Here is a 144,179-nt window from a genome sequence, read left to right as displayed (position 1 = left end):
AATTAACAAGATGCATATATAAGAATATCCCCATCATTCCGGGACACCCTTCGGATATGATATAAATTTCGAAGTACTAAAGCATCCGGTACTTTGGATGGGGTTTGTTAGGCCCAATAGATCTATCTTTAGGATTCGCGTCAATTGGGGTGTCTGTTCCCTAATTCTTAGATTACCAGACTTAATAAAAAGGGGCATATTCGATTTCGATAATTCAACCATAGAATGTAATTTCACGTACTTGTGTCTATTTTGTAAATCATTTATAAAACCTGCATGTATTCTCATCCCAAAAATATTAGATTTTAAAAGTGGGACTATAACTCACTTTCACAGATATTTCCTTCCTCGGAAATAAGACTTGGCCAAGGATCGATTCACGAACCTATACAAATATTTACATATATATCAAAGTATGATCAAAATATAATTACAACCATTTTTATTATGCTTTAAAGATTTGAGTGTATTAAGTCAGCTGTCATCGTTAGTAACCTACAACTAGTTGTCCATAATTAGATGTACAGAAATAAATCGATATATATATTATCTTGAATCAATCCACGACCCAGTGTATACACGTCTCAGGCTAGATCACAACTCAAACTATATATATTTTTGGAATCAACCTCAACCCTGTATAGCTAACTCCAACATTACTGCATATAGAGTGTCTATGGTTGTTCCAAATAATATATATAGATGGGTCGATATGATATGTCAAAACATTTGCATACGTGTCTATGGTATCCCAAGAATACATAATATATTAGAATACATGTATAATACAATATAAGTTAGCTAGGATATGATTTGTATAGATTTGTTAAACATTTCCCGTAGCTAAAAAGATCAAAAATATCCAATCTTGTTTTACCCATAACTTCTTCATTTTAAATCCGTTTTGAGTGAATAAAATTGCTATGGTTTCATATTGAACTCTATTTTATGAATCTAAACAGAAAAGTATAGGTTTATAGTAGGAAATATAAGTTACAAGTCATTTTTGTAAAGGTAGTCATTTCAGTCGAAAGAACGACGTCTAGATGACCATTTTAGAAAACATACTTCCACTTTGAGTTTAACCTTGATTTTTGGATATAGTTTCATGTTCATATGAAAAATCATTTTTCCAGAAGAAAAACTTTTAAATCAAAGTTTATCATAGTTTTTAATTTTCCAAACTAAAACAGCCCCCGGTTTCACTACGACGACGTATATCCGATTGTATGGTGTTCATCGTGTTTCCAGGTTTTAAATCATTAAGTTGGCATATCATATAGATATAGAACATGTGTTTAGTTAATTTTAAATGTCAAGTTAGAAGGATTAACTTTTGTTTGCCAACAAGTTTAGAATTAACTAAACTATGTTCTAGTAATTACAAGTTTAAACCTTCGAATAAGATAGCTTTATATGTATGAATCGAATGATTTTATGAACATCATTACTACCTCAAGTTTTCTGGATAAAACTACTGGAAATGAGAAAAATAGATCTAGCTTCAAAGGATCATTGGATGGCTTGAAAGTTCTTGAAACAGAATCATGACACGAAAACAGTTCAAGTAAGATTTTCACTCGAAATAAGATTGTTTTAGTTGTAGAAATTGAATCAAAGTTTGAATATGAATATTACCTAAATTAGAAAGATAACCTACTATAAATAACAAAGATTCCTTGATCTTATATGATTACTTGGAATGGATTAGAAAGCTTGGAAGTAGACTTGCAAACTTGGAAGTATTCTTGATTTTATGAAACTATACTTATGGAATTTATGAAGAACACTTAGAACTTAAAGATGGAACTTGAGAGAGATCAATTAGATGAAGAAAATTGAAGGATGAAAGTGTTTGTAGGTGTTTTTGGTCGTTGGTATATGGATTAGATATAAAGGATATGTAATTTTGTTTTCATGTAAATAAGTCATGAATGATTACTCATATTTTTGTAATTTTATGAGATATTTCATGCTAGTTGCCAAATGATGGTTCCCACATGTGTTAGGTGACTCACATGGGCTGCTAAGTGCTGATCATTAGAGTGTATATACCAATAGTACATACATCTAAAAGCTGTGTATTGTACGAGTACGAATACGGGTGCATACGAGTAGAATTGTTGATGAAGCTGAACGAGAATGTAATTGTAAGCATTTTTGTTAAGTAGAAGTATTTTGATAAGTGTCTTGAAGTCTTTCAAAAGTGTATGAATACATATTAAAACACTGCATGTATATACATTTTAACTGAGTCGTTAAGTCATCGTTAGTCGTTACATGTAAATGTTGATTTGAAACCTTTAAGTTAACGATCATGTTAAATGTTGTTAACCCAATGTTTATTATATCTAAAGAGATGTTAAATTGTTACATTATCATGATATTATGATATATAATATATCTTAGTATGATATATATATACAGTTAAATGTCGTTACAACGATAATCGTTACATATATGTCTCGTTTCGAAATCATTAAGTTAGTAGTCTTATTTTTACATATGTAGTTCATTGTTAATACACTTAATGATATATTTACTTATCATTTAACATAATTAACCAAGTGTATCAATATCTTAATATGATTCATATGTACTTAGTAAGACGTTGATATAACGATAATCGTTATATATAACGTTTTAGAGTTTCTTAAATTCGATAGTCTCATTTTTATGTATATAACTCATTGTTAAAATACCTAATGAGATACTTACTTATCATAATATCATGTTAGCTATATATATAATCATATATATGTCATCATATAGTTTTTACAAGTTTTAACGTTCGTGAATCACCGGTCAACTTGGGTGGTCAATTGTCTATATGAAACCTATTTCAATTAATCAAGTCTTAACAAGTTTGATTGCTTAACATGTTGGAAACACTTAATCATGAAAATATCAATTTCATTTAATATATATAAACATGGAAAAGTTCGGGTCACTACATGTTATTGTATGAGAATTCTGCCAAGGGTAAGTGTCGATCTCAACTGGTTCCAAAGTCAATGACGCATGCCCATAACATGTCTTCTAATGTTTGTATTGTTCTTTCACTTTGACCATCTGTCTGTGGGTGATAAGCGGTGCTCATATCTAATCGAGTTCTCAATGCTTTTTGTAATGACTGCCAAAAATGTTATATGAATCGGGTGTCGCGATCAGATATGATGGAGATAGGTACTCCATGTCTGGAAACTACTTCCTTCAAATATAGGCGTGCTAATTTCTATATACTGTCTATCTCCTTTATTGGTAGAAAGTGAGCTGATTTAGTGAGGCGATTAACTATCACCCAAATAGTATCATGACTACTTGCAGTCCTTGGAAGTTTCGTAATGAAATCCATGGTTATTCTTTCCCATTTCTATTGAGGAATTTTCGGTTGTTGCAGTAACCCTGACGGCTTTTGATGCTCAGCTTTGACCTTCGTACATGTCAAACATTTGCTCACATAAGTAACAATTTCTGTCTTCATATTAGGCCACCAATAGAACTTCTTGAGATCGTGGTACATTTTTCCGTTCCCTGGGTGAATTAAGTACCTCGTTTTGTGTGCTTCATCCAGTACTAGTTGCCTTAGGTTACCATGTCTTGGTACCCATATCCTGCCAGGCAAATACAGGGTTCCATTGGCTTTTACTTCAAGCTGTTTTTCTAACCCTTTGCTCATTTTGCCTTATTTGTTTTCTACTTTTAAAGCCTCTAACTGTGCTACTAAAATTTGCTTTGTGAGATCAGTACGAATTTTAATGTTCAAAGCTCGAACCCTAAGAGGTTTTACTCTCTCTTTCCGACTTAGGGCATCATCTACTACATTAGCCTTTCCGGGGTGGTAACGAATTTCACAGTCGTAATCGTACAATAACTCTACCCAGCGACGTTGCCTCATATTGAATTGTTTTTGATCAAAAATATGCTTAAGACTCTTATGATCGGTGTACACTGTACACTTGGTTCCATATAGATAGTGTCTCCATATTTTGAGTGCAAAAACTACTGCTCCAAGTTCCAAATCGTGCGTCGTGTAGTTCCTTTCGTGAACTTTTAGTTGTCATGAGGCGTATGCGATAACTTTTGTGCGTTGCATTAATACACATCCTAAACCTTGGCCGAAGCGTCACAATAGATCACGAAATCATCATTTCCTTCTGGTAATGAAAAAATGGGTGCAGACGTTAACTTCTTTTTTAATAACTGGAATGCGGATTCTTGTTCCGTGAACCAATCATACTTCTTTCCCTTTTGAGTCAATGCAGTTAAGGGTTTGGTGATTTTAGAGAAATCTTGAATGAATCTTCGGTAGTAACCAGCAAGACCTAAGAATTGGCGGATTTGTGTTGGAGTCTTCGGTGTTTCCCATTTACTAATGGCTTCGATCTTGGTAGGGTCAACTTTAATTCCATGTTTATTGACAACATGGCCCAAAAATTGTACTTCTTATAACCAGAAATCACACTTCGAAAATTTTACGTACAGTTCTTCTTTCTTGAGTACCTCTAGTACCCGTCTTAAGTGTTGCTCATGTTCTTCCTTATTCTTCGAGTAAATCAATATGTCGTCGATAAAAACAATGGAAAATTTGTCTAAATACAGTCCATAGATGCGATTCATTAGATCCATGAATACTGCTGGAGCATTAGTCAATCCAAAAGGCATGACAAAAAATTCATAGTGACTGTAACGGGTTCTGAACGCGGTTTTAGGAACATCTTCTTCCTTCACTCTCAGCTGATGATATCCGGAGCGTAGATCAATCTTAGAATAAACACATGATCCTTGCAATTGATCAAACAAATCATCAATCCTTAGTAATGGGTACCGATTCTTGATCGTTAATTTGTTTAATTCTCGGTAATCTATGCACATTCTCATAGATCCATCCTTCTTCTTGACGAACAGAATAGGAGCACCCCAAGGTGAAAAACTGGGATGAATAAATCCACGGTATGATAATTCTTGCAACTGGTTTTGTAATTCTTACATTTTTGAAGGTGCAAGTCTATATGGGGATCGGGCTACAGGTGCAGCTCCTGGTACGAGATCAATCTGGGATTCTACACATCTGTGTGGAGGTAGCCCTAGTAATTCTTCTGGGAATACTTCGGGATATTCTCTTACAACCGGCACGTTATCAATGCTTCTTTCTTCGGTATTGATCTTCTTCACATATGCCAGAATAGCATAACAACCTTTTCTTATAAGTTTATGGGCCTTCATACAGCTGATAAGGTTCAGCTTCGAGTTGCTCTTCTCCCCATAAATCATTAATGACGTTTCATCCTTTTGAGGGATGCGGATCGCTTTCTTAGTGCAAACAACTTCCGCTCTGGTTTTGGACATCCAGTTCATGCCAACGATTACGTCAAAACTTCCTAATTCTACGAGTATTAAATCAATTTTGAAGGTTTCACCAGCGAGATTTATTTCGCAACCATGGCAAATTTTATCGTCTTTTATCAGTTTACCATTAGCTAATTCAATAGTATATTTATCGTCTAGAGACAATGATGTACATTTCAATTTAGAACTAAAGTCTTTACACATATAACTTCTATCAGCACCCGTATCAAACATAATAGAAGCTAGTTGATTATTAACGGTAAACGTACCCGTAACAAGATCAGGGTCCTCACGTGCTTCGCTGACATTAATGTTAAATGCCCTCCCAAGTGCGGGTTCTTTGTTCTTCTCCTTATCAGGGCATTGATTTATAAAGTGACCAGACTTCTCGCATCCAAAATATTTCTTGACATCGGTCGATTTTGTCTTTACTTCAGAAATGGTGGCATAACAATCTTTCGTCACATGTCCTTTCTTGTGGCACTTATCACATACCACTTGGCAATAACCTGCATGATATGTGTAACATCTTTTGCCGAATGGATGGGGTCCCTTATAGTTTGGACTAGCAGTTGCCCCATCTTGTTTACCTTTAAAAGGTTCTCGCCTCTTCAGGTGAGTACTTTTGCCCTTATAGTCTTCCCATTTCCTCTTTCCTTCAGTTGTCTTGACTTCGGTAATTGGTGCCTTAATCGAACTCTCTGTGATCTGGTCCATGAGTTGGTGAGCCATTGTCATGGCTTCCTGCATCGTATTTGGTTTGGATGAGGTAACATTTCCTTTGATATTGATCGATAAACCATCAATATACATCTCTATCTTTCGTTTCTCATTTGGCACTAATTCGGGACACAACAAGGCTAGTTCCATGAAACGCTTTTCATAGTTCTTGAGATTCACACCAAAAACCTTCAGATTACGTAACTCAGATTCCATTTTTCTGATCTCGTTTCGAGGACAATACTCCTCGATTAGCATTTTTTTCAGTTCTTCCCAAGAGATATCATATGCCGTATCTACTCCTTTTGCTTTAGCATAATTGTTCCACCAAGTAAGTGCATCGTCTTGCAATGTGCACAAAGCATACTTTGACTTGTCTGCGTCCGTACAATTACTGATTTTGAAAACGGACTCCATCTTTTCAAACCATCGGGTTAGACCGACTGGTCCCTCGATTCTACTAAATGTCTGTGGTTTGCATCCTTGAAAAGTTTTGTATGAGCATCCGTTTCGTGAGTTTGTGTTCACGGCTACTGCTTCAGTTGCTGCTTTTGCTGCCTCGGCTGCAATAATTCTTTCATTCACACGTTTCTCGACTAGTTCCTCAAACTCAGCATCCGACATCTGGGACATGTTTCTTCAATAAACACAACAGGGATAAATTAATCATATAGAATATTATAGGTATAATGAGTAGTTAATAGTTAATCGTAGCATATTAATAATATAAACCAAGTATTATAAAAGCTTTTTCTTCTTATTAGCGTTTTATAATTATTTTCAGGGTATTAATTACCTGTTAAAGTTCATACTTAATAGCTTAGTACCATAATTAACTACTATAGTTCAAATAATATTCTATTATGAAAAGCTAATGCATTATCATTTCACGCTTTATTCTTCAATGCATTATGGTACAACGATACAATATCACTTATTCACATAAGTTTATTTTACATAAAAAATATGTAGAATAAAGTAACACACTAATTAGTATTATACAATACATGAAGTGATGTCGTAGCGGAAATGGTTTTTAAAAGCGGCGAGGCTTCTTGTTATCAAGTACTGGAATATCGCTTATTCGAGCGGTAGGTTTATATTTTTGTCGGGGTTCTGAGGTACTTGATAACTCAATAGCGTTGGTAAGAGAAGGGTGACTAGGGGTAGCAATATTAGGAGCAACAATTGCTTTAATAATTTTTGGATTAGGCAATTCTGGGTTGGTGACAACATGTTCCTTTCCTTTGTTAACTTCTTTTTTCAGTAATCTCATTAACTTCCTCCTCATCCTCGCTGATCTCATCTAATGAACTGTCTGAGTCATGTGTAGGAGAATATGTTTGACCGGTGGTCATGAGCCGATATCTGCCAGGCGTAATCGGCACAACCCACCCGTCGGCGGTGTATCTGGCCCAGTGTCCATGTTCGTTTAGAAATGGACGGCCCTCATTAATTCCAGGGATCACGGTACCATCGAAACAATACTGTGGGTCCAGAAAACCAGGGCTGGGTGGAGCTGGGACCTCCTCTGGGTTTATCGGGAGTTAAGATTACCCGGCTACCACAATTTCTTCTTTAACACTCCGGTATTGGAACGCCCTTTTCAGTTGTGGAGAGAATAGATTCAGTGTCCGATTCCGAGTCGTACAAAATGATAGGATTAGAAGAAGTCATCTATCACATAATTGAAACAACAATTACGTTAGCATATAAATATATCACATATAATGTTTTTGACAAAACGATAAGCAAAAAAAACCGATAAAAACAAATATAGTCATAGTACAAACTCATTAATGCATCCTAACAATTACCAGTTAAACACACTAATGCAAATTCTGGTTCCCTATGAACCTAGCTCGGATACCAACTGTAACGACCCGTCAAAATCGCTATTGACACGGCACGTTAATCATTGATTCCATAGTGAGGTTTTGACCTCTATATGATACATTTTGATAAAATATTGCATTCATTAAAATAAGTGACTTTCTAAACATAGAAAGTTATAAACATGTGGGCGAGTGCTTAAGTATAAGCAAATCCCCAAAATACATAAGTTTTTATCATACAGTTTGACATCACAGTCAAATTATTTATTACACAACGCAGTTTTATTTCGAATGCAATAAACTTTATACAAATCATGAGAGACTCCATGCAGGAAACAAGCACATCATAGCGGAAGCAGTCTAAGAACCTGAGAATAAAAGATGCTAAAAAGGTCAATACGAATGTTGGTGAGTTATAGTTTTAATTGATCGAGTCATAAGTATATAAAGATAGACCACAAGATTTCATCAAAAGTTTATCAATAGATTCTATGTAACAGAGCACCCTGGTAACTAAACTTAACGTTATAATGATAATTACCCTATTTGTTTTAATACACGCAAACCAACGTGTCATAAACTCAAATAACATACGTCCGTTAAAAGGCTAGCGCTCTAGCTCGGACGAGGATGTCAAGCCCTATGGATCCATATACAATTATTCGCGCCCACCAGTCCATATCCTATGTACTGGCAGCTACTAGTTACCAAAGCTAAGGGATTTTCAGTTTAACTCAGTGTAGAATTTGGTATGTACTTGTGTCCATTGCGTTTAAAATAAATTGCATGTATTTTCAGTCCAAAAATATAGATTGCAAAAGCAATTAAAAAGGGATCTATAAACTCACGGTTCAATATTGAGATTCAATAGTGTAGGCAAATTGCGTAGACGTAATGATGGTAGACGACTGTATGGTTGGCCTTGGATTCAAGAACAATACCCCGAACAATACCCAATATTTCCTTAGTTTAAAACGGTTTAAAACCCGAATTAAAACACCCTCGTATATACCTTATTATTATTAAACTTAAATTTAAAATTATAATTATAATATAAATATAAATATAGAGAGAAAGAAGCAGAGAGATTGTGTGTTATTCGTCGAGAAAAATGGCGTATTTATAGTACCTTTTCATTTCCTGTAGCCCATGCGATCGCATGGATTTTCAGTGCTTTTACCATGCGAACGCATGGCTAGGCTGGACAGCTCATTTCTGCTTTGTTTGCTAGTTCATCGACATAATATATTACCGTAGCAAATAGTGTTTTTGGTCCCCATGCGATCGTATGGGCTTTTGGTGTATCTGGCATGCGATCGCGTGACTAGTCTGGCCTTCTGTTTGCTAGTTCGCCGACACAATATTACTGTAGCAAATAGTGTTTTAATGTAACAAATAATGTTTACTGTAGCAAAATGATTTTTACTGTAGCAAATAGTGTTTTACTTGTACATCTTATAATATATATATATATATATATATATATATATATATATATATATATATATATATATATATATATATATATTGATGTTGTAGCGTGAGGGTACGAAATAGTATTATTTTTACTAGGAAATACTACAAAATATGACACAAGTTTTATTAATTTACGGTTGTGATATACCTAAACCTTGCTACAACACTATAGGCAGTGTACCTAATCGTAGAGTAGTGTAGTTTTTAGTAAGTCCGGTTCGTTCCACAGGGAGCTGGTGAAGTTAACGCTATATTATTAAGTTTATTTGTAAAAATATATATATAAATAAGTAGTAGTATTATTATAAAATGGGGGTTTTACCGTTTAATGACCAGTTTGTCGATTTTAAGCGTAAAAATAAATGACAAAAATTAAAGTGCGTAAAATAAATTGCGATAAATAAAATGACAGAAAATAAAATTGCGAGTAATAAAATGACAGTAAATAAAGATACGATGAGAAATATAATAAAAGAATTATGCTTATTTAAACTTCCGTAATCATGATGTTTGACGTGTTGATTTTAATTTATTACCATGGGTTAATTGTCCTTTGTCCTGGTTTATTTGATACATCTATCTGGTTTTTGTCCATAATAGTCCATCGGTCATAAATATAAAGTGCGAGTATCCTCGTCAAATTACCCTTATACCCGAAGTCAAATATTCCAACTGATTAAGGATTTAAACTGTGACGCAGTTATCACTTCTGTCAACAATTACACCAGTTATCACTGTATGTAATCCACCCCTGTTTTAATTAGTTTATGAATATTAATTCATCCACTTGATCAGAATGAATAATCAATTACCCAACCCAATTGATTAATTAAATGATTATAACAGATTCCATATGAACATCACTAAATAGGACAACCATAATCATTATTAATTATTAGGTTAATTAATTTGAAGATAGGTTCGACAGACTCTAATGAGTTGTCACTCAATTAGACAATACCCCCCATCTATTAATAGTCAATAGTTCAATTTCCACAAGTGTCGGTCTTTTGCCCAAACCTTAATTATGGTACAAAGCCCAATTACCCAATTTTAGTAATTAGCCCAACATCATGATTACTTCATTTTAAATAAGCATAATAACGACTTAGCTACGAGACATTAATGTAAAAAGGTTGAACATAACTTACAATGATTAAAAATAGCGTAGCGTTACACGGACAGAATTTCGACTTACATACACAAAAGATCTCTATCATAAATCTTATTATTATCATAATTTAAAATTAAAATTAAGATTATTGTTATATCTTATTAAGTTAACATTATGATAGAGATATAGAATATAGATATTGATATTGATAGATAGAAAAATAAGAAAAAGATAGAAGAAAAAAAAGAGATCGAAAAAAATCTTCTTCTCATTCATCGAACATAGATCGTTCCTTTTATAGGCCAAATTATAAATTGAATTTTCATTTACGACCCCTGAACTATGCTCAATTAACAACTTTTTATTATTTAATATTATTCTTATTATGATTTATTTAAATATTATATTTTATTCTTGTGCATAGTTGACTCGTAATTTTTACACCGTTGCGTCGAGCGTTGAGAGTTGGTTCATGTCCTGGTTTCGGATTTTCGAACGTCCTTTCGTATAATTTAATATCTTGTACTTTGCGTTTTGTAACTTGTACTCTTGTCATTTTTAGACGTTTCTCATCAATAAATTGAACCTTTTGAATTGTATCTTGTACATTTGAGCTTTTTGGATGTTTGTGTCTTCAATTCGTCGTTTTCGCCTTTTGTCTTCGCACTTATTTAAAATAAACGAATATTACTTGAAAATGGAACAATTGCAACTAAAATCTTGTCTTTCTTGGGGGATTTTGCTATGAAATATATGTTCCTTTTTAGCCTTATCAATATCCCCACACTTGAGCGTTGCTTGTCCTCAAGCAATACAGTCTTGAAATAATATAATACATCACATGAATCACTTCTTTATTCTTCACACTTTGTACATCAGTGATTTTTATAGAGCGGTATAAACAATGATATTAACAATAGAACCATGGTTAAAGGTGGGTGTGTCATCCACAGTTGCCTTGGGTTTAGGTCAACGACACTTGCAATCAAATAGCCGATTTACTTTCGGTTTCCAAAGCAAAGTGCACATTTGAAAGGCGGTTTACAGTCCCACATGACTATAAAAATTTAGATCCTTTAGGAAATTGGATCTTTATGAAAACATTTGATCTTTTAAAAATTCAAGCTAGATTTTACCCTAGACAAGTTTTCTGATTTGACCCACCATCGGTGTTGCAAAATATATTTGTGGATCATTATTTTGGCTAAAACTTTTAGGCTCGTGTAATCCACTGCTATCCCGGTATCGGAAAGCACACATCCAGTTTACTTGTTCCGTATATTACCTTTCGGTAAACTACCGTCCGGTTGTAAAGGAAAGCGATGAACAAGAAACTGTTAAGGCAATGTCCCGTGACATGCAGATGATTATGGTCTTTTAACGTGTCGGATGCTAGAACTATCCTTGGTAGGAGCAATAGTAAAGATCATCCTATAATTTTTCGGTCTGGCACAAGGTCCTGTCTCCGACCATGCTATGCAACCACCGTTCTTACGGTTGACACCCGATTTGGTTCAGGTGACCTAATGAATTCCAGGTGAATTCCTAGGATTTTACGTTCAATGGTAATGAACGCATTAAAAATGGTTTTTCAGAAAACAAATCGGTTTGTAATTTTTATCAAAATATTTTCTCGTTCAAGCTCGAGTTTAGATATCATCGAATTCCATGAGTTTGAATTCTCAATCTTTAAGGTCAATCTCTAGGATTGAGTATTATCAGTCTTAAAAGCTGATTTTTAATCTTTAAGGAGATTATCCTTTCTGGGGATCTGATTCATTAGTCTTATCAAGCTAATTTGCACGGTGCCCTCCCCATTTTACAAGACAGACCCTCTCATGGTTAGGATAAGTCTGACCACTTGGCGACCCTGTTTGATGCTGAGGTCCGTGGATTTCCTGCTGATTTTAGTGATGACTTTTCTAGGTTTTTCGTCAACCTACAGCTGGTCTGGACGACAACTTCATGACCTAAATCAAGAAGCGCGTGTCTTTTTCGGAAGACTTTACTTCCTTTTAATGATGGAATTGATTCATCGTGTAGATCCATCTTTCTTTCAAATGTATTACAGTAAACCGGGTAAAACTGATTAGTATCGTCCAAAGCAAAAGTACCTGCAATAATCTTGTACAAAAATATGTGATATATGTTTTAAATTGAATAACTTGGTACATTCTTCCCACACTTAGTTTCTTTCTTTGCCTTTTTATTTTCTTCTATTTCATTTTAAATGAATTCAAGCGTTTTAGGGTGTTTCTCAATTTATGTCCTTTTCGAGGTAACGATAATTTCGGTATTATCACCTAGTTTTCACCGTTCATAAATATGTATAAACATGATTTTAAATTCATTTAGTTGAAAATTTTTCAAATTTTCACAAAATTTGGCAAATAAACTAAGTGCAAACCCGAGAGAATTTATAACCCTTCCCCACACTTGAGATCATGCAATGCCCTCATTTGCATGAAATCAGACTATAATTATAAATTCATGAGGGTGATTAGTGTAGAAAAGTGATTAAAAATACCCAGATTGTAAGCATATTATTTTACATCACATTTGATATTTTGCTTCTTGTCGTCAAAATCAGTAGCTATTGCTGAACTTAATGTTAGTCTTTGAAAGTGCGTTGTTCTACCCTGTTTTGTACATAATATAAAATACAAACATATATATACATATTTTTGAAGTTGGGTATATTACCCCACGTTCAAAAATTTATAAAGTCTAATATCTTTTTGGCATACTTTAGATCAATAAAATTAAAAATAATGATAACAAAATTTGCCGTCCCACCCTCGGGTAAAGCAATTTCGGCTTAATGACCTAGTCTTCAACTCACGACGAATTTTAGAAATCATTTTTTCAACTTAATGAATTAAAGTAAATTTTGTTTTTAAATATCACACAAAACTTAAAAGCATATTAATTTCATATAAAACCTAAAAAAAAACAAAAATTCAGAATGGGGGAAGAAAACTAGTTCTTTAGTGTCTGCTAGCGGAAAAGACCAATCGGATTCCATTCTCGGAACTACACGAGAACAGAACAACTAACTCTAGATAACATTTTCTTAGAACATTTGAATCTCCCCACACTTAGGTAGCTGTGGTGTCGAAATTGTGATTAACTTCATCGTCAATTTCTTTTGGTCCATAATCAACTTGCATATCTGTGACTTTTTCTTTAAGCCATTGCCCGGCTTCTTCCGTAATATCCCAAAATTCAACTAGTTTCGCCTTTTCTTTAGGCGACAGATTGGATACTAACCGGTTACATAACTTAAAGTTCCCCTTACTTCTAGCATCGATAGCCCGTTTAAAAAGTTTCTTCATTGAACTGTTAATAACGGGGTCATTTAATTTCGTATCAACAACGGGGTTCTTTATTATCAAGTCATCATTAGGTTTTACTTCATTTTCCCCACACTTAGGCGTTTTATTATTGCTAAGCACTACAGTTGGAGTTGGTAAAACAACATGGTTATTACCAATCGTTTTTACTGGTTCAACGGTTTTAGTTGGTGGAGATTTAGACTTTCGAATCATAAAGGTGATTGATTTGTTACCACTTTTAAGTGTCATTCTTCCATTTCCTACATCAAATAACGCCCCGGTGGACGCAAAGAATGGTCGACCTAAAATTAGAGGAACGTTTGGGTCCTCTTCTATGTCAATGACAATAAATTCGACTAGAAACGTTAAATTGCCTACTTGAATGGGTAGGTTGTCGGCAATTCCAACTGGGTGCTTAATGGTTTGATCAAAGAGTCGAACACTCATATCCGTTGGACTTAACTCACCTACACCTAATCTCTTATATAAGGAAAGAGGCATAACACTTACACTTGCACCTAAATCTGCTAGTGCATCATACATGACACAATCACTAAGTAGACAAGGAACAATAAATTCACCCGGATCACCTATCCTAGGAGGAGGTTTTGGTGGAACTGTATTCACCGGGTTTATCTTTACGGTTTTTGTTTCTTGTACTTTCTTATTCTTTTTCTTCTTCTTCTTTCCAGAGGTATCACAATCTTTATTACCTATCACTTGCTCATACTCAACTCCTTTTCTTGGAAACGGGATGGGTGGTTTGTATGGTGCCACCACTGGCTTTACATACTCGGGTGGTGGTGGTGTAACTTCTTCATTGTTACTCACATCTAAAACCTTCCCATCTTCTGATGCTGGTTTTTCAGAATTTGTTGAAACCATATTAACATTCTCTTTTCGAGGATTTACTTCAGTATTACTCGGTAGCTTTCCTTGTTCCCTCTCACTCATCATGCTAGCAAGAGTACCTACGTGTTTTTCTAGATTCAAAATGGAAGCTTGTTGAGTTCTTAATGACTGATCAAACCTCGCGTTCGTTTGGGTTTGAGATGTAATAAATTGTGTTTGAGATTCAACTAGCTTTGCCATCATTTCTTCTAGATTTGGCTTTTTCTCTTCGGTTTGTTGTGGTGGTTTATACAAGCTAGGTCTTTGTTGATTGAAAGTGTTGTTTTGAGTTGGTTGGTTATTCGGACCTTGTTGGTTGTACGAGTTGTTGTTGGGTCCATTTAGATTGTAAAGAATGTTTTGATTTCGATTGAAGTTTGGCCTTGGCGGTTGATAATTATTCTGATAACTATTTTCCAGCCTTTGGTTCATGTAGACAACATTCTCACGTTGTTCCATCGTTTGTTCAATGTGACAGTCTTTCATTAAGTGTGGTCCACCGCATTGCTCACAACTAATTCGTATTGCGTGAATATCTTTATTCATCTTTTCCATTCGTCTCTCGAAAGCATCTATTTTTGCGGAAACGGAATCAAAGTTATGGCTAGAATCGGCTCTAGCCGCTTTAGATGAACGATATATATCTTTCTCTTGGTGCCACTCATGAGAGTGGGAGGCTGTGTTATCAATAATTTTGTAAGCTTCAGTTGCGGTTTTCTTCATAATGGAACCACCAGCGGTTATGTCGATGTCTTTTCGTGTGGCGATGTCTACGCCTTTATAGAAGATTTGTACTATTTGAAAAGTATCTAATCCGTGTTGAGGACATCCTCTCAACATCCTTCCGAATCTTGTCCACGCCTCATATAATGTTTCATTTGGATTTTGCGCGAACGTAACAATTTCTCCTTGAAGTCTCACGGCTTTGGATGCCGGAAAGAATCGTTTAAGAAATTTTTCAACTAAAACATCCCATGTGTCAATCGCCCCTTCAGGTAACGATTCTAACCAATCTTTGGCTTCTCCCTTTAAAGTCCAGGGAAACAACATGAGATAGATTTGTTCGTCTTCCACTTCTCGGATTTTGAATAGTGTACAAATTCTATTAAACGTACGAAGATGTTCGTTTGGGTCTTCATTCGGCGCACCACTGAATTGGCATTGATTAGTCACCATGTGTAGAATTTGTCCTTTAATTTCATAATCTGGAGCATTAACTTCTGGTTTAATAATGGCGTGACCTTGGCCCGTGCGTGTGGCTCTCATTCGGTCTTCCATACTTAGAGGTTCTAGATTTTCCATGATTGGAAGTGTTGTATCTGAATCACTAGAGGTTTCTGATTTAATGGTTTCTTTCCTCAACAATCTCTGTTTGAATGATTGGTGGTTCCGGAGGAAAGTTTAATGGTTCGGGATCTACAAACCGTTCCTGAATATTCTCCGGATTCTCAATTGTGAGGTTTGTTTCAAAAACTGGATTATCGGAAATTTGAGTTTGAGGATTTGGTCGACTTGATGACGATTCTAAAGAAAAATCAACGGCGGCGATATTCGTTAAATGTCTTGATCTAGTTACAGGTGGTGAACGTATAAAAGGTGGTGAACGTCTTGCTCGGTGCATTCACAGAATATCCTATTAGTTATAAAAAATAATAAGAAAAACTTAAATAAGCTATCCAATTAATAGACTTTTCTGATTTTTGCCCACGTTTCGAATAGCCAAAAGATGCAGCAGAGGGGCAGGATTCGTTTGGTCTCAATATAATTGAGGACTGTTTGGCTCCAATAACCCGGTCCACGTACAAATCCAACTATTACTACGAACCAGAAAAATGTCAACGTCTATTAACTTAACCACTTAGATAATTTTCCTTTTCGTTTAAGAAATATTAGATAAGAAGTAGATAAAATTCTATGTCCTATAACTAGAATGACGAGAAATAAGGAAGAAATAGATTGCGCGTCGAAAAGTGTCGAAAAATGAAAAAGACGAAGAGTGGTTTGTAAACACGCGGTTAATCCAACCTTATAACTATCACTATCTTAAAATTAAAACTACAAATAGATATTACTAATTGGAATTGTAATTGATACATAGGTAAAAGGCGTCGAAAAATAAAAATAAGAAAATAACTATGGCAAAACTAAACTTAATACTAAAAGTTGCGACTATAGTCTAAAAATCTAAAGGTAATAAAACTAAAAAAATAATTTTTTATAGACAAAATCTTAAAAATATATAATTTTTTAATTTTTTTTTTGTTTTTTTTTTTTTTTGTTTTTTTTCTTAAAAAAAACGTTTATATTTTTTTTTTTTACGGTTTTTTTTTTTTTTTTTTACAGAAATTTTTTTTTTTTTTTTTTTTTTTACAGAAATTTTTTTTTTTTTTTTTTTTCAAATATAAATTAAAAATATAGTGTTTCGCCGAGTCCCCGGCAGCGGCGCCAAAAACTTGATGTTGTAGCGTGAGGGTACGAAATAGTATTATTTTTACTAGGAAATACTACAAAATATGACACAAGTTTTATTAATTTACGGTTGTGATATACCTAAACCTTGCTACAACACTATAGGCAGTGTACCTAATCGTAGAGTAGTGTAGTTTTTAGTAAGTCCGGTTCGTTCCACAGGGAGCTGGTGAAGTTAACGCTATATTATTAAGTTTATTTGTAAAAATATATATATAAATAAGTAGTAGTATTATTATAAAATGGGGGTTTTACCGTTTAATGACCAGTTTGTCGATTTTAAGCGTAAAAATAAATGACAAAAATTAAAGTGCGTAAAATAAATTGCGATAAATAAAATGACAGAAAATAAAATTGCGAGTAATAAAATGACAGTAAATAAAGATACGATGAGAAATATAATAAAAGAATTATGCTTATTTAAACTTCCGTAATCATGATGTTTGACGTGTTGATTTTAATTTATTACCATGGGTTAATTGTCCTTTGTCCTGGTTTATTTGATACATCTATCTGGTTTTTGTCCATAATAGTCCATCGGTCATAAATATAAAGTGCGAGTATCCTCGTCAAATTACCCTTATACCCGAAGTCAAATATTCCAACTGATTAAGGATTTAAACTGTGACGCAGTTATCACTTCTGTCAACAATTACACCAGTTATCACTGTATGTAATCCACCCCTGTTTTAATTAGTTTATGAATATTAATTCATCCACTTGATCAGAATGAATAATCAATTACCCAACCCAATTGATTAATTAAATGATTATAACAGATTCCATATGAACATCACTAAATAGGACAACCATAATCATTATTAATTATTAGGTTAATTAATTTGAAGATAGGTTCGACAGACTCTAATGAGTTGTCACTCAATTAGACAATACCCCCCATCTATTAATAGTCAATAGTTCAATTTCCACAAGTGTCGGTCTTTTGCCCAAACCTTAATTATGGTACAAAGCCCAATTACCCAATTTTAGTAATTAGCCCAACATCATGATTACTTCATTTTAAATAAGCATAATAACGACTTAGCTACGAGACATTAATGTAAAAAGGTTGAACATAACTTACAATGATTAAAAATAGCGTAGCGTTACACGGACAGAATTTCGACTTACATACTCAAAAGATCTCTATCATAAATCTTATTATTATCATAATTTAAAATTAAAATTAAGATTATTGTTATATCTTATTAAGTTAACATTATGATAGAGATATAGAATATAGATATTGATATTGATAGATAGAAAAATAAGAAAAAGATAGAAGAAAAAAAAGAGATCGAAAAAAATCTTCTTCTCATTCATCGAACATAGATCGTTCCTTTTATAGGCCAAATTATAAATTGAATTTTCATTTACGACCCCTGAACTATGCTCAATTAACAACTTTTTATTATTTAATATTATTCTTATTATGATTTATTTAAATATTATATTTTATTCTTGTGCATAGTTGACTCGTAATTTTTACACCGTTGCGTCGAGCGTTGAGAGTTGGTTCATGTCCTGGTTTCGGATTTTCGAACGTCCTTTCGTATAATTTAATATCTTGTACTTTGCGTTTTGTAACTTGTACTCTTGTCATTTTTAGACGTTTCTCATCAATAAATTGAACCTTTTGAATTGTATCTTGTACATTTGAGCTTTTTGGATGTTTGTGTCTTCAATTCGTCGTTTTCGCCTTTTGTCTTCGCACTTATTTAAAATAAACGAATATTACTTGAAAATGGAACAATTGCAACTAAAATCTTGTCTTTCTTGGGGGATTTTGCTATGAAATATATGTTCCTTTTTAGCCTTATCATATATATATATATATATATATATATATATATATATATATATATATATATATATATATATATATATATATATATATATATATATATATATATATATATATATATATATATATATACATACATACATATAATTGTTCATGAATCGTCGAGAGCAGTTAAAGGTAATTGAATATATGAAACAGTTCTTAAATTTTGAGACTCAATCTAACAGACTTTGCTTAACGTGTCAAAATAATAAATCGTATAGAGAATTTGTTTAAATAAGTCAAAATTTTTCGGGTCATCACATTGACTGTAGTGATAGAGATGACTGGGATTTAGGTTTCTCGAATTTTCTTAAGTGAAATGGAGATGTGATCTATGATAATGTATTATGTCTGGTCAACGTAAGCACATTTTGGTAGATCATGAGAAAGTTTCAGTAAGATAAGATGAGATTTAGGATATGTGACTACTTGATTAGATGTTGTTATGTGCTGTATGACTAGTAGTTGATAGGATTTTGTTATCGTGACCTACGACTTTGACCAAATTTTGACTTTAACCAGATTCTGAGATCGGGCCTAGGTGAAAATGACCAAAATTACCCTTGTATAGTGTTAAGTAGTGATTTAATTAACTATGTGTTTATGATTATGTGATTGTAAGTTGAGACCAGTTCGTGACAAGGGTCGTAGAAAAGGTTTGTTTATTTAATTTGGACTCCGTTAAGGTCGCCTAACAAAGTATGTAAGATATTAGATAACTGTTAAATACCCGTGTGTTATGGGGTATGGATTAAAACCCACCTATATATGCCATGTTCTGGATGTTTCTATCCATTTTTGCAATTGGTGAAACTCACTCCCGTACCTAACTCATGCTCCTTTGAAACCCTAATTTGATTAAAGCTTGGAATTTTATTAAGTGGCTTTAGGAACTAATATCTACCTTCCTAGTTAGCATCAATCCAGGTTTGTCTTGGTAAATTCATGCTTTAATTCTTGGTTATTGGGGTTTTGGTGTTTATGTTCAAAGTTTGCAATTTGATGGTTGATTCTTGCTTAGATCTGTTTATAATGCTTGATTTATGTCAGATATAGTATCTATAGATGTTGTATGATCTTTTTGAAGTGGTTTCGTAGTTAGAACTTGCAAAAAATAAGATTTGGGTTATAAAAAAAAAAACCCAAAAATAGCGTGCTGGTGCTGTTCTTCAGCTCCCACTGTACGGTTGAGGACTCACGGTTGAGGTGCTCACTCTTGTCAGCTCACAAGTTTGACATTTCAGTTATTTGTGAAATTTATTTTGGTCGTATTTTTTAAACCGTAACTCCGTCTATTTGCTTGGATTTTTTAAGAAAAAGAATATGAATATGTACGTATATATTGTAATATGTAATATTGTTTTGATCTGTTTGTTGATCATTCGGTACATTACTGAACACAAATTGCATGATATTTATCAATTACAAAGTATGTGTTAATATAACACTGAAATTAGATGCACCATTCAATTGATAATAAATTTGAACGTGGATTTATTTAATTTATTTGTTGAATTAAAAGAAATATGAAACATTTTGTTGTTGTCTTGATTTTTATTGTTGATTGAATATGTATTTTTTTTGTTTAAAAGATGAATATTTAATATGTATTTTTTATGTTTAAAAGATGAATATATTCATGAAATATTATGTTTTGTGCATACATGATCTTGATGTATTTATTGGAAATATAATCTCATCCTATATATGTTGTGGAGATTTATATTTAAAAAAGAAAAGAAAAAGGAAAGGTGTTTCAATGTATGTGATTCACATTGTTTACCTATAAGTTATGCATGAGAAAAAGAGCAAAAGTCTGTTGACTTACCGTGGATAAATTCTCATGTTCATTATGTGTATGTTATGATAAATTTACATTTCTTTTATGAATACTAAATGAGTTTTAGTAACTCTCGTATTAAATATACATAACTATACCATCAATGCAATTCATGATTGGTTATCATGTAATTAATATAATATTTCGAGTATATCAATTATAGAAACTTTTCATGTCACAATTAGATACAATCAATTTAGTTCACGATTTATATAATAAATCAAAATAAATACACTCTAATATAGTTTCGTGAGTCTTGACTACAGAGTCATAGAATAATTTTTGTATTAACTAATGTGTATTTACGATGACTTTTTAAACGAACTTTCAAAGAGTACATTTTGGTCCATCAAATTATCTTTGTGATAATTGATATACCCATTGTTATACTTCTATATACGTCATAGATATTATATTTGTAGTGACATGAACTTTTCCATGTTTATATATATTAAATGAAATTGTTATTTACATGATTAAGTGTTTCCAACATGTTAAGCAATCAAACTTGTTAAGACTTGATTAATTGAAATTGGTTTCATATAGACAATTGACCACCCAAGTTGATCGGTGATTCACGAACGTTAAAACTTGTAAAAACTATATGATGACATATATATGATTATATATATAGTTAACATGATATTATGATAAGTAAGTATCTCATTAGGTATTTTAACAATGAGTTATATACATAAAATTGTGTTTATTGAATTAAGAAACTCGAAACGATATATATAACGATTATCGTTATAACAACGTCTTACTAATTACATATGAATCATATTAAGATATTGTTACACTATGTTTAATCATGATAAATGATAAGTAAACATATCATTATGTATATTAACAATGAACTACATATGTAAAAACAAGACTACTAACTTAAGGATTTCGAAACGAGACATATGTGTAACGATTATCGTTGTAACGACATTTAATATATATATATATATATATATATATATATATATATATATATATATATATATATATATATATATATCATATTAATATATATTAATATATCATAATATCTTGATAATATAATAATTTAACATCTCATTAGATATAATAAATATTGGGTTAACAAGATTTAACAAGATCGTTAACTTAAAGGTTTCAAATCAACATTTACATGTAACGACTAACGATGACTTAACGACTCAGTTAAAATGTATATACATGTAGTGTTTTAATATGTATTCATACACTTTTTAAAGACTTCAATACACTTATCAACATACTTCTACTTAATAAAAATGCTTACAATTACATCCTCGTTCAGTTTCATCAACAATTCTACTTGTATGCACCCGTATTCGTACTCGTACAATACACAGCTTTTAGATGTATGTACTATTAGTATATACACTCCAATGATCAGCTCTTAGCAGCCCATGTAAGTCACCTAACACATGTGGGAACCATCATTTGGCAACTAGCATGAAATATCTAATAAAATTACAAAAATATTAGTAATCATTCATGACTTATTTACATGTAAACAAAATTACACATCCTTTATATCTAATACATATACCAATGACCAAAAACACCTACAAACACTTTCATTCTTCAATTTTCTTCATCTAATTTATCTCTCTCAAGTTTTATCTTCAAGTTCTAAGTGTTCTTCATAAATTCTATAAGTTCTAGTTTCATAAAATCAAGAATACTTCCAAGTTTGCTAGCTTACTTCCAATCTTGTAAAGTGATCATCCAACCTCAAGAAATCTTTCTTATTTACAGTATGATATCTTTCTAATACAAGGTAATACTCATATTCAAACTTTGATTCAATTTCTATAACTATAACAATCTTATTTCGAGTGGAAATCTTACTTGAACTTGTTTTCGTGTCATGATTCTGCTTCAAGAACTTTCAAGCCATCCAAGGATCCTTTGAAGCTAGATCTAATTTTCTTATTTCTAGTAGGTTTATCCACACAACCTGAGGTATTAATGATGTTCATAACATCATTCGATTCATATATATAAAACTACCTTATTCGAAGGTTTAAACTTGAAATCACTAGAACATAGTTTAGTTAATTCTAAACTTGTTAGCAAACAAAAGTTAATCCTTATAACTTGACTCTTAAAATCAACTAAACACATGTTCTATATCTATATGATATGCTAACTTAATGATTTAAAACCTGGAAACACGAAAAACACCGTAAAACCGGATATACGCCGTCGTAGTAACACCGCGGGCTGTTTTGGGTTAGTTAATTAAAAACTATGATAAACTTTAATTTAAAAGTTGTTCTTCTGGGAAAATTATTTTTCTAATGAACATGAAACTATATCCAAAAATTATGGTTAAACTCAAAGAGAAAGTATGTTTTTCAAAATGGTCATCAAGATGTCGTTCTTTCGACTGAAATGACTACCTCTTACAAAAATGACTTGTAACTTATATTTCCGACTATAAACCTATACTTTTTCTGTTTAGATTCATAAAATAGAGTTCAATATGAAACCATAGCAATTTGATTCACTCAAAACGAAGAAGTTATGGGTAAAACAATATTGGATATTTTTTGATTGTTGTAGCTACGGGAAATATTGTAACAATTCTATACAAATCATATCCTAGCTAACTTATATTTTATTATACATGTATTCTAATATATTATGTAATCTTGGGATACCATAGACACATATGCAAATGTTTTGACATATCATATTGACCCATGTATATATATTATTTGGAACAACCATAGACGCTCTATATGCAGTAATGTTGGAGTTAGCTATACAGGGTTGAGGTTGATTTCAAAAATATATATACTTTGAGTTGTGATCTAGCCTGAGACGTATATACACTGGGTCGTGGATTGATTCAAGATAATATATATCAATTTATTTTCTGTACATCTAATTGTGGACAACTAGTTGTAGTTTACTAACGAGGACATCTGACTTAATAAACTTAAAACATTAAAACGTATTAAAAATGTTGTAAATATATTTTGAACATACTTCGATATATATGTACATATTTGTTATAGGTTCGTGAATTGACCAGTGGCCAAGTCTTACTTCCCGACAAAGTAAAAATCTGTGAAAGTGTGTTATAGACCCACTTTTAAAATCTAATATTTTGGGATGAGAATACATGCAGTTTTATAAATGTTTTACGAAATAGACAGAAGTAATTGAAACTACATTATATGGGTGAATGATCGAAGCCGGATATGCCCCTTTTGCTTGGTAACCTAAGAATTAGTAAACCGATCTACTAATTGACGCGAATCCTAAAGATAGATCTATTAGGCCTAACGAACCCCATCCAAAGTACCAGATGCTTTAGTACTTCGAATTCGTTTTTATCATGTCCGAAGGATTTCCCGAAATGATAGGGGATATTCTTATATGCATCTTGTTAATGTCGGTTACCAGGTGTTCACTATATGAATGAATTTTATCTCTATGTATGGGATGTATATTGAAATATGAAATCTTGTGGTCTATTATTATGATTTGATAATATATAGGTTAAACTTATAACTCACCAACATTTTTTGTTGACGTTTTAAGCATGTTTATTCTCAGGTGATTATTAAGAGCTTCCGCTGTTGCATGCTAAAATAAGGACAAGATTTGGAGTCCATGCATGTATGATATTATGTAAAAACTGCATTCAAGAAACATATTTTTGATGTAATATATTCTTATTGTAAACCATTATGTAATGGTCGTGTGTAAACGGTATATTTTAGATGTAACACCCGTTTTCAGTTACGAGTTATTTCGAACGACATTCGAAATACGAGGCATGTAAGTGTATATTTGGATCCCAAATAAAGTTGGAGTTGATGTTCTAAAACCTTATCATTGGATAGTAAATCTCATTACATTTCCAACGATATTTGATTCGTCGAAAATGGAGTTACGGTTTGAAAGTTACGACCAAAACAAGTTCAGTTTCTGACTCAGTTCATTGGGACTCCATCCAGACTTTGGGACGCCGTCCAACAATGAAGGTTAGGACGCCGTCCAAGCTTTTTAGACGCCGTCCAAAGTGCCTGACAGGCCAGCAGCTGTATTTTAAAGGTTTTAAAAGAGGGTATTTGAGTCTTTTCACTTGGGGGTCGGTTATGAGCCATTAAAACTGATCCACTCTCATTCTTATCCCCATTTCACCTTCTCAAACACTCTCATCAAACCCTAGTGAGAGAAAGAGGTTCTAGCGAGAGAGAGTTGGGGATTTGGAGAAGAAGAAGTGTGATTCGGGTCGGGTCTCAAGAGTTAAAATTGTTCACCTCGTTCACGGCTACGTGGTGGTAGTGTTGGTAAGCTCTAAATCCGAATTTCTTTGTTAAGATTATTGTTTGAGTTAAAGTTTGTGCTAGTTAGAGTTATAACCCATTTATTGTGAAGTTTGGGGGTTTTTGGGGAAGATTCATGTATGTAAACCCGAATTGGTGACTTAGGGTTTCAATTGATGGAATTTTTAGTTTGGACCTTGCATGTGTTAGTTAAACCTTAGAACACTTGTATTGACTTGATTTTTGGGTGTAAACCCTAATCTAGGTCAAAATGGGTCGAATGGGTATTTTGGGTCAAGTGAGCTTGATTCGATGTCAAACTAAGTTATGGGTCAAGATTTGATGAACCAAGTATATAAATGTTTGATTCAAGTGTTAAATGGTATTTGAGAAAGTTAGTCACTAGCCGTTAGTGATTAAAGATGTTTTTGGGACTTATGTCAAAATGGGTTGACTTAGATGGGTCAAATTTGGTAATGACTTTAATTTTGGATTAATTAGATGATAAGCAATTTTGGTTAAATTGTACTTGTTGGATGGGTCGAAATTACCACCCGTAGTTGTAATTGGTGAAGTCCACTTTATGTGTCTAAATGGGCGGTTTGTAGTGATAGGTGTAAACCCTTGGTAACGGGTGTTGAAGTCGAATTCTCTCGTAGAGAATGTATGTTGATTGTTTGTATATCTATATGCGTATTATAGGTAAAAGGTTTGCTCGGTTGCTTTTGGAGGCGATTTACGTTTATGACTTGTGCGGGCAATTCGAGGTGAGTGGAATAATTATATGTGTAGGTATATAATGTATGTATTTGTTGTAGCGTGAAATGTGTAGTGTCGAGGTGCTAAGACACCATGTTTCACGTGAAGAGTGTAGCATCGAGTCGAGGTGTTAAGATGCCACTCGGGTGTAGCATCGAGGTGTTAAGATGCCACCTAGGAGTGTAGTGTCGAGGTGTTAAGACACCACTCCGTAAAATAATGAGTGTTGCATCGAGGTGTTAAGATGCCACTCGGGGTGATGTGCCGAGGTGTTAAGGTGCCACCCTAGGGGTTAGTGGTGCGAGGTGTTAAGTGCCCTAACGGATGTTATGAACACCGATGGCGTTTTCGCGTGCGCCGTTCCCTTGTTCTATTGGTTAACCATGGTTATTTGTGTTGTAGCGTAAGCATATTATATTTGTTCATATTATATATGCTTTTGTTATGCTAGCTTGATTATTGGAGGTTATAGCTTGTAATTGTGATGATAAGCTAATTGTGTTGCTAGCATGTATGCGGTATGTGAGTAAGTGTTTGCAAGTAGGTATATTATATACGTATGTGTATAATTATTGCATTCACTAAGCCTCGACTTACCCCTCTCGTTGTTTACCTTTTTACAGGTATTGTGTTATTGATGCTAGGTAGTTGTTAGACTAGACGTGCAGGAGCGGTTGGGCTTGATGGGGTAGCTTTCGGATAATTGGACGCGGATGGGGGTTTTGGTAGTCCCCGGGATTATGCTCTTGGTATCGGGTTGGGTTGTAGAGTTATAATCCGTCTAAAGAGATAAATGGCTCGAAACTGCTACTTTATTTTTGAAACGGGTCATTGTGAGCCCGGGGTTGTAAAACTTGTTTTTATGGTGGCAATATCTTAGTTTTACTTAATATGTCATATTGTGAAAATGGTTTCATTGAAAAGTGTCGGGGAGCGAGTTTTTCGCTCGCGTGTAAACAAAAAACTGATCAGTACTTTTTAGTTCATTGGGACGCCATCCCAAATCCTTGGACGCCGTCCCAGTTGTAAAGGCTGGACGACGTCCCGATTTCTGGACGCCGTCCAGATGGGCAGTCACAGAAATTTTTTTTTTTTGTGTCGTGTTTTTGGTAAATCAATATTGGGTTGTTGCAAGTGGTATCAGAGCATAGTCTAAGGGAATTAGGTAACCTTGGGATAGGTGCCTAGTCTTAGACTTATTGGCGATTGTGCGTTATTTGCGGGGCTTGTAGGAGTACGGGTCGGATTGAGATTTGTTAGTGCCTTAGAGTAGTTGACTAACTAGGACTAGTGCTTGTCCAATGTGGGATTATGTGGGGCCTTATTTCGCGTGTAAATTAGTGCCTTAGATTGCTAGTGCCTAAGGTAAGTAGGCGAACGGGGACGTTGTTTTAGTGATAGTCACCTAGGCTGTAGGATGACGTGTTATTGCGGTGTACTTGTGTATATTTATTATTATGTTATATATAGGTGTATATATACAGGTATCTTTTGTGCGGTATCCTAGGGATGAATCTATTGGGGAGATTCGTATGTTTGGCGGTTTTGAGTGATCAAGTTCACGGTAAGGACTTTGGTCATTCGGGTACTAGGAGTTATCGCGTGTTATTTTGTGTGAATGTTGCGTCAGTCCGGGTAAAGTACTTTGCGTGACCATGTGGAAATGGTAAGGCACGCATTTGTAATAGTGACCAATCACCATTATTATGAAAGTGTATCTTGACATCAAGCATGACATGACGAGTACCGAATGGAGGAAACGTGCATGGTTGGGGTAGATTCGGGATAAATGAGGAATCTTTATTGGTTCCTAATTGATAGTTGTCTCGGGTGATGTGCTTGTAGTCGCATCGGGTTCGTTGCGAGTCGTGAAGTGTTACGATGGATTCGGTTAGTTAAGTGAGTGAGCCAACTCACAAGTTTGTTGCGTGCTTAGCCACCCTAAGTAGTGGGTGCATTATTGAGATTGTTATTGGTTTTAGTTACCCATCGTAACTAGGAAGATCGATTTACGTTTGCGTGTGTACGACGAGGACTTGAATTCTGTAATGGAATGCGACAAGTCTAATGATTGTAGTTTTGAGTTACACTCGGTAGAGTGTGTGGTTAGAGAATCGTGTTAGGATTCTTGTTGTGAGTCGCCTTGGAATTGGCGAATCGAGGAGTCTTCGGGTCGTTAAACTCATGGGAGTGGGACCCGTGTAATGTTGATTGCGTTAGTGTGTTGTAGATTATAGGGCAACATTCCTAATGGAATATCCCTTGTAGTAGTGGTTTTATCGAGATGTAGAAGGGTGTAAGACTTGGTATCCCCGAGCATCTCCTTGTGTTAGATGAAGGGCCTCATTAGGCTATATCGTTTGGCCTTGTGGAAACTGCGGGTAGCGTGTGATCGCTAGGAAATTTCGATAAGACAATAAACCGTAAGGTTATCGGGTAGGTATGACTTTGGGTCATTATTATAGAGAGATGGGTAACATCGGGTGTATGGAACCTAAAGATCAATTTTCTAAAATTCATTTGATTGTGGTGGGAGTCTGCATGAAACTGCGTCAGGTGCCTTTTTATACCTGCTAGGGTAATGTTCAACTCCGGTAGTGGTGTGATCACTTTGTGCTTAGGGTGCCCGTGAGATACCCTTGGAAGCATCGGAGATTATAATAGTGATCGACGAGTGATGGTAATTCGACGGTTGCGAAAGTCGAAGTTTAAGAGCATTGTGACGAATACTTCTTATGAAGTGACGGGTGAGCGAATCTTGTTGCTCTTAAGTGATAGACGGGTAGAGATGACCGGTGAGCCGTGACGGACTTAATGGTCGGTTAGTCCGAAGGGTTTTGATGAAGTGTTGATATTGTAGTGGACGCAATTATGGTGTCAGAATTGGTCACTTTTCTCCATGAGAGTGAGCAATTGTTGATAACGATTCGTCAAGTGGAAGGTCGGGTGATCTCGACTAAGAATCACGACTAAGTAAGCGGAGTGACATATGCCTAGGCTTGGAGGCATATGTAGGCCTTTGGTGGAGTTTGCTTTTCAAACAATTAAGGTAGTTAGTTGTGAATTGTGGTATGAATGTGCGATGTCATCGCGTGTACGACGTCTCAAGTGATTGTGCCTGTCGGCTCTGAGAGCTTAAAGTGAATTTGCGGTGAATTGATGTTTATGACCAAAGGTGACAATGGTCAGGTGTGACGTGGAATTTCAATTCAGCGAGATGTTATCATCTTGGCGGTGAGAATAGGGAGATAAATCCTAAGTGGGGGAGTTTTTACTGCCGCCCGAGGAAAACTCCAGTGGTGTTATGTATAGTGAAATGTTGGAACGTACCGTGCTAAGCCTCAATGGGTATTCGGAGCTCCTAACGAGGAAGAGTGAAAGGTTGCTAATGTCAACTCGAGATCGTGCTTTACGATTGTGAGTTACAACTCGAGAATGTTATGCGTGAAGATTGTGATGATGGGATCGAAGGAAGTGTAAGACTTCCTATGTAAGGTGGTCGTGTAGTACCAATGTGCGGTATGAGACCAAATGTGAATTTTGAGATCCTGGAGTGAGAGAATGAAGTTGTCGTTGCGGGTGCTCCCGTAGTGAAAAATCTGGGTTGTCGTGAAACCCGAACAGTATAATTGAATGAGAACAAGTTCGATATCGTGACGAATATCGTATTTTCCCTGTTGGGAAACACAATCGTGGAGATTGTCAGTGGATTATTCCACTTTATGGACGAATGTGAGGCGGAGAGTGTCGATTCTGATTGTCTCACATCGAGATACGCGGATGTTGTTTGTTTGCGAGAGTGTGTTCCCTAGTAATGCGACTGTTAGTTGCATTAAAATGTCGAGACCATCTTTAATGAACGGTCTAGGTAGGAAGGTCCACCCGGCGTAATGAATATTTTTGTAGATCGTGTGGCGAATTGCGGAATTTTGTGATGATAATTCGCCTTGACGGGATTCTAGCATATGATTAGTCTCCATGCTAGTACTAGGAAGCCGTCTGGTGTGGTTGTGTCGTAGGGTTTAGAGGAGGAACCCTCGTCGAGTGTTGATGTTTTGCTCAGCACATGGTGTATTATTGTTGTCCTGGATTAATCCAGTGACGGATTGGTCGTGTGCGGATTGACTGATTGAGTGATATGGTTACGAACGTAGCTTGTGGCGAGTTGTAGCCGAGAGAACTTGAAGGTATATGTAGTGATTTTCGTATTTTCTTATATGGAAATTCTGGACTTCGGGTGTATGAGATATCGCTTGTCACGGTAGTGCACGCTAGTGATTATTAGCGTGTGGTTAGATCTTCGGATTTGTAGAAGATGTTATGGATGTCGGGCTTGGTTGTGTTTCGTAAGATCGTGAGGCGTGACGATGATGTTTGTCGGTAAATTGTTCTACTCTTAGGACGATTGTGAAGTGTATGGTATGAGTTTGGATACTCGGCGTAGGAGCAACGGTTACGGTTGTTTCGACTCGTGGGTTGATTACCCAATATTGTTGTATTATGATGCATTAGTGCACGAAGCGAGAGTACGGATGCAAGTACTACTTGTGTGACTCCGCATTGGAAACGGAGATGTTCGAGGGAGAACTGCTTAACTTCTATTATAGGTGCGGATCACGAGGACGTGATCCAATTTAAGTGGGGGAGAGTTGTAACACCCGTTTTCAGTTACGAGTTTTTTCGAACGACATTCGAAATACGAGGCATGTAAGTGTATATTTGGATCCCAAATAAAGTTGGAGTTGATGTTCTAAAACCTTATCATTGGATAGTAAATCTCATTACGTTTCCAACGATATTTGATTCGTCGAAAACGGAGTTACGGTTTGAAAGTTACGACCAAAACAAGTTCAGTTTCTGACTCAGTTCATTGGGACTCCGTCCAGACTTTGGGACGCCGTCCAACAATGAAGGTTAGGACGCCGTCCAAGCTTTTTGGATGCCGTCCAAAGTGCCTGACAGGCCAGCAGCTGTATTTTAAAGGTTTTAAAAGAGGGTATTTGAGTCTTTTCACTTGGGGGTCGGTTATGAGCCATTAAAACTGATCCACTCTCATTCTTATCCCCATTTCACCTTCTCAAACACTCTCATCAAACCCTAGTGAGAGAGAGAGGTTCTAGCGAGAGAGAGTTGGGGATTTGGAGAAGAAGAAGTGTGATTCGGGTCGGGTCTCAAGAGTTAAAGTTGTTCACCTCGTTCACGGCTACGTGGTGGTAGTGTTGGTAAGCTCTAAATCCGAATTTCTTTGTTAAGATTATTGTTTGAGTTAAAGTTTGTGCTAGTTAGAGTTATAAACCATTTATTATGAAGTTTGGGGGGTTTTTGGGGAAGATTCATGTGTGTAAACCCGAATTGGTGACTTAGGGTTTCAATTGATGGAATTGTTAGTTTGGACCATGCATGTGTTAGTTAAACCTTAGAACACTTGTATTGACTTGATTTTTGGGTGTAAACCCTAATCTAGGTCAAAATGGGTCGAATGGGTATTTTGGGTCAAGTGAGCTTGATTCGGTGTCAAACTAAGTTATGGGTCAAGATTTGATGAACCAAGTATATAAATGTTTGATTCAAGTGTTAAATGGTATTTGAGAAAGTTAGTCACTAGCCGTTAGTGATTAAAGATGTTTTTGGGACTTATGTCAAAATGGGTTGACTTAGATGGGTCAAATTTGGGAATGACTTTAATTTTGTATTAATTGGATGATAAGCAATTTTGGTTAAATTGTACTTGTTGGATGGGTCGGAATTACCACCCGTAGTGGTAATTGGTGAAGTCCACTTTATGTGTCTAAATGGGCGGTTTGTGGTGATAGGTGTAAACCCTTGGTAAAGGGTGTTGAAGTCGAATTCTCTCGTAGAGAATGTATGTTGATTGTTTGTATATCTATATGCGTATTATAGGTAAAAGGCTTGCTCGGTTGCTTTTGGAGGCGATTTACGTTTATGACTTGTGCGGGCAATTCGAGGTGAGTGGAATAATTATATGTGTAGGTATATAATGTATCTATTTGTTGTAGCGTGAAATGTGTAGTGTCGAGGTGCTAAGACACCATGTTTCACGTGAAGAGTGTAGCCTCGAGGTGTTAAGATGCCACTCGGGTGTAGCATCGAGGTGTTAAGATGCCACCTAGGAGTGTAGTGTCGAGGTGTTAAGACACCACTCCGTAAAATAATGAGTGTTGCATCGAGGTGTTAAGATGCCACTCGGGGTGATGTGCCGAGGTGTTAAGGTGCCACCCTAGGGGTTAGTGGTGCGAGGTGTTAAGTGCCCTAACGGATGTTATGAACACCGATGGCGTTTTCGCGAGCGCCGTTTCCTTGTACTATTGGTTAACCATGGTTATTTGTGTTGTAGCGTAAGCATATTATATTTGTTCATATTATATATGCTTTTGTTATGCTAGATTGATTATTGGAGGTTATAGCTTGTAATTGTGATGATAAGCTAATTGTGTTGCTAGCATGTATGCGGTATGTGAGTAAGTGTTTGCAAGTAGGTATATTATATATGTATGTGTATAATTATTGCATTCACTAAGCCTCGGCTTACCCCTCTCGTTGTTTACCTTTTTACAGGTATTGTGTTATTGATGCTAGCTAGTTGTTAGACTAGACGTGCAGGAGTGGTTGGGCTTGATGGGGTAGCTTTCGGATAATTGGACGCGGATGGGGGTTTTGGTAGTCTCCGGGATTATGCTCTTGGTATCGGGTTGGGTTGTAGAGTTCTAATCCGTCTAAAGAGATAAATGGCTCGAAACTGCTACTTTATTTGTAAAACGGGTCATTGTGAGCCCGGGGTTGTAAAACTTGTTTTTATGGTGGCAATATCTTAGTTTTACTTAATATGTCATATTGTGAAAATGGTTTCGTTGAAAAGTGTCGGGGAGCGAGTTTTTCGCTCGCGTGTAAACAAAAAACTGATCAGTACTTTTTAGTTCATTGGGACGCCGTCCCAAATCCTTGGACGCCGTCCCAGTTGTAAAGGCTGGACGCCGTCCCGATTTCTGGACGCTGTCCAGATGGGCAGTCACAGAATTTTTTTTTTTTTTGTGTCGTGTTTTTGGTAAATCAATGTTGGGTTGTTACATTAGATTATCATTATTTGATAATCTACGTAATGCTTTTTAAACCTTTATCAATAAAATAAAGATTATGGTTGTTTTAAAAATGAATGCAGTCATTGAAAAACGTCTCATATAGAGGTCAAAACCTCGCGACGAAATCAATTAATATGGAACGTTTATAATCAATATGAACGGGACATTTCAGTTGGTATCCGAGCGTTGGTCTTAGAGAACCAGAAAATTGCATTAGTGTGTCTTACCGAGTTTTTTAGTATGCATTAGTGAGTCTGGACTTCGACCGGGTTTTTATTCATAAACGATTGCTTAACATTTTTTGTTGGAAACTATATATTATTAACATGTAAATATTATGTGATATATTAATCTCTTAACGTGTTTGATATTGTGTGATAGATGTCTACCTCTAGTACAAATCCCATTGATTCACCTAATAATAATGAAGAGTCGAATATATTTTGGGAAGATTCACAAATTCCCGAAAAGGAACCGGAAGAGGAGGAACCGGAAGAGGCGGAACCGGAAGAAGAGGAACCAGTAGAGGAGGAATCGGAAGAGGAGGAACTAGAAGAAGAGGTTCCGGAGGAAGAAATATTGATACCTATAGTAAATCGATTAAATAAAAGAAAATCCTCAACTAACGGACCAAAGTTAATAATGGTCAATGGTGTTTCCGCCGAAGAAGCAAAATATTGGGAAGATTACCAATTTTCCGATGAATCGGATCCCGATGAGGATTCCGATGATGTTATAGAAATTACCTCGACCCAATTTAATAAAGCAAAAGAAAATAATAAAGGAAAAGGTATAAAAATAGAGAAACCCGATTCCAACCCCGATGAACTTTATAGGTATCGACAACATCCGTATTTCCTAAAAGTTAACAATGACCCGGGAACCTCTAAACCACCAGGTTTCTCTAAACCATTGTGGAAAACAACGGCTCGTATTAGAGGAACACCATATATTCCTAGAAAATTAGGAAAACGAACCAAGACCGAAGAAGAAGAAACCAGCGATTCAGATTAGAGGGTTGTAATCATGTTGTATATTATATGTATTGTAGTGTGCTTGTACTTTTATGTTCTATGTAAAAAAAATTGCTTTTATTGTTTGTTAATTATCTTTTACGAATCTAATCCTTGTCTATTTTACGGTATAAAAACAAAATGGACGTTAAGGGTAGACAACTAAATATTTTAGAAGACCTACCAGAGGATATGATTGAGGAAATCTTGTCTAGAGTCGGTCAGAATTCATCAGCACATTTAGTTATGACGAAATTAACTTGTCAAACATTTGAAAGACTTTCCAGAAATGCCTTAGTTTATAAAAGGCTTTCCTTTGATAGGTGTGGTATATCACATTGGGGAGACTGTAAGTTACACCGTGTTTTCTTTAAAGCATTAAATGCGGGGAACCCAAATGCAATTTTACGCTACGGGTTAAGAACCTATTTTGACTCAACATATCCCAACATAGGATTTCGTGAATTAGAAAGAGCTTCTAACATGCAACATAAAGAAGCATGTTATGCTTACGGGTTAGTGATGTTCGCTTCTTACCGAAGTGAGAAAAAGAACATCGGACTGCAGCTTTTAAATAAGACCTTCCCACAAGTGACGGATTCAGTAGTTGGGGTGAGAAACAAGGTTTTTAGATTATTACGGGGCTGTTGGACATTACGAAACCCTCGTTCTTTTGACGACATTACAACATGATGCCTAGCCAATGGTCACAAGACCAAGGATGGGAAGTCGTCTTAGTAAAACCAGAATGCATGACTTGTTTCTGGACTTATGAATTACGTGTCTTTATTTCCTTTGCTGAACAACTTGCGTATTAACTAGGTTTATCTTCAAAACTGTCCTGTATCAAAGTGTACTATATTTCATGTTATATGTAATATAGCGAAGTTGTAAGTTTGAAGAATATTTGTATGTGATATATTATTATAATCAGTTTTTCATATGGAATTTTAGTAGTTGAATTGTATATTAGCTACTAAGTATGAACTTAACGGGTAGGTAGTACCCGAATTTAAACTTATAAATCGCTAATATGAAGAAAAAGCTTTTATAAATGAGTTCATATTATGCTACGAAATACTATTGACTACTCTTAATATTCTGTATGATTAACTCGATTCAATTGGCTATTTTGAAGGAAATGGCACCGACTACTCGACACACCATGAATATGAGCGAAGAGGAATTTCGTACCTTTCTTGCTGCAAATATAGCCGCAGTACAGGCTGCGCTACATACCAACAATAACTCTGAATCTAGCAATGCAGCTAACAGCGTGAGAAATCGTGTAGGATGCTCCTACAAAGAATTCACTGCCTGCAAACCTTTGGAATTTGATGGAACCGAAGTGTAACAACCCAAACCAAACCACGAACGACCCGCGTTAAAATCTCAAAATAAAAATTTTTTTTGCTGGTACAGCATATGGCGCGGCGCGCCAAACTGTCTGTCCCAAAAGTCATGAAATGCGAAAAAGATCGGCCACTTCCCGACATAATTAGACAATACGCTTTTAACAACATATTCAAACATGTAAAACTAACACAATTCAAACATAAAATAAGTTTTACAAAGCGTGGCCCACTTTGGCCGTTTTACGAGTTTAATACATAACGTGAGTTTCGACCACCAAAAAGTTTAAGTACCAAACGACACGATGAGCATGGTGTTTGGGATTAAACTACCCAAGTCATGGTCAAACTCCAAAAGCTAACACATCCAAGAGGCGTCCCTTAACAAGCGGGATCTCTAATCCAACCGTATGCCCTTACCCTTATCCACGCCGGAACCTATAAAATGGTAAACAATGAGAGGGTAAGCTAACGCTTAGTGAGTAGAATAAATATATACATGCATATAAGACTTACCTACTCGCATCCACGATATCATATAACGCATACAAACGCATAACGCCTCAATAAACAAGTTAGTACCATCAAATCGTACAACTAGCAACATCAATAGCATAATATTCATAATAATAATTTAATGCTAACGTCAACAACTATAAACCATGGTTAACTAATATCTTCGCAAGGGAATGACTTCGCGAAACAAGTCATCGATGTTCATAACAACCGTTAACTCCCAAAAACGGCTATGGTATGCTAACCCCCGAGGTGTTCCAAAAACAGCTATGGCATCACCCCCAAGTGTTCCCAAAAATGGCTATGGCGTCACTTGATCAACGTGTGAGTAAAACACGGCTATTACTCACAATCATGTACACAAACACGGCTATGTGCACAATAACTCGGATAATAATGTGGGAGTAAAACATGGCTATTACTCGCCACTATATGCACAAACACGGCTATGTGCAAAGATATAAAACGTGGACAAAACGGCTATGTCTCACAACTACGGTCACAAAACGGCTATGTGACACCATTAATACGGCACGTAAATCATATACATACATATATAGATTTTCCACTCACCTCAAAGTCTTGATGAAAGATAGACAAGCTCGGAAATCTTCAATGTAACGTACCTATTACATTATACATAATATCAATCACAAACTCAAGTTGATCAACCAACTCAAACTCCATTCTATAGTCATTTTGACCCATGGTGCAATCTCGACCCATTTGCACCCTTAACCCTAATATTTGGGTCAATCATAACCAAAACCCTAACATTTGCCAAATTAGGTCTTAAAACACTTTTCAACACAAGGTCTATGCATCTTAAACATACACTAACTAACCAATTTAGGCTCATAAACATAGTTTACTACTTTGAAAACCCTAGTTAATCATCTTTGGGTCTACATGACCCAAATTCACCCAAAACACCCAAATTCACTAACAAATGGGTCTTAGTGTTCATTACCTACACAAACCCTAACTCTTAAACAATTAAAACAAGGAAATTAGGTTTAGGGCTTACCACAACTATCAAAATGTAGTAAATGAGGAGATCAACAACTTTAGTGCTTGCACTTTGACCCGATTCGAGTTTCTTCTTCCTTAATTTGAGCTCTCTCACTCTAGAATCTAACTCTCTCTCTCGAAGTGATTGGAAGATGATAAGGTGGGTGAATATGGAGTAAATAATACTCCAAACAACTGATCCAAGCCTTAAAGTCGGACCTTAAGTGGTTTTACCAAAATGCCCTTAAAATATCTAATTTAAAAAGAAAAAGGAATCTGTCAGCCCGTAATGGCGCGGCGCGCCAAATGCCCAGTTCAGCTTCTTTTGCCTTTTAATTATATACAACGTAAACCCCACAACTTGAATCACTTATTCACACATATGTACTATGAAATATTTGGGTCTTACACGAAGGACCAATTGGATTGAAATGGTGGACCGAGAAAGTCGAATCGGTGTTTGCCATAAGTAAGTATACTGAAGAGGACAAAGTTAAGTACGCTACACATACCTTCACAGGTACTGCGTTAATGTGGTGGAACACCTATCTTGAACAGGTAGGACAAAATGCTGCTTACGCACTACCGTGGTCGGCATTCAAGCAATTGATGAAAGAGCAGTACCGTCCTAGAAACGAAGTCAATAAACTCATGGCAGATTTTAGAGAGTTACGAACACAAGGGTTCGACGTTACCACGTATGAACGATGATTCACAGAGTTGTGCCTATTGTGTCCAGGAGCATTCGAAGATGAAGAAGAGAAGATCGACGCGTTTGTAAAAGGGTTACCAGTGAGGATTCAAGAAGATGTGAGTTCACACGAGCCTGATTCTGTACAGAAGGCAAGTCGAATGGCTCATAAACTCATAAATCAGATTGAGGGAAGAATTAAAGAGCAGGCGGCCGAAGAAGCCAACACGAAACAACTCAAGAGGAAGTGGGAGGAAAACGGTGACAAGAGTCACCAGTACAATAACAACAACAACAATAATTACAACCACAATCGCAACAACTATCCCAACAACCGCAGCAACAATCGCAACAATAACCGCAATCCTAATAATAACTACAACAAACATCCCAACAACAACAACAACTACAACAACCGTTTCAACAACAATAACAATCCCAACAACAACCTCAATAACAACAACGGCAACAAAAACCAAAAACAGCCATGTCATAGGTGTGAAGAAAATCATCAGGGGTTTTGCACGACATTTTGCAACAGGTGTAAAAGAAATGGTCATAGCGCGACAAAGTGTGAGGTCTACGGACCAAAGTTTAATAGAACCAAAGGAACAAATAATGTCGGAACAAGTAATGCCGAAACGAATAGTGTCGGAGCAAGTAATACCAACCCTGTTTGTTATAAATGTGAAAAACTGGGCCACATTATTAGAAATTGCCTAAATCAGGGAAATACTAATGGGCAGGTCCGTGGAAGAGTTTTCAATATTAATGCGGCAGAAGCACAGGAAGACCTGGAGCTTGTTACGGGTACGTTTCTTATTGACGATAAATCTGCTTATGTTTTATTTGATTTGGGTGCGGATAGAAGCTATATGAGTAGAGAATTTTGTGCTAAATTATGTTGCCCATTGACGCCTTTGGATAATAAATTTTTACTCGAATTCGCAAATGATAAATTAATTTCAGCAGATAATATATGTCGGGATAGAGAAATTAAACTCGGTGATGAAACGTTTAAGATTGTTTTAATACCAGTCGAGTTAGGGAGTTTTGATGTAATAATTGGCATGGACTGGTTGAAGAAGGTGAGAGCAGAGGTCGTTTGTTATAAAAACGCGATTCGCATTATGCGTGAAAAAGGAAAACCTTTAATGGTGTACGGAGAAAAGAACAATGCAAAATTAAATCTTATTAGTAGTTTGAAGGTGCAAAAACTAATAAGAAAAGGTTGTTACGTCATTCTAGCACACATTGAGGAAGTTAAACCTGAAGAAAAGAACATCAGTGATGTTCCCGTCACAAAAGAATTTCCCGATGTATTTCCGAAAGAATTACCGGGATTACCCCCACATCGATCCGTTGAATTTCAAATAGACCTTGTACCAGGAGCTGCACCAATAGCTCGTGCTCCATACAGACTCGCACCCAGCGAAATGAAAGAATTACAAAGTCAGTTACAGGAACTTTTAGAGCATGGTTTCATTCGACCAAGCACATCACCATGGGGAGCTCCTGTTTTGTTTGTCAATAAGAAAGATGGTACATTCAGGTTGTGTATCGACTACCGAGAGTTGACCAAACTTACCATCAAGAACCGCTACCCACTACCGAGAATCGACGACTTATTTGATCAACTACAAGGCTCATCTATTTATTCGAAGATTGATTTACGTTCTGGGTATCATCAAATGCGGGTGAAGGAGGATGATATTCCAAAGACTGCTTTTAGGACGAGTTACGGTCATTACGAGTTTATGGTTATGCCGTTTGGATTGATGAACGCACCAGCTGTGTTCATGGACCTCATGAACCGAGTGTGTGGGCCATATCTTGACAAGTTTGTCATTGCTTTCATCGATGACATACTTATTTACTCTAAGAATGATCAAGAGCATGAAGAATATTTAAGAAAAGTGCTAGAGTTGCTGAGAAAAGAAAAAATGTACGGTAAGTTTTCAAAGCGTGCATTTTGGTTGGAAGAAGTTCAATTCCTCAGTCACATAGTGAACAAAGAAGGTATTCAGGTGGATCCAGCAAAGATTGAAACCGTTGAGAAATGGGAAACCCCGAAAACTCCGAAGCATATACGCCAATTTTTAGGACTAGCTGGTTACTACAGAAGGTTCATCCAAGATTTTTCCAGAATAGCAAAACCCTTGACTGCATTAACGTATAAAGGGAGGAAATTTGAATGGAAGGATGAACAAGAGAAAGCGTTTCAATTGTTAAAGAGAAAGTTAACTACGGCACCTATATTGTCATTACCTGAAGGGAATGATGATTTTGTGATATATTGTGACGTTTCAAAGCAAGGTCTCGGTTGTGTATTAATGCAACGAACGAAGGTAATTGCTTATGCGTCTAGACAATAGAAGATTCACGGGCAGAATTATACGACGCATGATTTGGAATTAGGCGCGGTTGTTTTTGCATTAAAGACTTGGAGGCACTACTTATATGGGGTCCAAAGTATTATATATACCGACCACAAAAGTCTTCAACATATATTTAATCAGAAACAACTGAACATGAGGCAGCGCAGGTGGATTGAATTATTGAATGATTACGACTTTGAGATTCGTTACCACCCGGGGAAGGCGAATGTGGTAGCCGACGCTTTGAGTAGAAAGGACAGAGAACCCATTCGAGTAAAAGCTATGAATATAATGATTCACAATAACCTTACTACTCAAATAAAGGAGGCGCAACAAGGAGTTTTAAAAGAGGGAAATTTAAAGGATGAAATACCCAAAGGATCGGAGAAGCATCTTAATATTCGGGAAGAAGGAACCCGGTATATGAAATGTCCCATTCTTATTGATTAAAAACGTTCCATATTAATTGATTTCGTTGCGAGGTTTTGACCTCTATATGAGACGTTTTTCAAAGACTGCATTCATTTTTAAAACAAACCATAACCTTTATTTCATAAATAAAGGTTTAAAAGCTTTACGTAGATTATCAAATAATGATAATCTAAAATATCCTGTTTACACACAACCATTACATAATGGTTTACAATACAAATATGTTACATCGAAATCAGTTTCTTGAATGTAGTTTTTACACAATATCATACAAACATGGACTCCAAATCTTGTCCTTATTTTAGTATGCAACAGCGGAAGCTCTTAGTATTCACCTGAGAATAACCATGCTTTAAACGTCAACAAAAAATGTTGGTGAGTTATAGGTTTAACCTATATATATCAAATCGTAACAATAGACCACAAGATTTCATATTTCAATACACATCCCATACATAGAGATAAAAATCATTCATATGGTGAACACCTGGTAACCGACATTAACAAGATGCATATATAAGAATATCCCCATCATTCCGGGACACCCTTCGGATATGATATAAATTTCGAAGTACTAAAGCATTCGGTACTTTGGATGGGGTTTGTTAGGCCCAATAGATCTATCTTTAGGATTCGCGTCAATTAGGGTGTCTGTTCCCTAATTCTTAGATTACCAGACTTAATAAAAAGGGGCATATTCAATTTCGATAATTCAACCATAGAATGTAGTTTCACGTACTTGTGTCTATTTTGTAAATCATTTATAAAACCTGCATGTATTCTCATCCCAAAAATATTAGATTTTAAAAGTGGGACTATAACTCACTTTCACAGATTTTTACTTCGTCGGGAAGTAAGACTTGGCCACTGGTTGATTCACGAACCTATAACAATATATACATATATATCAAAGTATGTTCAAAATATATTTACAACACTTTTAATATATTTTGATGTTTTAAGTTTATTAAGTCAGATGTCCTCGTTAGTAACCTACAACTAGTTGTCCACAGTTAGATGTACAGAAATAAATCGATAAATATTATCTTGAATCAATCCACGACCCAGTGTATACGTATCTCAGTATTGATCACAACTCAAACTATATATATTTTGGAATCAACCTCAACCCTGTATAGCTAACTCCAACATTCACATATAGAGTGTCTATGGTTGTTCCGAAATATATATAAATGTGTCGACATGATAGGTCGAAACATTGTATACGTGTCTATGGTATCTCAAGATTACATAATATACAATACAAGTTGATTAAGTTATGGTTGGAATAGATTTGTTACCAATTTTCACGTAGCTAAAATGAGAAAAATTATCCAATCTTGTTTTACCCATAACTTCTTCATTTTAAATCCGTTTTGAGTGAATCAAATTGCTATGGTTTCATATTGAACTCTATTTTATGAATCTAAATAGAAAAATTATAGGTATATAGTCAGAAAAATAAGTTACAAGTCATTTTTGTAAAGGTAGTCATTTCAGTCGAAAGAACGACGTCTAGATGACCATTTTAGAAAACATACTTCCACTTTGAGTTTAACCATAATTTTTGGATATAGTTTCATGTTCATAATAAAAATCATTTTCCCAGAATAACAACTTTTAAATCAAAGTTTATCATAGTTTTTAATTAACTAACCCAAAACAGCCCGCGGTGTTACTACGACGGCGTAAATCCGGTTTTACGGTGTTTTTCGTGTTTCCAGGTTTTAAATCATTAAGTTAGCATATCATATAGATATAGAACATGTGTTTAGTTGATTTTAAAAGTCAAGTTAGAAGGATTAACTTTTATTTGCGAACAAGTTTAGAATTAACTAAACTATGTTCTAGTGATTACAAGTTTAAACCTTCGAATAGGATAGCTTTATATGTATGAATCGAATGATGTTATGAACATAATTACTACCTCAAGTTCCTTGGATAAACCTACTTGAAATGAGAAAAATAGATCTAGCTTCAAAGGATCCTTGGATGGCTTGAAAGTTCTTGAAGCAGAATCATGACACGAAAACAATTTCAAGTAAGATTTCCACTCGAAATAAGATTGTTATAGTTATAGAAATTGAATTAAAGTTTGAATATGATTATTATCTTGTATTAGAAAGATAAACTACTGTAAGTAACAAAGGTTTCTTGATCTTGGATGATTATTTGGAATGGATTTAGAAAACTTGGAAGTAAACTTGCAATCTTGGAAGTATTCTTGATTTTATGAAACTAGAACTTTTGGAATTTATGAAGAACACTTAGAACTTGAAGATAGAACTTGAGAGAGATCAATTATATGAAAAAAATTGAAGAATGAAAGTGTTTGTAGGTGTTTTTGGTCGTTGGTGTATGGATTAGATATAAAGGATATGTAATTTTGTTTTCATGTAAATAAGTCATGAATGATTACTCATATTTTTGTAATTTTATGAGATATTTCATGCTAGTTGCCAAATGATGGTTCTCACATGTGTTAGGTGACTCACATGGGCTGCTAAGAGCTGATCATTGGAGTGTATATACCAATAGTACATACATCTAAAAGCTGTGTATTGTACGAGTACGAATACGGGTGCATACGAGTAGAATTGTTGATGAAACTGAACGAGGATGTAATTGTAAGCATTTTTGTTAAGTAGAAGTATTTTGATAAGGGTCTTGAAGTCTTTAAAAAGTGTATGAATACATATTAAAACACTACATGTATATACATTTTAACTGAGTCGTTAAGTCATCGTTAGTCGTTACATGTAAGTGTTGTTTTGAAACCTTTAGGTCAACGATCTTGTTAAGTGTTGTTAACCCAATGTTTATAATATCAAATGAGATTTTAAATTATTATATTATCATGATATTATGATGTATAAATATCTCTTAATATGATATATATATACATTAAATGTCGTTACAACGATAATCGTTACATATATGTCTCGTTTCAAAATCATTAAGTTAGTAGTCTTGTTTTTACATATGTAGTTCATTGTTAATATACTTAATGATATGTTTACTTATCATAATATCATGTTAACTATATATATATCCTTATATATGTCATCATATAGTTTTTACAAGTTTTAACGTTCGTGAATCACCGGTCAACTTGGGTGGTCAATTGTCTATATGAAACCTATTTCAATTAATCAAGTCTTAACAAGTTTGATTGCTTGACATATTGGAAACACTTAATCATGTAAATAACAATTTCATTTAATATATATATAAACATGGAAAAGTTCGGGTCACTACAGTACCTACCCGTTAAATAAATTTCGTCCCGAAATTTTAAGCAGTTGGAGGTGTTGACGTATCTTCTGGAAATAAATGCGGGTATTTCTTCTTCATCTGATCTTCTCATTCCCAGGTGAACTCGGGTCCTCTACGAGCATTCCATCGAACCTTAATAATTGGTATCTTTTTTTGCTTAAGTCTTTTAACCTCACGATCCATTATTTCAACGGGTTCTTCGATGAATTGAAGTTTTTCGTTGATTTGGATTTCATCTAATGGAATAGTGAGATCTTATTTAGCAAAACATTTCTTCAAAATCGAGACGTAGAAAGTGTTATGTACAGCCGCGAGTTTTTGAGGTAGCTCCAGTTGGTAAGCTACTGGTCCGACACGATCTATAATCTTGAATGGTCCAATGTACCTTGGATTTAGTTTCCCCGTTTACCAAATCGAACAATGCCTTTCCAAGGTGAAACATTAAGCATGACCATTTCTCCAATTTCAAACTCTATATCTTTTCTTTTACTGTCCGCGTAGCTCTTTTGTCGACTCTGGGCGGTTTTCAATCTTTGTTGAATTTGGATAATTTTCTCGGTAGTTTCTTGTATTATCTCTGGACCCGTAATCTGTCTATCTTCCACTTCACTCCAACAAATCGGAGACCTGCACTTTCTACCATAAAATGCTTCAAACGGTGCCATCTCAATGCTTGAATGGTTGTTGTTGTTGTAGGAAAATTCTGCTAACGGTAGATGTCGATCCCAACTGTTTCTAAAATCAATAACACATGCTCGTAGCATGTCTTCAAGCATTTGTATTGTCCTTTCGCTCTGCCCATCAGTTTGTGGATGATAGGCAGTACTCATGTCTAGACGAGTTCCTAATGCTTGCTGTAATGTCTGCCAGAATCTTGAAATAAATCTGCCATCCCTATCAGAGATAATAGAGATTGGTATTCCATGTCTGGAGACGACTTCATTCAAATACAGTCGTGCTAACTTCTCCATCTTGTCATCTTCTCTTATTGGCATGAAGTGTGCTGATTTGGTGAGACGATCAACTATTACCCAAATAGTATCAAAACCACTTGCAGTCCTTGGCAATTTAGTGATGAAATCTATGGTAATGTTTTCCCATTTCCATTCCGGGATTTCGGGTTGTTGAAGTAGACCTGATGGTTTCTGATGCTCAGCTTTGACCTTAGAACACGTCAAACATTCTCCTACGTATTTAGCAACATCGGCTTTCATAACCGGCCACCAAAAATGTTTCTTGAGATCCTTGTACATCTTCCCCGTTCCAGGATGTATTGAGTATCTGGTTTTATGAGCTTCTCTAAGTACCATTTCTCTCATATCTCCAAATTTTGGTACCCAAATCCTTTCAACCCTATACCGGGTTCCGTCTTCCCGAATATTAAGATGCTTCTCCGATCCTTTGGGTATTTCATCCTTTAAATTTCTCTCTTTTAAAACTCCTTGTTGCGCCTCCGTTATTTGAGTAGTAAGGTTAGTGTGAATCATTATATTCATAGATTTTACTCGAATGGGTTCTCTGTCCTTTCTGCTCAAGGCGTCGGCTACCACATTTGCCTTCCCCGGGTGGTAACGAATCTCAAAGTCGTAATCATTCAACAATTCAATCCACCTACGCTGCCTCATATTCAGTTGTTTCTGATTAAATATGTGTTGAAGACTTTTGTGGTCGGTATATATAATACTTTTGACCCCATATAAGTAGTGCCTCCAAGTCTTTAATGCAAAAACAACCGCGCGTAATTCCAAATCATGCGTCGTATAATTTTGCTCGTGAATCTTCAATTGTCTAGATGCATAAGCAATCACCTTCGTCCGTTGCATTAATACACAACCGAGACCTTGCTTTGATGCGTCACAATAAATCACAAAATCATCATTCCCTTCAGGCAATGACAATATAGGTGTCGTAGTTAGCTTTTTCTTCAATAATTGAAACGCCTTCTCTTGTTCATCCTTCCATTCAAATTTCTTCCCTTTATGCGTTAATGCAGTCAAGGGTTTTGCTATTCTAGAAAAATCTTGGATGAACCTTCTGTAGTAACCAGCTAGTCCTAAAAACTGGCGTATGTGTTTCGGAGTTTTCGGGGTTTCCCACTTTTCAACAGTTTCTATCTTTGCCGGATCCACCTTAATACCTTCTTTGTTCACTATGTGACCGAGGAATTGAACTTCTTCCAACCAAAATGCACACTTTGAAAATTTAGCGTACAATTCTTCCTTCCTCAATACTTCTAACACCTTTCTTAAATGTTCACAGTGTTCTTGGTCATTCTTTGAGTAAATAAGTATGTCATCAATGAAAACAATGACAAACTTGTTAAGGTATGGTCCACACATCGGTTCATAAGGTCCATGAACACAGCTGGTGCATTAGTTAAACCAAACGGCATGACCATATACTCGTAATGACTGTAACATGTTCTGAAAGCAGTCTTTGGAATATCATCTTCTTTCACCCGCATTTGATGATACCCGGAATGTAAGTCAATCTTTGAATAAACAGACGAGCCTTGTAGTTGATCAAATAAGTCGTCGATTCTCGGTAGTGGGTAGCGGTTCTTGATGGTAAGTTTGTTCAACTCTCGGTAGTCGATACACAATCTGAATGTACCATCTTTCTTCTTGACAAACAAAACAGGAGCTCCCCACGGTGATGTGCTTGGTCGAATGAAACCACACTCTAAAAGTTCTTGTAATTGGCTTTGCAGTTCTTTCATCTCGCTGGGTGCGAGTCTATAAGGAGCACGTGCTATTGGTGAAGCTCCTGGTACAAGATCTATTTGAAATTCAACAGATCGATGTGGAGGTAGTCCCGGTAATTCTTTCGGAAATACATCGGGAAATTCTTTTGTGACGGGAACATCATTGATGCTCTTTTCTTCAGTTTGTACTTTCTCGACGTGTTCTAGAACAGCATAGCAACCTTTTCTTATTAGTTTTTGTGCCTTCAAATTACTAATAAGATGTAGCTTCATGTTGCCCTTTTCTCCGTACACCAATAAGGGTTCTCCTTCTTCTCGTACAATGCGAATTGCATTTTTATAACATACGATCTCTGCTTTCACCTTCTTCAGCCAGTCCATGCCAACTATTACATCAAAACTCCCTAACTCTACTGGTATCAAATCAATCTTAAATATTTCGCTACCCAGTTTAATTTCTCGATTCCGGCATATATTATCTGCTGAAATTAATTTACCGTTTGCTAATTCGAGTAAAAATTTACTATCCAATGGCGTCAATGGACAACTTAATTTAGCACAAAAATCTCTACTCATATAGCTTCTATCCGCACCCGAATCAAATAAAACGTAAGCAGATTTATTGTTAATAAGAAACGTACCCGTAACAAGCTCCGGGTCTTCCTGTGCCTCTGCCGCATTAATATTGAAAACTCTTCCGCGGCCTTATCCATTCGTGTTCTCCTGTTTCGGGCAATTTCTAATAATGTGGCCCGGTTTTCCACATTTATAACAAACTACATTGGCATAACTTGCTCCGACACTACTTGCTCCGCCATTACTCGTTCCGACACCATTTGTTCCTTTCGTTCTGTTAACCCCTGGTCTGTAGACCTCACACTTCGCCGCGCTATACCCATTTCTTTTACACTTGTTGCAAAATTTGGTGCATAACCCAGAGTGATACTTTTCACACCTTTGGCATAGCTGCTTCTGATTGTTGTTGTTGTTGCGGTTGTTATTGTTGTTGGGATGATTGTTGTAGTTGCTGTTGTTGTTGTTGTTGTTGTTGTTGTTGGGCCGTTTGTTGTAGTTGCGATTGATGTTGCGATTGTTGGGATAATTGTTGCAATTATTATTGTAATTGCTGTTGTTGTATTGGTGATTCTTATCACCGTTTTCCTCCCACTTTCTTTTGACTTGCTTCACATTGGCCTCTTCAGCCGTCTGTTCTTTAATTCTTTCCTCAATCTGGTTCACTAGTTTGTGAGCCATTCTATATGCCTGTTGTATGGAGGCGGTCTCGTGTGAACTTATATCTTCTTGGATTCTTTCCGGTAATCCTTTCACAAATGCGTCGATCTTCTCTTCCTCATCTTCGAACGCTCCCGGACACAATAGGCACAATTCTGTGAATCGTCTTTCGTACGTGGTAATATCAAATCCTTGGGTTCGTAACCCTCTAAGTTCTGTCTTGAGCTTATTGACCTCGGTTCTGGGACAGTACTTCTCGTTCATCAAGTGCTTGAATGCTGACCACGGTAGTGCGTACGCATCATCTTGTCCCACTTGCTCTAGATAGGTATTCCACCATGTTAACGCAGAACCTGTGAAGGTATGCGTAGCGTACTTCGCTTTGTTCTCTTCAGTACACTTACTTATGGCAAACACCGATTCGACCTTCTCGGTCCACCGTTTCAATCCGATCGGTCCTTCGGTTCCATCAAATTCCAAAGGTTTACAAGCAGTGAATTCTTTGTAGGTGCATCCTACACGATTTCCTGTACTGCTAGATCCAAGGTTATTGTTGGTATATAGCGCAGCCTGTACTGCTGCTATGTTTGAAGCTAGAAAAGTACGGAATTCCTCTTCATTCATATTCACGGTGTGTCGAGTAGTCGGTGCCATTTCCTTCAAAATAGTCAAATAGAACAAGTTAATCATACAGAATATTAAGAGTAGTTAATAGTATTTCGTAGCATAATATGAACTCATTTATAAAAGCTTTTTCTTCATATTAGCGTTTTATAAGTTTAAATTCGGGTATTACCTACCCATTAAGTTCATACTTAGTAGCTAATATACAATTCAACTACTACAATTCTATATGAAAAACTGATTATAATAATATTTCGCATTCAAACTTTTATACAATATTTTACAAACTTACAATACCGCTTATTTTACATAAAGCATGAAATATAGCACACAATAACTTTGATACAAGATAGTTGTGAAGATAATTCTAGCTAGTACACAAGTCGTTCAGCAAAGGCAATAAAGACACGTAATTCATACGTCCAGAAACAAGTCATGCATTCTGGTTTTACTAGGACTACTTCCCATCCTTGGTCTTGTGGAACATAACCGTTATGGCCGTTGATAAGACAGAGTGTTGTAACGTCGTCAAAGGGACGAGGGTTATGTAATGACCAACAGTCTCGTAATAACCTAAAAACCTCATTTCTTACCCCAATTACCGACTCCGTCACTTGTGGGAACATTTTGTTTAATAGTTGTAGCCCGATGTTCTTTTTCTCACTTTGGTGAGAAGCGAACATTACTAACCCGTAAGCATAGCATGCTTCTTTATGTTGCATGTTAGTCGCTTTTTCTAAATCATGAAGTCCTATAATACATTGAGTCAAAATAATTTCTTAACCCGTTGCGTAAAATAGCATTTGGGTTCCCCGCAATATATGCGTCAAAGTAAACACATCGTAACTTATGGGTTTCCCAATGTGATATCCCCCATCTTTCAAACGAAAGTCTCTTATAAACCAAGACATTCTTGGAACGTTCTTCGAATGTCTTACAAACTGATTTCGCCGTAAATAGTTGTGCCGAAGAATTCTGACCGACTCTAGACAAGATTTCATCAATCATGTCTCCGGGTTGGTCTCTTAAAATATTGGGTTGTCTATCCATTTTGTGTTTTTATGCTGTAAAATAGACAAGAGTTAGATTCATAAAAAAAAATACTTATTAATACAAGCAATTTTTACATATATCATAAAGCATAAGCACACTATATTATATATATTACACCACACGAATACAACTATCTTATTCCGACTCGCTCGTTTCTTCTTCTTCGGTTTTGATTCGTTTTGCCAAGTTTCTAGGGATATACGATGTTCCCCTAATACGAGCTGTCGTTTTCCACAACGGTTTAGAAAAACCTGGTGGTTTAGAGGTTCCCGGGTCATTGTTACAACTTAAGGACTTCGGGGGTTGACGATACATATAAAGTTCATCGGAGTTGTAATTAGATTTCTCTATTTTTATGCCCTTTCCCTTATTATTTTCTTTTGCCTTTTTAAATTCAGTTGGGGTAATTTCTATAATATCATCGGAATTCTCGTCGGAATCCGATTCATCGGAGAATTGGTAATCCTCCCAATATTTTGCTTCCTTGGCGGAAACACCATTGACCATAATTAACCTTGGTCGGTTGGTTGAGGATTTTCTTTTACTTAACCGTTTTATTATTTCCTCCACCGGTTCTATTTCCTCCTCCGGTTTCTCCTCTTCCGGTTCTGATTCTTCTTCCGGTTCTGATTCTTCTTCCGGTTCTTCTTCGAGAACTTGTGAATCAGTCCAATATATATTTGACTCTTCGTTATTATTAGGTGAGTCAATGGGATTTGTGCTAGAGGTAGACATCTATCACACAATATCAAACATGTTAAGAGATTAATATATCACATAATATATACATGTTAATAATATATAGTTTCCAACAAAAATGTTAAGCAATCATTTTTAAAGAAAACACGGTCGAAGTCCAGACTCACTAATGCATCCTAACAAACTCGATAAGACACACTAATACAAATTTTCTGGTTCTCTAAGACCAACGCTCTGATACCAACTGAAATGTCCCGTTCTTATTGATTAAAAACGTTCCATATTAATTGATTTCGTTGCGAGGTTTTGACCTCTATATGAGACGTTTTTCAAAGACTGCATTCATTTTTAAAACAAACCATAACCTTTATTTCATAAATAAAGGTTTAAAAGCTTTACGTAGATTATCAAATAATGATAATCTAAAATATCTTGTTTACACACGACCATTACATAATGGTTTACAATACAAATATGTTATATCGAAATCAGTTTCATGAATGCAGTTTTTACACAATATCATACAAACATGGACTCTAAATCTTGTCCTTATTTTAGTATGCAATAGCGGAAGCTCTTAGTATTCACCTGAGAATAACCATGCTTTAAACGTCAACAAAAAATGTTGGTGAGTTATAGGTTTAACCTATATATATCAAATCGTAACAATAGACCACAAGATTTCATATTTCAATACACATCCCATACATAGAGATAAAAATCATTCATATGGTGAACACCTGGTAACCGACATTAACAAGATGCATATATAAGAATATCCCCATCATTCCGGGACACCCTTCGGATATGATATAAATTTCGAAGTACTAAAGCATCCGGTACTTTGGATGGGGTTTGTTAGGCCCAATAGATCTATCTTTAGGATTCGCGTCAATTAGGGTGTCTGTTCCCTAATTCTTAGATTACCAGACTTAATAAAAAGGGGCATATTCGATTTCGATAATTCAACCATAGAATGTAGTTTCACGTACTTGTGTCTATTTTGTAAATCATTTATAAAACCTGCATGTATTCTCATCCCAAAAATATTAGATTTTAAAAGTGGGACTATAACTCACTTTCATAGATTTTTATTTCGTCGGGAAGTAAGACTTGGCCACTGGTTGATTCACTAACCTATAACAATATATACATATATATCAAAGTATGTTCAAAATATATTTACAACACTTTTAATATATTTTGATGTTTTAAGTTTATTAAGTCAGATGTCCTCGTTAGTAACCTACAACTAGTTGTCCACAGTTAGATGTACAGAAATAAATTGATAAATATTATCTTGAATCAATCCACGACCCAGTGTATACGTATCTCAGTATTGATCACAACTCAAACTATATATTTTTTGGAATCAACCTCAACCCTGTATAGCTAACTCCAACATTCACATATAGAGTGTCTATGGTTGTTCCGAAATATATATAGATGTGTCGACATGATAGGTCGAAACATTGTATACGTGTCTATGGTATCTCAAGATTACATAATATACAATACAAGTTGATTAAGTTATGGTTGGAATAGATTTGTTACCAATTTTCACGTAGCTAAAATGAGAAAAATTATCCAATCTTGTTTTACCCATAACTTCTTCATTTTAAATCCGTTTTGAGTGAATCAAATTGCTATGGTTTCATATTGAACTATATTTTATGAATCTAAACAGAAAAATTATAGGTTTATAGTCAGAAAAATAAGTTACAAGTCGTTTTTGTAAAGGTAGTCATTTCAGTCGAAAGAACGACGTCTAGATGACCATTTTAGAAAACATACTTCCACTTTGAGTTTAACCATAATTTTTGGATATAGTTTTATGTTCATAATAAAAATCATTTTCCCAGAATAACAACTTTTAAATCAAAGTTTATCATAGTTTTTAATTAACTAACCCAAAACAGCCCGCGGTGTTACTACGACGGCGTAAATCCGGTTTTACGGTGTTTTTCGTGTTTCCAGGTATTAAATCATTAAGTTAGAATATTATATAGATATAGAACATGTGTTTAGTTGATTTTAAAAGTCAAGTTAGAAGGATTAACTTTTATTTGCGAACAAGTTTAGAATTAACTAAACTATGTTCTAGTGATTACAAGTTTAAACCTTCGAATAAGATAGCTTTATATGTATGAATCGAATGATGTTATGAACATCATTACTACCTCAAGTTCCTTGGATAAATCTACTAGAAATGAGAAAAATAGATCTAGCTTCAAAGAATCCTTGAATGGCTTGAAAGTTCTTGAAGCAGAATCATGACACGAAAACAATTTCAAGTAAGATTTCCACTCGAAATAAGATTGTTATAGTTATAGAAATTGAATTAAAGTTTGAATATGATTATTACCTTGTATTAGAAAGATAACCTACTGTAAGTAACAAAGGTTTCTTGATCTTGGATGATTATTTGGAATGGATTTAGAAAACTTGGAAGTAAACTTGCAATCTTGGAAGTATTCTTGATTTTATGAAACTAGAACTTTTAGAATTTATGAAGAACACTTAGAACTTGAAGATAGAACTTGAGAGAGATCAATTATATGAAGAAAATTGAAGAATGAAAGTGTTTGTAGGTGTTTTTGGTCGTTGGTGTATGGATTAGATATAAAGGATATGTAATTTTGTTTTCATGTAAATAAGTCATGAATGATTACTCATATTTTTGTAATTTTATGAGATATTTCATGCTAGTTGCCAAATGATGGTTCCCACATATGTTAGGTGACTCACATGGGCTACTAAGAGATGATCATTGGAGTGTATATACCAATAGTACATACATCTAAAAGCTATGTATTGTACGAGTACGAATACGGGTGCATACGAGTAGAATTGTTGATGAAACTGAACGAGGATGTAATTGTAAGCATTTTTGTTAAGTAGAAGTATTTTGATAAGTGTCTTGAAGTCTTTCAAAAGTTTATGAATACATATTAAAACACTACATGTATATACATTTTAACTGAGTCGTTAAGTCATCGTTAGTCGTTACATGTAAGTGTTGTTTTGAAACCTTTAGGTTAACGATCTTGTTAAGTGTTGTTAACCCAATGTTTATAATATCAAATGAGATTTTAAATTATTATATTATCATGATATTATGATGTATAAATATCTCTTAATATGATATATATATACATTAAATGTCGTTACAACGATAATCGTTACATATATGTCTCGTTTCAAAATCATTAAGTTAGTAGTCTTGTTTTTACATATGTAGTTCATTGTTAATATACTTAATGATATGTTTACTTATCATAATATCATGTTAACTATATATATATCCATATATATGTCATCATATAGTTTTTACAAGTTTTAACGTTCGTGAATTACCGGTCAACTTGGGTGGTCAATTGTCTATATGAAACCTATTTCAATTAATCAAGTCTTAACAAGTTTGATTGCTTAACATATTGGAAATACTTAATCATGTAAATAACAATTTCATTTAATATATATATATATAAACATGGAAAAGTTCGGGTCACTACAGTATAGGGCTGAAAGGATTTGGGTACCAAAATTTGGAGATATGAGAGAAATGGTACTTAGAGAAGCTCATAAAACCAGATACTCAATTCATCCTGGAACGGGGAAGATGTACAAGGATCTCAAGAAACATTTTTGGTGGCCAGGTATGAAAGCCGATGTTGCTAAATACGTAGGAGAATGTTTGACGTGTTCTAAGGTCAAAGCTGAGCATCAGAAACCATCAGGTCTACTTCAACAACCCGAAATCCCGGAATGGAAATGGGAAAACATTACCATGGATTTCATCACTAAATTGCCAAGGACTGCAAGTGGTTTTGATACTATTTGGGCAATAGTTGATCGTCTCACCAAATCAGCACACTTCCTGCCAATAAGAGAAGATGACAAGCTGGAGAAGTTAGCACGACGGTATTTGAAGGAAGTCGTCTCAAGATATGGAATACCAATCTCTATTATCTCTGATAGGGATGGCAGATTTATTTCAAGATTCTGGCAGACATTACAGCAAGCATTAGGAACTCGTCTAGACATGTGTACTGCCTATCATCCACAAACTGATGGGCAGAGCGAAAGGACGATACAAATGCTTGAATACATGCTACGAGCATGTGTTATTGATTTCGGAAACAATTGGGATCGACATCTACCGTTAGCAGAATTTTCCTACAACAACAGCTACCATTCAAGCATTGAGATGTCGCCGTTTGAAGCACTTTATGGTAGAAAGTGCAGGTCTCCGATTTGTTGGAGTGAAGTGGGGGATAGACAAATTACGGGTCCAGAGATAATACAAGAAACTACCGAGAAGATCATCCAAATTCAACAACGGTTGAAAACCGTCCAAAGTCGACAAAAGAGCTACGCCGATATTAAAAGAGAATATATAGAATTTGAACTTGGAGAGATGGTCATGCTTAAGGTTGCACCTTGGAAAGGCGTTGTTCGATTTGGTTAACGAGGAAAATTAAATCCAAGGTATATAGGACCATTCAAGATTATTAATCGTGTCGGACCAGTAGCTTACCGACTTGAATTAGCACAACAACTCGTGGCTGTACATAACACTTTCCAAGTCTCAAATTTGAAGAAATGTTTTGCTAAAGAAGATCTCAATTTTCCGTTAGAAAAAATCCAAATCAACGAAAAACTTTATTCGTCGAAGAACCCATCGAAATAATAGATCGTGAGGTTAAAAGACTTAAGCAAAACAAGATACCAATTGTTAAAGTTCGATGGAATGCTCGTAGAGGACCCGAGTGAAATGTCCCGTTCTTATTGATTTAAAACGTTCCATATTAATTGATTTTGTTGCGAGGTTTTGACCTCTATATGAGACGTTTTTCAAAGACTGCATTCATTTTAAAACAAACCATAACCTTTATTTAATCAATAAAGGTTTAAAAAGCTTTACGTAGATTATCAAATAATGATAATCTAAAATATCCTGTTTACACACGACCATTACATAATGGTTTACAATACAAATATGTTACAACAAAATAAGTTTCTTGAATGCAGTTTTTACACAATATCATACAAGCATGGACTCCAAATCTTGTCCTTATTTAAGTATGCGACAGCGGAAGCTCTTAATAATCACCTGAGAATAAACATGCTTAAAACGTCAACAAAAATGTTGGTGAGTTATAGGTTTAACCTATATATATCAAATCATAATAATAGACCACAAGATTTCATATTTCAATACACATCCCATACATAGAGATAAAAATCATTCATATGGTGAATACCTGGTAACCGACATTAACAAGATGCATATATAAGAATATCCCCATCATTCCGGGACACCCTTCGGATATGATATAAATTTCGAAGTACTAAAGCATCCGGTACTTTGGATGGGGTTTGTTAGGCCCAATAGATCTATCTTTAGGATTCCCGTCAATTAAGTTGTCTGTTCCCTAATTCTTAGATTACCAGACTTAATAAAAAGGGGCATATTCGATTTCGATAATTCAACCATAGAATGTAGTTTCACGTACTTGTGTCTATTTTGTAAATCATTTATAAAACATGCATGTATTCTCATCCCAAAAATATTAGATTTTAAAAGTGGGACTATAACTCACTTTCACAGATTTTTACTTCGTCGGGAAGTAAGACTTGGCCACTGGTTGATTCACGAACCTATAACAATATATACATATATATCAAAGTATATTCAAAATATATTTACAACACTTTTAATATATTTTGATGTTTTAAGTTTATTAAGTCAGCTGTCCTCGTTGGTAACCTACAACTAGTTGTCCACAGTTAGATGTACAGAAATAAATCGATAAATATTATCTTGAATCAATCAACGACCCAGTGTATACGTATCTCAGTATTGATCACAACTCAAACTATATATATTTTGGAATCAACCTCAACCCTGTATAGCTTACTCCAACATTCACATATAGAGTGTCTATGGTTGTTCCGAAATATATATAGATGTGTCGACATGATAGGTCAAAACATTGTATACGTGTCTATGGTATCTCAAGATTACATAATATACAATACAATTTGATTAAGTTATGATTGGAATAGATTAGTTACCAATTTTCACGTAGCTAAAATGAGAAAAATTATCCAATCTTGTTTTACCCATAACTTCTTCATTTTAAATCCGTTTTGAGTGAATCAAATTGCTATGGTTTCATATTGAACTCTATTTTATGAATCTAACAGAAAAAGTATAGGTTTAGAGTCGGAAAAATAAGTTACAAGTCGTTTTTGTAAAAGTAGTCATTTCAGTCGAAAGAACGACGTCTAGATGACCATTTTAGAAAACATACTTTCACTTTGAGTTTAACCATAATTTTTGGATATAGTTTCATGTTCATAATTAAAATCATTTTCTCAGAATAACAACTTTTAAATCAAAGTTTATCATAGTTTTTAATTAACTAACCCAAAACAGCCCGCGGTGTTACTACGACGGCGTAAATCCGGTTTTACGGTGTTTTTCGTGTTTCCAGGTTTTAAATCATTAAGTTAGCATATCATATAGATATAGAACATATGTTTAGTTTATTTTAAAAGTCAAGTTATAAGGATTAACTTTTGTTTGCGAACAAGTTTAGAATTAACTAAACTATGTTCTATTGATTACAAGTTAAACCTTCGAATAAGATAGCTTTATATGTATGAATCGAATGATGTTATGAACATCATTACTACCTTAAGTTCCTTGGATAAACCTACTGAAAAAGAGAAAAATGGAAAAGTTCATAGTCACTACACCGAGTTCGTAAAGATAGATCTATTGGGCCTAACGAACCCCATCCAAAGTACCAGATGCTTTAGTACTTCGAATTCGTTTTTATCATGTCCGAAGGATTTCCCGGAATGATAGGGGATATTCTTATATGCATCTTGTTAATGTCGGTTACCAGGTGTTCACCATATGAATGAATTTTATCTCTATGTATGGGATGTATATTGAAATATGAAATCTTGTGGTCTATTATTATGATTTGATAATATATAGGTTAAACTTATAACTCACCAACATTTTTTGTTGACGTTTTAAGCATGTTTATTCTCAGGTGATTATTAAGAGCTTCCGATGTTGCATACTTAAATAAGTACAAGATTTGGAGTCCATGCTTGTATGATATTATGTAAAAACTGCATTCAAGAAACTTATTTTTGATGTAATATATTCTTAATGTAAACCATTATGTAATGGTCGTGTGTAAACGGTATATTTTAGATTATCATTATTTGATAATCTACGTAATGCTTTTTAAACCTTTATCGATAAAATAAAGGTTATGGTTGTTTTAAAAATGAATGCAGTCTTTGAAAAACGTCTCATATAGAGGTCAAAACCTTGTGACGAAATCAATTAATATGGAACGTTTATAATCAATATGAACGGGATATTTCAATATTAAAGAAAGTTCGAGGACAAAACTTGGTTAATCATTTTTGTAATGGTTACAAATTCCTTCTTTTAAATTGGTGCTTTCACAACTTTAATAAATTGTGATCATAACATTTAATTATTCTAGTAATAATTGCGATAAACATTCATTTCGTTTGAACGTAAATATTATACCTTCTATCATTTGGAATAGGTATTTCTATGTGAAATACTGAATATATTAACCATTTGTTGGTGTAAATAAACATTTCAATATTTTGATTTGTTTATTTTTTCAAAACAATTTATGTTCTTTTATGTTTGACATGAAGTATGTTTATGTGTCCAATTCCATATTATCATTTGAATTTTTCGTAATTCTATATTTGTTATAGAAATTATTGTGAAAAAAAAAGAAAATTTTATATGAGGACCAAATTTATTTTATATTTCTTTGTGAAATACTGTACATATGAATTATTACTAAGTGTAATAATTAAACTTTCTTTGCGTGAAGTAATTTCTTAGCGAAATTAGAACCTTTATAAAATTAGCATATGTGCTATAATTAGATAACTTTGTATGATTGGTTATGTTAATTGTAGTTTCATGGTAGGCTTTGTGGACGATAATTGGGAACATAGTGAACTTTTTTTTCCTGATCTATTGTGAACTATAATTTGACATAATCTGATTATAGACAAAGTGATTTATGTATATGGTTGGATATTAGTTAGTCTTGCATTAATTGAAATTTGAGTACTATCACGGCTTTCGCATCCAACAACGGTGTTTAACTTAACGACAAATTGAAGTTATATAAACATTTTTTTAGAAATTGAGAAGCATGAATATCCAATGCGTTTGGAAGAGCTAGAGGCTCAAGATGCCCTTACCGCATTTGAGAAGTAAATATGAGAAAAGTAATAAATCCCTAATTAAGTGGGAGTGTGAAGCGTACTTCACTAAAAATAAATAATATTGTCACTCATATTTTTGGTTGAGTAATATTTGACTTTAGTAAATTACTATTGTTAGATATAAATTGTTATCATAAGTAGATATACGATGACAGAATACTTTTCCTTAAAGTTTGGAGCATATGTCGTTGCTCCTTAATATAATGAAAACATCGAGTTTCGTTTAGGATTGTATATGGTTACCATGGTAGGTAAACTTTGTGTTTGCATCTCGTCCTCTGTGGATTGTAGGTTTGCACATGGGAAACCATTTATTGAAGGATAACGAAACATTTGTAGAATTTTGATGAATTTCACTTTTTCAAGTGAAGTAAAAATATGTAGGAAATAACTTTTTAGACAGAGTTGTAAAGATCGGTTCATACAAGTTTGTCTTTATGGTTGGATACTTGCATAATATTTCATCAAAACTTAATATATATGTGATATAAGTTTTCATTAATAATTTCACGAAATGCGGTTGAATTCTCTTTAAGAACAATCTCATTTAATATTGGTTTTATTCTAAATGATTTCATCATTATCTAAGTGATAAATAAGGAAAACTCCATTTCCTCACTTACAACTTCAATATATTTGAATGAAGTAAGTATGACATGCTAGTTTAGTCATGTTGACTGATGTGTGCAGCGTACGGGTACGAAATACTATTATTTTTACTATGAAATATTATACGATATGATACAAGTTTTAATTAATTTACGGATGGGATATACCTAAACCTTGCTACAACACTATAGACAGTGTACCTAATCGTAGAGTAGTGTAGTTTTTAGTAAGTCCGGTTCGTTTCACAGGGAGCTAGTGATCACGTATTATATTTTTAACAACTATATTTATATAAAATACATATAATTATATATAGTAATATTATTATTATAAAAGGGGGTTTTACCGTTTAATGAGCGGTTTGTCGATTTTATATTTTAAGCGTAAAGATAAATGACGATAATTAAATTGCGTAAAATAAATAACAATATTTAAAGTTGCGATAATTAAAATTGCGATAAGAAATAAAATGACAATAAATAAAATGACAGTAAATAAAAGTACGATGAAAAATACAATAAAAGAATTATGCTTATTTAAACTTCCGTAATCATGATGTTTGACCTTTTGATTTTAATTTATTACCCTGGGTTAATTGTCCTTTGTCCTGGTTTTATTTGAAACCTATCTGATTTTTGCCCATAATAGTCCATCGGTCATAATTATAAAATGCTCGTCAAATTAACCTTATACCCGAAGTCAAATATTCCAACTAATTAGGGATTCAGACTGTAACAAGGTTGTAATACTTTGTTAATAATTACACCAGGTTATCGACTGCGCGTAATCCAAGGTTTTAATACTTTGTTAACAATTACACCAATTACCCTTATATGTAATCCACCTCTGTTTTAATGAGATATGAATACTAATTTACCCACCTGATCAGTTTGAATAATCAATTACCCAACCCGAATAATTAATCAAATGATTGTAAAGGATGTCATATAAACGTCACTAAATAGGACATTCATAATCATTTAATAATTATTAGATTAACGAATTTGAATATAGGTTCGACAGATTCCAATGAGTTGTCATTCGATTACTCAATACCCCCATCTATTAATAGTCCGTAGTCCAATGTCCACAAGTGTCGGTCTTTTGTCCAAACCCTAATTATGGTACAAAATCCAATAACCCCATCTTAATATTTAGTCTAACATCACGATTACTTCGGCTCAAATAAGCATACTGATAACTTAGTTACGAGACATTAATATAAAAAAGGAAGAACATAGCTTACAGTGATTATTAATAGCGTAGCGTTACACGAACAGAGTTTTGACTTTAAAACTCGTAAAACATTTCTTACAATAACCCAATTATTATTAATCTTATATTAAACTTAATATTATAAATATAAATACAAATATAAATATAGATTACAGTAAGAGAGAAAGAAAGAAGAGTGTGAAGAGGTGCACATATTCGAGCAGAAATCTTGTCTATTTATAGATGTGGCCAGCTTCTGATCATCATGCGAGCGCATGACATTTATGCCTCCTGGCCATGCGATCGCATGGCCAGCTTGTCCAGCAGCCATCCTTCATTTAAACGTGGGCGGCTCGATTTAAAATAATATATAATATAATATATATAATTTTATATAATTATATATATATTATATTATATTCTTGTGCATAGTTGACTTGTAATTTTAGGTCCGTTGTCTAGCGCGTTGATGCTCGGTTTATGTCTCTGTTTCGGATTTTTGAATGTCTTTTCGTACGCTTTAATATCTCGAACTTTATGTTTCGCAACTTGTAATTTGTACAAGTCTTTAACTCAATTTTAGTGGCACTTTTGAGTGCACTATGGCTTTAGTGGAATTTTTTAAGCTTTAGTGGCACTTTTTCTTCAATTCTTTAATCTTCGTGCTCCGTCTTCGCATTTATTTATTTAAAGGATTACAACTTAAAAATAGAATAATTACAACTAAAAACTTTACATATTGAGATGATATTGCGACTAAATATATGTTCATTTGGAGCACTATTAAATATCCCCACACTTGAACGTTGCTTATCCTCAAGCAATACAGAACTTGAAATAACATAATATGAATCACTTCTTTATTCTTCACACTGTGTACATCAGTAATTTGGAACAGCGGTATGAACAATGATAGTAACGATGTGGTTTACAGTCCTACATGACTATAAAAATTTAGATCCTTAAGGAAATTGGATCTTTATGAAAACATTTGATCTTTTGAAAATTCAAGCTAGATTTTATCCTAGACAAGTTTTCTGGAATAACCCTTCACCGGTGTTTGTAAAATATTTTTGTGGGTTGTGTGGGCTTCAGATTTTAAAATTTTAGCTCAAAACTTATAGTTTTGTGTCACCCACTTACTAACCTTGTATTAGGAAAGCACACGTCCAGTTTACTTGCTCCGTATATTATCTTTCGGTAAACTACCGTCCGGTTGTAAAGGAAAGCGTTGAACAAGCAACTGTTAAGGCAATGTCTAATGACATGCAGATGTTCATGGTCCACAACGTGTCAGATGCAATTACTATCCTTTGTAGGAGAAATAGTAAAGATCACCCTATAGTTTTTTGGTCTGGCACAAGGTCCTGTCTTCGATCATGATATGCAACCACCGTTCTTACGATTGACACCCGATTTGGTTCAGGTGATCTAATGAATTTCGGTGAATTCTTTGGATTTTACGTTCAATGGTAATGAACGCATTGAAAATAGGTTTTCAGAAAACAAATCGATTTTAATTTGATCAAACTATTTTCTCGTTCAAGCTCGAGTTTAGATATCATTGAATTTCATGAGTTTGTAATTCTCAATCTTTGAAATCAATCTCAAGGATTGAGTAATATCAGTCTTAAAAGCTGATTTTTGATCTTTAAGGAGATTATCCTTTCTGGAGATCTGATTCATTAGTCTTATCAAGCTAATTTGCACGGCGCCCTCCCCATTTTACGAGACAGATCCTCTCATGGTTAGGATAAGTCTGACCACTTGGCGACCCTGTTTGATGCTGAGGTCCGTGGATTTCCTGCTGATTTTAGATATGACATTTCTAGGTTTTTCGTTAACCTACAGCTGGTCTGGACGACAACTTCCTGACCTAAATCAAGAAGCGCGTGTCTTTTTCGGAAGACTTTACTTCCTTTTAATGATGGAATTGATTCATCGTGTAGATCCATCTTTTCATTCAAATATATTACAGTAAATCGGGTAAAACTGATTAGTTTAGTCCAAAACAAAAGTACCTGCAATAATCTTGTACAAAATATGTGATATATGTTTTAAAGAACTTGGTAAATTCTTCCCACACTTAGCTTTTATTTTATTTCTTTCTTTGCCTTTTTATTCTCCTTTATTCCATTTTAAATGAATTCTAGCGTTTTGGGTTGTTTCTCAATTTATGTCCTTTCCGAGGTAACAATAATTTCGCTATTAATACCTAGTTTTATCGTTCATAAATATGTATAAACATGATTTTGAATTCATTTAGTTGAAAAATTTTCAAATTTTCACAAAATTTGGCAGTTAAACTAAGTGTAAACCCGAGAGAATTTATAACCCTTCCCCACACTTGAGATTTTGCAATGCCCTCATTTGCAAGAAATCAGTAAAAATTTAAATTCATGAGGGTGATTAGCGTAGAAAATTGATTAAAAATACCGAGTTTACAAACATATTGTTTTATATCACATTTGATATTTTACGTCTTGTCGTTAAAATTAGCAGCTTTTGCTGAACTTAATGCCAGTTTTTGAAAGTGTGTTATTTTACCCTGTTTTGTACATAACATAAACTACAAACATATATATACATAATATTTTTGAAGTTGGGTATATTACCCCACATTCATATAATATTTTTGGCATACTTTAGATCAATAATATTAAAATAATGATAACAACATTTTTCGTCCCCTCCTTGGGTAAAGCAATTTCGTTCAATGACCTAGTGTTTAACTCACGACGAATTTTAGAAATCATTTTTTTAAACTTAATGAAATAAAGTAAATTTTGTTTTAAATTCACACAAACCTTTATATTTAAAAATGCATATTAATTTTATACAAAACCTACAAAACAAAAAAAATTCAGAATGGTGGGAGAAAACTAGTTCTTTAGTGTCTGCTAGTGGAAAAGACCAATCGGATTCCATTCTCGGAACTACATGAGAACAGAACAACTAACTCTAGACAGCATTTTTTTTAGAACATTTGAATCTCCCCACACTTAGGTAGTTGTGGTGTCAAAATTGTGATTAACTTTATCGTCAATTTCTCTTGGACCATAATCAACTTGCATATCTCTGACTTTTGCTTTAAGCCATTGGTCAGATTGCTGTGTAATATTCACAAATTCAACTAGTTTCGCCTTTTCTTTAGGCGATAGATTGGATACTAACCGGTTACATAACTTAGAGTTCCCCTTGGTTCTAGCATCATGAATCCGTTTAATAAGTTTCTTCATTAAACTGTTAATAACGGGGTCATTTAATTTCGCATCAACAACGGGGTTCTTTGTTATCAAGTCATCATTAGGTGTTACTTCATCTTCCCCACACTTAGGCATTTTATTATTGCTAAGCACTACCGTTGGAGTTGGTAAAACAATATGCTTCTCACCGATTGTTTTTATTGGTTTGACGGTTTTGGTTGGTGGAGATTTAGACTTTCGAATTACAAAGGTGATCGATTTTTCACCATTACTAAGTGTCATTCTACCCTCTTTTACATCAATTAACGCCCCGGTGGATGCTAAGAATGGTCGACCTAAAATTAGAGGAATGTTTGAGTCCTCTTCTATGTCAATGACAATAAATTCGACTAAAAAGGTTAAATTACCTACTTGAACGGGTAGGTTGTCAGCAATTCCAACTGGGTGCTTCATGGTTTGATCAAAGAGTCAAACACTCATTTCCGTTGGACTTAACTCACCTACACCTAATCTCCTATATAATGAAAGAGGCATAACACTCACACTCGCACCTAAATCTGCTAGTGCATCATACATGACACAATCACTAAGTAGACAAGGAACAATAAATTCACCCGGATCACCCAACTTGGGTGGAAGTTTCGGTGGAACTGTCTTCACCGGGTTTACTTTTACGGTTTTTGTTTCTTGCACTTTTTTATTCTTCTTCTTCCTTCCAAAGGTATCACAAACTTTATTATCTATCACTTGCTGATACTCAACTCCTTTTCTTGAAAACGGGATGGGTGGTCTGTATGGTTCAACCACTGGCTTTAAATACTCGGGTAGTGGTGGTGGTGGTGTAACTTCTTCATTGTTACTCACATCTAAAACATTCCCATCTTCTGGTGCTGGTTTTTCAGAATTTGTTGAAACCATGTTAACATTTTCATTCTGAGGATTTACTTCAATATTACTAGGTAGCTTTCCTTGTTCCCTCTCACTCATCATGCTAGCCAGAGTACCTACGTGTTTTTCTAGATTTAGAATGGAAGCTTGTTAAGTTCTTAATGGCTGATCAAACCTCTCATTTGTTTGGGTTTGAGATGTAATAAATTGTGTTTGAGATTCCATTAGCTTTGCCATCATTTCTTCAAGATTTGGCTTTTTCTCTTAGGTTTGTTGTGGTGGTTTATACAAGCCAGGTCTTTGTTGATTGAAAGTGTTGTTTTGAGTTGGTTGGTTATTCGGACCTTGTTGGTTATACGAGTTATTGTTGGGTCCATTTGGATTGTAAAGAATGTTTTGATTTCGATTGAAGTTTGGCCTTGGCGGTTGATAATTATTTTGATAATTATTTCCCGGCATTTGGTTCATGTAGAAAACATTTTCTCGTTGTTCCTTGGTTTGTTCAATGTGGCAATCTTTCATTAAGTGTGGTCCACCGCATTGCTCACAACTGATTCGTATTGCGTGAAAATCTTTAGTCATCTTTTCCATTCGTCTCTTGAAAGCATCTATTTTTTCGAAAACGGAATCAAAGTCATGGCTAGAATCGGCTCTAGCCGCTTTAGATGAACGAAAAATATCTTTTTCTTGGTGCCACTCATGTGAGTGGGAGGCTGTGTTATCAATGATTGTGTGAGCTTCGATTGCGGTTTTCTTCATAATAGAACCACCAGCTGCTGTGTCAATGTCTTTTCCTGTAGCAACGTCGACACCTTGGTAGAATATTTGTACTATTTGACAAGTGTCTAAACCGTGTTGAGGACATCCTCTCCACATTTTTCCAAATCTTGTCCATGCCTCATATAACGTTTCATTTGGCTTTTGCGTGAACGTAGCAATTTTTCCTTGAAGTCTCACGGCTTTAGATGCCGGAAAGAATCTTTTAAGATATTTCTCAACTAAAACATCCCATGTATCAATCGCCCCTTCAGGTAACGATTCTAACCAATCTTTGGCTTCTCTCTTTAAAGTCCAGGGAAACAACATGAGATAGATCTGTTCATCCTCAATTTCTCTGATTTTAAATAGAGTACAGATCCTATTAAAGGTTTGAAGATGTTCGTTTGGATCTTCTTTTGACGTACCACTAAATTGGCATTGATTAGTTGCCATGTGTAGGATTTGTCCTTTGATTTCATAATCTGGCGCATTAACGTCTTGTTGAATAATTGCGTGACCTTGGCCAGTGCGTGTGGCTCTCATTCGGTCTTCCATACTTTGAGGTTCCGTTACTTCCATATTTGAATTTGTTGAATCTGAATCACTAGAGGATTCTGATTTAATGGTTTCTTCCTCAACAACCTCTGGTTGTATGATTTGTGATTCAGAAGGAATGATTAGTGGTTCAGGATCTCTGAATTCTCCTTGAATATCCTCCGGGTTCTCAATTGTGAAGCCGGGTTCAAAAAATGGATTATCGAAAATTTGAATTGGAGTACTTGTTCGACTAGATGATGATTCTAAAGAAAAATCAACAGCGACAATATTGGCTAGATGTCTCGATCAAGTTACAGGTGGTGAACATTTTGCTCGGTGCATTCAATGAATATCCTATTAGTTATAAATATAAAAATTATTAAAGTTATCAAATTAATAGACTTTTCTGATTTTGCCTACGTTTCGAATAGTCAATAGATGCAGCAGGTAGCCAGGATCCTTTAAATCGGAAAATCCACAACTCGCCACTAACAAATCCAACTATTACTACGAATCAGAAAATTTTGGATGTCTAAAAACTAGAGTGTAGAAATGAGAAAGAAAAAGCGCGTCGAAAAACGTCGAAAAATAAAAATAAGAAAGAAAAACGTCGAAACTTAAAAGTCTAAAAACTAAAAATTAAAAATTGCGTCTAAAGGTATTAAAGCTTAAAAGGAATTCTATATCCAAAACGGTAATAACTTAATTCGGCACTAAAATCTAAAAACTGCGTCGCAAAATTCTAAGGCACCTAAATCTTAATTTAAAGAAAAAACACTTAACGAATTTTCCGGCAAAGCCTAAAAATCTAGAAATAAAAAAATTACTACGGAAAAACTAAACTTAAAACTATAATTACGAACGATACGATTAAAAAGGTACAAATAATAAAAGGATATAATCTAAAATGATAAAATAAGATTTTATATGAAAAATATTATTTTTATAGTATTGATTTATAAAAATATTAATCTATATAATTAATAATTAAACTTAAAATTACTAATTATATATTAAAACTAAAATTAAAAACTAATTAATTAATTAAAACCCTAATGAAATAATAAAAAAATAAAACCCTAACAGCGTAATTAATGTTGTCCGAGGATTCTGGCGTGTCAGATCAGTCCATGCGGTCGCATGGGTTTTGGCCAATAGGCTCATGCGGTCGCATGGCCCAGCAATTCAGAAATGTTTCGGGCTTCTAAACTGACTCGGCCCAGTTTCTAATTTATTTATTTTTATTTGATATTTTTAATTTTCAAAATATTGCAAAATATTTATATAATTTAATAATTTAAAATAAACTTATATTTTAAAATCTAAAAATAAAAATACTTATTATAGACAAAATCTTAAAAATATAATTTTTTATTTATTTTTAACACTTATTATAAATACAAAATATTTTTACGAAATAAGAAATAATATATTTATACAAAAATATATTTTTAATAAATATAGAATTTTTCACCGAGTTCCCCGGCAGCGGCGCCAAAAACTTAATGTGTGCAGCGGAGGGGTACGAAATACTATTATTTTTACTACGAAATATTATATGATACGATACAAGTTTTAATTAATTTACGGATGGGATATACCTAAACCTTACTACAACACTATAGGCAGTGTACCTAATTGTAGAGTAGTGTAGTTTTTAGTAAGTCCGGTTCGTTCCACAAGGAGCTAGTGATTACGTACTACATTTTTAACAACTATATTTATATAAAATACATATAATTATATATAGTAATATTATTATTATAAAAGGGGGTTTTACCGTTTAATGACCGTTTTGTTGATTTTATATTTTAAGCGTAAAGATAAATGACGATAATTAAATTGCGTAAAATAAATAACAATATTTAAAGTTGCGATAATTAAAATTGCGATAAAAAATAAAATAACAATAAATAAAATGACAGTAAATAAAAGTACGATGAGAAATACAATAAAAGAATTATGCTTATTTAAACTTCCGTAATCATGATATTTGACGTTTTGATTTTAATTTATTACCCTGGGTTAATTGTCCTTTGTCCTAGTTTTATTTGAAACGTATCTGGTTTTTGCCCATAATAGTCCATCGGTCATAATTATAAAATGCTCGTCAAATTAACCTTATACCCGAAGTGAAATATTCCAACTAATTAGGGATTCAGACTGTAACAAGGTTTTAATACTTTGTTAATAATTACACCAGCTTATCGACTGCGTGTAATCCAAGGTTTTAATAAGGTTTTAATACTTTGTTAACAATTACACCAATTACCCTTGTATGTAATCCACCCCTGTTTTAAGGAGATATGAATATTAATTAACCCACTTGATCAATTTGAATAATCAATTACCCAACCCGAATAATTAATCAAATGATTGTAAAGGATGTCATATAAACGTCACTAAATAGGACATTCATAATCATTTAATAATTATTAGATTAACTAATTTGAAGATAGGTTCGATAGATTCCAATGATTTGTCATTCGATTAGACAATACCCCCATCTATTAATAGTCCATAGTCCAATGCCCACAAGTGTCAGTCTTTTGTCCAAACCCTAATTATGGTACAAAATCCAATAACCCCATCTTAATATTTAGTCTAACATCACGATTACTTCGGCTCAAATAAACATAATAATAACTTAGTTACGAGACATTAATTTAAAAAGGAAGAACATAGCTTACAGTGATTATTAATAGCGTAGCGTTACATAGACAGAATTTTGACTTTAAAACCCGTAAAACATTTCTTACAATAACCCAATTATTATTAATCTTATATTAAACTTAATATTATAAATATAGATTACAGTAAGAGAGAAAGAAATAAGAGTGTGAAGAGGTGCACATATTCGAGCAGAAATCGTGTCTATTTATAGATGTGACCAGCTTCTGATCATTATGCGAGCGCATGACATTTATGCCTCCTGGCCATGCGATCGCATGGCCAGCCTGTCCAGCAGCCATCCTTCATTTAAGCGTGGGCGGCTCGATTTAAAATAATATATAATATAATATATATAATTTTATATAATTATATATATATTATATTATATTTTTGTGCATAATTGACTTGTAATTTTAGGTCCATTCTCTCGCGTGTTGATGCTCGGTTTATGTCTCGGGTCCGGATTTTCGAATGTCTTTTCGTACGCTTTAATATATCGAACTTTATGTTTAGCAACTTGTAATTTGCACAAATTTTTTTTTCCTTAACTCCCAAAATCCGCGCAAGTCTTTAACTCACTTTTAGTGGCACTTTTGAGTGCACTGTGGCTTTAGTGGCACTTTTCCATCTTTAGTGGCACTTTTTCTTCAATTCTTTAATCTTCGTGCTCCGTCTTCGCATTTATTTATTTAAACGATTACAACTTAAAAATAGAACAATTACAACAAAAAACTTTACATATTGGGATGATATTAAGACTAAATATATGTTCATTTGGAGCACTATCATTGACTAACAATACTTCTAGCTTAGTCTACATTTGATGCCGGCTAGATAGTGATAAAGTGAAATCGTGCACTTATAAGCATTGTCAAGGATAAGGCTATGAAAAATCATGTAGAAAGTAAACTAAATAGTTTGGTCCATTGCACTTGATTCATTTGAATTATGTGGTACAGTGAACGTTGTTGCAAGGCATGAGGTATATTTATTAGTAATTATTTTTCGAGTTAGTTGATTTCTCAAAAATCCAAATCGTTGGATCACTTTTAAAATTATTTGAATTTTGTTGAGAATTAACTTACACGAACAATAATAAAAAACGCATATCGAGGATTTGAATATCTTGTGATCAGTTCATAGCACTACGTGATGCTAAAGGTATTCAAACATTATTTCTTTACTCCAATAATTCTACAACAAAAAGTTGTTATGGAAAGTTGGAATAACTTTTCTTCGAAATGGTTAGGGACTTATTGATGTAGTGATAAGTCTCATATTCGTACTTAATTGAGTGTCTTGCGCAAATTAGTAACTTCCATGTCATATAAGTTATGAAAATATTGTAAGCACAATTACAATGTCATAAGACATTATGATTGTGAACTGTATATAATTTTCTGGACAATGAGTCTAAGAGGGTGAAATTTGTTTTCACTAAATATGTTGACAATCAAAAGATTTTGTGTTCATAGGTGAACACCGCAGTGGGAGGTTGACTAAATTTAAATCTTGAAATGTAACGTTCTAGGAAATGAGTTCTTAATATATCGAGATACAAATAAAGATTTGTCTTTATTTGATGCCACATAATTATCTCATTCGAGTGGGAGAAATTTGAGGAATAATGACCGATAATTTGTTTATCTATGTACAATTCCTCAACCTATTGCGAATGAGAATAATTCTAAGTTGAGTGAGAGCCTTTGAGATACCAATAATTCGATTTGTGGAAATCTCAAAGCCATATAGATGAGCGTAATGGACAATGGAGTCAATAATGTTGAACCATACTTAAGAATTAGTTAAGCTTCCAAAAGGACATAAATCTTTCGAGAATATATATATTCTCAAAATTAAAACGCGTGGAAGTTTTCAAAATATTTAAAAGCTCGAAATGTAGCAAAAGGCTACAACCAACGAGAAAAGTTTTCTATGTGAAAACCTCATTTCTTGAATAGAATTCACCAATTTAGTTTGAATTTGACCATAATGACAATTATGAACCTTGAGTTACATTTTTTTTAATGTGAAAATTCTTGATTGTTTAAGAGAACTTTATCAAGAAATCTATGTGTAGATTTCATGAAACCTTGCTACAAATAAAAGGTTTATAGATTGTTAATGACCACAAATAGTCTTTGATATATGGTATACATTTTCACAATGTAATCATATTGAATGAGTTTATTATGATAATGAGTATATACTAAAAGGTCTAAATGACTTTATCATTATATGTTAATGATATTTTGTGGCTTGGATCAATAAGAACAATGTTAGTGTGGGAGAATTTTCACGCATTCATGAAATTAAAATTTCAAGAGATTGTTCAAGGAAGTTATTATATTAACAATATCCTTGTACACGTTACATAATCTCACTAACAATCTTATGGTGAAAATTGAGCATATTTTTTTGTCCTTAGACTCCAAAATGAAACGAGCAAATGGAGATTGCTCTTTATACGAATAAGGTTGGAAGTTCTTTGTACGTTTTGAAATGTACAAAGTTAATTACTTTCTTTCCTTTTAGAATGGAAAGTAATTAAAAGTAGTGAAAAGGATACTAAGGTATCTAAGTAGTAATGTTAGCTTGTTGTGCTTTGATAAAAGTGATTTTCAAACAGCAGGTTGTACATATAGTGACTAGGTTGTTATCTTATGGAGTAACAATGATTAATCATAGGAAGCCATATTTACAATGGAGGTTGATTTTTATTTCAGCTAAGGTTCAATAAGCTGTGTAGCTTAACCAATCATTTGAGAAACTTGGAGTTTATTATTAATTTATTAATTGAGTAATAGTTTACTCAAGTTAGTACTTTGTAGTTTATGAAAATGATTTCAAGGTCATTGTAAGTCAAGCACGTAGTTGTAAAATGCAACATTACTTAGAGACATGGTTACAAGAGTTTTAGTAAATATGTAGTACATATCTACGAATGAAATGGTTGTAAATTATTTGAGAAATCCATGCCTAGAGAGATATGTTTATGTGACATGTCACGTCTCAGAGGTTGCGTAGATTTTGAGATTGTATTGAGTTTTATTTTTCCCAACATATTTAGTGTTTAATATCCATGACAATGTGTTTGTCAAATCTTATATACAAAGTATTATTGTGAGAAAAGTATGTCGGATAGATTAGAGATCAGCCCACTCACATGGGTGATCAGCTTCGTCACTTTAGTAGTGACTGGCGAAGTAGCGCATTTTAAGTATATTGTCTGAGTGACAACTGAGCACAAACTAAAAATATTTGATGTTACAGTAAAGTTGTAATGTTTACAACAATATGTGAATTATTTAAGTTTCACATTATCTGTTTTATATATCCATATGTAAGTTCTTGTGAGAAAGATGTGTTTTGATGAGTAGATGAGTGAACTCGAGTTTGAACATTGAGTATGTTTAAACTATCATCTGTGCAACATTGATTTAAAGACATACCTCCATTGGGAAAGGAGAAATGTTGCAGCATGTGATTCATACCACATGTGATCAAGACGACCAATAAGGGAAATAGGAAAAACGATCTCTACTTCTATGTTATGTGAGTCCCTTGAGGTATTAGTAACCTTAAATAATATCCTTATGACCTTTTTGCTTGTCTCTTGAGGCTTAGTTTGATGTTTGCTATCTTAAGGTGTTGCTTAAGGGTTATGAGTGATTCGACCTCGCAGGACGATCTTAGAAAACCAAGTTGAGTTAAGGCCAAAGGATTCTATGATAAAGGAAGATCATTTGAAGTTCACATTAATTTGTATTTACCGGCCGGCCAGTTATCCCGTCTCAGTGACAAGTCTTAGTGATAAATGATAACTGAGAATACAATATTATTTTATGAGCAAAACTGAGATCATGTGATTTTTAATGTGATTAATGATCTAGGATATTGCATACTAAATCTACTCTTTTCATTTTATTTCTTGAGGCGCTATATATTCCTAACAGATGTATAGTGAAGTGACCCGTCCTAATCCATAAGGACGAATACAATAACATATGATTACATCGTGAGGTATTTGACCTCTAAATGATACATTTTACAAACATTGCATTCGTTTTTAAAAGACAAACTTTTATTACAACTAAAGTTGACAGGCATGCATACTATCTCATAATATATCCAAACTATGAATGACTTATTATCAATCTTGATGAACTCAACGACTCGAATGCAATGTCTTTTGAAATATGCCATGAATGACTCCAAGTAATATCTTTAAAATGAGCAAATGCACAGCAGAAGATTTCCTTAATACCTGAGAATAAACATGCTTTCAAATGTCAAAAAAAAGGTTGGTGTGTTCATTAGTTTATCGTAATCAATCATTTCCATAATTTTAATAGACCACAAGATTTTTCATTTCCATTTCTCATAAACATCAACTCATATCAGGCATTTCGCACTGCATAGAGATAAAAATCATTCATATGGATTGAACACCTGGTAATCGACATTCACAAGATGCATATAGAATATCCACATCATTTCGAGACATCATACGGACATGATAAATTTCGAAGTACTAAAGCATCCACAACCATGGATGGGGCTTGTTAGGCTCGATAGATCTATCTTTAGGATTCGCGTCAATTAGGAGTCGGTTCCCTAATTCTTAGATTACCAGACTTAGGGGCATATTCGATTTCGATCATTCAACCATATAATATAGTTTCGATTACTTGTGTCTATTTCGTCAAACATTTATAAAAGCGCATGTATTCTCAGTCCCAAAAATTTATATTGCAAAAGCATTTAAAAGGGGAGTAATGAAATTCACAATACTATATTTCGTAGTAAATATGCATATGATGGCATTGAACAAGTGCAAGGTTGGCCTCGAATTCACGAACCTATATTAAGTATATATATTTATATGTTGATCAATATCTGTCTATCAGTTTAGGTCAGGTCATAGTGTATCGCAATCCTAATGCTCGAGACTAATATGCAAAAGTCAACAAAAGTCATCTTGACCAAAATGACTTCCAAAATTTATACAAGATTATTATATACTTTAAATATAGTCGTTTTATATATTTTAATATTTTTAACAGATTTTATTAGAGTAATAATATAATTCATTTATTAATAAATAAAATTTTATATTAAAATTTATATAATAAAAATATACTTTTATATATCGAAAGTAATAAAATTTATAAAGTTCATTTAATATCATAAAAATAATATGATAGGTATTATTAATGTAATTATATTACATGTAGTAAAATATTTTTGTATCACATATTTATTTGATAAAATAATATCGATAATAGCAATAGTAAGTAAAAGTTGTATTATTTTGTAATAATAATTATTATTATTCTACTAATACTAATAACAATATTTATATTTGCAAAAATGATAATATGATAAAATAATAATTTTTATTAATAATAATACTAAAATGATAATAATAATGATATTTTATATTAACAATGATATTATTATAAATAATAATTTTTGTAAAAATGATAGTTTTAATATAAATAATACTTTTAATAATAACTTACAATATTTTTATTTCGTCATGATGCATATACTCATTGTTTCCTAATCGATTCGTTTAATAATGGTAATAATTGCAATCATAATAATTAGATAATACTAATATTAGTTTTAAAGATAATGATACTAATAAGTATTATAATAATATTAATAATAATACTAGTAATTATAATAATAATGATGATAATATTAATAATAATTTTTGATGATAATAACAATAGTAATAATAATAACAATAACGATTTTTAAATAATGATACATATATTAATAATGATAATATTAATAATAATAATAATAATTATTATTATTATTATTAGATAATAATAATAACGGCGATAATAACGACGATGGTAATAATAATCATTTTAACAATAATACAAAAATTCAGTTGACTATAACTTCTAATCTGTTCATCGAAACCATTCGATATCTAAATAAAAAGTTATTAATTTTTCACCAGCTTTCCAACGACATGCATAACATATACCTTATCTCAATCACATAGGTATCAAATTCAGGATTCAACATAACCTATCTAACGATAATATCAATTGTACAAGCGTGCATAATCCTATATACTCGAGCACTAGTCAGGGATACACTAATCATATATAAAAGTTAAGTTATGAGTGCTCACGTATCAATATTGAGATTCAGTATTGCAGGAAAGTACGTAGACGCAACGGAGATGATAAACACTAGATTGACCTCACGAGCATACCCCCGAACCATACCCATAACCTCCATAGCTACAACCCATAATTTCCTTAGCTCTATCCCTCTCAGAAACTAATTTTGAAAATCCGTTTTATATCACTTGAGCAGCACTCCGTCGTAGTATTTTATGTATAATACTAATAATAATAATACTCCTAACCATAATAATAATAATAATAATAATAATAATAATAATAATAATAATAATAATAATAATAATAATAATAATAATATAAATATATATGTAAGTACGTGCGAGAGATAGAGTGAATAAGAAATGAGACAACGTTCGAACTTTATAGCACTTGGCCTGTCTCCCATATCCATACGATCGCATGGTTTAATGGGCATATGGCCATGCGATCGCATGGCCTCCTGTGTCCAGCCTGTCTCGCTTGTTTTACTCTGTCGACACCCGATTTATATTCATTTATATATAATATATTTAATTTATATCATTAATTATATATTATATTATATTTACGTGCATAGTTGATTAGTAAAATTAGTTTCGATGACTCGTACGTTTACTCTCGACTTATGTCATGGTTCCGGTTTCTCGAACGCCTTTCCATGCGCTTAGAAAACTAATACATTATGTTTCATGACTCGTACCCTTATCAAAATATAGACTTAGATTATCAACAAACTATATCACTTGAGATATAACTTGATCGCTCGAGTGTTTTGGTTATTTGCTTCTATAAATCGTCTTCTCATTATTTAACATTATAAACAATCTTTAATTAAGAAAATATTTTATATTTAAGTTAATATTTTTCAATAATATGTTTTATTTCATTGTAACTATAATAATAATAATAATAACGTTTGAAAATATGTAAGTCTTATATATTTTGAAACCATTTAAATAATAGAAAGTTCTCTTTCGTAACGTTTGTATTTTAAAATTTAATATCGATATAACTCATTTTTACACCAACGTTTATAAAAACATTATATTACATTCCAAAATCATTTTTATTGAAAAGGTTATGATAGTAAAAGTTGTTATAAAATATTTTTAATAATAGAAGTCTATTATATCGAAAAACGTTTTTGTTTAAGAAAGTAAAATAATATATAATTCATAACAGGTTTCAAGTTATTAACTTACAGTTTATTCATGAGTTGTAGGGTTAAGTCAAATGGATAATTGTACGTATGAAATCATCTTAACATGACAAAGGGTTTTATCTTGCCGACGAACATTATCCCAATTATTTACTCTTTATGATAAAGTATTATTAAAGCCTAATAATTAACCTATCAATAGTCACGAGAAAATTATTGCAAGGCATGTATTGAAAATCAAACAGGAGTCTTCACTAATCCTTGTATAGTTCTCGTTAATTGACACATTTGTTCTTACTTAAAAATCATTTTACCATTTTCCGAATGCCGTTAAAAAGGAAAGGTTTCCTAGATCTCAGTGGACCTCTCAACAGAGACTCGTAATCAAACAATGTATCTGATAAATCAATCATTTGATATTATCTTCTAATTCCAAATATGTTGAACCAAATACGTTCATGTAAAGTATTATACCTAATACTTTGTTAAAGTTTTCAAGTTATAATATATACACATATACATATATAATCATATCCATTCATTTAATGGTTCGTGAATCGTCGGAATTTGGTCGAGGTTAAATGAATATATGAACACAACTTAAAAATTTTGAGATTCAACTTAACAAAATTTGCTTATCGTGTCAGAAACATATAAAGATTAAAGTTTAAATTTGGTCAGAAATTCTCGGGTTGTCACAGTAAATACCCGTTAAAGAAACTTCGTCCCCGAAATTTGATTGGGATGGTCATGGCTGACAATAAGTATGTTTTCATGACACATACAAGCTGAAAATTAGAGTTTTATCATCATTGAGTAATATAGATAAAACAATTTGATTACGCGAAGAGTATAAGTGAAGTTATCACAAAAGAGTGAAATGAGTAAGTGTAGATTCGTCATACCTTTTGACGTAGATAGAATTGATTTCCAAAGTTTAAGGGATTTGGAGAAAATCTTCGTAATAAGATTTGATTCATTGATAATCAAGGAAATTAGGATCCACTTTAAATGTGATCATCTGTTTTGATTGCTCTGTCGGATATTTTACTATAAATCCACCCCCCTCGTTTCCTTACAATTCACACCATCTATTCTTTATCCTTTAATTCATACTTTAAAGTGTTCGTCAATATGCTCCATCCAGTTCTAATCCTTGATATACTCTTAACTTACATATCTGTCATTCTTCTCTTTCATCTGCCACCGGAGGATTTTATTTACTTTTACTATTACCTTGGGGTTATAGTGTTTTTAATTCTCCCGTGCCTTTACGTAACAATACGTATTGATATACACAGTTTGTAATTTATGTGTTGTTGTCGAGCTTTGTATTTTCTTTTATATTCAAGAGTTCCATACTCGTGTCTCCTCTTCCCGCCTTCAAGTCAAGCGAATAATGGTCCAGAATTCGTAGGTATGGATTTTGAAATGAACATAGTTAATATTCTAAGAAAGAAATTGTAATGGCACGATCTTGATTTGTCAGATTACCAGAATACCTCGGAAAAGACCGAATCATCAAGAAAGTATTTTCTTGATATTTTTATAGATTAAATAGAATACAAGAGTCGTGTAACATGGCACATGATGACGTTATGATCTGTGAATCGTCATGTTCCATTAGAACTCAGCATGACTTACTGTAATATAATCATGTTGATCAAGTGTCATTATATTATACTAATTCATGCTTCAGTTCCCAACACTACTTCAAAACATTCTTATTTTAAACTCGAAGGTTTTCAGAACTTAGAAACTAAAATAGTTTCTTTTATGATGTAACACATATAGCGCGAAGGGGTAAATGATTTCAAATAACAATAGTTATGAAGATATGTTCAGAAACATCGAAGATATTTATAATGAAAGATATGATTATATCTTAGAATATTTAAGATCAGGGGATGATGAAGAATATTGTTCGCAATGGTTTTAGAGTAAGGTGCAAGGTATTCGCTAAAGACTTCAGCAGATACTGAATCATTTAGATTCTTTGAAGGTAAATTCCATCCTTGTGATTTGTCCACAGCCTCTTTCATACTTTGCTCAATCCGTTTTCCAGTTTCAAACCTTCTCTTTTTCCGAGCTTTACCAACACACTATTCTTTATCATCAAACTTTTTGACTGTTAAGGTTTTTTACAGTTTTTGCTGCTTCATCTGCATTTTTAAAAATTCAAAGAACTTAATCATAGATTGGGGTGTTTTTCAGAAACTTCACATTCGAAGTATGTAAGTCTAGGAGATAGACGTTATATGTACTCCTATAACTGTTGGCGTAGAATTGCTGCGAGATTCAAAATACTAATTGCTGATTCCCGGTAATTGGTATAGCAATTCTCTTTACAAGACACGGATGAGTAAATGATGGGGTTTCGATAAATATAATAATTTTTTGAGAAGTTAAAGATCAGTGAAGTTGTTGGTAAGTTTATTGCTAATGTGGTGGACATAAACGGTTCCCCGATAACGTTGACGAAAGGGCAACGTATACATCGAGGTTATAATAAGACTGTTTCGACTAAGAAGTCGAAGTTGACTTGATGGAGCTGTGACAAAAATGTCTATTTTGAAACAGGAGTGAAAAGTTATTTTAGCTAATAAATGCCAAAGGGCCTGACACGGATACATGTTGAACTATGACTTTGGTTTCGAGGGTTTTTCAGGTACAAGTCTGCGGGTAACATGTGGTTGGATCATCATCTCGAGTGTCTTCGGGAAATTTCGAAGAGTTTGAACACAAATTGTAATTGTTAATATACATATCATGTTCTAGGATTTTGAATGATACAAATATTTTTCTGGGTTCCATGAATAGAAATGATGTTCTAGTACAGTTTTGAAGTCAAAGTATAGTTTTGAAAGATGTAGGGATTTAAGAGTGCTGATACCGGTTATACCTCAAAATGAATTCTGAGATTTCAAAATCAGAATATGTAATTGGATTTAAATGAGTATGGTTATTTTGATTTCTATTAAAAGAATGTATACTGTTGTGAAAATAGGGAGTATAGTGGATGATTTGCTGAATCAGAATTAAAGAATGTAACATATAAATTGTGAATTCATATATCTCTCGGGTATTACCTACCCGTTAAAAAAATTCACAAATAATATTTTGTACAAATGAATTTTATTACAGTCTTTATGAAAACATATGTATATTTTCTTCAGATGTAATACAGATTTAATGAGTTAATATTAAATTAAACTCATTTGATTTTCAGCTGGAATTAGAAATGAATAATCTCTAAAACTTTAGAAATTACGTAATCTTAGTGGATTATTTCTTCAACGTAAATGAAATTATGAATCAATGCTTCATTATTCATTTTTAGTGAATGATGTTGGTGCTCGTGGAATTCTTGTGAACTTCGCAAGATATGAATGATATTTTCTAGAAAGTTTCGAGTACGGGGAAAATGAAAGTGTAATATCAAACATGTATTTGAATAGTACACTTGGTCTATTATGACCTGGAATTTATTGAATTGAAATAGAGATTGTAGTTAACGATGGTTAAATCGTTAAGGAAGGATGTACATCTTAGTATGAATTTAATCGAGTAGTATCTACCCTTATTTAATTCATTCATAATAGCTTAGTACAAAAGATTTATTTTGATCTCAAAATTTATATATATATATAAAATATACATATAATTTCTTCAGAGGGAATGAGTTAATACTTCATAACTCGTTGATACAATATACGCGTTATTGATTCGTAATGATATCTACGGTGATTCTTGAACTGGCAGAGTTTGTGATGTTATAGGTGCTGCTAGTTCTGACGATGTTGACGGCATTGACTGTGCTGGTGATGCTAACGGTACTATTGATGCTGCTGGTAAAACAAGTCTAGCTAGTAAATCGCGCATCATCCTATCAGGGTTTCTACTCTTCCTTCTATCATTTTGGTCCACTCATCTGATTTATGGTTAAGGCTAGAATAGATAATCTCTAAGACTTTAGAGATTACATAATCGCGGCGGAATGTTTCTCGAATGAAGTCATTAATCAATACTTCATCGGTTAGTGTTGTTGGTACTCCTTGGTATCTATAGTGCGTGTGACGTTGATGCTTGAGGTACAGATTGTGATGTTGAGTTATGGGATGCGGATGTTACCGTTGGTGGTGGTGATGGTACTGTTGCTGTCGGTGCTGCTGCTGGTGCTTGTAACCTTTGCACCATATTCTCCAAAGCCACTACCCGAGCGCGAAGCTCGTTGACTTCTTCTATTACACAGGGTTGATTGTCGGTTCAGACGAGTGGATGAATAAGATCTAGAATGTGAGATAGTATATAATCATGACGAGATACTCTGGAAATGAGAGAGAAAATGGTGTCTTGAATAGGTTCGCCGGTAAGTGCTTCAGGTTCATCACCAAGAGGGCAATGTTGTGGATGGAAGGGATCACCTTCTTCTTATCTCCAGTGATTAAGTAGACTACGAACCCATCCCCAATTCATCCAGAATAGGTGATGGCAGATTAGTTGATCCATTCCGATCACACTGCTTTCGGAGCTCGAGTGAAACTCCATATCGGAATCCGAGGAAGTGGTGAGTTCCATTTCGTATGATTGGATAAAGGATTTTTAGATATGAAATGATTTCTGGATATCAGATGATATTCTAATTACATAGAATATCTATATATAGACAAAAGATTTCGTAGATTACGGAGGGATTTACGGAATATGTCATGCAAAGTTTATAGTAACAGATACGCTAATATATGAATTTTGTCTATACACTATTCATGCAATCAATGCAGTAAGACATGTCTAGACTAAGAATGATAAGCATGTAATTTCCGACAAAGATGATAAGCAAAACTTTTGACATGCAGAAACGGTCAAAGTCCAGACTCATTAATGCATCTTAATATCTATCAGTTAGATACACTAATGCAAGACCTGGTTCGCTAAGACCACCGCTCTGATACCACATGAAGTGACCCGTCCTAATCCATAAGGACGAATACAATAACATATGATTACATAGTGAGGAATTTGACCTCCAAATGATACATTTTACAAACATTGCGTTCGTTTTTAAAAGACAAACTTTCATTACAACTAAAGTTGATAGGCATGCATACAATCTCATAATATATCCAAACTATGAATGACTTATTATCAATCTTGATGAACTCAACGACTCGAATGCAACGTCTTTTGAAATATGCTATGAATGACTCCAAATAATATCTTTAAAATGATCAAATGCACAGCCAAAGATTTCCTTAATACCTGAGAATAAACATGCTTTCAAGTGTCAACCAAAAGGTTGGTGAGTTCATTAGTTTATCGTAATCAATCATTTCCATAATTTTAATAGACTATGTTAGTACGATTTTCCGTATAGCGGCTGTAAGGTACTAGTACAGAGAGTAGCTGCCTAGCGTTGGCGTATAATGTTGATTGTTGTTTGCTCTCAAGAAATTATCTTTGCGGACCCGGAACACGGATTAGTAATCCATGGGGTGGCATCAATCAATGTGTGGATCAATCTGAAATTGGTCCGTGTAGCGCATTACTGCTAAGCGGCTAGTATATGTTTAGAGTGAGAAAGAACTGTGTGAGAGAGAAAGTGTACTTCTCTCTGACTGAAGTTCAAAGTCCAAGTGATCATATGTGGTGACCCAGGGGGTCTATTTATAGGCATAGAATGTCCGAAATTCATGGGATACACGTGTCAATCACTGTGTGGCTCTGTTACGTGAAGTATCCGGAATGTCGGTGGCGTGTGTTGACGTGGCTGCATGCCGTCCACGCGCTGAATTAAAGGGCTTATGCATTGAAGCTACCTGCAGGGCTTACGCTTGACGTTGGGCATCCTGATAAGCGCTGGACGGCAATTACTGATCATCACCACTTTTTATGCTCTTTGATCGATTTTTCTGTAACGAATGATGTTTTCATGCGTGTATTCCCTAGGATACACCATTAGACTACAAGATTTTTCATTTGCATTTCTCATAAACATCAACCCATATCAGGCATTTCGCACTGCATAGAGATAAAAATCATTCATATGGATTGAACACCTGGTAATCGACATTCACAAGATGCATATAGAATATCCCCATCATTCCGGGACATCCTTCGGACATGATAAATTTCGAAGTACTAAAGCATCCGCAACCATAGATGGGGCTTGTTGGGCCCGATAGATCTATCTTTAGGATTCACGTCAATAAGGGGCCAGTTCCCTAATTCTTAGATTACCAGACTAAAAGGGGCATATTCAATTTCGATCATTCAACCATATAATGTAGTTTCGATTACTTGTGTCTATTTCGTCAAACATTTATAAAAGCGCATGTATTCTCAGTCCCAAAAATATATATTGCAAAAGCATTTAAAAAGGGAGTAATGAAACTCACAATACTGTATTTCGTAGTAAATATGCATATGATGGCATTGAACAAGTGCAAGATTGGCCTCGGATTCACGAACCTATATTAAGTATATATATTTATATGTTGATCAATATCTGTCTATCAGTTTAGGTCGGGTCATAGTGTATCGTAATCCTAATGCTCGAGACTAATATGCAAAAGTCAACAAAAGTCATCTTGACTAAAATGACTTCCAAAATTTATACATGATTATTATATAGTTTAAATATAGTCATTTTATATATTTAAATATTTTTAACATATTTTATTAGAGTAATAATATAATTCATTTATTAATAAATAAAATTTTATATTAAAATTTATATAATAAAAATATACTTTTATATATCTTAAGTAATAAAATTTATAAAGTTCATTTAATATCATAAAAATAATATGATAGGTATTATTAATGTAATTATATTACACGTAGTAAAATATTTTTGTATCACATATTTATTTGATAAAATAATATCGATAATAGCAATAGTAAGTAAAAGTTGTATTATTTTGTAATAATAATTATTATTATTCTACTAATAATAATAACAATATTTATATTTACAAAAATTATATTATGATAAAATGATAATTTTTATTAATAATAATACTAAAATGATAATAATAATGATATTTTATTTTAACAATAATATTCCTATAAATAATAATTTTTGTAAAAATGATAGTTTTAATATTAATAATACTTTTAATAATAATAATGATAAAAATAATGAAAACGATATTTTTATCTAAATCAATAACTTACAATATTTTTATTTCATTATGATGCATATACTCATTGTTTCCTAATCGATTCGTTTAATAATGATAATAATCGCAATCATAATAATTAGATAATACTAATATTAGTTTTAAAGATAATGATACTAATAAGTATTATAATAATATTAATAATAATACTAGTAATTATAATAATAATGATGATAATATTAATAATAATTTTTGATGATAATAACAATAGTAATAATAATAACAATAACGATTTTTAAATATTGATACATATATTAATAATGACAATATTAATAATAATAATAATAATAATAATAATAATAATAATAATAATAATAATAATAATTATTATTATTATTATTATTATTATTATTATTATTATTATTATTATTATTATTATTATTATTATTATTATTATTATTATTATTATTATTATTATTATTATTAGATAATAATAACAACGGCGATAATAACGACGATGGTAATAATAATCATTTTAACAATAATACGAAAATTCAGTTGACTATAACTTCTAATCTGTTCATTGAAACCATTCGATATCTAAATGAAAAGTTATTAATTTTTCACCAGCTTTCCAATGACATGCATAACATATACCTTATCTCAATCGCATAAATATCAAATTCAGGATTCAACATAACCTATCTAACGACAATATCAAACGTACAAGCATGCATAATCCTATATACTCGAGCACTAGTCAGGGATACACTAATCATATATAAAAGTTAAGTTATGAGTGCTCATGTATCAATATTGAGATTCAATATTGCAGGAAAGTACATAGACGCAACGGAGATGATAAACACTAGATTGACCTCACGAGCATACCCCCGAACCATACCCATAACCTCCATAGCTACAACCCATAATTTCCTTAGCTCTATCCCTCTCAGAAACCAATTTTGAAAATCCATTTGATATCACTTAAGCAGCACCCCGTCGTAGTATATTATGTATAATACTAATAATAATACTCATAACCATAATAATATTAATCTTAATAATAATAAGAATAATAATAATAATAATAATAATAATAATAATAATAATAATAATAATAATAATAATAATAATAATAATAATAATAATAATAATAATAATAATAATAATAATAATAATAATAATAATAATAATATAAATATATATGTAAGTACGTGCGAGAGATAGAGTGAATCAGAAATGAGAAAACGTTCGAACTTTATAGCACTTGGCCTGTCTCCCATATCCATGCGATCGCATGGTTTGATGGGCATATGGCCATGCGATCGCCTGACCTCCTGTGTCCAGCCTGTCTCGCTTGTTTTACTCTGCCGACACCCGATTTATATTTATTTATATATAATATATTTAATTTATATAATTAATTATATATTATATTATATTTACGTGCATAGTTGATTAGTAAAATTAGTTTCGATGACTCATACGTTTACTCTCGACTTATGTCCTGGTTCCGGTTTCTCGAACGCCTTTCCATGCGCTTAGAAAACTAATACATTATGTTTCATGACTCTTACCCTTGTCAAAATATAGACTTAGATTATCAACAAACTATATCACTCGAGATATAACTTTATCGCTCGAGTGTTTTGGTTAATTGCTTCTATAAATCGTCTTCTCATTATTTAACATTATATACAATCTTTAATTAAGAAAATATTTTATATTTAAGTTAATATTTTTCAATAATATGTTTTATTTCATTGTAACTATAATAATAATAACGTTTGAAAATATGTAAGTCTTATATATTTTGAAACCGTTTAAATAATAGAAAGTACTCTTTCGTAACGTTTGTATTTTAAAATTTAATAATGATATAACTCATTTTTACACCAACGTTTATAAAAACATTATATTACATTCCAAAATCATTTTTATTGAAAGGGTTATGATAGTAGAAGTTGTTATAAAATGTTTTTAATAATAGAAGTCTATTATATCAAAAAACATTTTGTTTAAGAAAGTAAAATAATATATAATTCATAACAGGTTTCAAGTTATTAACTTACAGTTTATTCATGAGTTGTAGGGTTAAGTCAAATGGATAATTGTACGTATGAAATCATCTTAACATGACAAAGGGTTTTATCTTGCAGACGAACATTATCCCAATTATTTACTCTTTATGATAAAGTATTATTAAAGCCTAATAATAAACCTATCAATAGTCAGAGAAAATTATTGCAAGGCATGTATTGAAAATCAAACAGGAGTCTCCACTAATCCTTGTCTAGTTCTTGTTAATTGACACATTTGTTCTTACTTAAAAATCATTTTACCATTTTCCGAATGCCGTTAAAAAGGAAAGGTTTCCTAGATCAAAGTGGACCTCTCAACAGAGACTCGTAATCAAACAATGTATCTGATAAATCAATCATTTGATATTATCTTCTAATTCCAAACATGTTGAACCAAATACGTTCATGTAAAGTACTATACCTAATACTTTGTGAAAGTTTTCAAGTTATAATATATATACATATACATATATAATCATATCCATTCATTTAATGGTTCATGAATCGTCAGAATTTGGTCGAGGTTAAATGAATATATGAACACAGCTTAAAATTTTTGAGATTCAACTTAACAAACTTTGCTTATCGTGTCGAAAACATATAAAAATTAAAGTTTAAATTTGGTCAAAAATTTCCGGGTTGTCACATATAGCACGTGTGTTCTCAAAGTATGCTGGTCGCAAGACCTATTTTTCCAGTATGAACTGTTTGCAAATTGAACGATTGATCTCTCGAGATATAATGAGTATATCAAGTCAGTTTGTGTGCGAGTGGGAGATGTTGGAACTTGGACCCGGTTCGATCCGGATCCAATACACCCACTAACTTCCTTATTACTAAATGCCTTTATGTTGACATTTATTTGGATTAAGTATCCATTTATATTATTAATTAATTAACTATTAATATAGTGTTTAATGGAGACCTATGGTATTCTTGGAGGTTTCTCTTGTGAGACTTTATAAATAGAGTCATATCAATTTGTTGAAGATACAAGAGAGATAGTAACATATACACAAATGTTAGTTGAGAGAAAAGGGTGTTCGTGTTCATTTAGTACGAAGCAAACTCGTTAAAGGAATCTTAGGTTGTGAATCATGGAAGTTTTCCGTTGTGATTGCTTTCTCCGACCGGTGATCTAAACAATCAATCTTATCCGCTTCCACTACAGTTTCGGGTACGTCTCGAATATATATAATACTACATAAAATATCGTTGGAATCATAATGAAGAATAATTTTCAATGGTAAACTTTTAAAAAGCCGGATCAAACTGTTTTTGGGACAGAAAAATAGGTTTTAGCGTGTATCTCCCATTTTGCACGCACTTGTATGGCGATATTGAATGGATTTATGTTGTAGACTTATTATATGATGAATATATGATGATATGACCTAGTTTATACTATGAATTGATTATGTTGTTGATTGGGTATGTATATTGACTTTTTTTGTGTAGTTCTTACGTGATAAGAACAAAGAAAACGCTAGTAGATAGACATCTGAGCTATTGCTGGTAATTGGTGACTGGGACTATCTCCGGGCTTAATTTATAGTAGCAAGTTGTGCTACTAGGTTATAGTGCTATAAATTGTTGATTATATTGTGTAGAGTAAAGATGCCACGCTTTTAGAGATTTTAGTTGCCTTGCAGAAGTTGCTGATTGGTTGTATGTGCACTATTGTTGTTGGAACCGTGATCTGTTAGGTTTAGCTCAAAGAGGTCAACCTTGATCTGTCAGGTTGGGTCCAGCTGGCTACTGTTTATTGAGTTTAGTGCTGAATGACAAATTTCCTACGTACGGATGACTATACGGGAGATTTAGTAGTAATGACTATCGGTAGACTCTAGTGTGACGACTCAAAAATTTTCGACCAAAATTAAACTTAATCTTTATATAAGTTCGACAAAATAAGCAAAGTTTGTTAGGTTGAGTCTCAAAAATTTTGAACTGTTTCATGAATTCACTTGACCTTTGACTATTCTGACGATTTACGAACAACTGATTGCAAATAGATATGTAATTATATATATATATATATATATATATATATATATATATATATATATATATATATATATATATATATATATATATATATATATATATATATATATATATATATATATATATATATATATATATATATATATATTATCTAAAATATATTAATAAAATGTTATGCGGTTTAGTTGTTGAAATTATAAATGTAAATAGTTTATGATTTAAAAATAAAAAATTGTTAAGTAATAAATATATACATAATATTTCAAATTTATATTAAAAACTTTGAACACAGTATTTAGAAATTCTAGTTTTATTTTCTCAACGAACTTAATAACGAATAAATATATATTAACAATGGTAGGTTGATATATGTAATATATATACATGGTTTCTATACATAATTATTATTATGTGTATATTATAATATATATATATAATGTATAAATATTAAATATTCAATATATATAATATATATAGTTATTACATAATGCATGATATTAAATACAAGTTACAATATAGTGGTATAGGAATATTATTATTACTTTCATTATTAATATTAACATTAATATCGAATTTGATACATGTAATATGTTATTATTAGTATTATTATTTTTATCATTATTGTTATTAATAATATTAACATATTATCATTATTATTAATATTATCTTTAACGATATTATTATGATTATTAAAAATCAACATTTATTATTAATCTTATAAAAATAAAATTTTTAATAACTTTATTAAAATTATGATTTAAATAAATTATTGGTTATTATTATAGCTAAAATTATCAATTTTATTATTTAATAACATTAATATTGATATCATTCTTGTTATTAGCATTATTTTGATTATTAATATTATTATTATTTAAATTATTATTATTATTATAATTATTATTATTATTAATATAATTATTAATTATTAATATTAATAAAATTAAACGTACGATATTAGAATCAAATTCTGTGTTACATCCCTTTCAAACTGTAATTGATTTGTACTCTCTATATCTGATTATTGAAATTAATCCATAAATTAGTACAATTCTGTTAGATTTCATTATCTGGGGAGATATTTTTTTTTTAAAAACGTCTGCTCCTAAAATTCCTTGTCGACTCCAATTTGCTATAAAACAAATGAACAACTCAGAATTATGATCACATTCAATCATTCGCACATCCTCCTTATCAATATCACTCTCAGCTATTTTATTTTATTGAATTTTAAATAGAAAAAGGGCAAGAACACAGCCGTCCCCTGTTCTTGCTTTCATTTTTACAAAAGCACGATTTCAAATGTATTTTTAAAATGTAATAATGAAATCTTGTTAGGAATCATCTAAACAAACTTCCTGTGAAGTTTCAACTTCCAATTTTTCCTAACAAATCTGAATTTTAGAGTCAAACTTTAATTTGAAAAAGTCAACTGTTTGGTTCATTGTAAAATTCGTAATCATTGTAATGTTTCCAGTTAAATTGATGCTTCATAAAGATTCTAGGAACTAATTAGAAACTATTTCATGTTGAGAGCACCATCTAAAACGGTCTAGATTTTCAAATTGATGTTTGAGTTCATCGTTTGGTTTTAACGAGTTCATGTTACTGCTACTGCTTTCTTTCTTTTCTTTTCTAATAATTTCAATCATCATAAATTGTTTCTGGTTCATTTTCAAACTCTAAAACAGTTGAAAGAATTGTTGTTATGATTTGTTAAGAATTTTTCGTCAGTTTGATTATGAAGAAGATAAAGAACAATAGATACCGGTTATATTTAAATACGGGGTAGTTTAATCAGAAAAGAAACAGGCGGAAGGATGGTTTAGGGTGTTTTGGGTTAAGCGAGTGGTCGAGGGTTCGAGCCCGGGCTATGGCATTTTTTTTAAGGGATTGTTCTTTTAAAGGTAGCCTTATTATTTCTTTTATTATTATTATTATTATTATTATTATTATTATTATTATTATTATTATTATTATTGTTATTACTATGATTATTATTATTGTTGTTATTGATAGTGCTCCAAACGAACATATATTTAGTCGCAATATCATCCCAATATGTAAAGTTTTTAGTTGTAATTGTTCTATTTTTAAGTTGTAATCGTTTAAATAAATAAATGTGAAGACAAAGCACGAAGATTAAAGAATTGAAGAAAAAGTGCCACTAAAGCTGAAAAAGTGCCACTAAGGCCATAGTGCACTCAAAAGTGCCACTAGAAGTGAGTTAAATACTTGCGCGGATTTTGGGAGTTAAGGAAAATAATTTTTTGTGCAAATTACAAGTCGCGAAATGCAAAGTACAAGATATCTAAATGTACAAAAGGACGTTCGAAAATCCGAAACCGAGACATAAATTGGGCGTAAACGTACCAGACAACGGAGCTAAAATTACAAGTCAACTATGCACAAGAATATAATATAATATATATATATATATATATATATATATATATATATATATATATATATATATATATATATATATATATATATATATATATAATTATCTAAAATATATATATTATATTATATATTAAATAAATCGAGCAGCCCACGTTTAAATTGATGATTGAACCTTGACAGCCTGTCCATGCGATCGCATGGGAATAAGGCATCAAAGCCATGCGATCGCATGAGCCCAAATTTCAAGTCCTATAAATAGCCATGTTTTGTGTCGAATTATTTACACCTCAATTTTCTTTCTTTCTCTCTATGTAATATATATTTATATTATAATTTTAATTTAAGTTAATTTTAATAATTTAGTTATGGTTTAGTTGGGTTATTGTAAGATATGTTTTACGGGTTTTAAAGTCGAAACTCTGTCCGTGTAACGCTACGCTATTAATAATCACTGTAAGCTATGTTCTTCCTTTTTTAATTAATGTCTCGTAACTAAGTTATTATTATGCTTATTTGAGCCGAAGTAATCGTGATGTTAGACTAAATATTAAGACGGGGTTATTGGATTTTGTACCATAATTTGGGTTTGAACAAAAGACCGATACTTGTGAACATTGGACTATGGACTATTAATAGATGGGGGGTATTGTCTAATTGAATGACGACTCATTGGAATTTGTCGAACCTATCTTCAAATTAGTTAATCTAATAATTATTAAATGATTATGCATGTCCTATTTAGTAACGTTTATATGACATCTTTTACGATCATTTAATTAATCAATTGGATTGGGTAATTGATTATTCATTATGGCCAAGTGAATAAATTAATGTATCATGGACTAATTATAACAGGGGTGGATTACATACAAGGGTAATAGGTGTAATTATTAACAAAGTATTAAAACCTTGGATTATACGCAGTCGATAACCTGGTGTAATCATTAAACAAAGTATTAAAACCTTGTTACAGTTCGAATCCCTAATTAGTTGGAATATTTGACTTCGGGAATAAGGTTAATTTGACGAGCATTTTGTAATTATGAACGATGAACTATTATGGACAAAAACCAGATAGGTTTCAAATAAGCCAGGACAAAGGACAATTAACCCAGAGTAATAAATTAAAATCAAAACGTCAAACATCATGATTACAGAAGTTTAAATAAGCATAATACTTTTATTTCATATTTCACCGTACCTTTATTTACTGTCATTTTAATTACTGCAATTTACTTTATCGCAATTTAAATTCTGTCATTTATATTATCGTCATTTATCTTTACGCTTTATTTAAAATCGACAAACCGGTCATTAAACGGTAAAAACCCCCTTTTATAATAATATTACTATATATAATTATATATATTTTATATAAATATAGTTATTAAAAATATAGAGTTAAACTTAGCTAGCTCCCTGTGGAACGAACCGGACTTACTAAAAACTACACTACTCCACGATTAGGTACACTGCCTATAAGTGTTGTAGCAAGGTTTAAGTATATCCCATCTATATAAATAAATAAAACTTGTGTAAATTGTATCGTATTTCGTAATAAAAATAATAGTATTCGTACTACACCTCGCACACATCAAGTTTTTGGCGCCGCTGCCGGGGACATCACGCCGAAGCGAAACGCTATATAAAAAAAGTATATTTATTTTTAATCTATTTTTGTAAAAATATAAGAAGTTTTAAACATAAAAATACAAAAATATATATATATATATATATATATATATATATATATATATATATATATATATATATATATATATATATATATATATATATATATATATCTATTTAAGTGTTCAAGTAAAAAGAAAATATATATTTTTTATATATAAAGTATAAAAGTATTTTTTTTTAGTTCTTAAAAATATAAGTTTATTTTAATAAATATTACTTATATTAATTTTGTAAAGATTATAAAGTAAAAAGTAAAAAAAATAAAAAAAAAATATACGCTGAACCTGCAAAATTTGGGCCTGCAACCTTTTTGAGTCTGCACACCATGCGACCACATGGCTCAGACAAACAAAACTCATGCGATCGCATGAGTTAGTCTGACAGGCCACATACCTCGTACGCGTAATTAATATGGATTAGGGTTTAAGTATATTTAATTATATTATTTAGGGATAAGATTTAATTATTATTATTATTTAGGGTTTAAGTATATTAATTAGTTTTTAATTCTAGTTTTTATATTTAAATTGTAATTTTAAGTTTAATTATTATTATTAATTGTATAGATTAATATTTTTATAAAAATATTAATAAATTAATATTTTTATATAAAATTTTATTTTTAGATTATATCCTTTTATAATTTGTATCTTTTTATTATTCGTAGTCTTTATATTTTTCGTTCATAATTAGTTTTAACTTAGTTTTTGCCGTAGTTATTTTATATATCTAGATTTTTAGACTTTGCCGTAAAATTCCTTAAGAGCTTTTTCTTTAGATTAAGATTTAGGCGCTTTAGAATTTTACGACGTCGCTTATCGCTTTAGTTTTAAATAGATTTTAGTGCCTAATTAAGTAATTGTCGTTTTCCGTTTAGAATTCCTTTTAAGCTTTAATACCTTTAGATGCAAGTTTTAATTTTTAGTTTTTAGGCTTTTAAGTTTCGACGTTTTTCTTTCTTATTTTTATTTTTCGACGTTTTTCGAAGCATTTCTTTTTCTTTCTCATTTCTACGCTCTAGTTTTTAGGACATAGAATTTTATATATCTTCTTTAAATCTCGACGAAAAATTATTTTAAGAAATTAAATTGATAGACATCCAAATTTTCTGGTTCGTAGTAATAGTTGGATTTGTTAGTGGCGAGTTGTGGCCTTCTGATTTAAAGGGTCCTGGCTACCTGCTGCATCTATTAGCTATTCGAAACGTGGGCAAAATCAGAAAAGTCTATTAATTTGATAACTTATATAATTTTTATATTTATAACTAATAGGATATTCAGTGAATGCACCGAGTAAAACGTTCACCACCTTTCATACGTTCACCACCTGTAACCCGATCAAGAAATCTAGCCAATATTATCGCCGTTGATTTTTCTTTAGAATCATCATCTAGTCGAACAAGTACTCCAACTCAAATTTCCGACAATTCATTTTTTGAACCCGACTTCTCAATTGAGAACCTGGAGGATATTCAAGGACAATTCCAAGATCCTGAACCACTAATTATTCCTCCTGAACCACAAACTGTTAAATCAGAATCCTCTAGTGATTCGTATTCAACAAATTCAATTATGAAAGTTACGGAACCTCAAAGTATGGAAGACCGAATGAGAGCCACACACACTGGCCAAGGTCACACCATTATTCGACCAGACATTAATGCGCCAGATTATGAAATCAAATGACAAATCCTACACATGGTAACTAATCAATGCCAATATAGTGGTACGCCAAAAGAAGATTTAAACGAATATCTTCGAACCTTTAATAGGATCTGTACTCTATTCAAAATCATAGAAGTTGAGGATGAACAAATCTATCTCATGTTGTTTCCCTGGACTTTAAAGGGAGAAGCCAAAGATTAGTTAGAATCGTTACCTGAAGGAGCGATTGACACATGGGATGTTTTAGTTGAGAAATTTCTTAAAAGATTCTTTCCGGCATCTAAAGCCGTAAGACTTCAAGGAGAAATTGTTACGTTCGCGCAAAAGCCAAATGAAACATTATATGAGCCGTGGACAAGATTCGGAAAGTTGTTGAGAGGATGTCCTCAGCACGGTTTAGACACTTATCAAATAGTACAAATATTCTACCAAGGTGTCGACTTTTCTACACGAAAAGACATCGACACAGCAGCTGGTGGTTCCATTATGAAGAAAACCGCAATCGAAGCTCACAAAATCATTGATAACACAGCCTCCCACTCGCATGAGTGGCATCAGAAAAAAAGATATATTTCGTTTATCTAAAGCGGCTAGAGCCGATTCTTGCCATGAATTTGATTCCGTTTCTGCAAAAATAGATGCTTTCGAGTGACGAATGGAAAAGGTGAGTAAAGATATTCACGCAATACGAATCAGTTGTGAGCAATCCGGTGGACCACACTTAACGAAAGATTGTCACATTAAGCAAACGAAGGAACAACGAGAGAATGTTTCCTACATGAACCAAAGGCCGGGAAATAATTATTAAAATAATTATCAACCACCAAGGCCAAACTTTAATCGAAATCAAAACATTCTTTACAATCTAAATGGACCCAACAATAACTCGTATAACCAACAAGGTCAGAATAACCAACCAACTCAAAACAACACTTTCAATCAATAAAGACCTAGCTTGTATAAACTACCATAACAAACCGAAGAGAAAAAGCCAAATATGGAAGAAATGATGGCAAAGCTAATGGAATCTCAAACACAATTTATTACATCTCAAACCCAAATGAATGAGAGGTTTGATCAGTCATTAAGAACTCAACAAGCTTTCATTTTGAATCTAGAAAAACACGTAGGTACTCTTGCTAGCATGATGAGTGAGAGGGAACAAGGAAAGCTACCGAGTAATACTGAAGTAAATCCTCGGAATGAGAATGTTAACATGGTGTCAACAAATTCTGAAAAACCAGCACCAGAAGATGGGAAGGTTTTAGATGTGAGTAACAATGAAGAAGTTACAACACCAGCACCACCCGAGTATGTAAAGCCAGTGGTGGCACCATACAGACCACCCATCCCGTTTTCAAGAAAAGGAGTTGAGTATGAGCAAGTAATAGGTAATAAAATTTGTGATACCTCTGGAAGGAAGAAGAAGAATAAAAAAGTGCAAGAAACAAAAACCGTAAAAGTAAACCCGGTGAAGACAGTTTCACCGAAACTTCCACCCAAGTTAGGTGATCCGGGTGAATTTATTGTTCCTTGTCTACTTAGTGATTGTGTCATGTATGATGCACTGGCAGATTTAGGTGCAAGTGTGAGTGTTATGCCTCTTTCATTATATAAGAGATTAGGAGTAGGTGAGCTAAGTCCAACGAAAATGAGTGTTCGACTCCTTGATCAAACCATTAAGCACCCAGTTGGAATTGCTGACAACCTACCCGTTCAAGTGGGTAATTTAACCTTTCTAGTCAAAATTGTTGTTATTGACATAGAAGAGGACTCAAACATTCCTCTAATTTTAGGTCGACCATTCTTAGCGTCCACCGGGGCGTTATTTGATGTAAGAAAGGGTAGAATGACACTTAGTGATGGTGACAAATCGGTCACCTTTGTGATTCAAAAGTCTAAATCTCCACCAACCAAAACCGTTGAACCAATAAAAACGATCGATAAGAACCATATTATTTTACCCACTCCAATGGTAGTGCTTAACAATAATAAAACGCCTAAGTGTGGGGAAGATGAAGTAACACTTAATGATGACCTGATAACAAAGAACCTCGTTGTTGATACGAAATTAAATGACCCCATTATTAATAGTTCAATGAATAAACTTATTAAATGGATGCGCGATGCTAGAACCAAGAGGAACTTTAAGTTATGTAACCGTTTAATATCCAATCTATCGCCTAAAGAAAAGGCGAAAATAGTTGAATTTGTGGATATTACACAGGAATCCGACCAATGGCTTAAAGCAAAAGTCACAGATATGCAAGTTGATTATGGTCCAAGAGAAATTGACGATGAAGTTAATCACAATTTTGACACCACAGCTACCTAAGTGTGGGGAGATTCAGATATTCTAAAAATAAAATGTTGTCTAGAGTTAGTTGTTCTATTCTCGTGTAGTTCTGAGAATGGAATCCGATTGGTCTTTTCCATTAGCAGACACTAAAGAACTAGTTTTCTCCCCCCATTCTGATTTTTTTTTTGTTTTGTAGGTTTTGTATGAAATTAATACGCTTTTTAAATTTATGTTTTGTGTGAATTTAAAAAAAAAATTGCTTTATTTCATTAAGTTTAAAAAATAATTTCTAAAATTCGTCGTGAGTTAAAGACTAGATCATAGAATCGAAATTGCTTTACCTAAAGACGGGGCAAAAAATTTTGTTATCATTATTTTTAATATTACTGATCTAAAGTATGCTAAAAAAAATTAAAAAAACCCAAAAATCTTTGTTTTTAAAACAATCGCTTTAAAACGACAATTTTTAAATTTTGTCGAGGGATGAACTAGGTAAACGTACCGAAACTACCTCTACATAAAGTAAAAGGAAACAAAATTTTAAAAAATTATTCCTTTAAATTGTTTTAATAAATAAAGATTTTATAAATATATATATATATATATATATATATATATATATATATATATATATATATATATATATATATATATATATATATATATATATATATATATATATATATATATATATGTTTGTTGTTTATCTTATGTAAAACAGGGTAAAACAGCGCACTTTCAAAGACTGGCATTAAGTTCAGCAAAAACTACCAATTTTGACGATAAGACGCAAAACATATGTGAAATTACAATAAAAGGAATGAACGATGAGGCGCGCCATCTATCATTCGACGAGCTTAGTAATTACAAACAGGGTATTTTCAATCACTTTTCTATACTAATCACCCTCATGAATTTATAATTATAGTCTGATTTCATGCAAATGAGGGCATTGCAGGATCTCAAGTGTGGGGAAGGGTTATAAATTCTCTCGGATTTACACTTGGTTTAATTGCCAAATTTTGTGAAAATTTGAAGTATTTTCAATTAAATGAACTCAAAATCATGTTTATATATATTTATGAACGATAAAACTAGGTGATAATACCGAAATTATTGTTACCTCGGAAAGCACATAAATTGAGAAACAATCCAAAACGCTTGAATTCATTTAAAATGGAATAAAGGAGAATAAAAAGGCAAAGAAAGAAATAAAATAAAAGCTAAGTGTGGGAAGAATGCACCAAGTTCTTTAAAACAGATATCACATATTTTGTACAAGATTATTGCAGGTACTTTTTCTTTGGACTAAACTAATCAGTTTTACCCGGTTTATTGTAATACATTTGAAAGAAAAGATGGATCTACACGATGAATCAATTCCATCATTAAAAGAAAGTAAAGTCTTCTGGAAAAGACATTCGCTTCTTGATTTAGGTCAGGAAGTTGTCGTCCAGACCAGCTGTAGGTTGACGAAAAATCTAGAAAAGTCATCTCTAAAATCAGCAGGAAATCCACGGACCTCAGCATCAAATAGGGTCGCCAAGTGGTCAGACTTATCCTAACCATGAGAGGATCTGTCTCGTAAAATAGGGAGGGCGCCGTGCAAATTAGCTTGATAAGACTAATGAATCAGACTCCCAGAAATGATAATCTCCTTAAAGATCAAAAATCAGCTTTTAAGACTGATATTACTCAATCCTTGAGATTGACCTTAAAGATTGAGAATTCAAACTCATGGAATTCGATGATATCTAAACTCGAACTTGAACGAGAAAATATTTTGATCAAAATTAAAACCGATTTGTTTTATGAAAACCTATTTTCAATACGTTCATTACCATTGAATGTAAAATCCTAAGAATTCATCAGAATTCATTAGGTCACCTGAACCAAATCGGGTATCAACCATAAGAACGGTGGTTGCATAGCATGGTCGAAGATAGGACCTTGTGCCAGATCGAAAAATTATAGGGTGATCTTTACTATTGCTCCTACAAAGGATAGTAATTGCATCCGACACGTTGTGGACCATGAACATCTGCATGTCATTAGACATTGCCCTAACAGTTGCTTGTTCATCTCTTTCCTTTACAATCGGACGGTAGTTTACCGAAAGGTAATATACGGAGCAAGTAAACTGGACGTATGCTTTCCTAATACAAGGTTAGCAAGTGGGTGACACAAAACCATAAGTTTTGAGCTAAAATTTTCAAATCTGAAACTCATAAAAATATTTTGCAAACACCGGTGAAGGGTTATTCTGAAAAACTTATCTCAGGTAAAAGCTAGAATGAATTTTCAAAAGATCAAATGTTTTCATAAAGATCCAATTTCCTTAAGGATCTAAATTTTCATAGTCATGTGGGACTGTAAACCACATCGTTACTATCATTGTTCATACCGCTGTATCAAAATCACTGATGTATAAAGTGTGAGAATAAAAAAGTGATTCGAGTGAAGTGTGATTTTATTTCAAGTTTTGTATTGCTCGAGGACAAGCAACACTCAAGTGTGGGGATATTTGATAGTGCTTCAAACGAACATATATTTAGTTGCAAAATCATCCCAATATGTAAAGTTTTTAGTTGTAATTGTTCTATTTTTAAGTTGTAATCGTTTAAATAAATAAATGTGAAGACAAAGCACGAAGATTAAAGATTTGAAGAAAAAGTGTCACTAAAGCTGAAAAAGTGCCACTAAAGCTATAGTGCACTCAAAAGTGCCACTAAAAGTGAGTTAAAGACTTGTGCGGATTTTGGGAGTTAAGGAAAATAATTTTTTGTGAAAATTACAAGTCGCGAAATGCAAAGTACAAGATATCTAAATGTACAAAAGAACGTTCGAAAATCCGGAACCGAAACATAAACTGGGCGTAAACGTACGAGATAACGGAGCTAAAATTACAAGTCAACTATGCACAAGAATATAATATAATATATATAATTATATAAAATTATATGTAATATATTTTATATATTAAATAAATCGAGCAGCCCACGTTTTAAATTGATGATTGAACCTTGACAGCCTATCCATGCGATCGCATGGGAATAAGGCATCAAAGCCATGCGATCGCATGAGCCCAAATTAATGGCCAAGTCCTATAAATAGCAATGTTTTGTGCCGAATTATTTACACCTCAATTTTCTTTCTTTCTCTCTATGTAATATATATTTATATTATAATTTTAATTTAAGTTAATTTTAATAATTAAGTTATGGTTTAGTTGGGTTATTGTAAGATATGTTTTACGGGTTTTAAAGTCGAAACTCTGTCCGTGTAACGCTACGCTATTAATAATCACTGTAAGCTATGTTCTTCCTTTTTAAATTAATATCTCGTAACTAAGTTATTATTATGCTTATTGAGCCGAAGTAATTGTGATGTTAGACTAAATATTAAGACGGGGTTATTGGATTTTGTACCATAATTTGGGTTTGAACAAAAGACCGATACTTGTGAACATTGGACTATTAATAGATGGGGGGTATTGTCTAATTGAATGACAACTCATTAGAATCTGTCGAACCTATCTTCAAATTAGTTAATCTAATAATTATTAAATGATTATGCCTGTCCTATTTAGTGACGTTTATACGACATCTTTTACGATCATTTAATTAATCAATTGGATTGGGTAATTGATTATTCATTATGGCCAAGTAAATAAATTAATGTATCATGGACTAATTATAACAGGGGTGGATTACATACAAAGGTAATTGGGGTAATTGTTAACAGAGTATTAAAACCTTGGATTATACGTAGTCGATAACCTGGTGTAATCATTAAACAAAGTATTAAAACCTTGTTACAGTTCGAATCCCTAATTAGTTGGAATATTTGACTTCGGGAATAAGGTTAATTTGACGAGCATTTTATAATTATGACTGATGAACTATTATGGACAAAAACCAGATAGGTTTCAAATAAGCCAGGACAAAGGACAATTAACCCAGAGTAATAAATTAAGATCAAAACGTCAAACATCATGATTACGGAAGTTTAAATAAGCATAATACTTTTATTTCATATTTCATCGTACCTTTATTTACTGTCATTTTAATTACGGCAATTTACTTTATCGCAATTTAAATTCTGTTATTTATATTATCGTCATTTATCTTTACGCTTTATTTAAAATTGACAAACCGTTCACTAAACGGTAAAAAACTCCTTTTATAATAATATTACTATATATAACTATATATATTTTATATAAATATAGTTGTTAAAAATATAGCGTTAAACTCAGCTAGCTCCCTGTGGAACGAACCGGACTTACTAAAAACTAAACTACTCTACGATTAGGTACACTACCTATAAGTGTTGTAGCAAGGTTTAAGTATATCCCATCTATACAAATAAATAAAACTTGTGTAAATTGTATCGTATTTCGTAATAAAAATAATAGTATTTCGTACTACACCTCGCACACATCAGTTATTATTATTATTGTTATTATTGATTAATGTAATTATTATTATACAATTAATATTATTATCATTATTGTTAGAATTAGTAATATCATTAAATTTATCAGATTATTATTATTATAAGTATTACTATTAATATTATCATAGGTATCATTATTATTGTACTATCATTAAAATTATTATCATAACTACCGTTAACAGTAAAAATTATTATTTTTATAGTTATTATTATTAGTAGTATTATTATTAAAAGTATCATATTTATAAAAATTATCATTTTTATTATTATAACTATTATTGTTATTATAGGATGAAACCACTTTTTATTTATTATTATCAATATTATTTTATCAAATAAATATTAGATATATAAAACCATATGTACTACATATAACATAACTATATTAATATTTTATTTTTATAATAAATATTAATAAATGTAATTAATTAGGTCATTAATGAAACACATAATTAAAATAACAATTAATTCACTAATAATACATAAATTTGTTCGATTACCATTATATGTGTTAATATATATATGAATGATATAGGTTCGTGAATCTGAGGCCAACGCTGCATTGTTCAGTTTCCGTCGTACGCATATTTTTACTACAAAATATCGTTTTGTGAGTTCATTTGCTCCCTTTTACTCTTTACATTTTTGGGACTGAGAATACATGTGCTATTTTTATAACTGTTTTACTAAATGCTTTGAGATATATTTTTGAACTGAGAATACATGAACTGCTTTTATAAACGTTTGACGAAATAGACACAAATATTCAAAACTACATTCTATGATAGAATTATTTGGATTCAGAGGTTCGATTTCTATAAAGATTGTATTATCGACCATCGGTGAGATGATTTTGTCGTTGCAGGCACGCATTAGCTCCCGAAATGGTTCCATTTTGTAGTTAGTAATGGAGAGATGATTTTGTCATTGCACGCACGCATTAGCTCCCATTTTATCTACCATCGGCGAGATGATTTTGCATTGCACACACGCATTAGCTCCCGATGTATTGTATTGTATTGTATTCGATTTTGTAGTTAGTAATGGTTAGATGATTTTGCATTGCACGCACGCACTAGCTACTGTTTTAGCTACCCTCGGAGAGATAATTTTGCATTGCACGCACGCATTAGCTCCCGATGTAAAATTATATTGTATTAACTACCACGGTGAGATGATTTTTCATTGCACGCACGCATTAGCTACCGTTAGTGAGTTGTTTTGAAAGGTTCCGGTGTTCTTCATATGAATGATTTTACAGCAGGAGTAGACCTGCACAGATTGTTTTCTAAATATGAGTATCTTGTGGTCTATTATACTATTGGGAATGATTATTTATGATAAACTAATGAACTCACCAACCTTTTGGTTGACACTTTAAAGCATGTTTATTCTCAGGTATTAAAGAAATCTTCCGCTGTGCATTTGCTCATTTTAGAGATATTACTTGGATTCATTTATGACATATTTCAAAAGACGTTGCATTCGAGTCATTGAGTTCATCAAGATCAATATTAAGTCATTCATAGTTTGGATATATTATGAAAGGATATGCATATCTGTCAACTTTCGATGTAATGGAAGTTTGTCTTTTAAAAAAACGAATGCAATGTTTGTAAAATGTATCATATAGAGGTCAAGTACCTCGCGATGTAACCACTATTGTGAATCGTTTATAATGTATATGAACGGGTCCTTTCAACTAGCCTGATCAGCTAGGGTCGTGTGCCCGTAGAAGCCGTCGATCCTCTAGTTGGAGCATAGTTGCTTGTTATTGTATGTTGTTGCTGGTTTTTGTAGTACAAGTTAGTACTGTATGCTAGAATTGTTAGGTAGTCTCATTCACTTAGCTTCGTGCTAATCGCTCACCTCCTTCCTTGCAGGTTTTGGATCTTAGCGGGTTTTGGAATGGGATTGGTCGTGTTTGAAGATATGTTTGATTAGACGACCTCTGATATATCTTAACTTTTGTAATTATGTAACTAGTCGTTTAACGTAACACATGTGGTTTGTAATGAAGTGATTAACTAATGATTTGTGATAATCATGTTTGTAATTAACTAAGGTATTTATGTAAATTCAATCTTCCGCTGTTTTTTTTTTTAAAAAAGTGGTGTTACAAGTATGCCTTAGCAACGTTACTTTTTAAACCCGAGAATCATTGAAAACCATTCAACATTTGTAAATTTTTTTAACAAACTCTCTTCCAATCCGACAAAATCACCGCATCATCCGCATCAAATAGATACGAGACTTTAGCACCTGAACTGCCTATCAATGTGCCCGTAATCCCACCCGATTCCACTTTCTCTTTTAAACACGAATGCAAACATTCCATGATCAAAAGAAAAATAAATATGGACTCAAAGTGTGATGCCCCGTACAAAACCATCGTGTATGAATCATCAACAACAGGATCATTACAAGGTTAAGTACTACATACTGTAATAAAAGAATATGCATTCATGATAAAAAAGATGATGTCATAACCGACGTCAATTGTTTTACACCAACAGTATGCTTCTACGAATAGCAAGCATGAATAAATGTATGTGACCCTTAGGTCATTACAAAACATAGTTTCAAATGTATTAAAGTTTGAATGCAAGATAAACAGTTCATGCGGTGCTAACACTAGAGCAGCGGGTGTCTACGGCAAGACTAGCACGACAGCGGAAGCAAATAACCTTAAGCACCTGAGAAAAACATGCTTAAAAACGTCAACACAAAGGTTGGTAAGCTATAGTTTAAGTATAACAGTAAGTAAGGTAGGCCACGAGATTTCAGTGCTACAAAGAGTGTTTTAAAACAGTGTGATAAAGTATATGTTAACCGTGGGCACTTGGTAACTAACTTAACGTTTATACCCCCTGAAAGTACACTTGGAAAGTGCGTATGTCTACAAAGTATTAAATACCCGTTAAATGCTAGCGCTACTAGCCCGAGTGGGGATGTCAAACCCTATGGATCCATATCTAAGATTCGCGTTCACGGTTCAAAAACCAATGATTAAACGTTACCGAGCTAAAGGGAATGTTTATGCCGTTGTATAACCCACACTTATATAAGTTTAAGTACTCGTGCCTAGTATGTAAAACATAAAATCCGCATGTATTCTCAGTTCCCAAAATAAGTTAAAGTAAAAAGGGAATGCTATAACTCACAATGATAAAGTAGCGGTAAAGTATGACTCGGAAAGTAAGCAAGTAATGAAGGTTGTCCAAATGGGTCCTCAACCTAAGTCAAATAGTACTAAGTCAGTAAATCATCCGAATAGGTTTAAAAGTATGTAAATAAGGTCTTAAGGGTCATCATCATTCATCATTTAACAAAAGGTGTAAAGTAAGTTTCGTTCATAAAAAGAGTTTAAAATAAAGGCTGACTTCGATCAGTCACCACGGCCTCTACCCTTACTGAATTAAGGTGAGACCAGTGGCCATGGCTCCGTATATGAGTCCTTTAAGTGTGATAAAATTTACATAAGCAAACTTGTCTTCGTTTGACTGTGGTGATGGTCTAAGTGCGAGTAGGTCAGAAATTTCTGCACAACGTTAAAAGGACATAGTGACGATCGGAGGGCCATAAATCCTAAACCGTAACTCGGATTAAGACGAGTCCTATATGAAAAATTATCTGCTTGAAAAGATCTATCTGAAAATCAAGGTTACAGTAGCCCAGGTGTACTAGTCTGTTACAGAACCCAGAAAACAGTAGGCAGAAGACAGAAAACAGAAAAATAGTGGGTTCCGGTGGTCTTGGTGCTCGATGCTTATCACAGTTCTCATCCTTGATGTATATAGCTTCAAGTGTACAACTCGTTGATATGTTTGCATCATTTTCACCAAGGTTTGACCATCATAACCATAGTGTAAGTCTAAGACATGAAGCACAACTCACTTAAGTGTTGCAAGTGTTTTGATGAACCAAAGTTACATCAAAGTCTTAGATCTAACACATACATGAACTTTAAAATTAATAATAAGTTACAAACTTGAAAGTGAACTTATGAAATCAAGAACTTAAGTTGTAGAACATAGTTTTTAGTTTGATCTTGAAGATCCAAGACTCAAAACTCTATATCAAGCATAAGTATACAAAGTTATATTTAAAGAAAACTTACTTACATGTTCTTGAACTTTTAAGTTAACTTTTAGTTCAAGATTAATGAGATCAAAGTTAACTAGTAACATTTGACCAATAACAACCAACAAACAAGAAATTAAAATGCATAAATGAAGACATAAACTAAGTAAACAAGTAACTAGTTCATTGTTGTTCATACTTTAAAGATTCAAACCAAAGTTTGATCTTTAAGAAAGTAAACTTTAAAGTTTACTAACATGAATTACAAGTATGAGTTTAACAGCTATGAACTTACAATCTTTTGATACATTAAGTGTAGAACATAAACTAGTAAGTTTATGTTCTTGAATGTTCTTGTAAAAACAAGATAAAAGAAGAATGAAACTAGTAAGTTTGATTCTGGAAACTAGTAAGTAAATAATAAATAACAACTAGTAAGTAAGTAATAACAACAACAAACAACAAAACAATAATCAAAGAACAAGAGATGATGATGATATGTGCGTTCTTGGGTTCGGTTTTTAGGGAGAAAAAGAAGAGAAAGAAGTCTTGTAACTTACAAAGTTTAGAGAGAAAAGAGAAAAAAGTTGAAAGCTAGTAAGTGTGTGTTTTGAAAATGAGAGAATACAAGTGTATGTAGTAATGAAATTTGAAACAAAAACTCCCCACATGGCCATAGGGCCGTCGGTTTTCAGCAGAAAAAAGGGGGGAAGGGTTAGATCCTTGAGGTTCTTGCATGTAAAGTCATAAAAGGTGGTTAATGGAGGTGTATGCATGGGGATTATATGTTAACTAGATTCCAATTGTGAATAACTAACTAGTTACATCTTAAAATGATACTTACATGTCCTAGTGGGCTAGTTAATCCAATTAAATGGGTAGGGTGGGCTTATAAGCCCATGTTCAAGAGTCCATAACATTAATCAAGCCCAAGTTCAAGTATTTTAACAAATAAATCCAAATAAAGCCCAAGTAACTAACTAATCACCATAGTTAATTAAAATGATTAATAAAATTAATCATGAATGTAAATAATACTTGAAAATATTATTCGTGCAAGTTTCGTGTGTCACAAAGACGTTTCGGGCAATTAACGTCAAGTACGTTTAGTCATGGCAACATGTAAATGTAATAACATACATTTGTTTAATCACACGTAATAATAATAATTATTATTAATAAATAAATGTTGGAAAATCTAGGGTCGTTACATTACCCACCTGTTAAAGAAAATTTTGTCCCGAAATTTAAGCTGAGGTAGATGGAGGAGTCGGGAAAAGGTGAGGATACTTCCGCATCATTTGATTCTCTCGCTCTCAGGTAAACTCAGGTCCTCGTTTGGCATTCCATCATACTCGGACGATCGGAATCTTGTTGCGTTTCAAAGTTTTGACCTCACGGTCCATAATTTCAACAGGCTCTTCCACGAAGTGGAGTTTGTCGTCAATCGTAAGTTCTTCCAGTGGTATGATAAGTTCCAGTGCCGCAAGACACTTCTTCAAGTTTGACACGTGGAAGGTAGGATGAACTGAGCTCAATTGTGCTGGTAGATCCAAACGGTAAGCAACGGGTCCAACACGTTCCAAAATTTCAAAAGGACCAATGTATCGTGGGTTTAACATTCCACATTTTCCAAAATGGATCACACCTTTCCAAGGTGCAACCTTCAACATTACACGATCACCAGCGTTGAATTCAAAGTCTTTACGTTTAAGATCGGCATAACTCTTTTGGCGATCACGGGCAGTCTTAAGTCTAGCTTGAATCTGAGTAATCTTCTCCGTCGTTTCGTGGACTACTTCGGGTCCGGTGATTTGCTTTTCGCCTACTTCAGCCCAACAAATAGGAGATCGGCACTTGCGACCATACAACGCTTCAAAAGGTGCAGCATTAATGCTCGAGTGATAACTGTTGTTGTACGAGAATTCGGCTAATGGCAAATGCCTTTCCCAGGCTTTTCCAAAGTCAATGAAACATGCACGTAACATGTCCTCCAAGGTCTGAATCGTTCGTTCACTTTGCCCGTCAGCCTGAGGGTGATAAGCAGTACTCATGTCGAGATGGGTTCCCATGGCTTCTTGCAAAGAACGCCAAAATCTAGAAGCAAAACGGGGATCGCGATCCGAGATGATCGATAAAGGTACACCATGATGAGATACAACCTCTATGATGTATAATTGAGCAAGTCTCTCCATTGTATCTGTTTCTTTCATCGCTAGAAAGTGTGCAGATTTGGTAAGGCGGTCAACAATAACCCAAATAGTATCGTATCCGCCCACCGTCTTCGGCAGCTTAGTAATGAAATCCATTGTGATCCTTTCCCACTTCCATTGTGGGATCTCCGGTTGCTGAAGTAACCCAGAAGGTCTCTGATGCTCGGCTTTAACCTTCGAGCAATTCAAACACTTACCAACATAAGTTGCAATGTCTTTCTTAAGATTCGACCACCAATACTGTTCTTTAAGGTCGTGGTACATTTTGCCCGCTCCAGGATGAATCAAATATCTCGATTTGTGTGCTTCATCAAGTATAAGGTTCCGTAGATCTCCATAACAAGGTACCTAAATTCTTCCGGCATAACATCGGAGTCCAGACTCACTAACCTCGAATCGAGAAATAAGTATGTTCAAATGTTTGTGAGATATGTTCTCCTCCTTGAGAGCCTCATCTTGGGCTACTCTGATCTGGCTGTTGAGGTTCGAATGGATGGTGATATTCAGAGCCCTAACATGAAGAGGTGCCGTCCTCTCTTTTCGGCTTAAAGCGTCAGCTACAACATTGGTCTTGCCAGGGTGATAACGAAGTTCACAATCGTAGTCGTTGAGCGTCTCGATCCATCGATGCTGTCTCATATTCAGTTACTTCTGATCAAAGATGTGCTGGAGGCTCTTGTGTCGGTGAAAATAGTACTCATAGTTCCACACAAATAGTGTCTCCATAATTTAAGTGCAAAGACAAGGGCTCCAAGTTCAAGATCGTGAGTAGTGTAATTCCGCTCGTGAATCTTCAGTTGTCAGGAGGAATAAGCGATAACCTTTGAGCGTTGCATCAGTATACAACCAAAACCACTTTTCAAAGCATCGCAATAAACAACAAAGTCGTCACTACCTTCGGGAAGAGATAACATAGGTGAAATGTTGATTTGTGTGCGGGTTCCCAAAGGAACTTCTTACCCTTGTGAGTCAGCGCGGTCAAAGGACGTGCAATCAGAGAAAATCCTTCAATGAACCTTCAGTAGTAACCGGCGAGACCTAGAAATTGGCGAATATGCATCGGAGTAGTGGGGGTCTCCCACTTACTGATGGATTCAATCTTGGCGGGATCAACTTTGATACCCTGGTCGCTCACAACATGACCTAGAAACTGAACTTCCTTCAACCAAAATTCACACTTGGAGAATTTGGCGTAAAGTTTCTCCTGTCTCAAGAGTTCAAGTACTAGTCGGAGGTGTTGCTCATGCTCTTCTTCGCTCTTAGAGTAGATGAGGATATCATCTATGAAGACGATAACAAACTTATCCAAGTACGGCTTGCAGACAAGATTCATGAGGTCCATGAACAGGGCAGGTGCATTGGTTAATCCGAATGGCATCACGAGAAACTCATAATGACCATAACGAGTTCTAAATACGGTTTTCATTACGTCACTTTCCTTCACCCTCAACTGGTGATAACCGGATCGCAAATCGATCTTTGAGTAAACGCTCGATCCTTGTAGTTGATCAAAAAGATCATCAATTCTAGGAAGAGGATACCGATTCTTGATAGTCAATTTGTTGAGTTCACGGTATTCGATACACATACGGAAGGATCCATCCTTCTTCTTCACAAACAGAACAGGTGCGCCCCAATACGAGAAGCTTGGTTGGATAAATACTCGATCAAGTAGTTCTTGTAGTTGGCTTTGTAATTCTTGCATCTCGGAAGGTGCGAGTCTATAAGGTGAGCGAGCTACAGGTTCTGCTCCTGGCACTAAGTCAATCTGAAACTCTACTACTCTCGGTGGCGGTAATCCAGGCAATTTGTAACATCCCGCCTTTTTCCATTTACTTTTCCGTTATACTAATATAAAGTCCGTTATATGTTTATAACATCTCCCGTTGATACGCGTTTTAAATTATCTTGTTTAGGTAATTCCCGCACCCGAACGAAAGTTGAGGGACTAAACTTGACAAGGGATCAAACCCTTGACTAGGTCAAAGGGTCAAACCCCTTTCACCCATTCATTTCATCTTCATCTCTCTCTCTTTCTCTCTAGCAAGAACACACACACCCAAAACCATATTCATTCAATCATCATCTAAATTCGATCTAGGAGGCTTACAACAAAATAAATTACATATTCGTGATCCTCTCTTCATCCTCTTCGTTTTGGTACCAACTTCATCTCATTTGGGTAACTTTCTAAAATCACTAGATTTTGTGTTCTTGATGTTTTTAACTTATAAAAGTGTTAATTAGTGTCTATGGCTCAAGTCTAACATGAATATATGATTTATATGCTCGATCTCGTTGTTTTAGTGTAACTAGCATGAACTTGAATTTTGGTGTGTTGTTCTTGAATTTTGGATGATCATATGTTGTTAGATGTTAAAAGTTGATGTTTTAATTGTGTTACTAGCATCACTAGCTTCAATTTGATGTGTAGATTGCCTTAGAAAACTTCATGAACTTGATTATTGATTTTGGTGAATTTGGGTTAGGGTTTGATGAACTTGAAATGGACTTTTGATGCATTGAATGCCATGGATTATTATTGGTAAGTGTTTAGTTGGATTGTATGCTTGATTACCTTCGAAACGGCATATCATTCATGTAAATTGGTTGCCCGAATCATTGAATTGCATTTATGAACTTGTATGCGGTTAATGTTAAGCATTAGATGCGGTTTTGGTTGTTGTAATAGGTAGATTGATTGATGAAATGTGTTTAGTTGTTTTCCTCGTCAAATTACCTTCCCAACGGTATAAGATACTTGTCTTGATTGTTTGCGGATCATAAATGGTGATCGTTTGAAGTTAGGTTCGTGCATAAAACTTAAAAACTGCCAGAATTCTCTGCACAGGTACCCGCGCGGCGCGCCATATACCCGCGCGGCGCGCCATTTGGGTCTGTCCAACTTGGTCAATTTTTGAATAATGTTTGCTATGCTACGCACCTCCGATTCACATGTAACTTGTTCTAACATGCTCATACATGATTAAAAACCTCAGAAAAATAGTTCGGGACATGACCCGAGCGTGTTGACTTTTTCGTTGACTTTGACCGACCAAAGTTTGACTTTTTGTCAAACTTAACCAAATGATTTTGCAACCTTCCTAACTTGTTTATATACTTGTATCTTGCATGAAACTTGACAATTTGATTTCACATGCTAAATAATCGAGTCGTAACGAGCCATAGGACTAATTGAACATCTTTGACCTATCGTGTTTACCGTTATTGATACGACCTATTTGTTTAGGTCAAGACTAGCACTATCCTTCGCACACGTTATTTTGTGAAGTACTTTACTACTCGTGCACTCAAGGTGAGATCATAGTCCCACTTTTACTCTTTTTGAACTTATATTGGGATGAGAAAACATAAACGATTCTTTTGAACTAAGTGAACACAAGAACGGGAAAACAAACATTCTACATACGAGTTTAGAACAAAAATCCTCAATTCGATTATCATTAGTTACACTTGCCGGGTGTAAGCGAGAACTTATGTTATATGGCCATATGGGTTGACAACCCTCATCTTTGACGGTTCGCTACCGTCTACGGATGAAATATATTTTCGAGAATCAGTGTTTGTTCTAGCACTAAGTGATGGGGTATACAATGGAAGGAATGTTAAGCTTTGATAATTGGGTGCTCGTGAAACAAACTTTTGGAATGTATTACTATTATTTCATTGATGCAAATCTTGTGGTTCACTTGTACTTACTTACTTAAACCTATGATTTCACCAACGTTTTCGTTGACAGATTTCTATGTTTTTCTCAGGTCCTTGAACGATACATGATACATGCTTCCGCTCATTATTTGATACTTGCATTGGATGTCGAGTATATGTGCATTTCATGGAGCGTCTTTTGACTTTACTTTAAACCGTGTCGCCTAGATTTCATTCGTATTATAACGTTGTAACTTAACTATTGGTTGAACAATTCTTGTAAACTTTGGGAACAATCTTTATTTTGAAATGAAGGCGACATATTTTGGTCAAACTTTGTCTTAAAGACTTATGACCACGTAACGGGACCTAAGTAGACTGCGCCGTCAAACATGATTTGGTCGGGTCGCTACACAATTCTTCAGGGAAGACATCGGAAAATTCGTTCACAATTCGAACGTCGTTCACGCTCTTCACCTCAGTTTCTACCGCTTTCACATGTGCTAGGACAGCAAAACGTCCCTTCTTCATAATCTTTTGCGCTTTCACGCAACTAATGAGGTTCAACTTCGAGGTACATCTCTCTCCATAGATAACCAGTGGTTCGCCATCTCCTTGTGGTATGCGAAGTGCTTTATCTCCATAGATAATATCGGCCTTTATCTTGCTCAACCAATCCATATCGACGATCACGTCAAAACTTCCCAGTTTGATTGGTATCAAGTCAATTTCGAAATCTGCACCAGCTATGTTGATAATAGCTCCACGACTAATATGGTCAACCTTTTCAAGTTTTCCATTGGAGAGCTCGACAAGTATACTCTCTTTTAAAGGGACTAATGACCAATTAATCTTATCGCAAAAATGTCTACATACATAACTTCTATCAGCACCAGTATCAAACATGACAGAAGCTAAAAGGTTGTTGATTTCGAATATACCTGTCACCAAGTCGGGGTTTTCTCGGGCGTCCCTTGCATTAACGTTGAAAGCTCTACCACGGGGTGGTCCGCCGTCTTTTCCCTTGTTTGGGCACGCATTTCTGAAATGGCCCATCTGCCCGCATTCGTAGCACTTCTTCGGTCCGTTGGTGTTCGGCTTTCCATTCAAAGTGGTGACCTTGTAGTCCTTTACGATATGCCCAGACCGTTAGCACTTCTCGCAGACAACATCGCAATACCCAGTGTGGTGTTTGTAACACCTCTTGCATTGTGGTAAGGTTCCCTTGTAGTTCGGGCTGGAGTTGGTGTTGTTGTTGGGGTTGGGGTTTCCACCGTTGTTGTTCCCTCTGAAACCCTCATGTCGTTTCGCCGGTTTTGATCATAGTTCCTTCCCCTGTTATTGTTGTTGTGGTTATCCCATTTGCGCTTCTCACTAGTACCCGCTTCAGACTTAGTTTTCTCCGATTCATCGATGGTTATTTGAATCATTAAAGTATGCGCCATGCGCATCGCTTCGGGAACATTCGGTGGCTTGGACGAGGTAACATTTCCCTTAATGCTCTTAGGAAGTCCCCAGAAGTATCTTTCCATTCTCTTGAATTCTGGGGTGACCATTGTCGGACACATAAGAGCTAACTCCAAAAATCTCCTATTGTAACCATCAAGGTCGTTTCCAACGGCCTTTAACTGCATGAATTTCATTTCCATCTTTTGGATTTCGGTTCTCGGACAATACTCCTCAATCATGGCACACTTAAATTCTTCTCATGGCGTAGCATACGCCTCATCAATGCCTTGTGCCTGTGCCATTGTGTTCCACCACGTGAGCGCGCCGTCAGACAGCGTGCAAGAAGCAAATTTGGTTTTGTTGTCCTCCGAACAGTTGCTAACTCGAAATAATGATTCAAGTTTCTCGAACCATCTGGTGAGACCAACCGGTCCCTCAGTGCCGCTGAAGTTATATGGTTTACAGCTCTGGAATTCCTTGTAAGTACACCCATTTCGAATGGGTTGAATGACCGGTGGTGGTGGCGGTGGCGGTGGAGCTTGGGGTTGCATTTCCGCAATGGCTGCGGCAACACGTTCTTGATCATCTCTTCAATTTGAGCAGCAGTAGGTGTGGATCGACCGTTAGCCATGGTGTTCTAAACAAAAATTTTGACTCAAGTCAAAATCCAGCATTCAATATATAATAATACAGTATATAGTAACCAACAAGGAATCAAAACATCACATGTTATTAAATAACGCATCTAGGTACAAATACCACAGAATCATCGTACAGTAATGTAAATAGAACATCGTGCAAGAATTAAATAACGCAAAGTTCCATTAATAATAATAAGTTTCATACATCTGAATAAGTTCGTACAATACATAAGTGAAACATAAAACTACAACTAGATTACATAATGAAATCTAAATACAAAAGTCCTACGGTGGTGGTGGGTGTACGATGTCCATAACATGGGCCATCTGGTCCTCTAGCTCAGCAACTCGAGCTCGGAGGGTCTCCACCTCCCTTGTCAATTCCTCGACAGTGGGAGATGGTGGGGCAGGTGGTGCTGGTGGTGCAGGTGGTGCCGGTGGAGCAGGTGGTGCCGGTGGTGCAGACATTACATAACGGGGTGCAGATGTTCCGGCTCCAGAAATAGTCAGTACGTAACGGGGTGCTTTACGCACTTGTGGGTCAGCAGGGTACGGCACAAGCTGTTACGAGCAGTAACCCTACGACGTCGACCAAACGCGTCAGTGAAGGCTCATCCTCCGTTGATCCCCGGAATGATGGTACCGTTGAAGCGATACCGCTTCTTCGGCGGGGTGGAGGGTGGCTGAATAGGTATATCAGCAGGGTCCTCATCATCACTGGAGTCGTCTGAGGAGGTGTCGTCGGATGAAGCATCAGTGGATGACGGGTCGTCCGAATCATGTGGTGGCTGTACGGGTGGCTGAACTGGCCGTCCGTGGGCGGCCATCATCTGTCTGTATCTGCCTGGCGGAATCGGCACCAAACATCCATTAGGAGCGCGTCGGCACGGCATGCGCATATGGTTACGGAATGGCCCTTCCCGAAACTCTGCGGGAATCACAACACCACCGATGCGGGGCTGTGGCTCCTAGGGTCCGGGAGCAGACGGAGTTGGAATCTCCGTAGGGTCCATGTGTCTGTCAATAGTAGCCACTGGTGCCGGCGCACTACTACTAGCTCCGAAAGACGAAGCGCCGGGGTCACTGGTGCGTATCGCGATCGGTGTGTCGGTAGCAGCAGCAGGTGGGGTAGCTGAAGAGTCTAAACTGCCCAAAACGATAGCAGGTGGAACATCCGACATCTGAACAAGGAAAAATAAATTTTTCCATGTCAGTAAGTCATAAAGCAAGCACGTATTAGGCCAACAGTTTAAATCATGTATAACAATAAGTAGCATGGCAATAATAACGTATCGTACAGAAGTAGCATGCAATCGAAAGCAAGTAATATCATACAGTAGTGAAATCATGTAGTAGCATACGGCATATAGCAGTAAAAGTAAGCAGCAGCATGCAGTAAGTTCAGTAGAAACACGTAAACTAGCAAGGTGTAGATTAGTCCTATTAGTGAATCCTACTCGGGTCAGTCTTAGACTCACTAATGCAACCTAATTCCCTATAACCAATGCTCTGATACCAAATGTGATGCCCCGTACAAAACCATCGTGTATGAATCATCAACAACAGGATCATTACAAGGTTAATTACTACATGCTGTAATAAAAGAAGTTGCATTCATGATAAAAAGATGACATCATAACCGACGTCAATTGTTTTACACCAACAGTATGCTTCTACGAATAGCAAGCATGAATAAATGTATGTGACCCTTAGGTCGTTACAAAACATAGTTTCAAATGTATTAAAGTTTGAATGCAAGATAAACAGTTCATGCGGTGATAACACTAGAGCAGCGGGTGTCTACGGCAAGACTAGCACGACAGCGGAAGCAAATAACCTTAAGCACCTGAGAAAAACATGCTTAAAAACGTCAACACAAAGGTTGGTGAGCTATAGTTTAAGTATAACAGTAAGTAAGGTAGGCCACGAGATTTCAGTGCTACAAAGAGCGTTTCAAAACAGTGTGATAAAGTATATGTTAACCGTTGGCACTTGGTAACTAACTTAACGTTTATACCCCCTGAAAGTACACTTGGCAAGTGCATATGTCTACGAAGTATTAAACACCCGTTAAATGCTAGCGCTACTAGCCCGAGTGGGGATGTTAAACCCTATGGATCCATATCTAAGATTCGCGTTCACGGTTCAAAAACCAATGATTAAACGTTACCGAGCTAAAGGGAATGTTTATGCCGTTGTATAACCCACACATATATAAGTTTAAGTACTCGTGCCTAGTATGTAAAACATAAAATCCGCATGTATTCTCAGTTCCCAAAATAAGTTAAAGTAAAAAGGGAATGCTATAACTCACAATGATAAAGTAGCGGTAAAGTATGACTCGGAAAGTAAGCAAGTAATGAAGGTTGTCCAAACGGGTCCTCAACCTAAATCAAATAGTACTAAGTCAGTAAATCATCCGAATAGGTTTAAAAGTATGTAAATAAGGTCTTAAGGGTCATCATCATTCATCATTTAACAAAAGGTGTAAAGTAAGTTTCGTTCATGAAAAGAGTTTAAAACAAAGGCAGATTTCGATCAGTCACCACGGCCTCTACCCTTACTGAATTAAGGTAAGACTAGTGGCCATGGCTCCATATATGAGTCCTTTAAGTGTGGTAAAATTTACAGAAGCAAACTCGTCTTTGTTTGACCGTGGCGACGGTCTAAGTGCGAGTAGGTCAGAAATTTCTGCACAACGTTAAAAGGACATAGTGACGATCGGAGGGCCATAAATCCTAAACCGTAACTCGGATTAAGACGAGTCCTATATGAAAAATTATATACTCGAAAAGATATATCTGAAAATCATGGTTACAGTAGCCCAGGTGTATTGGTCTGTTACAGAACCCAGAAAACAGTAGGCAGAAGACAGAAAATAGAAAAATAGTGGGTTCCGGTGGTCTTGGTGCTCGATGCTTATCACGGTTCTCATCCTTGATGTATATAGCTTCAAGTGTACAACTCGTTGATGTGTTTGCATAATTTTCACCAAGTTTTGACTATCATAACCCTAGTGTAAGTCTAACACATGAAGCACAACTCACTTAAGTGTTGCAAGTGTTTTGATGAACCAAAGTTACATCAAAGTCTTAGATCTAACACATACATGAACTTTAAAACTAATAATAAGATACAAACTTGAAAGTGAAATTATGAAATCAAGATCTTAAGTTGTAGAACATAGTTCTTAGTTTGATCTTGAAGATCCAAGACTCAAAAGTCTAGATCAAGCATAAGTATACAAAGTTATATTTAAAGAAAACTTACTTACATGTTCTTGAACTTTTAAGTTAACTTTTAGTTCAAGATTAATGAGATCAAAGTTAACTAGTAACATTTGACCAATAACAACCAACAAACAAGAAATTAAAGTGCATAAATGAAGACATAAACTAAGTAAACAAGTAACTAGTTCATTGTTGTTCATACTTTAAAGATTCAAACCAAAGTTTGATCTTTAAGAAAGTAAACTTTAAAGTTTACTAACATGAATTACAAGTATGAGTTTAACAACTATGAACTTACAATCTTTTGATACATTAAGTGTAGAACATAAACTAGTAAGTTTATGTTCTTGAATGTTCTTGTAAAAACAAGATAAAAGAAGAATGAAACTAGTAAGTTTGATTCTTGAAACAAGTAAGTAAATAATAAATAACAACTAGTAAGTAAGTAATAACAACAACAAACAACAAAACAATAATCAAAGAACAAGAGATGATGATGATATGTGTGTTCTTGGGTTCGGTTTTTAGGGAGAAAAAGAAGAGAAAGAAGTCTTGTAACTTACAAAGTTTAGAGAGAAAAGAGAGAAAAGTTGAAAGCTAGTAAGTGTGTGTTTTGAAAATGAGAGAATACAAGTGTATGTAGTAATGAAATTTGAAACAAAAACTCCCCACATGGCCATAGGGCTGTCGGTTTTCAGTAGAAAAAAGGGGGTAAGGGTTAGATCCTTGAGGTTCTTGCATGTAAAAGTCATAAAAGGTGGTTAATGGAGGTGTATGCATGGGGATTATATGTTAACTAGATTCCAATTGTTAATAACTAACTAGTTACATCTTAAAATGATACTTACATATCCTAGTGGGCTAGTTAATCCAATTAAATGGGTAAGGTGGGCTTATAAGCCCATGTTCAAGAGTCCATAACATTAATCAAGCCCAAGTTCAAGTAGTTTAACAAATAAATCCAATTAAAGCCCAAGTAACTAACTAATCACCATAGTTAATTAAAATGATTAATAAAATTAATCATGAATGTAAATAATACTTGAAAATATTATTCGTGCAAGTTTCATGTGTCACAAAGACGTTTCAGGCAATTAAAGTCAAGTACGTTTAGTCATGGCAACATGTAAATGTAATAACATACATTTGTTTAATCACACGTATTAATAATAATTATTATTAATAAATAAACGTTGGAAAATCCAGGGTCGTTACACAAAGGATCCTCTTGACGGATACCTCAATGTAGATGGAATTCATTCATTGGACTACCATTTACAATTAGAGAAGTTTGAGCTGAATTGAGACACATACCAATCCAACCAGGCCAAACATTACCGAATCCTAATGTCAAACAATATGATCCAAAAACTCCCAACTTACGAAATTCTAAACAACCAATTACAAGTTATCATAGCATCTAACAAATTGATGCGAATCTAAAGAGATCCAACACGTGAAACTCACAAATCAAAAATCAGTAGCCCCAAATCAAAATTCAAGTGCATAGCTCAGTTACATCAAAGTCTCGTGAAGAAACAGACACTCGGTTATAACTTATAACTTACATTATCTGCAAGTCAAATTTGATTAACGAGTCACCCATTCAAAGTTGTTTAACTGAGAGTTTGAAACTTTTATTTAGAATTGATGATTGAAAGTGGAATAATTATGTCACAGTTGTATAATATATATATATATATATATATATATATATATATATATATATATATATATATATATATAAATTTTGCTAATTTACATATCTTAAAACTAATTTGTTTGGTCTAATTCAAATGCTTATGTATGTGTGAAGACTAACCATGATCTGATGTGGTGATTATTATTATTATTATTATTATTATTATTATTATTATTATTATTATTATTATTATTATTATTATTATTATTATTATTATTATTATTATTACTACTATTATTATTATTATTATTATTATTATTATTATTATTATTATTATTATTATTATGTTACATCTTAATAATAGATACGTATACAATTTTATTTTATTTTTTAAATTTTGACAACTATTTTTGTAGGTTTTATTTTTAAATATTGTTCAACTTATTATAGAAATTATGTTTATTTTTTTAAATATTATTTTGACATATTTTTATTGTATACTTTTACTCATGTCACATTCTCCATTTTGTTTAGCAAATACGAAGTAATTTTTTTAATAAAGAGAAGAGCAATCGTATTTAAAGCATAAGGTTGTCGATAGAAAAATTATAAAAATTTTATAACCCTCTTATTTTACCGTTGATTAAGAAGAGTGTTTTACCGTTGATTAAGAAGTATTAAGTTTTAATTATAATTTTCAGAGTAATATTAATAATAATAATAATAATAATAATAATATACTTAACATAAATAAGACTACTTAATATCTTTAACTTAATTTGAAATTTCATATTTAGCATAAACTTAACACTAATTAATATTTGTTAAAATAAATATAACTTTATTAGACCGCGTACATAGGGATGAGATCGGTTCCAAAACCGTACCGAACCGTACTAAAATTGAGTAAAATGGAGAACCGAAACCGTACCGAAATTTCAATACGGTACCGATTTCGGTACCGGTACGGGACCGGTATTTTTCGGTGTTTTACCCACTTGTTACTACAATTTTTTGACAATGGTGTAGATAATACGAGTGATGTGGTATGATTCATTTGCATGTTTGATATTTAATTATTTGGTAAAAATGATGAAAATGTAACACTTGATGTACTTATATCAATTACATTATTGTGATTCTTTTGAAAGTTTGATGACGATCATGAGTCCGAAAGTTTGATATTTACGCGTTTAGTGAAATGTCCCGTTCATATCGATTATAAACGTTCCATATTAATTGATTTCGTTGCGAGGTTTTGACCTCTATATGAGACATTTTTCAAAGACTGCATTCGATTTTAAAACAAACCATAACCTTTATTTTATCGATAAAGATTTAAAAATATTATGACGATTATCAAATAATGATAATCTAAAATATAGCGTTTTCACACGATTATTACATAATGGTTTACAATAATATTACACATCAATTTAAATCTTCGAATGCAGTTTTTAAACAATATTATACAAGCATGCTGACTCCAACTCTTGTCCAAAAATTAGCATGCAACAGCGGAAGCTCTTAATAATCACCTGAGAATAAACATGCTTGAAACGTCAATAAAAATGTTGGTGAGTTATAGGTTTAACCTATATATTTATCAAATCGTAATAATAGACCACAAGATTTCATATTTCCATTTTTCATAAACATCATCCCATACATAGAGATAAAAATCATTCATATGGTGAACACCTGGTAACCGACATTAACAAGATGCATATAGATATCCCCATCATTCTGGGACTCCCTTCGGACAAGATAAAATTGAAGTACTAAAGCAGTTCAAATTCTCTGATTGAGGCTTGTTAGTGCACATAGATCTATCTTTAGGATTCTCGTCAATTAGGTTGTCTGTTCCCTAATTCTTAGATTACCAGACTAAAAAGGGGCATATTCAGTTTAATAAATTCAACCATAGAATGTAGTTTCACGTACTTGTGTCTATTTTGTAAAACATTTATAAAACTACATGTATTCTCATCCCAAAAGATATTAGATTTTAAAAGTGGGACTATAACTCACTTTCACAGATTTTTACTTCGTCGGGAAGTAAGACTTGGCCACGGGTTGATTCACGAACCTATAACAAAATTTATACATATATATCAAAGTATGATCGAAATATATTCACAACATTTTTTATTATGTTTTAACGATTTAAGTTTGTTAAGTTAGCAGTCCAACGTTAGTAATCTACAACTAGTTGTCCACAGTTAGATGTACAGAAATAAATCAATATATATTATGTCAAATCAATCCACGACCCAGTGTATACAAGTCTCGGGCTAGATCACAACTCAAAGTATATATATTATCTTGGAATCAACCTCAATCCTGTATAGCTAACTCGAGCATTACTGCATATAGAGTGTCTATGGTTGTTCCCAAATAATATATATAGATGGGTCGATATGATATGTCAAAACATTGTATACGTGTCTATGGTATCCCAAGATTACATAATATATGTTAGAATACATGTATAATACAATATAAGTTAGTTAAGTTATGATTTGTATAGATTTGTTACAAATTTCACGTAGCTACAACAAGCAAAATTATCCAATCTTGTTTTACCCATAACTTCTTCGTTTTAAATCCGTTTTGAGTGATTCAAGTTGCTTTGGTTTCAAAATGAACTGAAATTTATGAAACTAAATATAAAAAGTATAAGTTTATAGTCAGAAAAACAGGTTACAAGTCACTTTTTAAAGAGGTAGTCATTTCAGTCGAAAGAACAACATCTTGATGACCATTTTGAAAAACATACTTCAACTTTGTGTTTAACCATGATTTTTGGATATAGTATCATATTCATATGAAATATTATTTTTCCAGAAAACAAACTTCCAATTCAAAGATTAAGATAGTTTTTATTTTTCTAACCCAAACAGCCCCCGATTTCACTACGACGGCGTATGTCCGGTTTTACGGTGTTTTTCGTGTTTCCATGTTTTAAATCATTAAGTTAGCATATCATATTGATATAAAACATGTGTTTAGTTGATTTTAAAAGTTAATTTAGAAGAATTAACTTTGTTTGCGAACAAGTTTAGAATTAACTAAACTATGTTCTAGTGATTACATGTTCAAATCTTCGAATAAGATAGTTTTATATATATGAATTGAATGATGTTATGAACATCATTACTACCTCAAGTTTAGTAGGTAAACCTACTGGAAGTGACAAAAATTGATCTAGCTTCAAAGGATCTTGGATGGCTTGAAAGTTCTTGAAGTAGAATCATGACATGAAAACAAGTTCAAGTAAGATTATCACTCGAATTAAGATTGTTATAGTTATAGAAATTGAATCAAAGTTTGAATATGAGTATTACCTTGATTTAGAAAGATAAACTACTGTAAATAACAAATATTTCTTGAGAATAGATGATCACTTGAAATGGATTTACAAGATTAGAAGTAAGCTAGTAAGCTTGAAAGTATTTGTGAAGTGTTCTTGATGTGTTCTTGAATGATGATGTTTCTTGATTGTAATTGAAGCTAGATTGACCTAGATGATCAATATTACTGAAGTATAGACGTTCTTAAGCTTAGAGAGAGTTAAGATGGAGAGAATTTGGATTAGAAAATTGAAGAAATGTGATGTGTGTGTTGTTTGAAAAAATGCCTAATGCTTAGTCAATATAAGGTTACTAGTTTTTATTTTCATGCTCATAAATCATGCTAGTTGTCAAATGATGGTTCCAACATGTCTTGGTAACTCACAAGGGCTGCTAAGAGCTGATCATTGGAGTGTATATACCAATAGTAAATACATTTAGAAGCTGTGTATTGTACGAGTACGAATACGGGTGTATACGAGTAGAATTGTTGATGAAAATGAATGAGAATGCAATTGTAAGCATTTTTGATAAGTAGAAGTACTTTGATATGTGTCTTGAAGTCTTTCAAAAGTGTATGAATACATCTTAAAATACTACATGTATATACATTTTAACTGAGTCGTTAAGTCATCGTTAGTCGTTACATGTAAGTGTTGTTTTGAAACCTTTAAGTTAACGATCTCATTTAATGTAGTTAACCCATTGTTTATTATATCTAATGAGATGTTAAATTATTACATTATCATGATATTATAATGTATGAATATATCTTAATATGATATATATACATTAAAATGTCGTTACAACAATAATCGTTACATATATGCCTCGTTTCGAAATTCTTAAGTTAGTAGTCTTGTTTTACATATGTAGTTCATTGTTAACATACATAATGATATATATAATTATCATTTTATCATGTTAAATATAGTGTAACAATACCTTAATATTATACATATGTATTTAGTAAGGCGTTGTTATAACGATAATCGTTATGTATATCGTTTCGAGTTTCTTAACTTAGTAATCTCATTTTTTTATATATAACTCATTGTTAATATACCTAGTGAGATACTTACTTATCATAATATCATGTTAACTATATATATATATATCCATATATATCATCATATAGTTTTTACAAGTTTTCACGTTCGTGAATCGCAGGTCAACTCGGGTGGTCAATTGTCTACATGAAACTCATTTTAATTAATCAAGTCTTAACAAGTTTGATTGCTTAACATGTTAGAAACATTTAATCGTGTAAATATAAATTTCATTTAATATATATAAATATGGAAAAGTTCGAGTCACTACGATACCAACTGAAATTATAGTGGGGACAACCACCGTCCCATCCAGTGCCTTAACTATCCGGCGACCACTGAGTGTAACTCAGATACTGATTTTAGGGCCTGTCTCTCGGTAACTGCCAACCCTCGTAAGGGATCGCAAGGAGTAAGAGCCAATGCTTCGTCACAGGTCACACTGTGAGAACCTCCTTTACGACTAACCCGCCACACATGGACGCGGTTATACCAGCTCTGATACCAACTGAAATGTCCCGTTCATATCGATTATAAACGTTCCATATTAATTGATTTCGTTGCGAGGTTTTGACCTCTATATGAGACGTTTTCAAAGACTGCATTCGATTTTAAAACAAACCATAACCTTTATTTTATCGATAAAGGTTTAGAAATATTACGACGATTATCAAATAATGATAATCTAACATATAGCGTTTTCACACGATTATTACATAATGGTTTACAATAATATTACACATCAATTTAAATTGTGACGATCCGGAAATTTCCGACCAAATTTAAACTTAAACTTTATATGATTTCGACACGATAAGTAAAGTCTGTAATGTTGAGTCTCAAAATTTTGAACTGTCCAATTGACCATTGACCGTTCTCGACGATTCACGAACAACTAATTATATATATATATATATATATATATATATATATATATATATATATATATATATATATATATATATATATATATATACATATATATATATATATATATATATATATATATATATATATATATATATATATATAACAACTTATGTGTTCTAGGATTTAAATGTATATAGATCAATAAATAAACATATAAAATTTTAAGGTTTGATACTAAGAAATATTATGGTGCTACGTATGTTTTATATTAAATTAGGAAAATGTATAGAATAAACCTAGTAATAAATTATAAGTTTTAAAACAAAGACATATTGGTGATTGTTAAATCCTCTTAAACACGTTTAAATGATTGTACATATATAGCACATATAATCCGTATTTAGACAAGTGAATCTTATAAATATATAGTCATATATCTTGTGCTTTTGACAAACACAAACGGACACATATAATTGTAATATGCCTTTCTTTTCATTATTTTCTACTACTTTGTTATAAGTTGCAATCAACTTTAAAGGAATTCAATCAACTTTAAAGGAACTAGTGTACCATTATTCAATTTTCTAACTTTCCACTAACTTCCTTTCATTGCCAGCTCATTTGAGCATCTATATGCGAATAGAAATTATAACTGGTGATATATTACTTTTCCCACGTAAAGGCATGTATGTAAATATATATGTGTGTCATACATATACATATGGATAGATGGATACAACCCGTCACCACTTAATTAAACCTCCACCTTGTCATTTTGAATCACACTTACAATCACCGGCAACCTTCACCACCATCGAACCATAACCATCATCGACCATCACCAAAATGATTATGTTCTTCCGTTTCTATTTGTACAAACAAACATCACCACGACCAAACTCCACCCTAGACTACCATTTGAGCTACATCACCACCACCTTTCACAACTTTCAGCCGTCGATCATCACTTCTACCAATTAACCACAATCACTTTTGATCAATCACCAAAACCATCACTCAATCATCTCTACTCCTGACTGCTACTGTGTTACCTTTTATTTCTGTTTTTAAACCAAAGACTACCATTCTCTCTCTTAATGAACACAACAACCTTCCAACACCACCCATTTACAAACCACAAGTAACCACCATGAACGAACCATATCTCTCTCCTTTCCTTCCCTCTTTCTTCAACTCACCATATTTGTCTGTTTCAAATCATACGCGTGCCAGTGCAAAATGGGGCTGCTATTCCTTCTGTTTCTGTTTTGTATTCAAACAAGATCACCAACCTAAAACCGCTGTTTAAACTGCTGTAAGTCAACTTCTGTTTCAGTTCACTTTCACTACGAACAACGAAATCAACCTTTGTTTTCTTGTTATTGTTTATTGTTGCTGCTGCTATGACTAGTTTCACCTAGCAAAGCCTACAACCACCACCAATTATCTACTCGTCTACTATTACAATCTACTTGTTACCGCTGTTGCTGCGTATTCTCTTTTCTTTTTCTTTCTGTTTCTCCTTCCCATTGCAGTAGCAGAAATATGATAATGATAGAGCTATTTGAGCAGCAACTTCTGCACCTGTTTCTTGTTCCAGTCTATAACCCACCATCAATTCTTTCGATCCTTCTGCTAATACCTTCTGTTGTTACGAGAATTGATGATGATAAGGAATATGTGACCATGATGAAGAGGTAATGAGATGTTAATATATTAATGTTCATGTTTAATGTCAACAAAGAAAGAATGATGGATGTTTGGGTGGTCCTGGTCGAACGTGATATAAAATAGAACCCACTTGCAAGACAAACCTCTCTTTGTTATGATAATAAGATGAGACCCTTGCTTGTGGGGCCATATAATTATTTATGTAAATGGACCGATATAGAATTCTGCTTTAGGATGAATTGATAATTGATAATGGATGGGGTCGTGTAAATAGAAAGTGAAACATGTGATCATTAAATTATGTATCAAAGTATTAATAAATAATGCCGAAATCTTCCTGCTATGATTATTGTGGTGGAAAATGACGTGGCGATAAACAAGTCACGAAAGTTATTGATATTGGATACTTGTTGTTCCTGTTGTCGATCGAGCTGCTGTATCAAACCATAGTTCATTGTTCAATTTAATTTAGTCATGTTAATGGACTAAAATATGTTGGGCTTGGATTAAGTTTTACTTGGGCCCAGAGTTCCTTTATCAAGTTGGTCCAAAAAAGAATGATATTGGCGATTAACACAAATAAAATAATGGCGATGATTATCATGATGATTAAGTGATGATCATTATGATCATTACGACGATTATGATGATTATGATGTTAGATGTTATGTGTGATGATGAATGATGAAGGTGACGAGTTGATAGAATGAATAATGATAGAACGATGGGAGTGACGAAGGTGGTATTTGATATAGTGATGATGATCATGATATAATGATATCTTTGATGAAATAAGTTGATGATTAAGATATTATGATAATAAAAACGATACAGGGATAACGATGCGAGATAAAATGAATTGAAAAATGATATAGATGATAATGATAACAAGATGTCGTGTTGTGATAACGAATGATGAGGTGATGACGATGTTTTCATTAATAAAAGAGTAATGATAAGGCGTTAACGGGTTAGCGGGACGTCGCGGGTTCAAACCCGGACTTGAGCATTTTTTTAGGACTACTTCTTTGAGGTAGTTTACTTATTACTCATTATTATTATTATTATTATTATTATTATTATTATTATTATTATTATTATTATTATTATTATTATTATTGTTATTATTGCTAGATTATTTATTATTATTAACAAAATTATATCATAATTATTAGTATTATCATTAAATGTTATTAGTATTATCATTACAAACATTATTATTATTAGTACTATCTTTATCATTAATATTAAAATTATCATTATTATTATTTTTAGAATTACCAGGAATTTTATCATAATTGGTATTATTTTTATCATTATTATTATTAATATTAATATATCAAATGAAGATTTTCTATATAAAAATATATTTATGACATAAAACCTAACCATATTAATACTTTTGTAATAAATGTTAATTATCTATATAAAGATAAATATATCTAATTAAGTTATTAATAAAACACATGATATAAAATAACAAATAAAATCACTAATAATATATATATATATTTGTTCGATTACCATTACATGTATTAATATACATGATTGAATAATAGGTTCGTGAATCCGAGGCCAACCTTGCATTATTCAGTTCAGTCGTATGCATAATTTTACTACAAAATATCGTATTGTGAGTTTCATTTGCTCCATTTTTAAATGCTTTTGCAATATATATTTTTGGGACTGAGAATACATGCGCTTTTATAAATGTTTGACGAAATAGACACAAGTAATTGAACTACATTCTATGGTTGAATGATCGAAAATATGCCCCTTTTTGCTTGGTAACCTAAGAATTAGTAAACCAGTCTACTAATTGACGTGAATCCTAAAGATAGATCTATTGAGCCCAACAAACCCCATCCGTTGTAGCGGATGCTTTAGTACTTCGATATTTTTTTATCATGTTCGATGGATGTCCCGAAATGATGGGGATATTCTTATATGCATCTTGTTAATGTCGGTTACCAGGTGTTCAATCCATATGAATGATTTTTTATGCATGATGTTTATGAGAAATGGAAATATGAAATCTTGTGGTCTATTAAAATTATGAAATGATTATTTATGATAAACTAATGAACTCACCAACCTTTTGGTTGACACTTTAAAGCATGTTTATTCTCAGGTATTAAAGAAATCTTCCGCTGTGCATTAGCTCATTTTAAGGATATTACTTGGAGTCATTCATGGCATATTTCAAAAGACGTTGCATTCGAGTCGTTGAGTTCATCAAGATTATTATTAAGTCAATTATAGTTGGGGGTATTATGAAATGGTATGCATGCCGTCAACTTTCGTTGTAAAGAAAGTTTGTCTTTTAAAAACGAATGCAATGTTTGTAAAATGTATCATATAGAGGTCAAATACCTCGCAATGTAACCAAATGTTATTGTATTCATCCTTATGGATTAGGACGGGTCATTACATAAATCTTCGAATGCAGTTTTTAAACAATATTATACGAGCATGCTGACTCCAACTCTTGTCCATAAATTAGCATGCAACAGCGGAAGCTCTTAATAATTACCTGAGAATAAACATGCTTTAAACGTCAACAAAAATGTTGGTGAGTTATAGGTTTAACCTATATATTTATCAAATCATAATAATAGACCACAAGATTTCATATTTCCATTTTTCATAAACATCATCCCATACATAGAGATAAAAATTATTCATATGGTGAACACCTGGTAACCGACATTAACAAGATGCATATAGAATATCCCCATCATTCCGGGACGCCCTTCGAACATGATAAAATCGAAGTACTAAAGCAGTTCAAATTCTCTGACTGGGGCTTGTTAGTGCCCATAGATCTATCTTTAGGATTCGCGTCAATTAGGGTGTTTGTTCCCTAATTCTTAGATTACCAGACTAAAAAGGGGCATATTCAGTTTAATAAATTCAACCATAGAATGTAGTTTCACGTACTTGTGTCTATTTTGTAAAACATTTATAAAACTACATGTATTCTCATCCCAAAAGATATTAGATTTTAAAAGTGGGACTATAACTTACTTTCACAGATTTTTACTTCGTCGGAAAGTAAGACTTGGCCACGGGTTGATTCACGAACCTATAACAAATGTATACATATATATCAAAGTATGATCTAAATATATTCACAACATTTTTTATTACGTTTTAATGATTTAAGTTTGTTAAGTTAGCAGTCCAACGTTAGTAATTTACAACTAGTTGTTCACAGTTAGATGTACAGAAATAAATCAATATATATATTATCTCGAATCAATCCACGACCCAGTGTATACAAGTCTCAGGCTAGATCACAACTCAAAGTATATATATTATTTTGGAATCAACCTCAATCATGTATAGCTAACTCGAGCATTACTGCATATAGATTGTCTATGGTTGTTCTCAAATAATATAATTGTATACGTGTCTATGGTATCCCATGATTACATAATATATGTTAAAATACATGTATAATACAATATAAGTTAGTTAAGTTATTATTTGTATAGATTTGTTACAAATTTCACGTAGCTACAACAAGCAAAATTATCCAATCTTGTTTTACCCATAACTTCTTCGTTTTAAATCCGTTTTGAGTGATTCAAGTTGCTATGGTTTCATAATGAACTAAAATTTATGAAACTAAACAGAAAAAGTATAAGTTTATAGTCGGAAATACAGGTTACAAGTCACTTTTTAAAGAGGTAGTCATTTCAGTAGAAAGAACGACATCTTGATGACCATTTTGAAAAACATACTTCAACTTTGTGTTTAACCATGATTTTTGGATATAGTATCATGTTCATATGAAATATTATTTTTCCAAAAAACAAACTTCCAATTCAAAGATTAAGATAGTTTTTATTTTTCTAACCCAAAATAGCCCCCGGTTTCACTACGACGGCGTATGTCCGGTTTTACGGTGTTTTTCGTGTTTCCAGGTTTTAAATCATTAAGTTAGCATATCATATAGATATAAAATATGTGTTTAGTTGATTTTAAAAGTTAAGTTAGAAGGATTAATTTTGTTTGCGAACAAGTTTAGAATTAACTAAACTATGTTCTAGTGATTACATGTTCAAATCTTCGAATAAGATAGTTTTATATATATGAATCGAATGATGTTATGAACATCATTACTACCTCAAGTTTAGTAGGTAAACCTACTGGAAGTGACAAAAATTGATTTAGCTTCAAAGGATCTTGGATGGCTTGAAAGTTCTTGATGTATAATCATGACATGAAAACAAGTTCAAGTAAGATTATCACTCGAATTAAGATTGTTATAGTTATAGAAATTGAATCAAAGTTTGAATATGAGTATTACCTTGATTTAGAAAGATAAACTACTGTAAATAACAAAGATTTCTTAAGATTGGATGATCACTTGAAATGGATTTGCAAGATTGGAAGTAAGCTAGTAAGCTTGAAAGTATTTGTGAAGTGTTCTTGATGTGTTCTTGAATGATGATGTTTCTTGATTGTAATTGAAGCTAGATTGACATAGATGATCAATATTACTGAAGTATAGACGTTCTTTAGCTTAGAGAGAGTTAAGATGGAGAGAATTTGGATTATAAAATCAAAGAAATGTGATGTGTGTGTTGTTTGAAAAAATGCCTAATGCTTAGTCAATATAAGGTTACTAGTTTTTGTTTTCATGCTCATAAGTCATGCTAGTTGTCAAATGATGGTTCTCACATGTCTTGGTGACTCACAAGGGCTGCTAAGAGCTGATCATTAGAATGTATATACCAATAGTAAATACATTTAGAAGCTGTGTATTGTACGAGTACGAATACGGGTGTATACGAGTCGAATTATTGATGAAAATGAATGAGAATGCAATTGTAAGCATTTTTGATAAGTAGAAGTACTTTGATATGTGTCTTGAAGTCTTTCAAAAGTGTATGAATACATCTTAAAATACTACATGTATATACATTTTAACTGAGTCGCTAAGTCATCGTTAGTCATTACATGTAAGTGTTGTTTTGAAACCTTTAAGTTAACGATCTCATTTAATGTAGTTAACCCATTGTTTATTATATCTAATGAGATGTTAAATTATTACATTATCATTATATTATGATGTATGAATATATCTTAATATGATATATATACATTAAAATGTCGTTACAACGATAATCGTTACATATATGCCTCGTTTCGAAATTCTTAAGTTAGTAGTCTTGTTTTACATATGTAGTTCATTGTTAACATACATAATGATATATATAATTATCATTTTATCATGTTAAATATAGTGTAACAATACCTTAATATGATACATATGTATTTAGTAAGGCGTTGTTATAACGATAATCGTTATATATATCGTTTCGAGTTTCTTAACTTAGTAATCTCATTTTTATGTATATAACTCATTGTTAATATACCTAGTAAGATACTTACTTATCATAATATCATGTTAACTATATATATATATATATATATATATATATATATATATATATATATATATATATATATATATATATATATATATATATATATATATATATATATATATATATATATATATAGTTTTTACAAGTTTTAACGTTTGTGAATCACCGGTCAACTCGGGTGGTCAATTGTTTACATGAAACTCATTTTAATTAATCAAGTCTTAAAAAGTTTGATTGCTTAACATGTTGGAAATATTTAATCATGTAAATATCAATTTCATTTAATATATATAATTATGGAAAAGTTCGGGGCACTACATTTAGTACCAGACAATGTAGATTTATTCGATGGGGATCGATGATATATTTGCATCACTGATTCATGCATGTTAGATTACATGCAGTGTGTGTGTGTGTATATATATATATATATATATATATATATATTAGTTGTTGTAAAGTTGAAAACAGAGAATATTTGATTTGTCACTGTCAATAGATTTCGAAATATGGAGGCTGACATAGTGTGTCTACCAAAATGCAAATTAAGATTAAAAAAAATAAGAAAAGAATGGCAATACTTACAAACATCACTATATGTAGCTGATATGTGCGAGGTGGTGTACAAAATAGTTATATTTTTACTACGAAAAAAACTATTAAATACGATACAATTTTACACAAGTTATTTATTTATTTATAGAGTGGATATACCTAAACCTTGCTACAACACTTATAGGCAGTGTACCTAATCGTACAGTAGTGTAGTTTTTAGTAAGTTCGGTTCGTTCCATAGGGATCTTAGCCAAGTTTAACGCTATATTAGTTTTAACTTATAATTGTAAAAATACAAAAATATATAAATAATATTATTATTATAAAAGGGGGATTTTACCGTTTAATGACCGGTTTGTCGATTTTAAAACTTTAGTCGCAGTTAAAACCTAATGTAAAATATTAAAAATAAATATAACTTAAATTAAAGTGTAAATTAAATAACGATAATGAAATTGCGATAGATAAAAGTTCAATAAATAAAATTGCGATAATTAAAGAGTACGATAATTAAAAGTGCAATTAAATAAAATAATAGTAAATAAAAGTGCGATAATTAAAAGTGCAATTAAATATGAAAATAAAGGAATTATGCTTATTTAAACTTCCGTAATCATGATGTTCGACGTGTTGTTTTTAGTTTATTCCCATGGGTTAATTATCCTTTGTCCTGGATTATTTGATATGTCCATACGAATTTGTCCATAATAGTCCATCAGTCGTAATCATAAAGTGCGGAAGTCTTCGTCAAATTATTCTTATTCCCGAAGTCAAATATTCTAACTAATTGGGGAATCGAATTGTAACAAGGTCTTAATACTTTGTTTAATGAATACACCAGGTTATCGACTACGTGTAAACCAAGGTTTTAATACTTTGTTAACAATTACACCAATTACCCTTGAATGTAATCCACCCCTGTTTCAACAAGTCTATTAACTATTAATCCAGTTCCGTGTCCGGTAAAATGAACAATTATTGGTATTTATAGATATCCTGCCCACCGTGCCCAGTCAAGCGTATGTGGTTATATATAATTACGTCAAATTATAAGTCTATATATTAAATTAACGAGGTATCATTTAGTTAATATAAAGCCCATTAATAGCCCATGGTCTAATTTCCACAAGTGTCGTTCTTTTATTCAAACCCAAATTATGGTCCAAATCCCAATTACCCAATTTTAATATTTAGCCCAACATCACGATTACTTCGGAATTAAATAAGCATAATAATAACTTGGCTACGAGACATTAAATTAAAAAGGTTGAACATAACTTACAATGATTAAAAATAGCGTAGCGTTACACGGACAGAATTTTGACTTACACCCTTACAACATTCGCTAGCATACCCTTATTATTAGAATTTAAAATTAAAATTAAAATTAAATTTATAATATATATATATATATATATATATATATATATATGTATACGAGTGAGATAGAGAGATAGTTGGTGTAAAAGATCAACCAAAACTGCGAAATTTATAGGGGTGTGGCCTGAAACTATTCACCATGCGATCGCATGGGATTTAGGCCTTCAGGCCATGCGATCGCATGGCCACTTTTTTCAGCTCACAAGAGTTTGTTTGCATTCTGCCGACGGTGTATATAAATATATATAATATATAAATAAGTTTAAGAATTATTTAAATATTATATTATATTTATGTGCATAGTTGACTTGTAATTTTTAGTCCGTTGCATCGAGCGTTAAGAGTTGACTTTGGTCCCGGTTTTGGATTTTCGAACGTCCTTGCGTACAATTTAATATCTTGTACTTTGCGTTTTGCGTCTTGTACTCTTGTAATTTCGAGACGTTTCTCATCAATAATTTGAACCACTTTAATTGTACTTTGTACTTTTGAGCTTTTTGGTCGTTTGCGTATTCAATTCGTCGAATCTGTCTTTTTTCTTCACCTTTTATTATTTAAACGAATATTACTTGTAAATAGAATAATTGCAACTAAAAGCTTGTCTTTCTTGAGGGATAATGCTATGAAATATATGTTCGTTTTTAGCATTATCAAATATTCCCACCAGTGTTTGCAAAATGTTTTTGTGGGTTTCAGATTTGAAAATTTTATGTCAAAACTTATGGTTTTGTGTCACCCACTTGCTAACCTTGTATTAGGAAAGCAACACGTCCAGTATACTTGCTCCGTATATTACCTTTCAATAAACTACCGTCCGGTTGTAAAGGAAAGCGTTGAACAAGCAATTGTTGAGGCAATGTCCCCTGACATGCTTTTAATTATGGTCTATAACGTGTCGGATGCAATTACTATCCTTGGTAGGAGCAATAGTAAAGCTCACCCTTATGATTTTTCGGTCTGGCACAAGGTCCTGTCTTTGACCATGCTATGCAACCACCGTTCTTACGGTTGACACCCGATTTGGTTCAGGTGACCTAATGAATTCCAGGTGAATTCCTAGGATTTTACGTTCAATGGTAATGAACGCATTGAAAATGGATTTTCAGAAAACAAATCGGTTTGTAATTTTGATCAAAATATTTTCTCGTTCAAGCTCGAGTTTAAATATCATTGAATTCCATGAGTTTGTAATTCTCAATCTTTAAAGTCAATCTCAAGGATTGAGTAATATCAGGCTTAAAAGCTGATTTTTAATCTTTAACGAGATTATCCTTTTCTGGGGGTCTGATTCATTAGTCTTATCAAGCTAATTTGCATTGCGTCCTCCCCATTTTACGAGACAGATCCTCTCATGATTAGGATAAGTCTGACCACTTCGCGACCCTGTTTGATGCTGAGGTCCGTGGATTTCCAGCTGATTTTCGAGAAAACTTTTCAAGGTTTTTCGTAGACTCTACAACTGGTCTGTACGTCAACTTCATGACCTAAATCAAGAAGCGCGTTTCTTTTTCGGAAGACTTTACTTCCTTTTAATGATGGAATTGATTCATCGTGTAGATCCATCTTTCTTTCAAATATATTACAGTTTTCCGGGTAAAACAGTTAATTTTGTCCAAAAACAAAAGTATCTTCAATTATTTGTACAAAAATATGTGATATATGTTCAAAATAACTTGGTAAATTTTTTCCACACTTGGCTTTTATTTTCCATTCTTTGCCTTTTTATTGTCCTCTATTCCATTTTATATGAATTCTAACATTTTGAGTTCTTTCTCAATTTATGTCCTTTCCGAGGTAACAATAATTTCGGTATTAACACCTTGTTTTATCGTTCATAAATATGTATAAACATGATTTTTGAATTCATTTATTTGAAAATTTTTGAAAAATTTTACTAGAATTGGGTAGTCAGTATATAAGACTAGGGTTGTTCTTTATTATCAGAGAGCACTAGATTCTAATACAACTACTGCGTTACTAGTATTTTTAATGGTAACCAAGTGTATAAGTTAAAAATTTTAAAAATCTGAAAGAATTTAACCCCTTCCCACACTTAAGATCTTGCAATGCCCTCATTTGCAAGAAATCAGTAACAATTTAAATTATTGAGGGTGATTAGCGTAGAAAAATGATTAAATTTTACCAAAGTTTCCAAACATATTGGCATTTGTTTGCTGAATGATAAATGGTGCACATCATTTGTTCATTCCGTCTTGTTGTTACATCACATTTGTTTTTCGTTTTGTCGTCAAAATTAGTAGCTTTTGCTGAACTTAATGCCAGTCTTTGAAAATGCGTTGTTTTACCCTGTTGTGTATATGAAATAAAATATAGACAATACAAATATAAACATGCATGGTAATTTGAAATAGGACTTAAAATCCCACTTTCAAATCAAATATGAAATATTAGTACAACATAATAAAAATATTAAACTTACATAAAAGTATCAAAATATAATGTGTTTAAACATAAATAAATAAAAATAATAAATAAAAAAAATCATAGAAATCACTAACTGGAACTATATCAATCTGGATAGGGGTTCCAGTTCATGTTGTCGTCCGGGTTCCATGGTTGGTGATAGGTGTACTGATAGGCCTGGTTAGGGTCGTAGAGAGTATATGGTGGTCTCATCTCGGGCTGATGTAGAGGATAGTAAGTGGGTCAGGTCGGAACGTAGTGCTCCTGAGGTGACAGCCGGCTCATAATCTGACGCTGATGATAGTCCCATCTATCATGCTGTCGTTGCCTGAAATGCTCGTAATCATTCCGGGCTTGCCACTGCTCCATCCGACTAAATCTCTCCCCGTTTGTCATATCTACCTCATCTACACGCTGGTAGATGTCATTCATAGCCTCCCTAATGACATCCCTAATGTCATCTCCTTCCTCCATTTCCTCATCTGATCCTCTTTCTACCTGTGGATGACGACCTTCATAGGGTACTGCCTGGTTTCGTCTGCTCTTTAATACCTTAGCACCGTGATAGACCTTCAATCCTAAAGGCTCAACCTGTTCCCTACATTCCAAAAGTGGACCCCCTTGGTCCCTATCTACACCTAAATACACTCCAATGAGAGTAACAAAAATACTTCCTCCTATTATTCCCCCTTCATGTATTCCTTCTACCATCTTAGACAAATAAAAACCAACACAGTAAGGGATATTAACAAAGCCTCTTGGGTCTCGAATACACTTTAGGTAAAATAAATCATGTAAGGTCATTTTCTCCTTATTGTGACCTCTCTGTGTAATCGAGTTAGCCAAAAATCAATGAATTATACGAAGCTCGGCTTTGTTAATATGTAAGTAGGAGTGTTTTCCTCCCAGCGTGAAAACATTATAATTTGACATACGCCTCCAGATGGCGTTCGTGTCAAAATTCCTATCTACCCTTTCACCACGATAAATCAAATTCATACAATTGGGTAGTAGTAATTCACTAGGAGTATATATCTGCAAAGCCCTGGCCATGTCCAGCATGGACATCCTGTACATCCTACGACCAAGTATAAATCTAAGAAAACTTCTATCATCTAACCTATCTACATCCGCATTTAACGCTATAGTACTCATAAGCTCAATGCACCATTCCTTATATATAGGTCTACGAATGGTGAATAAACGTTCCCAATCGTGAAAAGAAGAGCTATCATACCTTTGGATCAGATGCACCCTAACTGAGTTAGCAAGTTAGACCCTTTCCAAAGGCTCCCAATCAATTACCCTTGACACTTCTACATTTTTCGGTATCAGTTTGAATTTGTTACTTTGATATGTCGAGTAATCTCTCCAGCTTCTATCGAATCTTATATTAGGATGCAACGTGTGTTCAGGAATCGTTGGGTATTCTACTGGCGGATGCATCGGAAATACTATAAAGGCATCAACAAATTGTAGCGGATCATAATAAGGTACGTGTTCATCAGGTTGTTGTTGTGGTTCCTGTTGTTGCTCTGGTTCAGGTTCATATTGCATTTCTGGTTCAGGTTCTGGAGCATGTTGCCTGGATGATGATGATGCACCTCCAGTTTCAGTATTAGTAAATCTCTGCAAAACACATTAAACACAAAATTTGTGCATCCAAATATGCATTAGTGTTAGCAAAATAACAAATTAACACAATTACAATAACATGTTAAATCAAAATTAAACTTATACATATTTTCACAATTTTTACAATTCTACACTTTTTTAAATAAGCATATATATGAAAATGTATACAAAGTTCATAAGCATTTAACTCAAATAACATGTCAAAATAGTCATTACTAGCAATTAAACAAGTCTCAAATGGCAATTATATCAAATTAATCAAGTTCATGAATTTTGGACCTAAAAAGTCCACTTTAATTCTCAAAAATCATGTTTAGGATCAAAGTTTGGATCATTTACCTACCTAAACATGTTACACTACTTAATTTAGCAATAATTCATGACAAAAATCGGCCATAACCTGTTTATATCAAAAATTCCCAAATTGCTCAAGAACACAAACCCTAGATTCCTAAAAATTTTGAAGTTTTTGGCTTCAAATCATGTTAAATAGCATCAATCTAGGTTATACATGCATAAAATACTAACAATTTAACTCTAATTATACTAGAAATTAACAAAATCAAATTAGGAAAAATATAGCTCAAGAACACTAAAAATCAAATTTAAAAAGATTTAGGGATGTAATTGTTACCCTTCTTGATAAACTTCTTATCAAATTCATGTTTAGAGCGGATTATAGCGAGAAATTTGGTTGATTTTGGTGAAAAATTGGTGATTTTAGGGTGATATGTGTGTATGTGTTCGTGTGTTTGTGTATGTGTGGAGTGGAGACAGAAGCAGAACTCGATTGATATTTGATTCTGGCCAGATTTTCAGTTCCATGCGATCACATGGCTCTGAAGGCCAAATCCCATGCGATCGCATGGGGTTCGGGTACAGTGGTTTTTTGGTTTTTTTTTTTTTTTATAAAAACCTTATACTAATAAAATATATAATTAATTAAAAATTAAAATTTTGTTTCTTTGTAGGATGAGGGCGTTTCGAAACGATGTCCTAGTCCGTCCCTCGACAAATTTTTAAAATTTGTCATTTTTTAAGCGCGGTTTTAAAAGTAAAGATTTTTGGGTTTTTTAAATGTTTTTGGCATACTTTAATTCAATAAGATTAAAAATAATGATAATAAAAGTTCTCGTCCCTCCCTTGAATAGAGCAATTTCGGTTCAACGACCTAGTTTTCAACTCACGATGAATTTTAAAAATCAATTTTTAACTTAATGAAATAAAGTAAATTTTTGTTTTTAAATTCACACCAAACTTAAATTTAAAATGCATAAAATTAAAAATTCATATTATTAAAATTAAAAATTCACACCAAACTTATATTATATTTTTGTTTTTATACATACAAACTTATATTAAAAATATTAATTTTTCAAATATTTACAAACTTAAATATATATTGATTTTAAAAAGTTTACAATAATAATTTAATATTAATATATTAATTTTAAAAATAAAGTAAAAATAAAAATTAAAAATCTTTTTGGTCTTTTATCCCACTTTAATCAATCAAATATTGTCAAAAATATACGCCCCTCTTTACGGTAAAGTAATTTCGGCTATATTACCTAGTTTTACTCCTGACGAATTTTTAAAATATTTTGAGTTGATTGATTAAAGATATTTATACCTTAGGAATAAACGGTAAATTTTGCAGTGATGTAATAAATTTTTGCATGATATCAATAATTTCGGTTACGCATACCTAATTTTATTGAATATCAATTTAATACTTTATAGCGAACAATTTAGTGTTTATTATCAAAAGGTTAAAAGCAATAAAATAAAAATAAAAACTGTACATACTTACATGTGAGATAGAATTCTCAGTGACCTGCTTTAGCCCACTCATAAGATAGTCGGACTAATTGGTTTTCCATAGCTACATAGGCATAACCTCGAGCATTCAACGATTTTTCTTCGAAACATATGAACGGTCCTTTTCTGCATAAAGTAACGAACTCGGTATTGGAATATGTCTGATTCGTCGAGCATTTTCCTTCGTGTGACCATTTTCCGCATTTGTGACATCTTTCAAAGTGTCGTGCTCTTCTTTTCGCTGCGGATTTTGATTTTCCTTTACCAAAAAGTAACTTATTATGATCGTTTTTGAGTTCTTTTCTTACTCCGTCCAATTTGGCTCTTATTACTGATACCAGGTCACTCGGGAGTGTGTCATTATTACGTTTAGTAATCAAAGCGTGTAGCATTAGACCATGGTTTAGTTCACAGGAATTCTTCATCTCGTAAACCTAAAAAAATAAAAATTCAGAATGGAGGGAGAAGACTAGTTCTTTAGGGTCTGCTAGGGAAAGACCATTCGGATTCCATTCTCGAGAACTACACGAAAACAGAATATCTAACTCTAACAGAAATATATATTACCCTAAAAAGATTCGAACCTCCCCACACTTAGTTAGATGTGGTGTTGAAATTGTGATCGACTTCATTGTCAACTTCCATCGGACCATGTATGTAATGTTTAACTCTGTGACCATTAACTTTAAATTCAATCCCATTTGAATTTATTAACTCTACTTTTCCGTATGGGAAAACTCTTTTGACTATAAATGGTCCAGACCATCTTGATTTCAATTTTCCTGGAAATAGCTTGAATCGTGAATTGAAAAGAATAACTCTGTCTCCTTCTTTAAATTCTTTTGAACTTCTGATTCTTTTATCATGCCATTTCTTCATTCTTTCTTTATAGATTAACGAATTTTCGTATGCTTCATGTCTTAATTCTTCTAATTTGTTTAGTTGACTTAATCGTAGACGTCCGGCTTCATGTAAATCAAGATTACATGTCTTCAAAGCCCAAAATACTTTGTGTTCAATTTCTACTGGAAGATGACATGCTTTTCCGTAAATGAGTTTAAAAGGTGTGGTTCCAATTGGAGTTTTGTAGGCTGTTCTAAAAGTCCCGAGTGCATCCTCTAATTTCATGGACCATTCCTTCGGATTTGATCCTACGGTTTTTTCTAGAATACGTTTTAAAGCTCAGTTGGTATTTTCAACTTGTCCACTTGTTTGTGGATGATAAGCAGTGGAGATTTTATGAGTTACTCCATATCTTTTGAGAACTTTCTCAAGTTGATTAATACAAAAATGAGTACCCCGATCACTTATTAAAGCTTTCGTGTTCCGAACCTTGCAAAAAGACGTTTTAAAAAGTTGACTACAACTCGTGCATCGTTAGTTGGGAGAGCTTGTGCTTCCGCCCATTTAGATACATAATCAATGGCAACGAGAATATAGAGATTATTATGAGATTTTGGAAATGGACCCATAAAGTCAATACCCCAAATGTCAAATACTTCACATACTTAAATGACATTTTGTGGCATTTCATCACGTTGACTTATTTTTCCGGCCCTTTAACAAGCATCACAGGATTTGCAAATAAGGTGTGAGTCTTTGAAAATTGTAGGCCAATAGAATTCAGCATCGTAAACTTTTCTTGCTGTGAGCTGAGGCCCATAATGCCCTCCTGTTGGTCTTGTGTGACAATGGTTTAAGATTTAACTGGCTTCATCTCCGAATACACATCGGTATATTATTCCATCGGGACAACTTTTAAACAAATGTGGATCTTCCCAGAAATAGTGTTTTATATCACTAAAGAATTTCTTTCATTTTTGGTACGATAATCCTTTTTCAAGGAATCTACATACTAAGTAGTTTGCATAGTCTGTAAACTATGGAATTTCATTATAATCTTTCTTCAATAGATATTCATCAGGAAAGTTGTCTTGTATAGCCGATTCATTTAGAACTTCTAATTCAGGATTTTCAAGACGAGAAAGATGATCAGCGGCGAGATTTTCTGCTCCCTTTTTATCTCGGATTTCAATATCGAACTCTTGTAAGAGTAAGATCCAACGGATTAATCGTGGCTTGGCATCTTGTTTCGAAAATAGGTATCTAATAGCAGAATGGTCGGTATACACCACCGTTTTTGCTAGAACGAGATATGAACGAAATTTGTCAAAAGCAAAGACAATAGCAAGGAGTTCTTTTTCAGTAGTTGTATAATTCGTTTGTGCTCCTTGTAACGTCTTACTAGCATAATAAATAGGTTGAAATCGTTTTTCAATCATTTGTCCTAAAACGACTCCCATTGCAAAATCACTTGCATCACACATAAGTTCAAATGGTAGATTCCAATTTGGAGTTACCATGATCGGCGCATTAGTGAGTTTTTATTTAAGAATATTAAAAGATTTGATGCATTCATCTAAAAAGATGAATGGAGCATCCTTTTCTAGGAGTTTATTCATAGGAGTGGCAATTTTAGAAAAATCTTTTATGAAACGTCGATAAAAACTGGCATGCCCTAGAAAATTCTTAACTCCTCTAACATTGGTGGGATGTGGAAGTTTAGCAATTACATCTACTTTAGCTCTATCCACTTCAATTCCTTCCTTTGAAATCTTATGACCAAGAACGATGTCTTCTTTAACCATGAAATGACATTTCTCCCAATTAAGAACTAGATTTGATTGTTCGCATCTAATAAGCATTCGTTCAAGATTAATTAGACATGATTCAAATGTATCACCGAAGACTGAAAAGTCATCCATGAAAACTTCCATGCATTCCTCTATTATGTCGTGAAAAATCGTCATCATGCACCTTTGAAAGGTTGCAGGGGCGTTGCAAAGTCCAAATGGCATGCGTTTGTAAGCAAAAGTACCATAAGGGCACGTGAATGTGGTTTTCTCTTGGTCCTCGGGTGCTATTGGAATTTGAAAATATCCGGAAAAACCATCAAGAAAACAATAGTAACTATTTCCGGCTAATCTTTCCAACATTTGATCAATGAAAGGTAAGGGAAAGTGATCTTTTCTGGTGGCTTCATTTAATTTTCTATAATCAATACAAACACGCCATCCTGTTACAGTCCTAGTAGGAATAAGCTCATTTTTCTCATTTGTGATGACAGTCATGCCACCCTTCTTAGGTACGTATTGAACTGGGCTTACCCATGGACTATCAGAGATTGAATAAATTAAACCTGCATCTAGTAGTTTAATAATTTCTTTCTTAACAACATCTTGCATATTAGGATTTAGTCTTTATTGGCGTTGCACATACGTTTTATGACCTTCTTCCATAAGGATTTTATGTGTGCAATACGAAGGACTTATTCCTTTAATATCATGAATTTTCCATGCAATAGCTGGTTTATGAGCTTTTAGCACAGAAATGAGTTGAGATTTTTCATTTTCAGTAAGAGAAGACGATATTATTACAGGTAATTCAGATTCACCATGTAAATAAGTATATTCCAAATGGTTTGGAAGTGGCTTTAACTCTAATGTCGGTGGTTCTTCTATCGATGATTTATATCGATATCTGTCTTTTTCTTTTAGCATTTGAATTTCTTCTGTTGTTGGTTCATATCCTATAGCCATAAGTGTAGCTAACATTTCAGTTTCATCAATTGGTTCAGTTCCTTCTCTAAAGAACATTCTCCTGTTCCTTGTAATTCTGGAAATTCTTCTAACAATTCTGCATGTGAATCTATAGTTTGAATATAATAACATGTATCATCTACAGATTGTGGTTGTTGCATGGCTCTATCAACAGAAAAGGTAACACTCTCGTCCTCTATACTTAGGGTCAGTTTCTTACCAAACACGTCTATTATTGCTTTAGCCGTGTTTAAGAATGGTCTTCCTAATATGAGAGGAATTCGAGAATCTTCTTCCATATCCAGAATAACAAAATCTACTGGAAATACTAAAGTACCAACTTTAACTAGCATGTTCTCCATTATCCCTCTAGGATATTTTACTGATCGATCGGCTAGTTGTATACTTATTCGTGTTGGTTTCAATTCTCCAACGTCTAGTTTAGTGTATAGTGAATACGGCATTAAATTTATACTAGCACCTAAGTCTGCCAATGCTTCTATTGAACTAAGACTACCCAGAAAATATGGAATCGTGAAACTTCCTGGATCTGATAATTTTTCTGGTATCTTATTCAACAGCACTGCAGAACAATTAGCATTCATAGTAACAGCCGAGAGTTCTTCCATTTTCTTTCTATTTGTGATTAGATCTTTCAAGAATTTGGCATATCTAGGCATTCCTAAAATCACATCAATGAAAGGAAGATTGACATTTATTTGTTTACACATATCCAAGAATTTGGATTGCTCGGCTTCAAGTCTCTCTTTTCTCATTTTACTCGAATAAGGAAGTGGTGGTTGGTATGATTTAACATAAGGTTTTGCCTTAACTGTGTTATCTTCATTAACCTTTTCAACTACCGGTTCTGTTTCCTTATCTTATTCAGATTGTGGTTCTTGTGGAGTAGGAATAGCTTCATCAGAAATTACAGGCATTTCAGGTGGTTTAAGCGTAATACCACTTCTTGTGGTAATGGCTTTAGCTGTTTCATTCCGGAGGTTAGCATTTGTATCACTAGGTAGACTTCCCGGTTTTCTTTCACCTATCAACCTTGCTAGGTTGCTTGCTTCTTGTTCCAGATTTTGAATAGAAGCTTGTTGATTTCTAAATGCTTGAGCATTTTGTTCATTGGTTTGTTTCTGAGATGTGAAAAATTGAGTTTGAGATTCAACTAGCTTCGACATCATATCTTCTAAATTTGGCTTTTTATTATCGGTTTGTGGTGGTTTGTTTTGAAAAATAGGTCTTTGCTGATTGTAAGTATTGTTGGATACTTGCTGATTGCTAGGACCTTGTTGGTTGTTGTATGGAACATTTCGGTTATAATTCTGGTTTTGATTGTAGATTGGTCTTGGCGATTGATAATTATTCTGATAATTATTTTCAGGCCTTTGGTTTATGTATGAAACATTCTCTCTTTGTTCCATTATTAGTTCAATACTGAGACAATCTTTTGTTAAATGTGGTCCTCCACACTGCTCACAACTAATTCGTATTGAGTGTATATCCTTAGTCATCTTTTCCATTCATCTCTCGACAGCATCTATCTTTGCGGAATGGAATCGAAGTCATGGTTAGAATCGGCTCCAGCTGCTTTAGATGATCTAACGATATCTTTTTCTTGGTGCCACTCATGTGAGTGGGAAGCAGTGTTATCAATAATTTTGTAAGCGTCAGTTGCGGTTTTCTTCATAATAGAACCACCAGCTGCTATATCTATGTCTTTTCTTGTAGTGATGTCACATCCTTGGTAGAGTATTTGTACTATTTGACAAGTGTCTAAACCATGTTGCAGACATCCTCTTAATAACTTTCCAAATCTGGTCTACGCCTCATATAGAGTTTCATTTGATTTTTGTGTGAACGTAACAATTTCTCCTTGAAGTCTCACGGCTTTAGATGCCGGAAAGAATTGTTTAAGAAATTTTTCAACTAAAACGTCCCATGTATCAATCGCCCCTTCAGGTAACGATTCTAACCAATCTTTGGCTTCTCCCTTTAAAGTCCAGGGAAATAACATGAGGTAGATCTGTTCATCCTCCACTTCTCTTATTTTGAATAAAGTGCAGATCCTATTAAATGTACGAAGATGTTCGTTTGGATCTTCCTTCGGTGCACCACTAAATTGGTATTCATTAGTCACCATGTGTAGAATTTGTCCTTTGATTTCATAATCTGGCGCATTAATGTCTGGTTGAGTAATTGCGTGACCTTGGCCAGTGCGTTTAGCTCTCATTCGGTCTTCCATACTTAGAGGTTCCAGATTCTCCATGATTGAATTTGTTGAATTTGAATCACTAGAGGATTCTGATTTAATGGTAGGTTCCTCGACAATCTCCGTTTGAATGATTGGTGGTTCCGGAGGAAAGATTAGTGGTTCAGGATCTCTGAATTGTCCCTGACTATCCTCCGGATTCTCAATTGTGAGGTCGGGTTCAAAAAATGGATTATCGGAAATTTGAATTGGAGTACTTGATCGACTGGATGACGATTCTAAAGAAAAATCAACGGCGACAATATTGGCTAGATGTCTTGATCGAGTTACATGTGGTGAACGTACAAAAGGTGGTGAACGTTTTGCTCGGTGCATTCACTGAATATCCTATTAGTTATAAAAGATAAAAAAAATTATATAAGTTATCAAAATAATAGACTTTTCTGCTTTTGCCCACGTTTTAAATAGCCAATAGATGCAGCAGGGAGCCAGAACCCTTTAAATCGGAAGCTCACAACTCAGCCACTAACAAATCCAACTATTACTACGAAGCAGAAAATTTGGATGTCTATCAATTTAACCACTTAAAATAATTTTTCGTTGAAATTTAAAGAAATTTTAGAGAAGAAATAGAAAATTCTATGTCCTAAAAACTAGAGTGGCGAAAAATAAGAAAGAAAAAGAGCGCGTCGAAAAACGTCGAAAAATAAAAGGTCGAAAAATAATAAAAAGAACGTAGCGCGTCGAAACTTAAAAAGGAACTAAAAACTAAGAATTAAAAGTTGCGTCTAAAAATATTAAAGCTTACAAGAAATTCTATATCCAAAACGACAAAAACTTAAAAAGGTACTAAAATATAAAAACGGTGTCGCAAAATTCTAAAGCACCTAAATCTTAGTCTAAAGAAAAAGCACTTAATGGATTTTATGGCAAAGCCTAAAAATCTAGAAATAAAAATAACTATGGCAAAATACTACACTTAAAAGTAAATACGAGCGAAAAAATGTAAAAATTACGCTAAAACAAATAAAAAGATACAAAATATAAAAATAAACTTAAAGTTGTAAAAAGTACAATTTTTATAAAAATATTATTTTTGTATTATTTATTTTATAAAACTATTAATTTTATAATTTATTAAAACTAATTAAACTAAATAATACAAATTAATTAAAAACTAAAAATAAATAATTAAAAACATTAACCCTAATTAGGGTTTTAATTAAATAATAATAATAATTACCCCGTAATTAATGCAGTACCAAGTCACATGGGACGTGTCAGATCACTTCATGCGGTCGCATGAAACTTTGCCTTCGGGTTCATGCGATCGCATGAAGTAGGGTTTCGGGCCAAATGCTGGGCTGCAACAGTGATCGGGCCGAGTACTTTTTATATTTTTTTTTGCTGTTTTTAAAATAAATAAATATTTATATAAAATAATAAAATACTTATATTTAAAAACTAAAATAGAAATAAAAATACTTTTTAACTTTATATATTTTAAACAAACTCTTAAAAATATAAATATATTTTGTTTTTTTTCTTTTTATATTTGTGTATTTTTTTTTTTTTATATATAGCGTTTCGCTTCAGGCGTTTAAGCAAGTCCCCGGCAGCGGCGCCAAAAATACTTGATGTGTGCGAGGTGGTGTACAAAATAGTTATATTTTTACTACGAAAAAAACTATTAAATACGATACAATTTTACACAAGTTATTTATTTATTTATAGAGTGGATATACCTAAACCTTGCTACAACACTTATAGGCAGTGTACCTAATCGTACAGTAGTGTAGTTTTTAGTAAGTCCGGTTCGTTCCACAGGGATCTTAGCCAAGTTTAACGTTATATTAGTTTTAACTTATAATTGTAAAAAAACAAAAATATATAAATAATATTATTATTATAAAAGGGGGATTTTACCGTTTAATGACCGGTTTGTCGATTTTAAAACTTTAGTCGCAGTTAAAACCTAATGTAAAATATTAAAAATAAATATAACTTAAATTAAAGCGTAAATTAAATAACGATAAT

General features: G+C 33.3%; 1 non-coding gene across 1 annotated transcript; it reads left to right on the top strand.

Moving 5' to 3' along the window:
• Positions 1-65,074: 65,074 nt before the first annotated feature.
• LOC139865388 (small nucleolar RNA R71) lies at positions 65,075-65,181 on the top strand. Its single transcript, XR_011764911.1, has one exon. It is a non-coding gene; the product is annotated as a small nucleolar RNA R71 (small nucleolar RNA).
• The last annotated feature ends 78,998 nt before the right edge of the window (positions 65,182-144,179 follow it).

The sequence above is a fragment of the Rutidosis leptorrhynchoides genome, chromosome 8 (assembly GCF_046630445.1).
Source record: "Rutidosis leptorrhynchoides isolate AG116_Rl617_1_P2 chromosome 8, CSIRO_AGI_Rlap_v1, whole genome shotgun sequence".
NCBI classification, from domain to species: Eukaryota; Viridiplantae; Streptophyta; class Magnoliopsida; order Asterales; family Asteraceae; genus Rutidosis; species Rutidosis leptorrhynchoides.
Note: the sequence above shows the minus strand (reverse complement) of the source record. Positions and strands in the feature narration are given on the sequence as shown.